Below are 142,989 nucleotides of genomic sequence, written 5' to 3'. Positions count from 1 at the left end.
AATTTCGATGCAAGCACCAGGATAGGAGAAATTTCAAAATATTTTTGGGAGCTCAGATTTGATTTGTGCTAGAGGAGAACTGAGACCACCAGAGGGTGCTTCTCTCCCCAAAAAAAGATTTCTCTCTGAGATGAAATCCCAATTAAAAATGTCAATTTTTTTATGTATGCTACTACGGCAGCAAGGATTCTAATTGCGAAATACTGGAAGAAAAATGAACTGCCTACTGTAGAAGAATGGCAAATGAAGACGATGGACTTTATGGATCTCGCGGAACTGACAGGAAGACTCCGGGACCAAGGAGATGAGATGATGGAGGAAGATTGGAAGAAATTCAAACTATATCTAGGGAAATATTTTAGAACATAAAAGACTGAGCATCTATGGGAATAGCTTGTTGTTAAGGCATTAGGGAACAGTAAGATGGGAGGAAAAAAGATAAGTGAACTAAATTTAAAGGACTAAGGCAAAAAGGGAAGGAATAATAATATGATGATTAATATTTGAAGCAATGAATAAGAAACTGCTAAAGACGAATTGAAAAGGGAAATCAGTTAGAAGGGATTTGGGGAAGTACAAGAAACAATGGTTGTAAGAGTTGAATTAAGTCGATATTTGTTTAAAAGTATTCTTATTTTTATGTTTTTTTATTTGCATTGTATTTTTTCTTGTTATTTGTTGTTGTTGTTTTTTCGTTAATATCTGTTTTATGTGTGATGTTGATGTGTACAGTGGTACCTCGGTTTATGAACACAATTGGTTCCGGAAGTCTGTTCATAAACTGAAGCGTTCATAAACTGAAGCGAACTTTCCCATTGAAAGCAATGGAAAGTGAGTTAATCCGTTCCAGACAGGTCCGCGGAGTACTCAACCTGAAGCGTACTTAACCCGAAGCATGGGTGTCATTGGTTCCGGAAGTCTGTTCATAAACTGAAGCGTTCATAAACTGAAGCGAACTTTCCCATTGAAAGTAATGGAAAGTGGATTAATCCGTTCCAGACGGTCCGCGGAGTACTTAAACTGAAGCGTTCATAAACTGAAGCGAACTTTCCCATTGAAAGTAATGGAAAGTGGATTAATCCATTCCAAACGGGTCCGCGGAGTACTCAACCTGTAGCGTACAGAACCCGAAGCATGGGTGTAATTGGTTCCGGACGTCTGTTCATCAACTGAAGCGTTCATAAACTGAAGCGAACTTTCCCATTGAAAGCAATGGAAAGTGAGTTAATCCGTTCCAGACAGGTCCGCGGAGTACTCAACCTGAAGCGTACTTAACCCGAAGCATGGGTGTAATTGGTCCCGGAAGTCTGTTCATCAACTGAAGCGTTCATAAACTGAAGCGAACTTTCCCATTGAAAGTAATGGAAAGTGGATTAATCCGTTCCAGACGGGTCCGCGGAGTACTCAACCTGAAGCGTACTTGACCCGAAGCATGGGTGTAATTGGTCCCGGAAGTCTGTTCATAAACTGAAGCATTCATAAACTGAAGCGAACTTTCCCATTGAAAGTAATGGAAAGTGGATTAATCCGTTCCAGACGGTCCGCGGAGTACTTAAACTGAAGCGTTCATAAACTGAAGCGAACTTTCCCATTGAAAGTAATGGAAAGTGGATTAATCCATTCCAAACGGGTCCGCGGAGTACTCAACCTGTAGCGTACAGAACCCGAAGCATGGGTGTAATTGGTTCCGGACGTCTGTTCATCAACTGAAGCGTTCATAAACTGAAGCGAACTTTCCCATTGAAAGTAATGGAAAGTGGATTAATCCGTTCCAGACGGGTCCGCGGAGTACTCAACCTGAAGCGTACTTGACCCGAAGCATGGGTGTAATTGGTCCCGGAAGTCTGTTCATAAACTGAAGCATTCATAAACTGAAGCGAACTTTCCCATTGAAAGTAATGGAAAGTGGATTAATCCGTTCCAGACGGTCCGCGGAGTACTTAAACTGCAGCGTTCATAAACTGAAGCGAACTTTCCCATTGAAAGTAATGGAAAGTGGATTAATCCGTTCCAGACGGGTCCGCGGAGTACTCAACCTGTAGCGTACTTGACCCGAAGCATGGGTGTAATTGGTTCCGGAAGCCTGTTCATAAACTGAAGCGTTCATAAACTGAAGCGAACTTTCCCATTGAAAGTAATGGAAAGTGGATTAATCCGTTCCAGACGGGTCCACGGAGTACTCAACCTGTAGCGTACTTAACCCGAAGCATGGGTGTAATTGGTTCCGGAAGCCTGTTCATAAACTGAAGCATTCATAAACTGAAGCGAACTTTCCCATTGAAAGTAATGGAAAGTGGATTAATCCGTTCCAGACGGGTCCGCAGAGTACTCAACCTGAAGCGTACTTGACCCGAAGCATGGGTGTAATTGGTCCCGGAAGTCTGTTCATAAACTGAAGCGAACTTTCCCATTGAAAGCAATGGAAAGTGGATTAATCCGTTCCAGATGGGTCCGCGGCGTTCGTAAACCGAAAATTCGTAAACCGAGGTTCCACTGTATATAAAACCAATAAAAATCATTTAAAAAAAGAAAAGATTTCTCTCTGGGGAAGCAAAAGGCCTGGCACCCACCTTCCCTCCTCTTGCCTCTCTTTGCAGCGTCTTCCCGAGAGAGCTGAAGGAGGTCTTCGCCTCGTGGCGCCAGGAGTGCAGCAGCCGCGGCCGCCCAGACATCAGTGAGCGCCTGATCAGCGCCTCCCTGTTCCTCCGCTTCCTCTGCCCGGCCATCATGTCGCCCTCCCTCTTCAGCCTCCTCCAGGAGTACCCCGATGACCGCACAGCCCGCACCCTGACCCTGATCGCCAAGGTCACGCAGAACCTGGCCAACTTTGCAAAGTAAACCTTTCCCCCAGGAACTCCTCTCTCTCTCTCTCTCCGTCTCTCTCTCTCTCTCTTAAAAACGACCGGGAAGCTGCCTTAGGTCTGGAGGCCGAGCGCTCCCAATGCTCACCATTTTGCCCACATGAATGGCTGTAAATCTGCCCAATTTGCATATACAGTGGTGCCTCGCTAGACGAATTTAATTCGTTCCACGGGTCTTTTCTTATAACGGAAACATTCGTCTTGCGAAGCCCATAGGAATGCATTGAATTTGGGGGGGATTTTTTTTTGCCCACAGGAACGCATTAATTGAATTTCAATGCATTCCTATGGGAAACCGCGATTCGCTAGACGAAAACGAATTCGTCCAGCGAGGCAACCTCAGCTAGAAAAAAGCCTTTCGTTCAGCGAAAATTTCGTTAAGCAGGGCATTCGTTAAGCGAGGCACCACTGTATTTCATTCTGCTGGATGAGAGGCGAGGGCAGCAGGCCCACCTCCCTCTGCCCCAAGGGATATGAATCTCATCTGGGCACCCTTCTGGCTTCTTAAATTTCAACTGGCAACAGTTGTTGGCATCCGTCTGTCTCAGGAGACAGTAGAGGAGTGCGTCTTTGCAGGGGATGTCAAGCGGTTGGCAGGCTGCTGCGCTTGTTGTGGGGGAACAATACAGGAGAGACATGTTTTGTTGCAGCTGGGGCAGAGGAAGGCGTCCGGTTGTGCTGCTGCAGATGCACCGCGGCGTTCCTTCTCTCTGCCCTCCTCCCAGCGGTCATTCCTCCTGTGGTCACTGCTGTGGATGCACGGCCCGGCTGCCTGCCTCCACACTAGTCCACAGTAAGGACTAGAAACTTGAATTAGGAAAAGAAACAGCTAAGATTCTCAGGCAGCTGCGTTCCGCGCTCAGTAATTCACCCCGCAGCTTGTAGGGTCAGGGCAGTATTCCTTACGCGCTGCTCCCCATCTGCTTCTCCAAAGCTCTTTGGGAAAGATACTTCCCAGCTCTGCTAATCTGAGATCATACCAAACGGGGATTTTCTGGGGGCTGTGACTTATCATAACTCAGGGGTGGGGAACCTCGGGCCAGAGAGCTGAAAGTGGCCATCCAGGCCCCCCCTCTCTCTCTGCCCCTTGGCCCTCTTCCAGAACACACACCCTCTCCCTCATCCACACCCATTCATTATGCATTGCTCTAGGCCAGGGGTTCCCAACAAAATTTTCTCGAGGACCCCTCATCGAGCCGCTATTGTGACAAGGACCCCCATTAATTCCCAATCCTAAAATTAAAAAGTGAGAGCCAAATTAAGAGTCTTTTTCTATTTTATATCTATACGTTTTTTACAGTTACAACAGAGTACTCCATCAGCATACAGTGAGTTTTAATTTTCAGTTCTTAATGAGATGAGTCAAATCTGTCCTTTGAGTCCATTATTTCTGAAATATCAAATGCATTATCTTCCTCTTCATCTGTAGGCCTTTGTCGTTTTAACGAACCACTTTTTAACCAAAAAAGGTTCCAAACTTGAAACTTATTAGGTTCCAAACTTGAAACTTTCACTCTGAAATCCGACCGCATGTCGAGCCGATTCCGATATTTGTTTTTCATGAAACACATGGAAGAAAATGCTTGCTTTGTTGACAAACACAACGGTTTTGCAAAGAGGCAGCGCGCGCCAGGGAGGAGGGAGGGGAATGGAGAAGACAGGGGACCTGCGCAGTAGCGCACAAATGAAGCCGGCGCGCGCCAAGCATCTTGGGGAGGTGAGCGCTAGTCGAATGCGCGCGCTGCCTCTTTGCAAAACAGGAGTGTTTGTCAAGCGCCACCTAGCGGCATACAGCGGAACTACTGCCTCTATCTAATTCTAGTTTTGCGCTAGACTCTGCTCATGCAGGAAGCGGCCAAAACAAAAAATCTGTTATCATACGAAATATATTTAATATATTTTTTAATTCTAATAGCATCTTGCGGACCCCTCTGGCATAGCTCGCGGACCCCTGGGGGTCCGCAGACCGTCTATTGGGAACCACTGCTCTAGGCCCTTGAATTGTGCCAATGCCTCCTGCTTGCTTGCCTGGGTGGAGAGATTTTTTTATGCACGGGAGCCTCTTGCCTTCTGCATGGCTGGAATGTAACTCACTGTACAAAAGTGAGGTTCGCATCTGATGCTCCAGCAAGTTTAATGTTCTGTTGAAAGCCGCCCAGAGTGGCTGGGGAAACCCAGCCAGAGGAGTGGGGTGGAAATAATAAATTACTACTACTACTACAACATCCCACCCAACCCTTTGCCCCAGAACTGCACAGGGAGGGAAATCTGGATAAGGATGCCTCTTCCTTGCTATTAAGTGACCGGCATCAGCATTGAATTATAGAGTTGGGAGCGACCCCAAGCTTCTGCTGCTCCAGAGAAGCGGACACGGAGCAATGGATTCATAGAATCATAGAGTTGGAAGAGACCACAAGGGCCATCCAGTCCAACCCCCTGCCAAGCAGGAAACATTGCTCTAGGCCAGGGGTTTCAAACTACAAGAAAGAAGATTCCACCTCAACATTAGGAAGAACTTCCTGACAGTAAGAGCTGTTCGGCAGTGGAACTTGCTGCCAAGGAGTGGGGTGGAGTCTCCTTCTTTGGAGGTCTTTAAGCGGAGGCTTGGCAGCCATATGTCAAGAATGCTTGGATGGTGTTTCCTGCTTGGCAGGGGGTTGGACTGGCTGGCCCTCGGGGTCTCTTCCAACTCTATGATTCTAGGAAATAGGTGGGCCGATTTATCTTTGCAGTTGCCGTTCCAGTTGCGAGAGAAGCAAGCTCACAAATGGAGCCAGGATAGGGAACGTGTTGGACCCCACACTCTGCACAAGGCTCCCCACCCCCACCCTGCACATCTTGGCGCTACGATTTTTTTAAAAAGCCCCTAAAACCAGGAGGTTCAGCTCTGGCGAGGGGAAACAGTCGTGCTGTCGGTTTTCAAAACTAAGCCTGTAGGTTTGGCGGAGACAAAAGGGGAAGAGATTTTAGAAATCTCCCCGCTGGCTTTGCTCAGGAGCTCTGAGCTGCTTATCCTGAGCTGTGAGATAGAGAGTGACCGAAAGAGAATCTGTACACACACACAGAGAGAGAGAGAGACAGAGAGAGAGAGACAGAGAGAGGGTAGTAGCAGCAGTGAGTGAGTTTGCCGACAAAAGCATCTTCAGATGGGGTCTGCTGGAACAGAGGAGAGACATGCATCTGTTTTGCATGAGTTGACAGGATCAAGCCCTCCTCCACCATCTCTCTCTCACTCGTACACCCACCTGCTCAAATTGCTGGCCAGCCATCGTCCCTGCCAACGCGGCCGTCTAATTTGGCATTGCCCTCCCACCACCCAAGAATCTTCTTGGCCCAACAGTGCAGAGACAGGGGCGTACCCAGGATCAAAACTAGGGGGGGGGGGCGGCAAGCCATGGTGGTTCAGGGGCAGGGCCAAGGCACGGGAGGGGAGGGGCCACAAAGTGGGAAGGTGGGCGGGGCTACGGAGCCCAGGTGAAACTGACTCCGGGAAGAAGTTTCATCCTGGGCGCTGCCAGGGGCATCACAATAGGGGGGCAGGAGGGCCCGGGCTCCACTTTGTGGGGGGGGCAGCGCGGTGCTCCCTCGCCACCTCCGCCGACGGCTGCCCCGCCTGAGTAGGAGGAGGAGAGAGGGAGGGCTGGCCGAGCAGCCAAGAAGCTGCGCACTCAAGTTGCCTCTGATTCCCACAGACCCGGCAGGGGGGCGAGCTGAGGTCCGCCCTCCTTTCCCTCCGTCCCTCCCCGGGGGCAAGGCCTGGCTCTGCGGCTTAGAGCCCCTCCGCCTTCTCCACCTCCTGTGAAGCCCCCTCCCCTTCACGTGGGTCCTGCTGGTGTTGCAGCCGCCAGGGGCGACCCATGGGCAGCCCTCGGAGTCGGGGCCAGCGGGGTTGGGCGCGCCATCGGGCGGCAGCCGGCAGGAGCAGTAAGTGGTGGCGGCAGCGCCGCCGGGGTTGGGCTGGGCTGGTTAGGGACGCGGCTCCCGCGCTGCCCTCACGCTGGGAGAAACGGAGAGGAGGAGGAAGCCGCTTCCCTGTCTCCATTGCTCCTCCTTTCCCTTCGCACGGGTCCCTTCCTCCCAGTGGCGCCGCTAGCCTTTATGCATGTGACAGACGCCCCCCCCCCCGGCTGCCCCAGGCGACGCCGCTGCGCCTTGCTGAGCCGCTTCAGGCTCCTCTTGCGGGACGCCGGCGCGTCTCCAGCTCAGCTGCAGCCACCGTGAAGCAGGACGATTTAATTTTTTTGTTTTTTTGCTTCTAGGGGGGGCAGCTGCCCCACCCTGCCCCATGCTGGGTACACCCATGTGCAGAGATATAAAAGGAGAGGGCTATTGAGGGTTACTAGCCACGATGGCTCTGCTCTGCTGCTTCGAGTGTCCCAGTTGCTAGAAGCCACAGAAGAGGAGAGTTGCTCTTGCGGTCAAATCCCACAGGTGCCTGGTTGGCTACAGTGAGAACAGGATGCTGGGACAGATGGACCATTGGCCTGACCCAGCAGGCTCTTCTCGTGCTGTTATGGCCCCAGCTCAGTGGGGAGAGTGCCTCCTTTGCACCCATGGCACCCCAGATTCAATCCCCCCAGCATTTCTGGACAGTACTGGGGAAAGATCCTTTCTCTCGGGCATGTCAAACCTACGGCCCTCCAGATGTTTTGGCCTACAACTCCCATGATCCCTAGCTAGCAGGACCAGTGGTTGGGGAAGATGGGAATTGTAGTCCAAAACATCTGGAGGCCCGCAGGTTTGACATGCCTGCCTTATCTGAAACTGCTGCCAGTCACTGTAGGCAATACTGAGCTAGGTGGAACAATGGTTGGACGTGGTATAAGGCGGCTTCCTACCTACCTGTTGGGGAAAGATCCAAGCTTTGTTTTGCATGCAGAAGAAGCCAAGCTCAAATCTGGGCCATCTCCAGTTAGGGCTGGGAATGGTCCCAGTCTCAGACGCTGGAGGAGTGCTGCTAGTCAGTGCATGCAATACTGAGCTAGGTGGATCCAAAAAAACCTTCATGGGATGAGTGGGGGCTAGAACCCTGGTCCCCCAGGTTCTCTAATCCAGTGATTCTCAACTTTTGTTGTTGGACTACAACTCCCATCATCCCTGACCACTGGTCTTGCTCGCTAGGGGTGATGGGAGGTATAGTCGAAACAGCAGCTGGAGACCCAAGGTTGAGAAAGGCTGCTCTAACCACTACACCAGTGTTTCCCAACCTTGTGCCTCCAGATGTTTTGGGACTACAACTCCCACCATCCCTAGCTAGCAAGACCAGTGGTCAGGAATGATGGGAATTGCAGTCCAAAACATCTGGAGGGCCGAAGGTTGGGGGTGCCTGCACTACACCATCACCGGCTCAACAGGAGAAGTAGCTTCATTTCCAGACATTAGCACCCCAACCAGGTGCGCCGTCGGTGTGTGTTTTGCACCAGGTCCCCTGCTTCTCCTCCCCCCCCCTCGCTATCACCAAGTTTGTTTACTACGCTTGCAAGGTGGGTGGGTGGGTACAGTCTGCAAAAGCACGGCTCTGGCGGGAAACACACCTGTTCACCACCCTAACTTGGGCCGTGCATCTTTATTCCACGTCTCCAATGTACCTAGCAACACCCCAAACTCTGGCTAGTTGGCTCTGCCATAGACAGTAAAGGTAAAGGTAAAGGGACCCCTGACCATTAGGTCCAGTCGTGACCGACTCTGGGGTTGCGCGCTCATCTCGCATTATTGGCCGAGGGAGCCGGCGTATAGCTTCCAGGTCATGTGGCCAGCATGACAAAGCCGCTTCTGGCGAACCAGAGCAGCACATGGAAACGCCGTTTACCTTCCCGCTGTAGCGGTTCCTATTTATCTACTTGCATTTTGACGTGCTTTCGAACTGCTAGGTTGGCAGGAGCTGGGACCAAGCAACGGGAGCTCACCCCGTCGCAGGGATTCGAACCGCCGACCTTCTGATCAGCAAGCCCTAGGCTCAGTGGTTTAACCACAGCGCCACCTGGGTCCCATGCCATAGACAGTAGGGTGGGTCATAAAAAACTTTTTTGGGGAAAACGTTTCCTCCCTCGATCTTATATCAGGCGTATGGTATAAACCAGGCACCCCCAAACTGCGGCCCTCCAGATGTTTTGGCCTACAACTCCCATGATCCCTAGCTAACAAGACCAGTGGTTGGGGAAGATGGGAATTGTAGTCCAAAACATCTGGAGGGCCGAAGTTTGGGGATGTCTGGTATAAACATAGTCAAATTTCAAATTGGGGACAAATCGCTTCATATTTAGACCCTGCTCCTACAGATTGACATTTTGCCTCACTACGAGCGACGAAAACATAGGAATTGGACTCATTTATTCTCAGCATGTTAAATTGCGAACTAATCAACATAAATTTTAGGTTTGAAGTAGAGCAATAAGAGTTGCCTACTCTTATTTTCTGCAATATTTATTTTTTTTAAGATAAAACAGGTTGATAATTTAAGTGAAAAACCAATGGTTTTGAACAAATTATATGGAACAATTAAGCAAACCGTGTGCTAAACAAGTAAACATAAACATTAAACAATAAAACACCACTCATATTATGCGTTGCGTCAAAACATCACATTATACTTAATTACTTAGGTATAAATTGTACTAAATGCTTACATTTTGTGTAATTAATAAAGTTATGCCTTATATGCAATATTATACATTGTACTTGTACACCATATATGCTAAAAATATGCTTTTAGGCCTTACACTAAACCTCTGTTTTGGTAATTAGTAATTAAGTATAATGTGATGTTTCCAAAGTAGCTTCTACGCATGACCGGAAGTGCATAGACACGACTTCCGGTGTCGCCCCGCCCATCTATGGGCACCAAAAATGGCCGCCGCCGACACCGGAAGTCGCGCCGACGCACTTCCGGTCATGTGCAGAAGCTCCTTTTGAAGCCGGCGGCGGCCATTTTGGGTGCCCATAGAAGGGCAAAGCGACGTCGACGCAACTTCCGGTGTCACACGGCTGCCGGTCCCGGATTCTGCAGTCCGGGACTTGGAAGGTAAGCCTCTGGGCATGGAGGTTCCATTCTTAATGAGCATCGGGGGGGGGGGACCTGGCCGCTGGGTCGGATGTAAAGACTTCCCTTCTCCCACCGCCCTGTTCTCACAGCGGCCAACCAGACCGCTTCATGTGCTTTGTTCGTAACAGGTTTGGCAGCAAAGAAGAATACATGTCCTTCATGAACCAGTTCCTGGAGCACGAGTGGACCAACATGCAGCGGTTCCTGTTGGAGATCTCCAACCCGGAGACGCTCTCCAACACGGCCGGCTTCGAAGGGTACATTGACCTTGGCCGCGAACTCTCCACCTTGCACTCTCTGCTCTGGGAGGTTGTGATTCAGCTGGACCAGGTAACCTGTTGGCTTGTTGAAGTTGTATATCTGTTGTTGTTGTTGTCGTTTAGTCGTGTCCGACTCTTCGTGACCCCATGGACCATGGCACGCCAGGCACTCCTGCCTCCCGCAGTTTGGTCAAACTCATGTTCGTAGCTTCGAGAACACTGTCCAACCATCTCGTCCTCTGTCGTCCCCTTCTCCTTATGCCCTCCATCTTTCCCAACATCAGGGTCTTTTCCAGGGAGTCTTCTCTTCTCATGAGGTGGCCAAAGTACTGGAGCCTCAGCTTCAGGATCTGTCCTTCCAGGGTTCACTCAGGGCTGATTTCCTTCAGAATGGATAGGTTTGATCTTCTTGCAGTCCATGGGACTCTCAAGAGTCTCCTCCAGCACCAGAATTCAAAAGCATCCATTCTTCGGCGATCAGCCTTCTTGATGGTCCAGCTCTCACTTCCATACATCACTCCTGGGAAAACCATAGCTTGAACTATATCTACCCGTCAGTAAACTACCCCACCAAAGCAATAATTTTAAAAATGCAGTGTACAGTGGTACCTCGGTTTATGAACACAATTGGTTCCGGAAGTCTGTTCATGAACTGAAGTGGATTAATCTGTTCCAGACGGTCCGCGGGGTACTTAAACTGAAGCGTTCATAAACTGAAGCGAACTTTCCCATTGAAAGTAATGGAAAGTGAATTAATCCGTTCCAGACGGTCCGCGGAGTAAGCGTTCATAAACTGAAGCGAACTTTCCCATTGAAAGTAATGGAAAGTGGATTAATCCGTTCCAGACGGGTCCGCGGAGTGCTCAACCTGAAGCGTACTTAACCCGAAGCATGGGTGTAATTGGTTCCGGAAGTCTGTTCATAAACTGAAGCGTTCATAAACTGAAGCGAACTTTCCCATTGAAAGTAATGGAAAATGAATTAATCCATTCCAGGTGGGTCCGCGGTGTTCATAAACCGAAAATTCATAAACCGAAAATTCATAAACCGAGCTTCCACTGTATAATCATGTGAAATCAACAGTGATTTGTCAGCATTTGAACATTCCTTCTTCATCGGGAGAGTCTCGGTCCGCATACAAAACTGGGGATATGTTTATAAGCAAAGACAGGCAGGCTGGAGGAGCTGGCTGAAAACAGGAAACTCAGGAGCAAAAAGGAGTTCTGACTTTGACAGCAGAATTTGCATGCCAAATCCATCCCCCAGCCACATGGTTGTGAGAACAAAATTAGTTGGATTTTTTGTGACCATCAGAGTTTGCAGGCTTCTTAAAAACCATAGCGAACCTTATTTCCATCTAACTTAGGTTGGATCTTGCCAGCTCAAGTTCTACATTCTTGGCTGCTGTTGGTAAATGTTAAGTAAAGAATTATTCTTTTTCAAAAAATAAGATTAAAAAATCCCTTCAGTAGCACCTTAAAGACCAACTAAGTTTTTTATTTTGGTATGAGCTTTCGTGTGCATGCACACTTCGTCAGATACACTGAAACAGAATCCACCAGACCCTTATGTATATTCAGAGGGTGGGTTGGGGGTGGGGGAGATGGGAATGGGTGATGGGCTGATAGGAGTGGTAAACCTGTTGATGACTGTTAACGACTGTTTATGACTGCATTTGGTCTTGCGGGGGGGAAGCAAGGGCTGTGGTGCTAAGGAAAGCTTGATCATGTATAATGAGATAAGAATCCTACGTCTTTGTTCATTCCAGGTGGCTCCACGGTTTTAAGCTTGCTAATGAGTTGCAATTCAGCAACTTCTCTTTCCAGTCTGTTTCTGAAATTTTTCTGTAATAAAACAGCTGCTTTGAGACCTGCTTTTTTATCACCCATTCCCATCTCCCCCACCCCCCACCCTCTGAATATACATAAGGGCCTGGTTGCTTCTGTTTCAAGTGTATCGGAAGAAGTGTGCATGCACACGAAAGCTCATACCAAAATAAAAAACTTAGTTGGTCTTTATTTATTTTTATTTTTTTTATAATATTGTTTATTGAACATTTTTTCAACAAACATACAACAAACATACAAAATACAAAATACAAAAACATATCAAAAACATCAAAATACAAAAGACAAAAATATAACAGAAAAATATATCATTTCTCATCCATTATAATACTCATTGTCTTCAGGCTTCCCCAATTCCCTACTATCTGGTTTTCATTTTTTTTAGACTTCTATAGCAGTTTCTAAATCATCTTCTTTCCCATCATGCAATCCCTTTAAAACTTCCAAATTAATTCATCTTCATATCATTTACCCTAATTTCAAACTTTAAATCTTCTATTGTTTCCCTAATGCCTTAACCTCTTTACTTTCCTGGATATTCAAACTCTAATTATCGAATACATTCCCTATATACATTTTAAATTTCTTCCAGTCCTTTGAAACTTTGTCATTTGTCTGGTCCCGGAGTCTTCCTGTCAATTCTGCCAATTCCATATAGTCCATCATTTTCATTTGCCATTCCTGCTTCGAAGGCAATTCTTCTTTTTTCCAATATTTTGCTAATAAAATCCTAGCGGCTGTGGTGGCATACATAAACAGATTAACATCATCCTTGGGGATTTCTTCCCCAATTATTCCAAGCAAAAAGGCTTCCGGTTTTTTCGAAAATGTGTTCTTAAACATCTTTTTCAATTCATTGTAAATCATTTCCCAGAAGCCTTTTATCTTAGGGCATGTCCACCACATATGGTAGAATGAGCCAACATCCTGTTTACATTTCCAACATTTATTGTCGCTTTTGTGGTACATTTTAGCTAGCTTGACCGGCGTCAGATACCATCTATACATCATTTTCATCAAATTTTCCTTCAACACCGTACAAGCCGTAACTTTCATACCTTTCTTCCACAATTTTTCCCACTCCGACATCATCACATTATGACCCAGATCCTTGGCCCATTCAATCATAACTGATTTTGTTTGCTCATCTTTCAAATGCCATTCTAACAACAAATTATACATTCTGGACAAATTCTTGTGATCTGTCTCTAATAACTCCGTCTCTAATTTCGATTTTTCTGATTTTCGAAAGCATCTGTGCATGCACACGATCGTGCATGCACACGAAAGCTCATACCAAAATAAAAAAAACTGAGTTGGTCTTTAAGGTGCTACTGAAGGAATTTTTTTATTTTGTTTTGACTCAGACCAACACGGCTACCTACCTGTAACTCAAAAAATGAGGCAAAACAAAACCCTCTATTAAAACGGGACAGTCTGGAAAGCAGGCCTTCCCTAAACTGGTACATTCCAGGTGATTGGGGGACCCTTGACATCAGCCTGCTGGGCCTGAGGGGGTGGGCGGCTGGGGCTGGGGCCTCCAGTTCAGTTTTCCAAGCTAAGGGGAAGTAGTCCAGATTATTTTTTTGCTCTGAGATCATCTCGTCTCCTATGCAAGAGAAAACTAGCTATCAGAAACTGCAGGGGGGGGGCTGTTCAAGTGCAGAGGTTCACACCAAATTCCCAATTAGTTTGTTCAGTAACACATCGCCAGTTGTTGTTGTTGAGTCGTTTAGTCGTGTCCGACTCTTCGTGACCCCATGGAGCATAGCACGCCAGGCACTCCTGTCTCGCACTGCCTCCCGTAGTTTGGTCAAACTCATGTTCGTAGCTTCGAGAACACTGTCCAACCATCTCGTCCTCTGTCGTCCCCTTCTCCTAGTGCCCTCCATCTTTCCCAACCTCAGGGTCTTTTCCAAGGATTCTTCTCTTCTCATGAGGTGGCCAAAGTCTTGGAGCCTCAGCTTCACGATCTGTCCTTCCAGGGAGCACTCAGGGCTGATTTCCTTAAGAATTGATAGGTTTGATCTTCTAGCAGTCCATGGGACTCTCAAGAGTCTCCTCCAGCACCATAATTCAAAAGCATCAATTCTTCGGCGATCAGCCTTCTTTATGGTCCAGCTCTCACTTCCATACATCACTACTGGGAAAACCATAGCTTTAACTATACGGACCTTTGTCGGCAAGGTGATGTCTCTGCTTTTTAAGATGCTGTCTAGGTTTGTCATTGCTTTTCTCCCAAGAAGCAGGCGTCTTTTAATTTCGTGACTGCTGTCACCATCTGCAGTGATCAAGGAGCCCAAGAAAGTAAAATCTCTCACTGCCTCCATTTCTTCCCCTTCTATTTGCCAGGAGGTGATGGGACCAGTGGCCATGATCTTGGTTTTTTTGATGTTGAGCTTCAGACCATATTTTGCGCTCTCCTCTTTCACCCTCATTAAAAGGTTCTTTAATTCCTCCTCACTTTCTGCCATCAAGGTTGTGTCATCTGCATATCTGAGGTTGTTGATATTTCTTCCGGCAATCTTAATTCCTGCTTGGGATTCATCTAGTCCAGCCTTTCGCATGATGAATTCTGCATATAAGTTAAATAAGCAGGGAGACAATATACAACCTTGTCGTAATCCTTTCCCAATTTTGAACCACTCAGTTGTTCCATATCCAGTTCTAACTGTAGCTTCTTGTCCCACATAGAGATTTCTCAGGAGACAGATGAGGTGATCAGGCACTCCCATTTCTTTAAGAACTTGCCATAGTTTGCTGTGGTCGACACAGTCAAAGGCTTTTGCATAGTCAATGAAGCAGAAGTAGACGTTTTTCTGGAACTCTCTAGCTTTCTCCATAATCCAGCGCATGTTTGCTATTTGGTCTCTGGTTCCTCTGCCCTTTCGAAATCCAGCTTGCACTTCTGGGAGTTCTCGGTCCACATACTGCCTAAGACTGCCTTGTAGAATTTTAAGCATAACCTTGCTAGTGTGTGAAATGAGTGCAATTGTGCGGTAGTTGGAGCATTCTTTGGCACTGCCCTTCTTTGGAATTGGGATGTAGACTGATCTTCTCCAAAGACAACACATCGCCAGACAGAGTCCATTGAGTCTGCTTCCCGTCAGCACGCATGCTCCATGGGCAAAGGATGCACCATCTTGGCTGTTTCGTCCTCTCCCCAACCCCCTTCTTCTGCCACCCTATTGCTGCAGCAACTCTCATCCAACCACAGTCCTTGGAAACACTTTGTAGAATGTGTTGTCCAATTATCCCATTGGCAAACAACAATAAACACAACTGTCACAGGAGGCCCGTTGGGGCTACTCTAGAGTAACGACTCTCCAGAATGTTGCCTTTTCGTGCTTTTATTGTGCGCAAACTATTTACAGTGCTGGAGCTGTACAAGATGCATGTTCTCAGTCTGGGTCAGAAGCCTGGAATGGCGATTCCCGCGTTCTTTTCCAACAAAGAAGTCTGGGAATCGCAAATCTCCTCCCCCGTTTCTTTCGGCGCGATTCCGGAACTGGAGGGAAAGGTCTTCTTGCCGTGTTTTCCTTCCTCCCCCTTTCCCTCTCCCTTCCTTCCTCTCCCAAGCGGAGCAGGGGCTCTGGGACCCTGCCAGAGCCATGTCCTCTACTTCCTGCTTCCCCGCTGGACTCTTCCCCCTCTCCGCTGCCGCTGGTCCTCGGGGAAGAACTGCTTCTCAGGATGGGAGGGGGCTGTCTGTAGCCCCTGTCCCTCACAACAACCTTGCGAGACAGAAGGATAGCAGGGAATCGATCTGCCTACGGCAACTTTGGCTGTGTTCTGGAAGCGTCGCAAAAACTCCTCGCCCAGCACGCTTCCGTCACAAACGTCAAGCCTTGTTTTTAAAACGTCCGGGAATTTTCCTTCCGAAGTTCAAGATGACAGTCCGATTGCAGCGGGGAACTTTATCTAGCTTTCGGTGCCTGTGCAAATGACGCACTTTCACTCCCTTGTTCATTAAAAACAGAGATTTATTGCTCAGGGCAACTCCAGCCAGGTCCATCTCGGCTGGAAACTGCGACACGAACGACAGAACAGAGACTGCAAACAGCAGATTGAAAAACAATACACATGGCGTTCTCATGTAACAGAAATGGTACAACAGCAACAGGTATTACTTCCTGTTTACATGGACACATCACAGGTACAGTATATTCCTGCGTATAAGACTACTTTTTAACCCAGGAAAATCTTCTCAAAAGTCGGGGGGCGTCTCATACGCCGGGTCGTATCTCTTATACGTCGAGTATATCCCAAACTCTATATTTTAACTGGAAAAGTTGGGGGGCTGCATTCCTGGCACCTGACCCACTGGCATAATTGGGCACGGCACAGGTCTCAGTTTGACACCTAAGGCTGTTGTTTCCCCCCCAAACCACACGCCCAGGCCCCTATGTTTGGCGCATCTCTGCCTGGTGATTGAGAGGCATGGTTGAACTGTGGAACTCCCTCCCACAGGGAGGGAGTTTCAAAGAGGATTAGGCACTCAGTCAGCCCCTGTGAGAACTGGATGCTGGGCTAGGTGATCCATGGACCCAATCCAGCAACACTCTTATCACGTTCTCATGAAACGAGAAGGGGGAGCGCGGTGATCTGTCCTGCTCTTCCACGATGTGTAGATGGGGAAGGGCCCAGTGTCTGTTTTCCATCTAAGGCATTCAGAGTCTTCAAGCCCCATACAGAATCATGGAGTTGGAAGAGACCACGAGGGCCATCCAGTCCAACCCCCTGCCAAGCAGGAAACACCATCAAAGCATTCTTGACATATGCCTGTCAAGCCTCTGCTTAAAGACCTCCAAAGGAGGAAACTCCACCACACTCCTCGGCAGCAAATCCCACTGCCGAACAGCTCTTACTGTCAGGAAGTTCTTCCTAATGTTGAGGTGGAATCTTCTTTCTTGTAGCTTGAATCCATTGCTCCGTGTCCGCTTCTCTGGAGCAGCAGAAAACAACCTTTCACCCTCCTCTGTATGACATCCTTTTATATATTTGAACATGGCTATCATATCACCCCTTCACCTTCTCTTCTCCAGCTCCCTAAGCCGTTCCTCATAAGGCATCGTTTCCAGGCCTTTGACCATTTTGGTTGCCCTCTTCTGGACACGTTCCAGCTTGTCAGTATCCTTCTTGAACTGTGGTGCCCAGAACTGGACACAGTACTCCAGGTGAGGTCTGACCAGAGCAGAAGACAGTGGTCCTATTACTTCCTTTGATCTAGATGCTATACTCCTATTGATGCAGCCCAGAATTGCATTGGCTTTTTGAGCTGCTGCATCACACTGGGAAACCTCTTGCGTCAAGCTGATAGTGGACTCCAGTTAACAAAATATTTGACGGCGGAACTGGACGCCTCTCTGTTGTCTGGCTAGGGTCGGCATGGTCGGTGATGGTTGCGTTTCTCCCCCCCCTCCCCCAGAGCACGGCAACAAAGCTTGGCCCCTTGCCACGCATTCTGAGGGATGTCAATTCGGCCCTCAGCAACCCGTCCTGCGTGCAAGTCTCCATCACAGCCGATCATGCTGCCTCACCGCCCAACGCCAGCAACAGCATATCTGTGGGGCTGCAGAAGATGGTGATCGAGAACGACTTATCTGGGTAAGGGCGGGCAAGGGTGGGGGTGGGGTGGGGGGCGGAGCAGAGAAGGGCCCTGCCAGGCAAATGGGGGAGAGCTTTTGTGGAAAAGCTGGCTGGGGGTGGGGGACAGCCACGGGCAGGGGGGGGGGGGAGGCTAAAAGGTGGCCATGACGGATGAACACTTCGCCCGCTAAAGGTTTCTGCCGCCTCGCGCAGCTCCTCATTTCGAAGGCCCGGAAATGTAAAACATTGAAATGGATAAATTTCAGGTGGAAGCTGTATGTTTAAACTGGAGAAATGAGCCATTGGAGAGGGGTGGCAGATTTAGCAAGATTCTCTGTGTAAGCGGGGTGGGGGGCGGGTGATTTAAACAATGCACAAGGCTGTCTCTCAGAGCAGCATGCCTTTAACCATCCTTGTAAAACCACCCCACCTTTGATCTGGGCTTAAGAGCATTAGCTGTTGCAAAAACCCATTTTCTTCCCCCGCCGTCGAAAATCAATTGTTCACCTTCTTGGCGGTTTGCAGAACAAGAGGCTTTTTTAATACAGTGGTACCTCGGTTTATGAACACAATTGTTTCCGTAAGTCTGTTCATAAACTGAAGCGTTCGTAAACTGAAGCGAACTTTCCCATTGAAAGTAATGGAAAGTGGATTAATCTGTTCCAGATGGTCCGCGGAGTACTTAAACTGAAGCCTTCATAAACTGAAGCGAACTTTCCCATTGAAAGTAATGGAAAGTGGATTAATTCGTTCCAAACGGGTCCGCGGAGTACTCAACCTGAAGCGTACTTAACCCGAAGCATGGGTGCAATTGGTTCTGGAAGTCTGTTCATAAACTGAAGCGTTCATAAAGTGAAGCGAACTTTCCCATTGAAAGTAATGGAAAGTGGATTAATCTGTTCCAGATGGTCCGCGGAGTACTTAAACTGAAACGAACTTTCCCATGGAAAGTGGATTAATTCGTTCCAAACGGGTCCGCCGAGTACTCAACCTGAAGCGTACTTAACCCGAAGCATGGGTGCAATTGGTTCAGGAAGTCTGTTCATAAAGTGAAGCGTTCCTAAACTGAAGCAAACTTTCCCATCGAAGGTAATGGAAAGTGAATCAAATCCGTTCCAGAGGGGTCCGCGGCGTTCGTAAACCGAAAATTCATAAACCGAGGTGTTCATAAACCGAGGTTCCACTGTATAATGGTTCCGGAGCCCTGAATTGCTGCAGGGTGAGGCAGCCCCAGATGCCTAAGGGGAAGAGCAGGCTCCCCCCAGCACAGGCAGGCAGCGCCCGTCTCGACAGGCCGGCTTCTTAGCTGGAGTTCCTGCATTGCAAGCAGTTGGTGACCCTTGAGGTCCCCTTCCACCTCTGCAGTTCCGTGCTTCTCTAAATACATCAAATATATGCATAAACATAACTTGGTTTGCAAAACAAATTCTGTAAGCCTCCTCGATGAGATAAAATAATTAGGAAGTATCCACTGGGCAGAGTGAAACATGGAGAATCCATTCCAACTCCAGGATTCTCTAAAAACAGCTGTTTCTGAGCTGTTTGCATGACGCCCTCCCCCACGAGGAAAGCTGAATCCTGACAAGACAGAGGTATTGTTCGTGGGGGACAGGAGGCGGGCAGGTGTGGAGGATTCCCTGGTTCCAAACGGGGTAACTGTGCCCCTGAAAGACCAGGAGCGCAGGCTGGGAGTCTTTTTGGACTCACAGCTGTCCATGGAGGTGCAGGTCAATTCTGTGTCCAGGGCAGCTCTGTCTGGGACGCAGGATGAGACCCTACCTGCCCGCGGACTGTCTCGCCAGAGTGGTGCATGCTCTAGTTATCTCCCGCTTGGACTACTGCAATGCGCTCTGCGTGGGGCTACCTTTGAAGGTGACCCCGAAACTGCAACTAATCCAGAATGCGGCAGCTAGACTGGTGACTGGGAGCGGCCGCCGAGACCACATAACACCGGTCCTGAAAGACCAACATTGGCTCCCAGTACGTTTCCGAGCACAATTCAAAGTGTTGGTGCTGACCTTGAAAGCCCTAAACGGCCTCGGTCCAGTATACCCGAAGGAGCGTCTCCACCGCCATCGTTCTGCCCGGACACTGAGGTCCAGCACCGAGGGCCTTCTGGCGGTTCCCTCGTTGCGAGAAGCCAAGTTGCAGGGAACCAGGCAGAGGGCCTTCTCGGTGGTGGCGCCTGCCCTGCGGAACGCCCTCCCGACAGATGCCAAAGAGGAAAACAACTTCCAGACTTTTACAAGACATCTGAAGGCAGCCCTGTTCAGGGAGGCTTTGAATGTTTAATAGATTATTGTGTTTTAATTTTCTGTTGGAAGCCGCCCAGACTGGCTGGGGAATAAATAATAAATTATTATTATTATTATTATTAGCCCTTTTATTGCACCAAAATATATTGGTAACGAATCAAAATCATGAATCTCCATCATCTTTGAGATTGTCTCATTTTATTTTGTCACTTATTGCTTCTGTATGCTTCCTTTCCCCCCCCCCCCCTCTTAAGGAGCTCAAGTTGGCAACGATGCCCCCCCCTCCTCATTTTAATCCCCACAACAACCCAGTGAGATAGGTTAGGCTGAGATAGACAGTGGAAGCTTCATGTCCAAGTGGGGAATTCAAATCCTGACACAACAACCCAGGGCATCCCAACTTTGGGTCCTCCAGCTGTGGTCGGAATCCAACTCCCATCATCCCTGACCACTGGTCCTGCTAGCTAGGCATGGTGATGGGAGTTGTAGTCCCCAACAAAACCCGGGGACCCATACATGGGCGTAGGCAGGCGGGGCAGGAGGGGGCAGTTGCCCCCCCTAGAAGCAGGGCCGCTGGCCAGCCTGCCCCGCTGCCCGCCCGGTGCCGTCTCCCTTCTCCCTGGCTGGCTGTGGGGCGGGTGGAGGGAAAGCCCCGGAGCCGCGCAAAGCGTTTGGCTGGCTTTCCCTCGGCCCGCCCCACAGCCAGCAAGGGAGAAGGGAGACGTCCCTTCTAGCCGGCTGGCTGTGGGGCGGGCGGAGGGAAAGCCAGGCAACCACTTTGCGCGGCTCTGGGGCTTTCCCTCCACCCGCCCCGGCGATCGCAGAGGGGGAGGAGGGGATCGGAGCTGATCCTGGCGCCCCCTCGCCCCTGCCGTTCGAGGAGGGGGAGGAGGGCGTCGGAGCAGCCCGAAATGGGGCTGCTCCGATCCCCTCCTCCCCCTCCGCGATCGCCGGGGCGGGTGAAGGGAAAGCTGGCAAGGGAGAAGGGAGCTTTCCTTGCCCCACTGTGGCCCCTTGCCCCCCCCTAATTTTCACCCTGGCTACGCCCCTGGGACCCAAGTTGAGAAACACTGCTGTAACCGCTATGCTACCGGCGCTGGCTCTCCTTTACCGTTGAGCATCCCTGTGCCCGAGCTGAGCTGTGGGTAGCCACCGCCCCCCCCCCCCCGAGCCAGATAACCCAGCCAGCTAGTTAACAACCATCAGGGGAAGCCAAGAGGGAGAGACTTGCCCACAGGCCGCTTCTGAGGGCTGCCTGGCGCACACTGTATATTCCGTCGAAAGCCGGCCTCCTGGACAGAAGGAAATGCTTTCCCTTGGTGCAACTGGGCTTTTCGGTACCCTGGTGCCGAACCCATTAACAGAACCTTAACAGTGCAACGGCGGCGGAAGCTGGCTTGCCAGCAGCCAGAAAAATAAGGGAGGAGTAATAACGAAAGGGGGAGGCCTAGGACCGTAGGAAACTTCTACCAGGGTCAATGCTGCCTACACTGGTTGGCAGCAGCACCTCAAGAGTTCAGGCAGGCCCCAGTTCCCGGCCCTATTCCCAGTTGGGGATTGAGCTCGGGATCGTCTGCATAATAATAATAATAATCATCATCATCATCATCATCTCTGGCATTCTCTTCCAATGTCGAATCATTGCTAAGTTCTTCCGAAGGTTTCGTCGAAATCCTTTTGTGCTGCTATTTTATTATTTTCTTCCTCTTACCAGTTGCTTTTTTAAAAGGAAAAGGAAAGCAGACTTCCAATGTAATACGAAAATTAAAACTAAAGCAAAACAAAAGCTATAATAATAATAATAATAATAATAATAATAATAATAATAATAATAATAATTTATTATTTATACCCCGCCCATCTGGCCGGGTTCCCCCAGCCACTCTGGGCGGCTTCCAACAAAACACCAAAATACAGAAATCCATCAAACATTAAAAGCTTCCCTAAACAGGGCTGCCTTGAGATGCCTTCTAAAGGTCTGGTAATTGTTGTTCTCTTTGACCTCTGGTGGGAGGGCGTTCCACAGGGTGGGTGCCACTACCGAGAAGGCCCTCTGCCTGGTTCCCTGTAACTTGGCTTCTCGTAATGAGGGAACCGCCAGAACGCCCTCGGAGCTGGACCTCAGTGTCTGGGCAGAACGATGGGGGTGGAGACGCTCCTTCAGGTATACTGGACCGCGGCCGTTTAGGGCTTTCAAGGTCAGCACCAACACTTTGAATTGTGCTCGGAAACGTACTGGGAGCCAATGTTGGTCTTTCAGGACCGGTGTTATGTGGTCTCGGCGGCCGCTCCCAGTCACCAGTCTAGCTTCCGCATTCTGGATTAGTTGCAGTTTCCGGGTCACCTTCAAAGGTAGCCCCACGTAGAGCGCATTGCAGTAGTCCAAGCGGGAGATAACCAGAGCATGCACCACTCTGGAGAGACAGTCCGCGGGCAGGTAGGGTCTCAGCCTGCGTACCAGATGGAGCTGATAAACAGCCGCCCTGGACACAGAATTGACCTGTGCCTCCATGGACAGCTGTGAGTCCAAAATGACTCCCAGGCTGCGCACCTGGTCTTTCAGGGGCACAGTTACCCCATTCAGAACCAGGGGATCCTCCACGCCTGCCCGCCTCCTGTCCCCCACGAACAGTACTTCTGTCTTGTCAGGATTCAACCTCAATCTGTTAGCCGCCATCCATCCTCCAACCGCCTCCAGGCACTCACACAGGACCTTCACCGCCTTCACTGGTTCTGATTTAAAAGGCATGCATGGAGAGCCAGCATTTCTCACTTGGCGCGCCACATCCAGGAGAGGCCCTCCCTCCCTCCCTCCCAAAAGCCTGCGTGTGGCGCATGAACATTGATGGCACGGGGGTGTTTCTTATTTGCTTGCTTGCTCGCTGTCCTGTGAAGGAGCTTCTGTCTCTTTGTGCGGCGACCGCAGCTCTTTCTCTCTCTGTGTCTGTCTCCTTCTTTTCCTCCTCTCCTTCTCCTCCTTATGCGTTTTTGTTTCCCCCACAGTCTGATAGATTTCACACGGTTACCGTCTCCAACCCCTGAAAACAAGGACTTGTTTTTTGTCACAAGGTCTGCGGGGGCCCAGCCCTCACCCGCCCGGAGCTCCAGCTACTCGGAGGCCAATGAGCCCGACGTCCAGATGTCCAACGGCAGCAAGAGTCTCTCCATGGTGGACTTGCAGGACAGCCGGGTTCTGGAGGGTGTGGCCGCCCTCCCGGGGCCGGCCGACCCACTCGGCGACGGGCCCCCCTCCATCGGGCAGGCCCCGGGCCCCTGGGGCACGCGGACTCAGCAGAACGCCGTGGCCGCCATGGCCACCGTGCGGCGGGCGGGCCAGACCCCCACGACGCCCGGCGCAGAGGGCGCCCCCGGACGGCCCCAGCTCCTGGCGCCCCTCTCCTTCCAGAACCCTGTGTACCAGATGGCCGCGGGCCTGCCCCTCTCGCCTCGGGGGTTGGCGGACTCCGGCTCCGAATGCCACAGCTCGCTCAGCTCCCACAGCAACAGCGAGGACTTGGCAGCGGTGGGCAAGCACGCCTTTGGCAACCCCGTCGCGGTCGCCGCCGCGACGGAGGACTTCAACCGGCGGGCGGGGGAGCTGGCCCGCCGGCAACTCTCGCTTTCGGACAAGGGCGGGCAGCCCACCATGCCCCGGCAGAACAGCGGGGGGCCCCAGAGGCGGATAGACCAACCGCCACCGCCACCGCCGCCACCGCCGGTGACTCGGGGCCGGACGCCGCCCTCGCTGCTGAGCACAATGCAGTACCCACGCCCCTCCAGCGGGGGCATGCTCTCCTCCTCGCCCGACTGGCCGGGCAGCGGGGCACGGCTGCGGCAGCAGTCCTCCTCCTCCAAGGGAGACAGCCCGGAGATGAAGCAGCGGACGATGGTGCATAAGCAGGTCAGTGTGGGTGTGGCAGGTTGGGCAGAGGTGGCAGAGAGGGGCACCTGGCTGAGGCCCTCGCTTCTCCAGCCAGAATCTGCACCATCTCAGGTCTGTGGTTCAGAGTGGGGGGGGGCTGTTCCTCATCTTGCTCTGCCACTCAGCTGCTCCTTTGCCCATAAATGTTCCGGCTTCCCCCACCCCATCCCATGCCACACCAGATCCAGTGCAATCTCATGACCTCGCCGCTTCCGTGTGCTGGAACGAAGCACAACTGGCTGAAGCTAGAGAGAAAGCGGGAGCAGGCTGGTCGTTCCCTCTGCCCTCCCCAGCCGAAACACATACACACGGGGTTGAGGGTGTTGGGAAGCGTTGCTCAGAGCAGCTGAAGGGGTGGGTGAGAGGAGCTGCCACACTAAGCCAGCCAGCTAGATGACCCTTTGGTATCCTTCCCTAAACACTGTGGCCTTTGCTCAAACAGGGACTTGCAAGCTTCTGGAGTCGTTCCAAACAGCCCCATTTGACCGGGAACTACAGCAGGAAAGGGGCATAGCTGCCAAGTATCCCGTTTTTGCCGGGAAAACCCCTTTTTTTCCTACCGTTTCCCGGCGGTCTCCCGTTTAGGCCTTTATCCCGATATTCTCCCTTAAATCTGCTTCTGCCGGCGGCCATTTTTCTGATGCCGCTTTGCCCTTCTATGGGCACCAGAAAATGGCGTCGCCAGTGCCGGAAGTCGTTTCTACGCGTGTTCAGACTTCCGGTCATGCGTAGACGCAACTTCCGGTGTCGCGGGCTGCCGATCCTGGATTTTTCCGTCCAGGACTTGGCAGGTATGGAAAGGGGTCAGTGGTTGGATCAAGCCCTCCCCCCCCCCAACCTGCACCTGAGACAGGTCCCATAATCTCTCCTCCACCATCACCTCTTAGCTGGGAGCACAATAAATAATGAAGCTCCTTGTTCAAATTCAACCATGTTAATTGCTATTTGACGGCGAATTAAGGCCTCAGTCACATGTGCTCTCTCTTAGGTCCACTTGTGGCTTGTGGTGTGGGGAGCAGGCATAGTGCCTCTCGCTCCTGATTCCTTAGCCAGCAGAGTGGGGAGGTTGCAAGCAGGAGCTGTGAGCCGGGTTGTTTCTCCTTTAGAGGTCAGCTCAGCCACAAAACGGATTTGGCGAGCTGGAGATAAGGCGTTAATACAGATTTCAAAATTCTTCAGCTCAAGCAGTAGGTGGATTTTGGAGGCAAATCTGGGAGAGGGAGAACCCAGATTTCCTGATGGGTTCAGGGCCCTGGCAGCAGGTCTTTATGCGGTAAACCTGCTAGCGCCGCTGCTCCCCTATTCTTCTGATACACCTGCCATTTCCTTTCCCCCATCATTGTGTCATGGGGAGGGGTGCAGGGGCAAGATTTCTTCCTGCTACGCCATGTGGAACAGCATTACATCAGGGAGGGGGGGGGAAAGACATTAAAAATACCTCTTTCTAGCAGTAGAGAGCTCCACCCCCACCCCAACCCCCCCCCAATAAAACTTTGCTATCTCTGTCCCCCATAGCTGCCAAGTTTTCCCTTTTCTCGCGAGGAAGCCTATTCAGCATAAGGGAAAATCCCTTTAAAAAAAAGGGAGGACTTGGCAGCTATGCTGTCCACTGTCCTGGGGGAAATGGTCCCTCTGTAAAAAGCGCCTCCAAATATGGGGAGCGGACTTGAGAGGGGCAGCCCTCTCCTTCAGGGATGAAGTTGGGCCTGGAGTAAGGTTGAAAGCCCAACGCGGTGACGCCTTGAGCAGATTTAACTCGCGTGATTTCAACCCAGCGCAGGTAGAAATTCCACGAGTTGAACGCAAGCAAAGGAGAGAGCTTCAAAAGCTCTTTTCCCCTGTGGAACTTTTGAGCACTGTGCATCACTTGGGGGGCCGTCAAAGCCCACTTGGCTCCAGAAGGCTAGTGGTGCTTGTAGGGGGCGGGGGGATTGGTTTTGTGTATATGCATTTGTGTGTGTACACGGGACCCTTGGAACAGAACGCCTGCGTAGAATGCTGTTGTGGTGTGAACCATTTCAGGCTCAAAACAAACCATTTCAGTCGACAGGTGAAGCTTCCCTCCGGTCTAAAGTCCTAGAAAAGGCTTGGCTCTAGTAATATTGGGTGTGCCTACTAAAACCCAAGACCCAAGTGGTTGGGTATTTGGGACGTGTGTGCTCTCTGTCTCTCTCTAGCTTCATGTCCATTCCGGTTTCCCCTTTTTTTTCTTTTTCTCCACCCCCCACCCCCCTCCACTCCCTCTTTTCGCTTGTGGTTCTGTGTTTCATTTTTAGGCCCCTTCTCCTGTGAACCCCAATGCCCTGGACCGCACAGCCGCTTGGCTTTTGAATATGAACGTGCAGTTTTTAGAAGAGGAGAGCAGTGACCCAGACCCCAAGCACAGGGATAAGATCCGGAATAAAGAGGAGTTCGGCCAAGGGGAAAAGGTAACGCCGGGCAGGACGCAGAAGTGGCATCTCCGGAGGGAGAGACAGTTGCCTTTGTAAACACATCCACTCCCCCCGCCTGTGCCATTAGAACAGGGGTTCCCAACAAAATTTTCTCGAGGACCCCTCATTGAGCCGCTATTGTGACAAGGACCCCCGTTAATTCCTAATCCTAAAATTAAAAAGTGAGAGCCAAATTAAGAGTCTTTTTATATTTTATATTTATAAGTTTTTTACAGTTACAACAGAGTACTCCCTCAGTATACAGTTATATAATTTTTCCAGGAAGCTTAACACTGATCTTGGAAGGGTTAGGTTCAAGGGACGCCAACGATTTAGGTTCGATGGACACCGACCAGCTTGGTTTGAGAGTCACTGACTTACTTGCTTGAACATCAAATGCATTCTCTTCCTCTTCATCTGTAGGCCTTTGTCGTTTTAACGAACCACTTTTTAACCAACGGTCCATTTTTAACTACGCGAACTGTAGCTTCCGGGAAAATCAGCGCCTTGTTGACAAACACGACTGTTTTGCAAAGAGGCAGCGCGCGCCAGGGAGGAGGGAGGGGAATGGAGAAGACAGGGGGCATGCGCAGTAGCGCACCAATGAAGCCGACGCGCGCAAAGCATCTTGGGGAGGTGAGCGCTAGTCGAATGCGCGCGCTGCCTCTTTGCAAAACAGTCGTGTTTGTAAAGCGCCACCTAGCGGCATACAGCAGAATTACTGCCTCTATCTAATTCTAGTTTTGCGCTAGACTCTGCTCATGCAGGGAGCGGCCAAAACAAAAAATCTGTTATCATACGAAATATATTTAATATATTTTTTTATTCTAATAGCATCTTGCGGACCCCTCTGGCATAGCTCGCGGACCCCTGGGGATCCGCGGACCACCTGTTGGGAACCACTGCATTAGAAGCTGCAGTGGCCAGGGTGGATTTGATTTAAATCAAACTGATTTAAATCACGATTTAAATCACTAGTCAGCAAGGCTTGATTGAAATCATCGTTTTCTACATCAAGACTAATTCTTGCTGGTACAACTTGAATATGCTAGGAGATGGAAGATTTTTAGAATCACAACTTTTCATATTAGTTTTTTTTATCCCCAGTTCAATAGGTTAATCATTCATACTGTATTTGGACCACTTGACTGTTGTACTTAGGAAGGAGAAAAATAATCGTTACCTTAATAATAACAATTTAAAAGGATTTATTCAACTGAAACAATGACATTACAGCCTATGTTATTTGCTTCAACAAACATCCATGTTTGTTAACTAATTTGGCTAAACAAAAACAAATTATATATATATTAAGAAACTTAGACTGTCAGCCCAGCCTACACATGAAAAACTTAAATACTGTCCACTCCAAACAATCAGAAAAATATTGTTTCTATTCTATTCACTGAACTTCTTGAAACTTAGCACTGGAGGGGTTGATTCTGTATTCATAGGTTTGTAGAACAATAGGATTAAGGTCTTTTTCTCAACCCTGTTCATGTTATAACATTTTTGCTGTGAAGAAGAGGCATGTGGTCTCTGTTGAGTCAAATTCAGTTTTGAGAACTGCCAAAGTAAACCAAGCATCTGTGGTAATATCTTGCAGGCAGAGAAACTGCCCAATAATCTTACAAAAACCTCTGGAAGAGCATGACATTGTGGATTAATGGATTAATGGATTTTATTTACCCCCAAAATTAAACATATACAACCTTATTCTACATAATTAAAAAAAACCTAATCTTTATTTCATGATGGAATAACCTTTGGATGGTAATATATTTTCCTCAAAAAGCATTTTATTAAAAAAAATCCGATTTAAATAAAAAAATCTATTTAAATCAAAAAAAATCTGATTTTTATTTATTTATTTTTTAAAAAAAATCATTGATTTTCATCCACCCTGGCAGTGGCCCTTGCCCCATGCCCACTCCTGCTCTGCGTGTAGGTCAGGGTGGAGTATAAAAGCGATGAATAAGTGAAACGGGTAAATAAACTAAAAAAATTCCTTCAGTAGCACCTTAAAGACCAGCTAAGTTTTTATTTTGGTATATGAGCTTTCGTGTGCATGCACACTTCGTCAGATACACCGAAATGGGAGTCCCCAGGCGCTTATGTGGAGAAGGGGTGGGGAGGGGTGGGGATGGGGAGGGGGGATCACTCAGAAGGGGGGTGGAAGCGGGTGATTGACTGACTGATAGCTGTTGATGACCGAAAACGACTGCAAATGGTTTTGCATGGAAAAAGCAAGGGTGGAGATGGCTGAAGATCGCTTATCATGTATAATGAGATAAGAATCCGATATCTCTGTTCAAACCAGGTCCCTCCATGGTTTTGAACTTGGTGATAAGTTGCAATTCAGCAACTTCTCTTTCCAGTCTATTTCTGAAATTCTTTTGTAGTAAGACAGCTACTTTGAGAAAGCTTGATCATGCATCATGAGATAAGAATCCGATGTCTTTATTCATCCCAGGTGCCTCCATGGTTTTAAGCTTGGTAATGAGTTCCAATTCAGCAACTTCTCTTTCCAGTCTGTTCCTGAAATTTCTCCGTAATAAAACAGCTGCTTTGAGATCTTGTATAGAACGTCCTGGGAGATTGAAGTGTTCTCCTACTGGTTTTTCTGTCTTCTGGTTCCTGATGTCAGATTTATGTCCATTTATCCTTTGGCGTAGGGTTTGGCCTGTTTGTCCAATATAGAGAGCTGAAGGGCACTGTTGGCATTTGATGGCATACACAATGTTAGAGGATGAGCAATTAAATAGTCCTGAGATGGTATGTTGGATGTTGTTGGGGCCAGTAATGGTGTTGTCCGGGTGGATGTGGCAGCAAAGTTGGCATCTGGGTTTATTGCAGGCTCTGGTACCAGTGTCCATGCTAAGTCTGGTGGTTGCATTATTGTGGGTGAGGACATGGGCGTACCCAGGATCAAAACTAGGGGGGGCAAGGGGAGGGGCCAAGGCACGGAAGGGGAGGGGCCACAAAGTGGGCGGGAACAGCGAACTCGCGCTCCGCCGGGCTGTGCCCCTCCCTAGAAGCAGGGCTGGTGGGCGGAGGCGGAGCCCAGCCCAGCAGAGCGCGAGTTCAGCGTTCCCGCCCGCCGCGCCGCGCTCTCTGGTTCCCCGCCGCGCTTGGCCTTGCCTGAGGGCGCGCCGGGGAGCTGGAGGGAGGGTGCGGCGCGGTGCGGCGGGAATGGCGAACTCGCGCTCCGCCGGGCTGTGCTCCGCCTCTGCCCACCAGCTCTGCTTCTAGAGTAGGGCAGCTGCCCTAACTTGCCGCATGGTGGGTACGCCCTTGGGTGAGGAGTTGTTGAAGATTGGGTGGCTGTCTGTAGGCAATGAAAGGTCTTCCTCCCAGAGCTTGAGAAAGGGAGCTGTCATTGTCCAGGAGAGGCTGTAGATCTCGGATGATGCGTTGTACTGTTTTAACTTGGGAGCCGTATGTGACGACTAGTGGTGTTCTGTTATTTTCTTTTTTTGGGTCTGTCTTGCAGCAGGTTCTCCCTAGGTATCAGTCTGGCTCTGTTGATCTGTTGTTTTAACTTCATCAGGTGTTTAATAAACACCATTGGTCTTGCCAGCTCAGTGTTGTCGACTCTGGCTGGCAGCACCTCCCCGGGCTTTCAGGCAGCTGTATCTGGAGACGGCCCTCCTAGAGAGAGAACCTGGGCGGCAGGTTATGTCCCTCCTCCTTCCCCAGCCCACGCCCCCCAAAGGAGGGGCCTGTCTCGCCTTGACCAAGGGCAGCTCTGAGCATTTTTATAAGCCCAGCTTGAGGCTCAGAGCCTCCGTTCGCCCCCCCGCCATTGCTCATTTCCTGCATTTCTGTCGTGCTGTTGTCATTCCCTCGCTGGCGACCATTGACGTCATAAACCACGCCCCCCTTCCCCGCCCCACAGACACACCTCCCACAACTGTGCCCCCATGGTAAGATCTGGACGGGAGGAGAGCGGGCACAGGAGCAACCGTTGTTGCTTCGCCGCCAGTGCCACCCTCGTTGCCGCTGTCTCCACTGGAACCATTCTTTCTGGTTGGCACGAGTGCCTTCAAATTCTCGCCTCTTTCTCGACCTCCCGCCTGCTTTCTGCCTGCCTCTCCCGAAGCCACCCATTTAAAAGGGAGAGGTGAGAAGTTTCTCCTCCTCCGCGCCCGCAGCTTAATCGGTTTCTTTGTGAGGGTGCTGGAAGCTGCTTTATACTGAGGAACAACTTCCTGACAGTAAGAGCTGTTCGGCAGTGGGATTTGCTGCCAAGGAGTGTGGTGGAGTCTCCTTCTTTGGAGGCCTTTAAGCAGAGGCTCGACAGGCATATGTCCAGAATGCTTTTATGGTGTTTCTTGCCTGGCAGGGGGTTGGACTGGATGGCCCTTGTGGTCTCTTCCAACTCTAGGATTCTATGATTCTATGAATCTATGAATTTAATTTAGGGAGGCCATAGTTAAAGGCTTGCCAAATGCACACACAGAAAGGAAGCAGGACTGAATGTGGATCCCCTGGGGCTGGATCCTATTGTGTTTCACTGAGCAAGGGGAGTAGCCTCTGAGCACACACAAAGTGCCACTGTCCCTCTTATGAATACCTGCAGGCAGCTCTCACATACCTTGGTTTAAGCAACAGGACTCCTGTTGCTTTGAAGATTCCACCTCAACATTAGGAAGAACTTAACCACCTAAACATTAGGAAGAACTTCCTGACAGTAAGAGCTGTTCGGCAGTGGGATTTGCTGCCAAGGAGTGTGGTGGAGTCTCCTTCTTTGGAGGCCTTTAAGCAGAGGCTCGACAGGCATATGTCCAGAATGCTTTTGATGGTGTTTCCTGCTTGGCAGGGGGTTGGACTGGATCATAGCTGCCAAGTTTTCTCTTTTCTCGCGAGGAAGCCTATTCAGCATAAGGGAAAATCCCTTTAAAAAAAGGGATAACTTGGCAGCTATGGACTGGATGGCCCTTGTGGTCTCTTCCAGCTCTATGATTCTATGAGTCAGGCACTTGGTCCATCTAGCTCAGCGTTACCTACACTGGCGGGCAGCAGCACTGGCCCTCCTGAGATTTCGGGTGGGGAGTCGCTTCCAGCCTTACCTGGAGATCCTCGCGGGAGTTGAACCTGTCGCCTCATTGCATGCCAGGCACATGCTCTGCCGCTAAGACACTGCCCCTTCCTAAATAAAGCTCTTCACTTCTCCTGAATTCCAGGGTGGCGCCGTAAAACGGATGCACATGGGCACCCTTGCCATGGCTTTGCACTGCCTCAGTTCTTTTGTGCATACACACACACACACACAGAGAGAGAGACACAACTACTACACTGACGAATCCCTCCTTTGCCGTTCATTGCTGGAACCCCTGTAAGAAAGGAATGCTGCGAGGGCATCCATTTCAGTGGAGATTCCTGCAGCGTTTGGATGGGTCAATAAAGCACAGCAAATAAAGTCCGGAGCAAAATAATCCTGATACTGTACAACCAAATGGCCATAGCTGCCAAGTAACCCGTTTTCCCCGGGAAACGCCCGTTTTTACTTACCTTTTCCCGGCGGTCCCCCGTATCACTTTGTCTCCCGTTTTCCTCCGTTATTTTCTCCTGCCGGCGGCCATTGTTTTTTTCTGATTTGCCCTTCTATGGGCACAAAAAATGCCCGCCGCCGGCTTCCAAAGTAGCTTCTACGCATGACCGGAAGTGCATAGGCACGACTTCCGGTGTCGCCCCGCCCACCTATGGGCACAAAAAATGGCCGCCGCCGACACCGGAAGTCGCGTCGACGCACTTCCGGTCATGTGCAGAAGCTACTTTTGAAGCCGGCGGCGGCCATTTTGGGTGCCCATAGAAGGGCAAAGCGACGTCGACGCAACTTCCGGTGTCAACACGGCTGCCGGTCCCAGATTCTGCAGTCCGGGACTTGGAAGGTAAGCCAAATAGCATGCGCACACGCATGTGTTGCAGGCTTTGAGTCAATGCTGTTTATCCATTCATTTATTTATTTAGTTAAATTTATGCACCACTTGACTGCCTCAAACCAGAAAAGATAAGAAGCACTAAAATCATAAATAAGAAAAAAAATAGCAGCAGTGGTTTCAATCTCCCAGATCTCGGCTGTATAGGGTAGTTGTGGGCTGTTGGGGGTGGGGAGGCAGAGAGGATTAAAATCCGGACCAAACTGTCCTTTTGCAGGGTGCTGCCCTTTTGCAGGGTGCCTCCCTCTCTTTTCAGTGGAACCATTTAAATGCCCTGTTTCCATTGGGGAAGCAAGACTAAGGGAACCCAGCTCCTAGGAGCCAGCAGGTGTATTTATTTCATAAAATTTGCACCCCGCTTTATTGTAAAGAAAGGAGCCTCGAGGCAGTTTACGAAAAAGAAAAAAAATTACAACAAGAATTTAAAACACAGGGAATGTTGAAATTCTGAAAAAGGCTAAGGCTTGTCTAAACAGCAATTTTTTAGCAGGCACTGAAAAAGAATACAGCGAATTCACCTGTCTCGTATCAATAGGCAGGGAGTTCCAAAGTGCTGGTGCTGCCACACTATAAACAATTGGGTTTTCTGTGGCACCTGTAGAGGTGCCAGTTCTTCCTGTCAAAGCGGTCAAGTGGGTGCCTTTTGGGGCAAGGCAATCTTGCGTGTAAACTAGGCCCAAGTTGTTAAAGGCTTTATATCAGTGATTGGCAACCTTTTGAGCTTGGCGTGTCAAAATTCGCCAAAAAACCGAGCATAACTCGGGTGGTGTGTCACTTTGAGACAAAAACCATAATTTTGCGATATTTATAGTTTAAATACGGTACCAAAAATGTATAATTGTAATATATAACTATATTTATTAAACCAAAAAACAAATTATTTAAACAAACCAAACCCAAAACCCTTTATTATTGATTTATTATTACGGTTCTTGACCAGCACACATAAATATGCGCCAAAACCCTTTATTTATCACAAAGTGCCCAGAGTTGTTGAGCTTTTTGGGGGGGGAGCTGCTGACCAAAGTTTTGGAGGTTTTTGGGGGGGTGCAAAAGTTGCTTTGCTTTTTTGGGGGGGTGCCCCAAAGCTGCTGTGCTTTGGGGGGGGGAGAGAACAGAAACAAATGACGAATAATACCTTCGCTGGAACTAACACGCCGCACCGACATAGTCTGCCAAAGCGCCAAAAAACCCAGCACAGAACGGGATAAAAAAACAAACACTGTTACACCCAATCTCTGGCTACCAGCAGCAACAACCAAAAAAACCAGCACAGAAAGGGTTAAAAAACCAATCTCTGGCTACCAGCAACAACAACAACAAAAGGATCCGGGTTTTAACAGCGGAGACAAGCTCTAGCGGAGACAAGCTGTAGGAGGAGTGGGAGAACAAATGGGGGGGGGGACAACAGCAGCGTGAATGGGCCAATGGGGCGCGTGCCAGCAGTGAGGGCTCTGCGTGTCACGTCTGACACGCCTGTCATAGGTTCGCCACCGCTGCTTTATATACTAACTTCTAACACCTTGAACCTGGCCCGGAAGCAAATTTCTTGTAGTCCAGCAGCATCCGGAGGAGCCTAGGTTGTGTGTTGCCTCTTCGCACCCACCCACCGTTGACCGCTGCCCAAAGAAGTGCCCGAAATCAGAACACACACACACACACACACACACACACCTCCCGCTAAGACTTGCCTTGCTCCTGTCTCTCCCCCCCCCCCACTAAGCTGAAATCCCCTCTTCCACGATTCCATACAATTCCTTTTCTTGGAGTCTTTCCAGTGTGGCCATACCTGTGGACGGGTGGCATCGCTCCAGTGGTGGCTTGGAGGAGGTGGCTGGGCAGACGCAGAAGGGCTCTGAGCGGCTGACCGGGGCGGGTGTGGTTGCTGGCCCACAGGTGTGGAGTCTGCGGGTGGCGAGGGTGCTCAAAGCCGTTTCTCCCGCATGTTTCCCGCACGGCAACAGTATCACCAGGACGCGGCGGCCCTGCAGGACAAGCTGCGCATCTCCAACAAGAAGCTGGAGGAGTACGAAGCCCGCTTCAAGTGCCAGGAGGAGAACACGCAGAAGCTGGTGCTGGAGTACCAGGCGCGGCTGGAAGAGAGCGAGGAGCGCCTGCAGCGGCAGCAGGAAGACAAAGAGATGCAGATGAAGGGCATCATCAGCAGGTAGGAGGGGGCCCTGGCAGAGCCGACCTGTCCATGGGACAGGCTGAGGCGCCCACCTCGGGATGTGGAACCCCGTGGGCAAAGCCATGGCGGCGGCTTCCGGTCAGGGGCGTAGCCAGGATGAAAATTAGGGGGGCAAGGGGTGGGGGAGGGTCCACAGTGGGGCAAGGAAAGCTCCCTTCTCCCTTGCCAGCTTTCCCTCCACCCGCCCCGGCGATCGCGGAGGGGCGAGGGGGCGCCAGGATCAGCCGGAAATCGGGCTGCTCCGAACCCCTCCTCCCCCTCTGCGATCGCCGGGGCGGGCGGAGGGAAAGCCCCAGAGCCGCGCAAAGCGGTTGCCTGGCTTTCCCTCCGCCCGCCCCACAGCCAGCTAGGGAGACGGGAGATGTCCCTTCTAGCCGGCTGGCTGTGGGGCGGGCGGAGGGAAAGCCCCAGAGCCGCGCAAAGCAGTTGCCTGGCTTTCCCTCCGCCCGCCCCACAGCCAGCCGGCTAGGAGGGACGTCTCCCTTCTCCCTTGCTGGCTGTGGGGCGGGCGGAGGGAAAGCCAGCCAAACGCTTTGCGCGGCTCTGGGGTTTTCCCTCCACCCGCCCCACAGCCTGCCAGGGAGAAGGGAGACGGCACCGGGCGGGCAGCGGGCCAGGCTGGCCAGCGGCCCTGCTTCTAGGGGGGGCGACTGCCCCCTCCTGCCCCCCCTGCCTACGCCCATGCTTCTGGTGAGACATCACCAACACCACTCCCCGTATCACCAAAATCTTGCAAGGCCTTGTGCGCTTCGTGAGATCCCACTGAAATCTCGCAAGATCTCGCACGCGTTCTGTGCGATCTCGCCGAGATCTCGCTGAAATCTCGCAAGGTACCGCGCATGCTCTGTGAGATGTTGCCCGGATTTAGCGAGATCTCTCTCGCGCTCTGCAAAATCTCGCCAAGACCCGCCATCGTCATCACTACCTTGTGGGCGCTAATGTGCGACCTAGGGAAGGGAAGCGATGGCGGCAGGAAAGCCCCTTCTTGTCTCACCTCAGGCAGTCAAACCAGACACACTAGCTCAATACCCCGGCTGGATGCACCCAGGAAAGAGGCCCTGATATAATTACGCTTCAGTTTGAGTGTTGTTGTTGTTTAGTCGTTTAGTCGTGTCCGACTCTTCGTGACCCCATGGACCAGAGCACGCCAGGCACTCCTGTCTTGCACTGCCTCCCGCAGTTTGGTCAGACTCATGTTCGTAGCTTCGAGAACACTGTCCAGCCATCTCGTCCTTTGTCGTCCCCTTCTCCGAGTGCCCTCCATCTTTCCCAACATCAGGGTCTGTTCCAGGGAGTCCCCTTCTCCGAGTGCCCTCCATCTTTCCCAACATCAGGGTCTTTTCCAGGGAGTCCCCTTCTCCTAGTGCCCTCCATCTTTCCCAACATCAGGGTCTGTTCCAGGGAGTCCCCTTCTCCTAGTGCCCTCCATCTTTCCCAACATCAGGGTCTGTTCCAGGGAGTCCCCTTCTCCTAGTGCCCTCCATCTTTCCCAACATCAGGGTCTGTTCCAGGGAGTCCCCTTCTCCGAGTGCCCTCCATCTTTCCCAACATCAGGGTCTTTTCCAGGGAGTCCCCTTCTCCTAGTGCCCTCCATCTTTCCCAACATCAGGGTCTGTTCCAGGGAGTCCCCTTCTCCGAGTGCCCTCCATCTTTCCCAACATCAGGGTCTTTTCCAAGGATTCTTCTCTTCTCATGAGGTGGCCAAAGTCTTGGAGCCTCAGCTTCAGGATCTGTCCTTCCAGTGAGCACTCAGGGCTGATTTCCTTAAGAATGGAGAGGTTTGATCTTCTTGCAGTCCATGGGACTCTCAAGAGTCTCCTCCAGCACCACAATTCAAAAGCATCAATTCTTCGGCGATCAGCCTTCTTGATGGTCCAGCTCTCACTTCCATACATCACTACTGGGAAAACCATAGATTTAACTATACGGACCTTCGTCGGCAAGGTGATGTCTCTGCTTTTGAAGATGCTGTCTAGGTTTGTCATTGCTTTTCTCCCGAGAAGCAGGCGTCTTTTAATTTCGGGACTGCTGTCACCATCTGCAGTGATCAAGGAGCCCAAGAAAGTCAAATCTCTCACTGCAGTTTGAGTACTTTCAGTTTAAGTACTCCGCAGACCCATTTGGAACGGATTGATCCACTTTCCATTACTTTCAATGGGAAAGTTCGCTTCAGGTTAAGTACAGACTTCCGGAACCAATTGTGTACTTAAACCGAGGTACCACTATAGTGGTTAGAGTGGGGGTCAGCAAACTTTTTCAGCAGGGGGTCAGTCCACTGTCCCTCAGACCATATGGGGGGCCAGACTATATTTGGGGGGTGGGTGAACAAATTCCTATGCCCCACAAATAACCCAGAGGTGCATTTTAAACAAAAGGATACATTCTAGTCATGTAAAAACACGCTGATTCCATAGCTGCCAAGTACCCCGTTTTCCCCGGGAAACCCCCATTTTTACTTACCTTTTCCCGGTGGTCCCCCGTATCACTTTGTCTCCCGTTTTTCTCCGTTAGTTTCTCCTGCCGGCGGCCATTATTTTTTTCTGATTTGCCCTTCTATGGGCACAAAAAAATGGCCGCCGCCGGCTTCAAAAGTAGCTTCTATGCATGACCGGAAGTGCATAGACACGACTTCCGGTGTCGCCCCGCCCATCTATGGGCACAAAAAATGGCCGCCGCCGACACCGGAAGTCGCGTCAACGCACTTCCGGTCATGTGTAGAAGCTACTTTTGAAGCCGGCGGCGGCCATTTTGGGTGCCCATAGAAGGGCAAAGCGACGTCGACGCAACTTCCGGTGTCGCACGCCTGCCGGTCCCGGATTCTGCAGTCCGGGACTTGGAAGGTAAGACTGGAGCTTCCTCTGAAGGGGCTCATAAATTGAATTCCACCCCTTATTTAGAACACCATAACTAAGTTTCTAGTCCATAGGTTTTTAATGCTGGGTGCTACCTTGATAATTCATTTCACTTTTAAATTCGGGGTGTAAGCTTTTGAAATAATCTAAGGATGTCTGGAAAGGAGCAAGGTGCAGTGGGGGGGGGTTAGCCATGGGGCAGCCCCCCCAACCTCCCGGGTTTGTGATGAAATTCCAGGCTTTCATCCTGATGATCCACAGATTGATTCAGCCACTACCGTTGCCCCTTCCCCTCGTCCCCACTTCGAGTGCTCCAGGCTAAGTGAGCCTTTGGCTGAATCCAGCTGCATCGCTCCCCAGATGTCCTCAGCTTCCTGCCCTTTTGCCCTAAGCAAGTTTCCAAAACCTTGCTTTGATGGTTTGCTCCAGGCTTGTTGCCACAAATTGGGGCGGGCGTTATAAATTGCCAAAAAAAAGAGAGGACAGTTAGACTTGAAACTATTGCAAATTTTCCACCCACAGGCTGATGTCAGTGGAGGAGGAGTTGAAAAAAGATCACGCAGAAATGCAGGCGGCTGTGGACTCCAAGCAGAAGATCATAGACGCACAGGTAAGTGCCTGCGAGCGAAGCTCACCTGGAGCACCTGTCACCCAGGAAGGCACACATTTTGGTCCTATAGCACCAAGCAGCTCCAGAGTTGAATCATAGAATTGTAGAGTTGGAAGAGACCCCAAGGGCCATCCAGTCCAACCCCCTGCCAAGCAGGAAACACCACCCAAGCATTCTTGACATATGCCTGTCAAGCCTCTGCTTAAAGACCTCCAAAGGAGGAGACTCCGCCACACTCCTTGGCAGCAAATTCCACTGCCGAACAGCTCTTACTGTCAGGAAGTTCTTCCTAATGTTGAGGTGGAATCTTCTTTCTTGAGGTTTGGATTCATTGCTCCGTGTCTGCTTCTCTGGAGCAGCAGAAAACAACCTTTCTCCCTCCTCCATATGACATCCTTTCATATATCTGAACATGGCTATCATATCACCCCTTCACCTTCTCTTCTCCAGGCTAAACATACCCAGCTCCCTAAGCCGTTCCTCATAAGGCATCGTTTCCAGGCCTTTGACCATTTTGGTTGCCCTCTTCTGGACACGTTCCAGCTTGTCAGTATCCTTCTTGAACTGTGGTGCCCAGAACTGGACACAGTACTCCAGGTGAGGTCTGACCAGAGCAGATTACAGTGGTACTATTATTTCCCTAGATCTAGATGCTATACTCCTATTGATGCAGCCCAGAATTGCATTGGCTTTTTGAGCTGCTGCATCACACTGCTGACTCACGTCAAGTTTGTGGTCTACCAAGACTCCTAGGTCCTTTTCACATGTACTGCTCTTAAGCCAGGTGTCACCCATCCTGTATTTGTGCCTTTCATTTCTTTTGCCCAAGTGTAGTTTCTCCTTGTTCAAATTCATCTTGTTTGCTTTGGCCCAGTTGTCTAATCTGTTAAGGTCATTCGGAAGTGTGATCCTGTCCTCTGGGGTATTAGCCACCGCTCCCAATTTGGTGTCGTCTGCAAACTTGCTCAGGATGCCCTCAAGCCCATCATCCAAGTCATCCAAGTTGTCTAATCTGTTAACACACACCTCAAGGGCAGTTATTTATTAAACACACAGCTTGGGGTTGTCCATCAGTTCAAGAATTTTGAGATTCTTAATGTTCTGCGATGGGAGTCTGAGGGCCACATCACCACCTTTCCAGCATCTCCAGGGGCCGTATGCCAGCAGTGGCCCAGTTGGCAGGTATATGGAGTGTGTACGCACAGGCGCACATAGTGGGATGCAGATCTCTCCCCATCCTGCCTGCTCAGTCTCCTCTTTGCTTCCTCTTTCCTCACTTCCTGACAGTAAGAGCTGTTTGGCAGTGGGATTTGCTGCCAAGGAGTGTGGTGGAGTCTCCTTCTTTGGAGGTCTTTAAGCAGAGGCTTGACAGGCATATGTCAAGAATGCTTTGATGGCGTTTCCTACTCGGCAGGGGGTTGGACTGGATGGCCCTCGTGGTCTCTTCCAACTCTACGATTCTATGATTCTATGGATTTTCTTTTTTAAAACCCTTTTGCATTTGGAGTTCTATGTCCGATTCTGGTGGCCCCACCTCAAAAAAAAAACTGGGAAAGGTCTGGGAAAGAACAGCAGAAATGATCGAAGGGATGGAGGGAAACACACCCCCCCACTGCCACCACCACCACCCAATGAGGAAAGGCCGCGGGATTTGGTTTTGAGAGAAAGTGAGTAAAAGGTGGCATGATAGAAGTGTATAAAATCATATATTGCATGCAGAAAGCAGAGAGAAGCAAGTTTTCCTCGCTGTCTCAAAACATTAGAACTTGTGGATACCCAATGAAGCTGAGTTGTGGGACATTCAGGACGGAGAAAAGGGAGAACTCCTTCATGCAATGCAGAGTTAAAGCATGGCAATCGCTTCCCCAGGAGGCAGCGATGGCCACTAACGTGGACGGCTTCAAAGGGGAGTGGACACATTCATGGGGAAGGATAAAGTGATCCATGGGTACAAGCCAGCGTAACTATGTTCCGCGAGAAGAGGGGGCTGAACTAGTTGGGCCGCTGAGCTGGTGCAGCAAGCCATAGCTGCCAAGTACCCCGTTTTCCCCGGGAAACCCCCGTTTTTACTTACCTTTTCCCGGTTGTCCCCCGTATCACTTTGTCTCCCGCTTTTCTCCGTTATTTTCTCCTGCCGGCGGCCATTATTATTTTTCTGATTTGCCCTTCTATGGGCACAAAAAAATGGCCGCCGGCGGCTTCAAAAGTAGCTTCTACGCATGACCGGAAGTGCATAGACACGACTTCCGGTGTCGCCCCACCCATCTATGGGCACAAAAAATTGTGGCCGCCGCCGACACCGGAAGTCGCGTCGACGCACTTCCGGTCATGCGTAGAAGCTCCTTTTGAAGCCGCCGCCGGCCATTTTGGGTGCCCATAGAAGGGCAAAGCGACGTCGGCGCAACTTCCGGTGTCACACGGCTGCCGGTCCCGGATTCTGCAGTCCGGGACTCGGAAGGTAAGACCCCAGGATTTGACTTGGTGAGAGGCAGCTCCCCCTGTTCCAATGCTGGTCTCTTTTTCTCTCTCTCTCTCCCTCTCTCTCTGTTTTGTCTTTTCTCTCTCTCCCCCTTCCGCTGCAGGAAAAGCGCATCGCCTCCCTGGACGCAGCCAATGCCCGGCTCATGAGCGCCCTCACCCAGCTGAAAGAGAGGTACAGCTCGCAGACCCGTAATGGGATCTCCCCTACCAACCCGACTAAATTGCAGATTACCGAGAACGGCGAATTCCGAAACAGCAGCAATTGTTAAGCCGGTGGGAGTTGGCGGCTGCTGTTGCTGAGGGAGATTGAGAGGAGAGGAGAGAGGAAGGAGAGGAGAGGAGGAAGGAGGAGGAGGAGGAGGAGAGAAAGAGAGGACAGCCCGGGGAGAGAGAGAGCAGCGGCGGCAGCAGCAGCAGCGGCAGGAAGGGTGAGCCACCACGTTGCAAGGGTGCTTGGTGCTTCCTACCCGCCCACCGCCCCCCCGAGTGGGGGGAGGAAAGAGAGAACCCCACAGCCCTCTTTCACCAAAGACGGGGAGCCCCGATGTCCCCCCAGCCCGACCCCGAGTTCGAGGGACGGGGAGACGGAGAGGAGATCGCCGGCCGTGCGGAGCAGATCGTTGCAGGGAGGAGAGTCACCGCCCTTTCCTACTTCCTGAAGGACGCGCCTCGGGAGCCCGCTAGAGGCCGAGGGACAAGCTAGCAGGACTTGCGCGAAAGGTTGCAGGACCAAACCGCCGCCCGCCCGCCACGGGGCCCAGCTGCGTCGCTGGGGAGCCCTGCCCTGCTGCGCTGGGGAGTTCTCTCTAGCTGCGTCCCGCTGCCGGCCATCGCCCGTTGCTGCCTCTGCTTTGGGATTCGCCCTGGCCTCTCCTCACAGGCGTAGCTCATTCCCCAGGAGGGCCGAGAGGATGAATGGAAGCCCCACCTCCAGATTATGCTCCACCTGTAGAAGGAGGCAGGGTGTCAGAATTCCACACAGGCGTCGGGAGGTGTCCTTCAAGCTATGCCTCCACACAGAGCGGGATGGGGTGGGGTTCCAGGATGACCTCTGCAGTAGCCAGCGATCAGAGTGCTCATAGCTCAGTGGCAGGTCACCTGCTTTGCATGCAGAAGCTTCCCAGGCCAGTCACCCAGTAAAGGTAAAGGGACCCCTGACCATTAGGTCCAGTCGTGACCGACTCTGGGGTTGCGGCGCTCATCTCGCGTTAATGGCCGAGGGAGCCGGCGTACATGTGGCCATCGTGACAAAGCCGCTTCTGGCGAACCAGAGCAGCGCACGGAAACGCCGTTTACCTCCCCGCTGTAGCGGCCCCTATTTATCTACTTGCACTTTGACGTGCTTTCGAACTGCTAGGTTGGCAGGAGCGCTAGGTTGGCAGGAGCACCCCAAAGGGCTAGGTAATAGATGACCGCAGAGCCCCATTTCTGCGTGAGAGTACTGAGAAGTGGTCTGATTCAGTTGAAAGCAGCTTCCTCCATTCCTAAGGCAACATATCTAATCCTATATAATAATGTGCAAATGTCTCTGCGTCCAGATTCCCTGTGTCCCTGTGTCCGCGCTACTGCACATGTGCCCCACGAACACAGGGATTGGACGCAGAGACTTGACGCACGCACGCACGCACACACACACACACCCTCCCCACCCCTCTGCCTACCGTTTCCCTCGCAGTCCTCAGAAGAATCGCGGCCTTCTCCTGGGCGCCCGCTGGCCAGCTGGGCTCAGCGGAGCGCCCCGACGAAGCGGCGGCCGTGGGAGGGGCCAATCGCCCCCCCCACGCGCCAGCGCCGCCAAAAAAGGCTGAATGCTCTAGCGCCCGTTTATTAAACGGGCTGGATGACACTAGTATATGTATAAAGTACCTGGAGGGTGGCTGGGCCATTCGTTTGGGGGGGGGCCCTCTGCCATGCTGGAGACAAGGCTCTGCGCTAAGTCATAACCTGCCCACAAACACATGATCTCACTCACCAGCTTGGGTACATTGTCCCTCTCGCTAGCTAAGCTGCCTTGGGCTTGCCTACCGCTGGCAAGGTAAATTATCCTTGTAAAAGGTAAAGGTAAAGGGACCCCTGACCATTAGGTCCAGTCGTGACCGACTCTGGGGTTGCGGCGCTCATCTCGCATTATTGGCCGAGGGAGCCGGCGTACAGCTTCCAGGTCATGTGGCCAGCATGACAAAGCCGCTTCTGGCGAACCAGAGCAGCGCACGGAAACGCCGTTTACCTTCCCGCTGTAGCGGTCCCTATTTATCTACTTGCATTTTGACCTGCTTTTGAACTGCAAGGTTGGCAAGGAGCTGGGACCGAGCAACGGGAGCTCACCCCGTCACAGGGATTCGAACCGCCGACCTTCTGATCAGCAAGCTCTAGGCTCAGTGGTTTAACCCACAGCGCCACCTGGGTCCCCAAATTACCCTTGTAGACAGGGATAACTTTCTGAGAAACGGCACACTGCAGAAGTTTCCCTTAGCATTGTGGTTTCTGCCAGCCTCGGCTGCCCAGGCAGTGCCCATGTCTGGCCCAAGTCTCTGCATGGCTTCAGTTGGCTTGAAGCTTCAGTTGGGTTCCCTTGTGGTCCAGAACTGCTGGACCGAAAACTGGGACACTGGAGCAAAAAGTCCGAGAGGCAGCATTTATTGGCCTGCCTTGCTCCAGATTGTGCCAACTCAGTGAACCCTTGTGGTGATGGACTGTAACGGTAGCTCATTGGCAGAGCACGCAGGAGGTTCTGGGTTCAATCCCTGGGCAGATCGGCAGATGGGTGGAGAAAGCTAGTTCTTAGCTTAGTGGACAGAGCACCTGCTTTGCATGTTAAGCGCACCCCGGTTCAACCCCCGAAAACATGTCTAAGGTAGGGCTGGGAAGGAAACCCAGGAGAGCTGCTGCCAATCAGTGCAGACAGCACTGAGCTAGACTGGCACATGCATAGCTGCCAAGTACCCCGTTTTCCCCGGGAAACCCCCGTTTTTACTTACCTTTCCCCGGCGGTCCCCCGTATCACTTTGTCTCCCGTTTTTCTCCGTTATTTTCTCCTGCCCGGCGGCCATTATTTTTTTTTCTGATTTGCCCTTCTATGGGCACAAAAAACGGCCGCCGCCGGCTTCAAAAGTAGCTTCTACGCATGACCGGAAGTGCATAGACACGACTTCCGGTGTCGCCCCGCCCGTCTATGGGCACAAAAAATGGCCGCCGCCGGAAGTCGCGTCGACGCACTTCCGGTCCTGTGTAGAAGCTGCTTTTGAAGCCGCCGGCGGCCATTTTGGGTGCCCATAGAAGGGCAAAGCGACGTCGACGCAACTTCCGGTGTCACACGGCTGCCGGTCCCGGATTCTGCAGTCCGGGACTTGGAAGGTAAGGCACATGGCCTGACTCAGCCCAAGGCACATGACAGAGTGCCAGGAGGTTGTTGAGATGCGGTAGGGCCAGAAGACCAGCTCCTGCTGCTAGTTGTCTATAAACTATAAGAGTGTGCAAGGCCAAGTGCAATGTAAAATACATAGAGGCAGATCCGCGCTTCCTGTCCCCCAACCTTTTCATTGGACAAGTGGGGGAAATCGAGGCATTAATGATGTGCCATTAATGATGCAGAACAACAATGCCCCATGTTCCTCTTTGCAGATCTGCCAACTTAGGTTAAGGTATCCATTTGCAGGAAGCTCTCTCGGCTACACTTTAGCATCATAGAATCCTAGAGTTGGAAGAGACCACGAGGGCCATCCAGTCCAACCCCCTGCCAGGCAGGAAACGCCATCCAAGCATTCTTGACATATGCCTGTCAAGCCTCTGCTTCAAGACCTCCAAAGAAGGAGACTCTGCCACACTCCTTGGTAGCAAATCCCACTGCCGAACAGCTCTTACTGTCAGGAAGTTCTTCCTAATCATAGAATCGTAGAGTTGGAAGAGACCACGAGGGCCATCCAGTCCAACCCCCTGCCAGGCAGGAAACACCATCCAAGCATTCTTGACGTATGGCTGTCAAGCCTCTGCTTCAAGACCTCCAAAGAAGGAGACTCCACCACCCTCCTTGGTAGCAAATCCCACTGCCGAACAGCTCTTACTGTCAGGAAGTTCTTCCTAATGTTGAGGTGGTGGTTTCACTTCAGATGGGCAGCATTCCCCCCACGCACCCCCAAACCTACACACACACACACATTCTCTCTCTCTCTCTCTCTCTCTCTCTCTCTCTCTCTCTCTTTTCTGGCCTAGTTGAGCTTTCTGGAGGTTTGTTAGTGGAAAGGGTTGTGTTGCGTGAAGCTTTTTGCTGCTGCGGACGGCGTCGCCGCTAAACAGCCGGACGAGGAGGACAAAGAAGGAGGGGTGGGGAACCGGCCTCCCAGAAGCATGAAGATCGGTAACTGTTCTCTCTTTTCTTCCACAGTCTGCGTTAGGAATAAAAACAGTCCAAAAAAATAAACCCCCAAGCAGTCCAGTTTCTGGAGTACTATCCCGTTTTAATGGGGAGTGGAGCAAGGACGGCAGCTTTCCGAGAAAAAAAATTGCCTCCCCCTGTCAGGATCGCCATCAGCCCGGGATTAGTGGTTCCTAACTAACCCCTGGTTCCTAAGCAGCATCATGGCGGGGGCGGGGGGGCGGGTGCTGTGCTTACTAACCTCCAACCGGCTTATCACAGCGGTGGGCGGATCAAAGCGTCGGGGAGCCGGGGAGCCCCTCTTTAAAGAGAACGTGTTCCATGGACGGGCAAGTCTCGGAAGAACTGGGACTTCCCTGAATTCCTCGTGGCTCCAACATGGCTTTGTGCTGCCCCACACACCAAGCCCGTAGGTCCGGCGCGAGCCCTCAGAAACGTGGACCGTGACGAGAACGAACTTCTCCCCTCGCCCCGCACCCCCCACCCCAGGAGATGTGGTTTCAAATCTATATATCCTCTGTGTGCCAAGAAGGACCTGTTTGTTTGATCGAACTATCTGACCCAGGTATTTGAAGCAACTAACCTGCTCTATGGGAATACCATGGATTGACCACGAATTAGGTTTTGCTCGAGCAGCAAAGACCATTATTTGGGTCTTGGCATGATTAAGGTGGAGCTTGTGTTGGGTCACGTACAGTGGAACCTCGGTTTATGAACACCTCGGTTTATGAATTTTCGGTTTATGAACACCTCGGTTTATGAATTTTCGGTTTATGAACGCCGCGGACCCATCTGGAACGGATTAATTCCCTTTCCATTACTTTCAATGGGAGAGTTCGCTTCAGTTTATGAACGCTTCAGTTGATGAACAGACTTCCGGAACCAATTACACCCATGTTTCAGTTTATGAACGCTTCGGTTTAAGTACTTCGCGGACCCGTCTGGAACGGATTAATCCACTTTCCATTACTTTCAATGGGAAAGTTCACTTCAGTTTATGAACGGTTACTCCGTGGACCGTCTGGAACGGATTAATCCACTTTCCCTTACTTTCAATGGGAAAGTTCGCTTCAGTTTATGAACGCTTCAGTTTATGAACAGACTTCCGGAGCCAATTGTGTTCATAAACCGAGGTACCACTGTGTTCATGAAGAGCTCGAAGCATCCCCCTTAACCCAATGGGGGAGGTAGCTAAGAAGGCGGCGTCATCCGCACACAGGGGGACATTCAAGGCTCGACCTGCTAATTTTGGCGGGTGGAAAACAGCATTGGTCATATGGGCCACTAGTGAGTTAATATAGAAATTAAACAGGGCAGGGGCAAGCAGGCAAGCAAGCAGCCCTGTCTTACCCCTCTAGTGGTGGCAACCGGATTAGAGACTAGCCCCTTGCCATCTAGCCTAATTCTCAGGAAGGTGTTTGTATGCAAATTCATAATCAGCAAAAGGAGGCGGCGGTCGATAGACGTCGCTGCCAGCTTCGGCCATAGCTGGTTCCTGGGGATCAGATCAAAGGCCTGCCTAAAGTCGATAAAGGCGACATGGAGGGCTTTTAGGCCTTTGCCAGCAAATCTAATTTGAAAACTTGCAGCCCTATTTTAAGATTCCACTTAAACATTAGGAAGAACTTCCTGACAGTAAGAGCTGTTCGGCAGTGGGATTTGCTGCCAAGGAGCGTGGAAATTGATTGATTTGCTGCCAAATTGATTGATTTGCTGCCAAGGAAATTGATTTGCTGCCAAGGAGCGTTGGGAAAGATTGAGGGCACTAGGAGAAGGGGACGACAGAGGACAAGATGGTTGGACAGTGTTCTCGAAGCTACGAACATGAGTTTGACCAAATTGCGGGAGGCAGTGCAAGACAGGAGTGCCTGGCGTGCTCTGGTCCATGGGGTCACGAAGAGTCGGACACGACTAAACGACTAAACAACAACAACAACAACAGCCCTATTTTACAATGCCCCAAGAGTCCATAAGGGCCGCCAGAACAGTCTGTGGCCTCAGACAATCAGGTTTTTTTTGGTGCACCCTGATCTCCGCAAGGGGTGCGGGCGAAGCACTAGCATAAAACGAGCAACCGCTGAACGTGTGAACCGTAAGGATTTCCTGCCTCCTTATACTTGCCCCCAACCCCGCAAAAAACCAAAAACATGCCACCAAGTCACCTGTGCGGGTGGGGAAAAAGATGGAACAGATCATGTCCCAGAATGAGATCCGTCCCAATAATGAGCCCCGTGGAAGTATTGCAAGTTTTCTCGGTATAAGATTTTAAACGCAGGACGCATCGCCCCTGGCAGGAATCCCTCTTTGCGAGAACTTTTTTGTGGGGGTGGGGGGGTGGGGGTTGTGAACATTTTGAATGTGCGCCTTTTAAAATGCCAGGGAGGAGTTCATAGAATCCTAGAGTTGGAAGAGACCCCAAGGGCCATCCAGTCCAACCCCCTGCCGAGCAGGAAACACCATCCAAGCATTCTTGACATATGGCTGTCAAGCCTCTGCTTCAAGACCTCCAAAGAAGGAGGCTCCACCACGCTCCTTGGCAGCAAATCCCACTGCCGAACAGCTCTTACTGTCAGGAAGTTCATAGAATCCTAGAGTTGGAAGAGACCAGAAGGGCCATCCAGTCCAACCCCCTGCCGAGCAGGAAACACCATCCAAGCATTCTGGACACATGCCTGTCAAGCCTCTGCTTCAAGACCTCCAAAGGAGGAGGCTCCACCACGCTCCTTGGCAGCAAATCCCACTGCCGAACAGCTCTTACTGTCAGGAAGTTCATAGAATCCTAGAGTTGGAAGAGACCAGAAGGGCCATCCAGTCCAACCCCCTGCCGAGCAGGAAACACCATCCAAGCATTCTTGACACATGCCTGTCAAGCCTCTGCTTCAAGACCTCCAAAGGAGGAGGCTCCACCACGCTCCTTGGCAGCAAATCCCACTGCCGAACAGCTCTTACTGTCAGGAGGTTCTTCCTAATGTTTAAGTGGAATCTTAAGTGGAGTTCTAGTGGGGAGTGGTCCTATAGGCACTTTTGGAGCAGCTCCGCCCATAGCCCACCCCCTTGCTTTAGGTTTGCAGGGTGGGGGGGGGTCTGTTGTTGCGGAGAAGAGGCCCTGTTGCCCGGGCACCTCTAGTACCCAAATCTTCCAGTTCTGCACTTGCACGCAGAGGTTGATACGCCCGTTGGTCTATGCGGGTGGAAGCTTAACAGGTGACCCCCTCCTGGCACCCCCCCTCTCTTTGACACAGCTCTCGTGCTCAATGGGGATGTTTTAACAGGGTTTGGTTTCCCTGCAGAAGAGGAAGCTGGTCCTTGGGGAGGGGTTGGTCCTTCCCAGCAGTTTGCAGTCATCTCCCCACCCCACCCCCACCCCCCCCCCCACCCCCCGAGGATCAAGGCTCAGCAAACGGACCCCAAACTCCATGCAACCTCTCTCCACTGGCTGCTCCCGCTGTCCTTCCTGAAGCTGTGTGAAAGGCACAAGGGGCAACAGTTTGCCACCAACCAAACCCTCTTCCGCCCCCTCCGCCCTCCCTGCTTGGTTTAATTTCTGCCCTCCCGACGGTGTGCGTCCACCGTGCAGAAAAGAGACACGGCCCCGGAGCCGTTCTTCCTCGTTCTCGAGCTTTCTGCTGTAAGAACTTGTTATATAATGCAAACAATCTGTAAGTCTTTTTTATTAATATTATTATTGTTGTTATTATTATTATTATTATTGATGATGATGATAATACACAGATCTTTATGACTAGAAATTGTACAGGTTCTCTTTTGTAAGCCAACAAAGATGTTCTCGAGTGTGTGATTGTATAACGTGCCATTTTTTTGCCTAACGGCTGTACAAAGCAATTTCCGGTTCCGATTGGTGTGGCTGCTTTGGCCGAGATCGCCGGTCTGCTGTTAACTGGCTGCGTCCCACAGAGGCGTGGAAATGGGGCTCACGCGGCCACCAAGTTCAGATTGCCATTGTAGCTCTTAATGGGCGGAAGAACCCAGCTCCTAGTTTTGCCATCGGTGGTTGGCTCTGCGATCCACTGGATCCTGGGAATGCGGGGAGGGAAAATGAGATATTCCTTGTTCCAGTCCAGCCTCCCAATTCCAGATTGCAAGAATCATAGAATCATAGAGCTGGAAGAGACCACAAGGGTCATCCAGTCCAACCCCCTGCCGAGCAGGAAACACCATCAAAGCATTCTTGACATATGCATAGCTGCCAAGTTATCCCTTATTTTAAGGGATTTTCCCTTATGCTGAATAGGCTTCCTCACGAGAAAAGGGAAAACTTGGCAGCTATGCATATGCCTGTCAAGACTCTGCTTAAAGACCTCCAAAGGAGGAGACTCCACCACACTCCTTGGCAGCAAATTCCACTGCCGAACAGCTCTCACTGTCAGGAAGTTCTTCCTAATGTTGAAGTAGAATCATAGAGAATCATAGAGTTGGAAGAGACCACAAGGGTCATCCAATCCAACCCCCTGCCAGGCAGGAAACACCATCGAAGCATTCTTGACATATGCCTGTCAAGCCTCCGCTTAAAGACCTCCAAAGGAGGAGACTCCACCACACTCCTTGGCAGCAAATCCCACTGCCGAACAGCTCTTACTGTCAGGAAGTTCTTCCTAATGTTGAGGTAGAATCATATAGAATCATAGAGTTGGAAGAGACCACAAGGGTCATCCAGTCCAACCCCCTGCCGAGCAGGAAACACCATCAAAGCTTTCTTGACATATGCCTGTCACGCCTCCGCTTAAAGACCTCCAAAGAAGGAGACCAAAGAGATCAAGGGGTTTTCCGAGCAGGGCCTAATCTGCAGATAAATCATCGAGGTATGGCACCGTTTGTTTATTTGTTCATTTATCTATTTAATTCTCGGCCTGCCAAATCCCCCGAAAGGGGCAGTCTGGATTAAATGGGAGGAAAAGGCAGGATCTTGTTTCAGTGCCGTTTATGTCCTCTATGACAGGGGTTCCCAACAAAATTTTCCCGAGGACCCCTCATCGAGCCGCTATTGTGACAAGGACCCCCATTAATTCCTAATCCTAAATCTAATTCCTAATTCCTAATCTAATTTTTCCAGTAAGCTTAACACTGATCTTGGAAGGGTTAGGTTCAAGGGACGCCGGCGATTTAGGTTCAAGATCGGTTCGAGAGTCACTGACTTACTCGCTTGAACATCAAATGCATTATCTTCCTCTTCATCTGTAGGCCTTTGTCGTTTGAGCGAACCCCTTTTTAACCAACGGTCCATTTTCAACTACGCGAACTGTCGCTTCCGCGAAAAACAACGCTTTGTTTACAAGCACTACTGTTTTGCCAAGAGGCAGCGCGCGCCAGGGAGGGGAATGGAGAAGACAGGGGACCTGCGCGGTAGCGCACCAATGAAGCCGGCGCGCGCAAAGCATCTTGGGGAGGTGAGCGTGAGTACCGTGTTTCTCACATTTTAAGACGTGCCTATAAAATAAGCCATGGCACGATTTTCATGCTTTGAAAAAATATAAGACATACCCCGAAAATAAGCCGTAGTGCTACCGTAAGTGCAGTTCTGGAGGGCCTCGCCAAAATACCCAGCAGCGCGCGCCATGTGGAGCTCCGAGCCAGCGGGACCCAGCTGAAGCGCTGACAAAGCCTCAATCGTCCTGTGCTGGGAAACGTCGTGGCTGTGGGGTGGTGGAGGTTACTCTGGCTACCCGGCGCTGCTCCTTTCACCCTACGCTGTTCGTGGCGTGCAGCAGCAGCAAACTGGAAGGGACAGTCGCTCCACGTGGAGCCATAACTTGCCTTTCTCTTTTGTCGTGTAGCGCCAGCGATTATTCCCCTCCCCGCTCTCTCTCCCCTCCTCCCTTCCTTTCCCCTTGGCATGGAACCCGCTGAAGCGCCGACAAAGCTCCCGGCAGCGCCGCGCAGAGCGCCCCGAGCCGTAGCAGGAGTGGGTGAGGGTAACGGAAGTCGGAAGTGGTGTGTCTGCCGCGCGCCTTTCCTCTATGGGTGCCGCGGAGGGAACCTCCTGGTGGAATTGCGCTTGCCCCTGGCTTTGCATGGAGTGCTGCCGAGCGGGTGAAGCCTGGGACGCCCCGGGAGGGAGCGGGAGGCGGCGGCGCCTGCGGTGGAGACAGGAACGGGACGGCGGAGAGGCCGAGAGCCACGGTGCTCCTCCTGCGGCTCAGGGCTCTCTGTGCAGCGCTGCCGGGAGCTTTGTCGGCGCTTCAGCGGGTCCCGCTGGCTCGGGGCTCCATGTGGCGCACGCTGCTGGGTGCTTTGTTGGCACTTGAGCAGCAGCAGCAACTTACTGGTTAGTAAAAAAATATAAAATAAGACACCCCCCCGAAAATAAGCCATAGGCTTATTTTCTTGAGTAAAAATAAATATAAGACATGTCTTAAAATGTGAGAAACACGGTAGAATGCGTGCGCTGCCTCTTTGCAAAACAGTAGTGTTTGTCAAGCGCCCCCTAACGGCATACAGCAGAACTACGGCCTCTAATTCTAGTTTTGCGCTAGACTCTGCTCATGCAGGAAGCGGCCCAAACAAAAAATCTGTTATCATACGAAATATATTTAAGATATTTTTTTTATTCTAATAGCATCTTGCGGACCCCTCTGGCATAGCTCGCGGGCCACCTGTTGGGAACCACTGCTCTATGAGTAGTGCCAAAAAGAGGAGAGCGGCCCCCCTTTTTCCTGCACTTCTCCCATAATAAACACCCGTCTGGGCTAAGCAAACTAAATTGGAGACATGGGTGGCTCGGAAGAGGCAAAGAACAAACGGGAGCCCCACACGCACAAGTTGCCCTCATCTTTGCTTTTCCCCTGGGGGTTGCGGCAGGCGGCGTGATAAGGGAGAGCAAGCGAACCCGGAGGCCACATGCAAAAGACCAAACTCCCGCCGTGAAAAAAGTATATCCTAGATCTTTGCCTGTTTGGATCAGGGGCCACGCCCTGGTGTCTATCAGGTGTGCGGTGCGATGCAGCTTCCAGTGTGGATTCTCTCAATCTGCTTCAGTTTATAAATAATAATAATAAATTTTTATTTATACCCCGCCCTCCCCAGTCAAAAACCGGGCTCAGGGCGGCTGACACCAACAGAATTACAATGAAACATAAAAACAATTAATTAAAACACAGTATTAAAATTTAAAGTGCAGCCTCATTTCAAGAGGTCCATAAATCCAAGCCACGAGGGAGGAAAAACACAGGGGTCAAGCTGAGTCTAATAACCCAAAGGCCAGGCGGAACAGCTCTGTCTTGCAGGCCCTGCGGAAAGATGACCAATCCCGCAGGGCCCTGGTCTCCTGGGAAAGAGCGTTCCACCAAGTTGGGGCCAATCCTGAAAAGGCCCTGGCTCTAGTAGAGGCCAATCTAGCCATCTTATGGCTCGGGATCTCCAGAATATTGTTGTTTGTGGACCTTAAGGTCCTCCGCGGGGCATACCAGGAGAGGCGGTCCCGTAGGCACGAGGCTCCCAAGCCGCATAGGGCTTTAAAGGTCAAACCCAGCACCTTAAACCTGATCCTGTACTCCACCGGGAGCCAGTGCGGCTGGTAAAGCACTGGATGAATGTGATCCCGCGGCCGGGACCCCGTCAGGAGCCTCGCCGCGGCATTCTGCGCCCGCTGGAGTTTCTGGGTCAGCTTTAAGGGCAGCCCCGCGTAGAGCGAATTACAATAGTGGAGTTGACTACTCTACCCTGCTTCAAAACCTTGACTTGCAAGTGGATCAGGTCGTCTCTAATGGAATTTGGTGGAGATACCAGATATTCTGCAGCGTGCACACATATCATAAATTGGGTACTAAAGTGAACATAGAATCATAGAATCATAGAGTTGGAAGAGACCCCAAGGGCCATCCAGTCCAACCCCCTGCCAAGCAGGAAGCACCATCAAAGCATTCCTGACAGATGGCTGTCAAGCCTCTGCTTAAAGACCTCCAAAGAAGGAGACTCCACCACACTCCTTGGCAGCAAATTCCACTGCCGAACAGCTCTTACTGTCAGGAAGTTCTTCCTAATGTTGAGGTGGAATTTTCTTTCTTGTAGTTTGAATCCGTTGCTCCGTGTCCGCTTCTCTGGAGCAGCAGAAAACAACCTTTCTCCCTCCTCTATATGACATCCTTTCCTATATTTGAACATGGCTATCATATCACCCCTTAACCTTCTCTTCTCCAGGCTAAACATACCCAGCTCCCTAAGCCGTTCCTCATAAGGCATCGTTTCCAGGCCTTGGACCATTTTGGTTGCCCTCTTCTGGACACGTTCCAGCTGGTCAGTATCCTTCTTGAACTGTGGTGCCCAGAACGGGACACAGTACTCCAGGTGAGGTCTGACCAGAGCAGAATACAGTGGTACTATTACTTCCCTAGATCTAGATGCTATACTCCTATTGATGCAGCCCAGAATTGCATTGGCTTTTTTAGCTGCTGCATCACACTGCTGACTCATGTCAAGTTTGTGGTTTGAGAACAATTACCAGACCTTTAGAAGGCATCTCAAGGCAGCCCTGTTTAGGGAAGCTTTTAATGTTTGATGGATTTCTGTATTTTAGAATTTCTGTTTTTTTTTGGAAGCCGCCCAGAGTGGCTGGGGGAACCCGGCCAGATGGGCGGGGTATAAATAATAAATTATTATTATTATTATTATTATTACCAAGACTCCTAGATCCTTTTCACATGTACTGCTCTCAAGCCAGGTGTCGCCCATCCTGTATTTTGTGCCTTTCATTTTTTTTGCCCAAGTGTAGTACTTTACATTTCTCCTTGTTAAAATTCATCTTGTTTGCTTTGGCCCAGTTGTCTAATCTGTTAAGGTCATTCTGAAGTGTGATCCTGTCCTCTGGGGTGTTAGCCACCCCTCCCCATTTGGTGTCATCTGCAAACTTGCTCAGGATGCCCTCAAGCCCATCATCCAAGTCAGGAGTTTGCATTTGTGTCAAACAAACAAACAAAAAAATCACGACAGTAGAAAGAGTCTGATCTGGTTGAGTTCCACTATGTACAACCCAGCTCACAAGCACATGACCCGATTTGTTTCAAGGGGAAGGACAGCTGCGCAGTGGGGAAAGGAACGGGACAGAGATGTTGGTCACCTGCTCTGGAACAAGTGGAAAACCCCACAGGCACCAGGGCTTTGTCTGTTTCTGGTTGATTTCCATGGGCCCTTCAGCCACTTTATCCAGCTTCACAGGCAGCCGCTCAACTACACTCTGCCTGCGCCACCAAACTGCAAAATCCCGCTGGGGAAGGCAGCTAATCCAGGCAGAACTGTTGTGTGTTTGTCATTGAAACACGATTTTAAAAAATCCTTCAGTAGCACCTTAAAGACCAACTAGGTTTTCGTTTTGGTATGAGCTTTCGTGTGCATGCGCACTTCTTCAGATACACTTGAAACAGAAGTTTCAGACACAGAGGGTGGTGGGGGTGGGTGGGAATGGGTGATGGGCTGGTGGGAGTGGTAAACCTGTAGATGGCTGTTAACGACTGCTGATGACTGCAATTAGTCCCGGGGGGGGGGGGAAGCAAGGGCTGAGGCGCTAAAGAAAGCTTGATCATGCATAATGAGATAAGAATCCGATGTCCTTATTCATCCCAGGTGGCTCCATGGTTTGAAGCTTGGTAATGAGTTCCAATTCAGCAACTTCTCTTTCCAGTCTGTAGCACCTTAGAGACCAACTAAGTTTGTCATAGGTGTGAGCTTTCGTGTGCATGCACACTTCTTCGGATACACTGAAACAGAAGTCACCAGACCCTTATGTATAGTCAGAGGGTGGGGAGGGGTATTACTCAGAAGGGGAGTGGGAACGGGTGATTGGCGGATAGGAGTGGTAAACCTGTTGATGACTGTGAACGACTGTTAACAACTGCAATTGGTCTTGCAGGAAAAAGCAAGGGGTGAGATGGCTAAAGAAAGCTTGATCATGTATAATGAGATAAGAATCCAGTGTCCTTATTCAGACCAGGTCTCTCCATGGTTTTAAGCTTGTTCAGTCTGTTCCTGAAATTTCTCTGTAATAAAACAGCTGCTTTGAGATATTGTATAGAATGACCTGGGAGATTGAAGTGTTCTCCTACTGGTTTCACCCATTCCCACCCACCCCCTTATATATATATAAGGGTCCGACGCTTCTGTTTCAAGCAACTTCTCTTTTTCCAGTCTGTTCCTGAAATTTCTCCGTAATAAAACAGCTGCTTTGAGATCTTGCATAGAATGTCCTGGGAGATTGAAGTGTTCTCCTACTGGTTCCACCCATTCCCACCCACCCCCTTATATATATATATAAGGGTCCGACGCTTCTGTTTCAAGTGTATCTGAAGAAGTGTGCATGCACACGAAAGCTCATACCAAAATAAAAACTTAGTTGGTCTTGAAGGTGCTACTGAAGGAATGTTTTTTTATTTTGCCTCGACTCAGACCAACACGGCTACCTACCTGTAACTAGAATCATTGAAACATGGTTAGTCTGCCCCTGCAGCCTTGTTGCAAAAAAACCAAACTATTCCACAGGCTAGATAGAACCACCCATAGCCAGAGTGCAGGAGGAAACAGCAGAATGGTTTGGGTTTAAGATTCCCCAGCAAGCCGGTCCTTAACCTGCAGTTTAGAATCATAGAATCCTAGAGTTGGAAGAGACCCCAAGGGCCATCCAGTCCAACCCCCCGCCAAGCAGGAAACACCATCAAAGCATTCCTGTCCTCAAAGCCTCCGCTTAAAGACTTCCAAAGGAGGAGACTCCACCACACTCCTTGGCAGCAAATCCCACTGCCGAACAGCTCTTATTGTCAGGAAGTTCTTCCTAATGTTGAGGTGGAATCTTCTTTCTTGAAGTTTGAATCCATTGCTCCGTGTCCGCTTCTCTGGAGCAGCAGAAAACAACCTTTCTCCCTCCTCTATATGACATCCTTTCATATATTTCATAGAATCATAGAATCACAGAGTTGGAAGAGACCCCAAGGGCCATCCAGTCCAACCCCCTGCCGAGCAGGAAGCACCATCAAAGCATTCTTGACATATGCCTGTCAAGCCTCTGCTTAAAGACTTCCAAAGGAGGAGACTCCACCACACTCCTTGGCAGCAAATCCCACTGCCGAACAGCTCTTACTGTCGGGAAGTTCTTCCTAATGTTGAGGTGGAATCTTCTTTCTTGAAGTTTGAATCCATTGCTCCGTGTCCGCTTCTCTGGAGCAGCAGAAAACAATCTTTCTTTTAGTCCAGACTTTGCCAACCTGGTGCCCCGCAGGTGTTTGGCGGCTACAACTCGGCTGTGCTTCCTGGGGGGGGGTTGATGAGAGCTGTAGTCCGAAACATCTGGAGGGCACCAGCTTGGCAAAGGCTGAGTTCAGAAAAGTGGCGAGGTCTCTTGGCACATATGAGCTGCCTGGAAGGACTCTGCCCGCACATGCTTCCAGTTGAATAGTCCCTGGGCAGGCACCCCAAAACGGAAAGCCTTTTAGTTTGAGTCAAAATGGAAAGGTGTTCTTAATTTGCTAAAACAGGACAGGAACCAAAAGGGCAAGCCTTTAAATTATTGCACATACATGTTCCGAACCCAATGCAAATAAGATGGGACTCTGAGCACTCTTACACAGCAACTCCAGAACAAACCCTTCCAGGTCTGTGCGAGCTGTAAGCATTCTGTGTTTTGACACCCAATATTCACAAGTCTCTGTGTCCACCTGTTTAGGTTTGTTGTGGGGGAACCCGGCCAGATGGACGGGGTATAAATAATAAATTATTATTATTATTATTATTATTATTATTATTATTATTATTATTACCCTTTCATTTCTGCATCGCTGTGTCTGAAAATATACCCCCTCGCTCAGTTTATCTCTGTATATCTGCTTAGGTCAATCCTAGTTCCTATCCAAAAGCAGTTAAAAATGATGTTTTTTACCCTCTTACAAAGGAAACAAAGCAAATAATAATTTTTTTTGTAAGTATGTTTTTAAAAAAAGAAGTATTGATGCTGATAATATGAAACGTAAGGAGCCAGGCTGGCCAAATCTCTTTCATGCTCTTTGAAAAACAACCACCACCGTGTAATAATGTACAGAGGACGTAGTTGGTGTTTGGGGGGGGGGGGTCGGGGAGATAATGAATTGATTTGAGTGTGCAATTTATGTACATTTGCAATTAGAAAATATTAAAGATTTATTTAGCTATTTTATCCGAGATTCTCTCTGTGGGATGCTTTTTCACTCCAAAGTCAGCTGCAGGGACGAGTGCCCTCATAGAATCGTAGAGTTGGAAGAGACCCCCAAGGGCCATCCAGTCCAACCCCCTGCCGAGCAGGAAACGCCATCAAAGCATTCTTGACATATGCCTGTCAAGCCTCTGCTTAAAGACCTCCCAAAGAAGGAGACTCCACCACACTCCTTGGCAGCAAATTCCACTGCGGAACAGCTCTCACTGTCAGGAGTCGGTCATGACTGGACCTAATGGTCATGGGTCCCTTTACCTTTTCCTTTAATTCCCATGTTAACCGGCATCCCTGCACGTCAGGCTGGAGTTAGAATCATAGGATCCTAGAGTTGGAAGAGACCCCAAGGGCCATCCAGTCCAACCCCCTGCCGAGCAGGAAACACCATCAAAGCATTCTTGACATATGCCTGTCAAGCCTCTGCTTAAAGACCTCCAAAGAAGGAGACTCCACCACACTCCTTGGCAGCAAATCCCACTGCCGAACAGCTCTTACTGTCAGGAAGTTCTTCCTAATGTTTAGGTGGTTATACTATTAGAATCATAGAATCCTAGAGTTGGAAGAGACCACAAGGGCCATCCAGTCCAACCCCCTGCCAAGCAGGAAACACCATCAAAGCATTCCTGACATATGCCTGTCAAGCCTCTGCTTACAGACCTCCAAAGAAGGAGACTCCACCACACTCCTTGGCAGCAAATTCCACTGCCGAACAGCTCCCTTTGGCCCGTGATTTTTCGTGACTTCTGTGTCACGCAAGGGAGTTGGTCAGGGACTATTGGGAAGTGGCTGGTTTAAGAACTCCCACGCGCCAATCTTGGGGGGCCAAAAGCACACAAATCTATGGGGCTACCCCTTTTGGGAGTAGTGCTGTGCCCAGTTCTGGTTGCCTCACCTTGAAAAAGGATATTGGAGAGTTGGGGGAAAGTTCAGAAAAGGGCAACAGAAATAAAACAAAATGGAGCAACTCCCCCTGTGAGGAAAAGGGGCAGCGCTTGAGACTTTTCTGTTCAGAGAAAAGGCAGGTAAGAGGGAACAGGGCAGAAGTTTCTAAAATTATGCATGCCGTGGAAAAAGCGGAGAGGGAATCGAACCTATGACACGCGTGTCAGACGTGACACGCAGAGCCCTCATTCTGGCACGCAGAGCCCTCATCGGCCCATTCGCCCTGTTGTTGGTTTCCCCCCCCCCATTTGTTCTCCCGCTCATCCTCACGCTACAGCTTGTCTCCGCTGTTAAAACCCGGATCCCTTTTTGTTGTTGTTGCTGCTGGTAGCCAGAGATTGGTTTTTTAACCCTTTCTGTGCTATTTTTTCCTGGCGCTTTGGCAGACGATGATTGGGTGTAACAGTGTTCGTTTTTTAACCCGTTCTGTGCTGTTGGTTTTTTTGGCACTTTGGCAAACTATGTCGGTGCTGCGTGTTAGTAATAATAATAATAATAATAATAATAATAATAATAATAATAATTTATTATTTATACCCCGCCCATCTGGCCGGGTTCCCCCAGCCACTCTAGTTCCAGCGAAGGTATTATTCGTCATTTATTTATGTTCTCTTCCCCCCCCCCAAAAAAAGCACAGCAGCTTTGGGCCACCACCACCCCGGAAAAAAAACAAAAGAACTTTTGCACCCCCAAAAAACTTTGGTCAGTAGCTCCCCCCAAAATGCTCAACAACTCTGGGCGCTTTGTGATAAATAAGGGGTTTGGGGTTTGGTCTGGTCAAATAATTAGTTTTTGGTTTATTAAATACAGTTATATATCACAATGATACATTTTTGTTATTTAAACTATAAATATCGCAAAATTATGGGTTTTTTTCTCGAAGTGACACCCCGCCTGAGTTATGCTCGGTTTTTTGGCGAATTTTGACACGCCAAGCTCAAAAGGTTGCCCAACACTGCACTAGAACTTAATGGTCATCTAATGAAGCCCAGTGTGTAGTGTTGGAAGATTCAAGCCATGGCTTCAGAAGAGGATTGGACTAATTCATGGAGGAAGAAAGGGCTGCCAAAGACCGCTATCTGCAATGTTGCAGTTGGAGGTGGCAATTTTTCCAAATACCAGTTGCTGGAAACCATGGGAGGGGACTCTTGATTATTTTATTCTTTAGCTCTTAATATCTAAGCAGTGTACAAAAAAACTGAAACAGCAACAGGCAACTTAAAAGTATTACTAAAATACACAGTTGTTACATTAACACAAAGTTACTAATACTGTATATATAAATCAATACCGATTCATTTTTCTTCTGGCATACCCTCTCTCTTAGCCAGGGGTCCCCAGACTTACCCGCCTTTGGGCCGGTGCTCGCTGCGCCGATCGCGCGGCGGGCCGGAGGGCGGGGGAGCGCGCGCACAGTGGGCCGGAGGGTGGGGGGAGTGCACGCCAGTGCGCATGCGCAAACCCATTTACTGGCGCGCTGGCGCGCTTCCAGGCCGGAAAAATCGCCGGCAATTGTTTGTGCGCATGCGTATGGGCCTCCCCCCGACCCGGAAGTGCACGTCCCCCACCCCGGAAGTGCACCGGAAATGACCTCTTCTGGGTCGGGAGAGGCCCATACGCATGTGCAGAAACGATTTTTGGCGATTTTTTCAAATCTGGAAGCGCGCCGCAACAGCGGGCGTCGCCGCGGGCCGGATTGGGAGGCCAATTGGGCCGGCCGCAGTCTGGGGACCCCCTGCTCTTAGCCTCCAGGTTCTCACTCCTCCTCATCCTGGAGAGTGGTGACTAGTGGGGTGCCACAGGGTTCTGTCTTGGGCCCAGTCTTGTTCAACATCTTTATCAATGACTTGGATGATGGGCTTGAGGGCATCCTGAGCAAGTTGGCAGACGACACTGTTATGTACTGAGCTGAATCCTAGAACAATAGGATTCAGATTCAGCAGGAGCTACCCAATCCAACTCCAGGTGGAAGTGAATCCGCAACCTGATTGGCCTGCTGGAGCAGCCAATCAGGCGGCTGGCAGAAGTGAATCTGCTACCTGATTGGCCTGTAGGAGCAGCCAATCAGGCTGCAGGCAAAAGTCAATCCACAATATAATTGGCCCACAGGTGTAGCCCTGAAGTAGCCAATCACGCAAGGCCCATTGTGTAAATAATGTATATAAGCAGATGGTTTTGGGAAAAGAGCCATTCGTCTTCTCTTCTCCTCCTTGATGACTATGAGCTGAATAAAGAGCATGAAATTCACTCTTGACTCCGAGTATATTTCACTGGCGACGAAGGTGGGATCCTGCTGAGCTGACCGCCACCACGCACTGCACCGCAGCACCGCCACCTGCTGCACCGCTGCATCGCACCGTGCATCCAGTCTTCAGCTCCAGGACCCAAGGAACCCAGAATGGCAACCGACAGCAGCTTCTCGCCATTCAAACCAGCATCAGGAGACTGGGAAGGGTACGCCGCCCGTTTCAACTTCCTCCTGCAAGCGAAAGAAGTCACCAACGATGCCATGAAGAGGGCGACATTCTTCAGCGTCTGTGGAGAGGAGACGTTTGAAATCGCCCGGGCTCTCCTTGCACCTAGAGATGTCGCTACCGTCTCTTACAAAACAATAATGGAACGGCTGAAGGAGCACTTCTCACCACAGCCCTCGGTGGTAGCTTGCCGAAATGCCTTCTACGCAAAGCGGCAAGCCCCGGGGGAAACCATAACTGGGTTTGTGACCTCCCTCCGCCAAGCCGCCCGGTTATGCAACTTCTCAGAATTGGAGAACATGCTTCGTGACCGCCTCCCAGACACCAAATGGGGAGGGGTGGCTAATACCCCAGGGGACAGGATCACACTTCCGAATGACCTGAACAGATTAGACAACTGGGCCAAAGCAAACAAGATGAATTTGAACAAGGAGAAATGTAAAGTACTACACTTGGGCAAAAAAAAAATGAAAGGCACAAATACAGGATGGGTGACACCTGGCTTGAGAGCAGTACATGTGAAAAGGATCTAGGAGTCTTTATTGGTAGACCACAAACTTGACATGAGTCAACAGTGTGATGCAGCAGCTCAAAAAGCCAATGCAATTCTGGGCTGCATCAATAGGAGTATAGCATCTAGATCAAGGGAAGTAATAGTACCACTGTATTCTGCTCTGGTCAGACCTCACCTGGAGTATTGTGTCCAGTTCTGGGCACCACAGTTCAAGAAGGATACTGATAAGCTGGAACGTGTCCAGAAGAGGGCAACCAAAATGGTCAAAGGCCTGGAAACGATGCCTTATGAGGAACGGCTTAGGGAGCTGGGTATGTTTAGCCTGGAGAAGAGAAGGTTAAGGGGTGATATGATAACCATGTTCAAATATATAAAATGATGTCATATAGAGGAGGGAGAACGGTTGTTTTCTGCTGCTCCAGAGAAGCGGACACGGAGCAACGGATTCAAACTACAAGAAAGAAAATTCCACCTAAACATTAGGAAGAACTTCCTGACAGTAAGAGCTGTTCGGCAGTGGAATTTGCTGCCAAGGAGTGTGGTGGAGTCTCCTTCTTTGGAGGTCTTTAAGCAGAGGCTTGACAGCCATCTGTCAGGAATGCTTTGATGGTGTTTCCTGCTTGGCAGGGGGTTGGACTGGATGGCCCTTGTGGTCTCTTCCAACTCTATGATTCTATGATTCTATGATTCTAAGTAATAGTACCACTGTATTCTGCTCTTCTCCATTTGAGGGTCATCTAGTCCAACCCCCCGCAGTGCAAGCATTACAGCTAAAGCATCCCTGACAGGCAGCTATTGAACGTCTGCTTTAAAACAGCTGCAATCAAAGTTGCAGTCCTTCATACAGCTGCGACTCTTGCACAGGAGGGCTAGATGACCCTTCGGGGGGCTGCTTCCGACTCTGTTATTCTACAGGTTATAGCGTTCAGCTCCTGACACAATGGAAGTGGTGCTGCCCAGGACCAGAGGGCAAAGGGAATAGTCGCCCTTGGTGGAAATCCTTGCCTTTGGACCGGAACTCATGTGCCTAGAGCCGAGCAATGGAGAAGAGAGAGAGGTTCCGCCTGGCTCCCTGGACCCAGGAAGGCAACGTCTTCCTAGCTGCCAGTGGCTTGGCTTGTTTCGATACTCCTGCCACCCTACAAGGAGCTAATTATGTCACTTGTCATCATAGAATCCTAGAGTTGGAAGAGACCACAAGGGCCATCCAGTCCAACCCCTTTCATTTAGAACGGCCCCTTTCATTTGCTACTGGAAATAGTTTCTAGAACAGCGATGGCGAACCTATGACACGCGTGTCGGACGTGACACGCAGAGCCCTCATTCTGGCACGCAGAGCCCTCATCGGCCCATTCGCCCTGTTGTTGGTTTCCCCCCCCCCCCATTTGTTCTCCCGCTCCTCCTCACGCTACAGCTTGTCTCCGCTGTTAAAACCCGGATCCCTTTTTGTTGTTGTTGCTGCTGGTAGCCAGAGATTGGTTTTTTAACCCTTTCTGTGCTCTTTTTCCTGGCGCTTTGGCAGACGATGATTGGGTGTAACAGCGTTCGTTTTTTAACCCGTTCTGTGCTGTTGGGTTTTTTTGGCACTTTGGCAAACTATGTCGGTGCTGCGTGTTAGTAATAATAATAATAATAATAATAATAATAATAATAATAATTTATTATACCCCGCCCATCTGGCCGGGTTCCCCCAGCCACTCTAGTTCCAGCGAAGGTATTATTCGTCATTTATTTATGTTCTCTTCCCCCCCCCAAAAAAAAAGCACAGCAGCTTTGGGCCACCACCACCCCGAAAAAAAAAAAACAAAATAACTTTTGCACCCCCAAAAAACTTTGGTCACAGCTCCCCCCCAAAAAATGCTCAACAACTCTGGGCACTTTGTGATAAATAAGGGGTTTTGGGTTTGGTTTGGTTAAATAATTAGTTTCTGGTTTATTAAATACAGTTATATATTACAATTATACATTTTTGTTATTTAAACTATAAATATCGCGAAATTACGTTTTTTCCCCCCCTCAAAGTGACACACCACCTGAGTTATGCTCGGTTTTTTGGCGAATTTTGACACACCAAGCTCAAAAGGTTGCCCAACACTGTTCTAGAATGTCCCCCCCCCCATATCTCCTTGTTCCTCCCACCCTTTAGAACAGGCATGTCAAACCTGCGGCCCTCCAGATGTTTTGGCCTACAAATCCCATGATCCCTAGCTAGCAGGACCAGTGGTTGGGGAAGATGGGAATTGTAGTCCAAAACATCTGGAGGGCCGCAGGTTTGACATGCCTGCTTTAGAATGTGTAATGGGGTCACACGCCACACTCTGGCCATGTGGCGCTATAACCAGGAGCAGGCAGTGGTAACACAACCCACAAGCCCCACATCAGGACAAGCTGGATCCTACCGCATCCTTGAACAGCAGGCTGTGGTGGCAGCGCTGTGTCCCGGACCCAGACCACAAAGACTTCCTCTCCTGCATACAAAGTGGATTGCGCATCTCAAGCGAGTGAAATTAGCAAAGCGGGGTTAATGTTGACGAATCCTTCCAAATATACCCCTTCTCCCCCCCCCCCGCCACTCCCTGCCTGGATCTGTCAAAATGATTTGCAACCCGGAGTCTCGTTCTTCCCTACTGACAACTCCTCTCCATGTGACGAAGGAGGAGGCAGGGAGGCCTCAGCTTCCAGAGAGCGCTGTCAAAAGCTCAGATTTTTGACACTTAAGATTTTTTCAGACGTGCTGCGTTGGGCTTTGTTCAAATGAAGCTGTAGCTGAGCCCCCGCCAAAGAGAGTTTATTCCAATCATAGAATCATAGAATCATAGAGTTGGAAGAGACCCCAAGGGCCATCCAGTCCAACCCCCTGCCAAGCAGGAAACACCATCAAAGCATTCTTGACACATGCCTGTCAAGCCTCTGCTTAAAGACCTCCAAAGAAGGAGACTCCGCCACACTCCTCGGCAGCAAATCCCACTGCCGAACAGCTCTGACTGTCAGGAAGTTCTTCCTAATGTTGAGGTGGAATCTTCTTTCTTGTAGTTTGAATCCGTTGCTCCTTGGGCAACAGCTACTGGTCACAATATTGAAGCGGCTGTATGGGAGAAAGTATGGAATGTTGGTTTGAAATTCACAGCATGTTATACACTGGAAGAAAATTATATGAAAATGATGTAGAGATGGTATTTCTAGCAGACATGAATCATAGAATCGTAGAGTTGGAAGAGACCACAAGGGCCATCCAGTCCAGCCCCCTGCCAAGCAGGAAACCCCATCCAAGCATTCTTGACATATGCCTGTCAAGCCTCTGCTTAAAGACCTCCAAAGAAGGAGACTCCGCCACACTCCTTGGCAGCAAATCCCACTGCCGAACAGCTCTGACTGTCAGGAAGTTCTTCCTAATGTTGAGGTGGAATCTTCTTTCTTGTAGTTTGAATCCGTTGCTCCTTGGGCAACAGCTACTGGTCACAATATTGAAATGGCTGTATGGGAGAAAGTATGGAATGTTGGTTTGAAATTCACAGCATGTTATACACTGGAAGAAAATTATATGAAAATGATGTAGAGATGGTATTTCTAGCAGACATGAATCATAGAATCGTAGAGTTGGAAGAGACCACAAGGGCCATCCAGTCCAACCCCCTGCCGAGCAGGAAACACCATCCAAGCATTCTTGACATATGCCTGTCAAGCCTCTGCTTAAAGGCCTCCAAAGAAGGAGACTCCACCACACTCCTTGGCAGCAAATCCCACTGCCGAACAGCTCTTACTGTCAGGAAGTTCTTCCTAATGTTTAGGTGGAATTTTCTTTCTTGTAGTTTGAATCCGTTGCTCCTTGTCCGCTTCTCTGGAGCAGCAGAAAACAACCTTTCTCCCTCCTCTATATGACATCCTTTTATATATTTGAACATGGTTATCATATCACCCCTTAACCTTCTCTTCTCCAGGCTAAACATACCCAGCTCCCTAAGCCGTTCCTCGTAAGGCATCGTTTCCAGGCCTTTGACCATTTTGGTTGCCCTCTTCTGGACACGTTCCAGCTTGTCAGTATCCTTCTTGAACTGTGGTGCCCAGAACTGGACACAGTACTCCAGGTGAGGTCTGACCAGAGCAGAATACAGTGGTACTATTACTTCCCTAGATCTAGACGCTATACTCCTCTTGATGCAGCCCAGAATTGCATTGGCTTTTTTAGCTGCTGCATCACACTGCTGACTCATGCCAAGTTTGTGGTCTACCAAGACTCCTAGATCCTTTTCACATTTACTGCTCTCAAGCCAGGTGTCTCCCATCCTGTATTTGTGCCTTTCATTTCTTTTTGCCCAAGTGTAGTACTTTACATTTCTCCTTGTTAAAATTCATCTTGTTTGCTTTGGCCCAGTTGTCTAATCTGTTCAGGTCATTCTGAAGTGTGATCCTGTCCTCTGGGGTGTTAGCCACCCCTCCCAATTTGAGGCACTCCTGAAATGTCTCAACAGAAGATGCCCTGGATTCCCGCGTAGGACAGTATAGCCAGAATTGTAGAATCGTAGAGTTGAGATGGATCCCCAAGGTTCATCCAGTCCAGTGTTGGCGGACCTCTGACACGCGTGTCAGACGTGACACGCAGAGCCCTCGCTGCTGGCACACGCCCCATCGGCTCATTCGCTCTGTTGTTGTTGTTTTTCTCCCCCCATTTGTTCTCCCGCTCCTCCTCCCGCTACAACTTGTCTCCACTGTTAAAACCCGATCCTTTTGTTGTTGTTGCTGGTAGCCAGAGATTGGTTTTTTAACCCATTCTGTGCTGTTTTTTTTCTGGCGCTTTGGCAGATGATAATTGGGTGTAACAGCATTCATTTTTTAACCTGTTCTCTGCTGGGTTTTTTGGCGCTTTGGCAGACTATGTCTGTGCTGGTTACAGGTAGGTAGCCGTGTTGGTCTGGATCGAAGTAAAATAAAAAAAATTCCTTCAGTAGCACCTTAAAGACCAACTAAGTTTTTATTTTGGTATGAGCTTTCGTGTGCATGCAGGTATCTTCTTCAGGTATCTGAAGAAGTGTGCATGCACACGAAAGCTCATACCAAAATAAAAACTTAGTTGGTCTTTAAGGTGCTACTGAAGGAATTTTTTTTATTTTATGTCTGTGCTGCGTGTTAGTAATAATAATAATAATAATAATAATAATAATAATAATAATAATAATAATAATAATATATTATTTATACCCCGTCCATCTGGCCGGGTTCCCCCAGCCACTCTAGTTCCAGCGAAGGTATTATTTGTCATTTATTTCTGTTCTCTCCCCCCCCCCCCAAAAAAAGGAAAACAGCTTTGGGGCATTCCCCCCCCCCAAAAAAATAGCAAAGCAACTTTTGCACACACACCCAAAAAACCTCCAAAACTTTGTTCAGCAGCTCCCCCCCAAAAGCTCAACAACTCTGGGCACTTTGTGATAAATAAGGGGTATTTGGTTTGGTTTGGTTAAATCATTAGTTTTGGGTTTATTAAATCCAGTTATATATTACAATGATACGCTTTTGTTATTTAAACTATAAATATCGCAAAGTTGTGGTTTTTCTCTCGACGTGACACACCACCCGAGTTATGCTTGGGTTTTGGGGGCGAATTTGGACACGCCAAGCTCAAAAGGTTGCCCAACACTGATCTAGTCCAACCCCTCGCAATGCAGGATTCGCAGAAAAGAACCCCCCGGCGTATTCTCCCATCAGCAGCGCCAGTGCCCATGAGTCCTCTGCTCTACGCCAGCTCCAAACGCCTTCCACTTCTCTCTCTCCACTGGATTTTGCCAGAGACCCAGCAGAGCCCACCTGAGCATGGGCGTACCCAGGATCAAAACTAGGGGGGGCAAGGGGAGGGGCCAAGGCACGGAAGGGGAGGGGCCACAAAGTGGGCGGGAACGGCGAACTCGCGCTCCGCCGGGCTGTGCCCCTCCCTAGCAGCAGGGCTGGTGGGCGGAGGCGGAGCCCAGCCCAGCGGAGCGCGAGTTCGGCGTTCCCGCCCACCGCGCCGCGCTCTCTGGTTCCCCGCCGCGCTTGGCCTTGCCAGAGGGCGCAGCGGGGAGCTGGAGGGAGGGCGCAGCGCGGCGGGCGGGAACGGCGAACTCGCGCTCCGCCGGGCTGTGCCCCTCCCTAGCAGCAGGGCTGGTGGGCGGAGGCGGAGCCCAGCCCAGCGGAGCGCGAGTTCGGCGTTCCCGCCCACCGCGCCGCGCTCCCTGGTTCCCCGCCGCGCTTGGCCTTGCCTGAGGGCGCGCCGGGGAGCTGGAGGGAGGGTGCGGCGCGGTGCGGCGGGAATGGGGAACTCGCGCTCCGCCGGGCTGTGCTCCGCCTCTGCCCACCAGCCCTGCTTCTAGAGTAGGGCAGCTGCCCTAACTTGCCGCATGGTGGGTACGCCCTTGCACCTGAGCCCACTGCTTTTGGGCAAAGCAGCTGATTTGCGTGCAAGCCAGGAGGTGATTGGAATGAACTTTTTCTCTGCCCATTAAGAGTTCATAGCCCTGGCCTAGATGCCCTCTGGCGCAGTATAAGGTAGTTCCCCTGGGTTTGAAATTCTTTCTCAGTGGCTATTCAGCGTTCCTAGTGGGGGGGAGGAGCTGTCTACGGTTTACAGTGAAGATTTGCAAGAAAGGGTCACATCTGAAGACGGCAGTTCCTGGAGCAAGAGGCGCTCCATCGCTTGGCCATTCCTTCCACGGGTGAAGTCAAGCTGCTGGAGAATCACAGCGCCTGCTTGTGGCTGCTGAGACCCATATCTTGTAACTGCTGCCTCCCACATTTTTTACAGCCTTCCCTATGTTGCTCAACTGCAAGCATTGGCCATGCTGGCTGGAAATTGTGAGAACTTGCTAACTTACTTATTGCATTTCTATCCTGCTTTTCCCACCAAGGAGATGAAGGTGACCACGGTTCTCCCCCTCCTCATTTAGAATCATAGAATCCTAGAGTTGGAAGAGACCCCAAGGGCCATCCAGTCCAACCCCCTGCCGAGCAGGAAACACCATCCAAGCATTCCTGACATATGCCTGTCAAGCCTCTGCTTAAAGACCTCCAAAGAAGGAGACTCCACCGCACTCCTCGGTAGCAAATTCCACTGCCGAACAGCTCTTACTGTCAGGAAGTTCATAGAATGATAGAATCATAGAGTTGGAAGAGACCACAAGGGCCATCCAGTCCAACCCCCTGCCGAGCAGGAAACACCATCCAAGCATTCTTGACATATGCCTGTCAAGCCTCTGCTTAAAGACCTCCAAAGAAGGAGACTCCACCGCACTCCTCGGTAGCAAATTCCACTGCCGAACAGCTCTTACTGTCAGGAAGTTCATAGAATCATAGAATCATAGAGTTGGCAGCAAATCCCACTGCCGAACAGCTCTTACTGTCAGGAAGTTATCCCTGATGTTGAGGTGGAATCTTCTTTCTTGTAGTTTCATAGAATCATAGAATCCTAGAGTTGGAAGAGACCACAAGGGCCATCCAGTCCAACCCCCTGCCGAGCAGGAAACACCATCAAAGCATTCTTGACATATGCCTGTCAAGCCTCTGCTTAAAGACCTCCAAAGAAGGAGACTCCACCACACTCCTTGGCAGCAAATCCCACTGCCGAACAGCTCTTACTGTCAGGAAGCTCTTCCTAATGTTGAGGTGGAATCATAGAATCATAGAGAATCATAGAATCATAGAGTTGGAAGAGACCACAAGGGCCATCCAGTCCAACCCCCTGCCGAGCAGGAAACACCATCAAAGCATTCTTGACATATGCCTGTCAAGCCTCTGCTTAAAGACCTCCAAAGAAGGAGACTCCACCACACTCCTTGGCAGCAAATTCCACTGCCGAACAGCTCTTACTGTCAGGAAGTTCTTCCTAATGTTGAGGTGGAATCTTCTTTCTTGAAGTTTGAATCCATTGCTCCGTGTCCACTCCTCTGGAGCAGCAGAAAACAACCTTTCTCCCTCCTCCATATGACATCCTTTCCTATATTTGAACATGGCTATCATATCACCCCTTAACCTTCTCTTCTCCAGGCTAAACATACCCAGCTCCCTAAGCTGTTCCGTACATGGGACCCAGGTGGCGCTGTGGTTAAACCACTGAGCCTAGGGCTTGCTGATCAGAAGGTCGGCGGTTCGAATCCCTGTGACGGGGTGAGCTCCCGTTGTTTGGTCCCAGCTCCTGCCCACCTAGCAGTTCGAAAGCACCTCAAAATGCAAGTAGATAAATAGGAACCGCTACAGCGGGAAGGTAAACGGCGTTTCCGTGTGCTGCTCTGGTTTGCCAGAAGCGGCTTTGTCATGCTGGCCACATGACCTGGAAGCTATACGCCGGCTCCCTCGGCCAATAATGCGAGATGAGCGCGCAACCCCAGAGTCGGTCACGACTGGACCTAATGGTCAGGGGTCCCTTTACCTTTACCTTATCATATCACCCCTTAACCTTCTCTTCTCCAGGCTAAACATACCCAGCTCCCTAAGCCGTTCCTCATAAGGCATCGCTTCCAGGCCTTGGAGCATTTTGCTTGCCCTCTTCTGGACACGTTCCAGCTTGTCAGTATCCTTCTTGAACTGTGGTGCCCAGAACTGGAATAATAATTATTATTCCAACTCTACCATTCTGTGGTTCTAAATCTCAGGTTTGTGCAGGTGGTGGGGTGGTTGTCCCTCTCCCCGAAAACAAGCAGAAAAGAGCCCCTGTGTGAGTCCTGGAACCCCTTAAGTGTGTGGTAGAAAAGGGAGAACATCAATCCTAATCCAAGGAAGGGGAGGAGTCCATTAACTTACTTGCGGTCTGTGAACACCCCACATTCCCTTGAAGTCACCATGGCAAATGCAGAGATTGCGTCGAGTGCAGAATTCGTTCCAAAAACGAAAGCTTTCATTAGGGAAAAGTGGTAGTGGAATTGGAAGTGAGGCCCTATTCGCCCCCCCCCCGATCTGCCCTTCTTCCGTATAAATATTAAGTTTCGAGTCAAAACTTTGAACAGGCAGGCCCCCCCCCCCCATCTCTGCCACTTTTCTGTAAACAAAATAGGAGTAAACCAAATAGGATTTTAATTTTTAATTTTAGTGCACATTTACAAAACCCACCCCTCCCAATGTGTGACATTCGAGGGCAGCCAGCCACCCCCCACCCCCCAATTCCAGGCAAACGGAAGAATTTCTGGTGAGGCTGAGGCTGGACTCTCCCTCCTCCAGTTCCAGTTCATCGTGTGATCAGCCTGGGGTGCAGAGCCCTGCCTGCAGAGAGGGAGAGAGAGAGAGAGAAGGGAAATAAAGGGTTAATTTAGGTGCGCTTGTCTTGCACCCACAAGCAAACGGTTAAAGAGCAAACTTGTGAGAGAGTCCGAAAGTGACTTGGCAATTCCATCACGCAGCACAAAACCTCCCGCTAAAAACCTGGCAAACCAAAGGCTTCTACCACCTAACGGACTTCTACAAAAATAACAAACCCATATCAAGAAATGCAAGGGAAACTAGGGAACATCCAAATGCCCTGGCTAACACACCAGTTCATCATGCGAAAGGCTGGACTGGATGAATCCCAAGCCGGAATTAAGATTGCCGGAAGAAATATCGACAACCTCAGATATGCAGATGACACAACCTTGATGGCAGAAAGTGAGGAAGAATTAAAGAACCTTTTAATGAGGGTGAAAGAGGAGAGTGCAAAATATGGTCTGAAGCTCAACATCAAAAAAACCAAGATCATGGCCACTGGTCCCATCACCTCCTGGCAAATAGAAGGGGGAGAAATGGAGGCAGGGAGAGATTTGACTTTCTTGGGCTCCTTGATCACTGCAGATGGTGACAGCAGTCACGAAATTAAAAGACGCCTGCTTCTTGGGAGAAAAGCAATGACAAACCTAGACAGCATCTTCAAAAGCAGAGACATCACCTTGCCGACAAAGGTGCGTCTAGTTAAAGCTCTGGTTTTCCCAGTAGCGATGTATGGAAGTGAGAGCTGGACCATCAAGAAGGCTGATCGCCGAAGAATTGATGCTTTTGAATTATGGTGCTGGAGGAGACTCTTGAGAGTCCCATGGACTGCAAGAAGATCAAACCTCTCCATTCTTAAGGAAATCAGCCCTGAGTGCTCCCTGGAAGGACAGATCGTGAAGCTGAGGCTCCAATACTTTGGCCACCTCATGAGAAGAGAAGACTCCCTGGAAAAGACCCTGATGTTGGGAAAGATGGAGGGCACAAGGAGAAGGGGACTCCCTGGAAAAGACCCTGATGTTGGGAAAGATGGAGGGCACAAGGAGAAGGGGACACCCTGGAAAAGACCCTGATGTTGGGAAAGATGGAGGGCACTAGGAGAAGGGGACTCCCTGGAACAGACCCTGATGTTGGGAAAGATGGAGGGCACTAGGAGAAGGGGACTCCCTGGAACAGACCCTGATGTTGGGACAGATGGAGGGCACAAGGAGAAGGGGACTCCCTGGAAAAGACCCTGATGTTGGGAAAGATGGAGAGCACTAGGAGAAGGGGACTCCCTGGAACAGACCCTGATGTTGGGAAAGATGGAGGGCACAAGGAGAAGGGGACTCCCTGGAAAAGACCCTGATGTTGGGAAAGATGGAGAGCACTAGGAGAAGGGGACTCCCTGGAACAGACCCTGATGTTGGGAAAGATGGAGGGCACAAGGAGAAGGGGACTCCCTGGAACAGACCCTGATGTTGGGAAAGATGGAGGGCACTAGGAGAAGGGGACTCCCTGGAACAGACCCTGATGTTGGGAAAGATGGAGGGCACTAGGAGAAGGGGACTCCCTGGAACAGGCCCTGATGTTGGGAAAGATGGAGGGCACTAGGAGAAGGGGACTCCCTGGAACAGGCCCTGATGTTGGGAAAGATGGAGGGCACTAGGAGAAGGGGACTCCCTGGAACAGACCCTGATGTTGGGAAAGATGGAGGGCACTAGGAGAAGGGGACTCCCTGGAACAGACCCTGATGTTGGGAAAGATGGAGGGCACTAGGAGAAGGGGACTCCCTGGAAAAGACCCTGAGGTTGGGAAAGATGGAGGGCACTAGGAGAAGGGGACGACAGAGGACGAGATGGTTGGACCGTGTTCTCGAAGCTACGAACATGAGTTTGACCAAACTGCGGGAGGCAGTGCAAGACAGGAGTGCCTGGCGTGCTCTGGTCCAGGGGGTCACAAAGAGTCGGTCACGACTAAACAACAACAACAAAAGGATAAATGGTGGGAAAGTATAACATGGCTTAAGGGGGCTGGACTGATAAGCGGTTCCTCGTGGTTAACTTATTGATATTGCTTTTGGATTGTGTTTAAAGGTGAATAAAGGAAGACTCCCGGGGGGATAGGACCTCTAGTGGGGGAAGAAGGTATAAAACAATAGAGAAAAAAAATACAAGCACCCTAAATAATCCCGGAACCTTCTGATGAAGCGTGCATGCACACGAAAGCTCATACCAAAATATAAACTTAGTTGGTCTTTAAGGTGCTACTGAAGGAATTTTTTTTAATTTTTGCCTAAATAAGGAGACCTTAAAATGCCTCGCAAAGGAGTAAAAACAGAAACCCCTGAGGAGAGAAGATCAGAAATAGAAGGGGATGGGGTTCTGATTAAAATCCTGGAAGAGATTAAGCAAATAAGGGCAGAATTGAGGGAGAGTGAGATGAATATAGGCAAAAAATTAGCTGATTAGTTAATTAGTTAATTCAAACTTCAAGAAAGAAGATTCCACCTAAACATTAGGAAGAACTTCCTGACAGTAAGAGCTGTTCGGCAGTGGAATTTGCTGCCAAGGAGTGTGGTGGAGTCTCCTTCTTTGGAGGTCTTTAAGCAGAGGCTTGACAGGCATATGTCAAGAATGCTTTGATGGTGTTTCCTGCTCGGCAGGGGGTTGGACTGGATGGCCCTTGTGGTCTCTTCCAACTCTAGGATTCTATGATTAGGAAGAACTTCCTGACAGTGAGAGCTGTTGGGCAGTGGGATTTGCTGCCAAGGAGTGTGGTGGAGTCTCCTTCTTTGGAGGTCTTTAAGCAGAGGCTTGACAGGCATATGTCAAGAATGCTTGGATGGTGTTTCCTGCTCGGCAGGGGGTTGGACTGGATGGCCCTTGTGGTCTCTTCCAACTCTATGATTCTATGATTAGGAAGAACTTCCTGACAGTAAGAGCTGTTCGGCAGTGGGATTTGCTGCCAAGGAGTGTGGTGGAATCTCCTTCTTTGGAGGTCTTTAAGCAGAGGCTTGACAGCCATATGTCAGGAATGCTTTGATGGTGTTTCCTGCTCGGCAGGGGGTTGGACAGGATGGCCCTTGTGGTCTCTTCCAACTCTATGATTCTATGATTCTATGAACTATCAGGACAAATAAAGACACTGGAAAATAAAATCCAGACAGCTGAAGAGCAGACAAAAAGGATACACATAGAGGTCAGAGGAAATAGGTTAGAAGGGGGGGAAAAATGAAAGGACGAATAACAGAAATAATAAAAACACAGGAGAATATGTTGGACCACCTGGCGCTTCTTCAAATGAATGAAAGGTCACAGAACTTAAAATTTTGTGGTGTCCCAGAAATGGAGGGGGGGAAACCTAAGGGGTAAATTAATTAGAGAAACTGCTGAAGAGGAAGTTGATTATATGATAACCAATGCATTCAGAATCAAGGTCAACTCACCCATAACAAGATCGAAATAATCTCCAGGGGTCTGTTTAGTAACATTGAGTTCAATAGAATCCAGAAATACAATTATGAAGAAAAGTAGAGAGGAGAAGTGGTATATAGACGGGAAACCAATCGTGGTGTACAGAGATATTGCAAACCGGCTTTTAAATACAGTGGAACCTCGGTTTATGAACACCTCGGTTTATGAATTTTCGGTTTACGAACGCCGCGGACCCATCTGGAACGGATTAATCCACTTTCCATTACTTTCAATGGGAAAGTTCGCTTCAGTTTATGAACAGGCTTCCGGAACCAATTGCACCCATGATTCAGTTTATGAACGCTTCGGTTTATGAATTTTCGGTTTGTGAATTTTCGGTTTATGAACACCGCGGACCCGTCTGGAATGGATTAATCCACTTTCCATTACTTTCAATGGGAAAGTTCGCTTCAGTTTATGAACGCTTCAGTTTAAGTACTCCGTGGACTGTCTGGAACGGATTAATCCACTTTCCATGACTTTCAATGGGAAAGTTCGCTTCAGTTTATGAACGCTTCAGTTTATGAACAGACTTCTGGAACCAATTGCACCCATGCTTCGGTTTATGAACGCTTCAGTTTAAGTACTCCGCGGACCCGTCTGGAATGGATTAATCCACTTTCCATTACTTTCAATGGGAAAGTTCGCTTCAGTTTATGAACGCTTCAGTTTAAGTACTCCGCGGACTGTCTGGAACGGATTAATCCACTTTCCATTACTTTCCATGGGAAAGTTTGCTTCAGTTTATGAACGCTTACTCCGCGGACCCGTCTGGAATGGATTAATCCACTTTCCATTACTTTCAATGGGAAAGTTCGCTTCAGTTTATGAACGCTTCAGTTTAAGTACTCTGCGGACTGTCTGGAACGGATGAATCCCCTTTCCATTACTTTCAATGGGAAAGTTCGCTTCAGTTTATGAACAGACTTCCGGAACCAATTGTGTTCATAAACCGAGGTACCACTGCAAAAGAAATGTTTACAAAGAATTGACAAAAAAAATGTGACTGAAAACAAAATAAGATTTCGAAGGTGTATTATTCTATTACAAGGATGAAAAAATGTAAGATTAAAACAAGAGCAGGAGATGAAGGAATTTGGAAGAAGCCATAAAGAGTTGGGGAAAATACAAGGAGTGGCAGAGGAACCTGATGGAGATAAATAAGAAATTGAGCAGGAAATATATATATATATATATACATAGATATATATAATGATAAGAGGGTGGAAAATTAAGCTTAGCAGGTACTGAGAGGAAAGTGGGAACTTCTCGAAAATTAGAAGAAATTTTGATAGATTATATGGACAATAAATACCAAGGATGGGAGACTCCAACGGGGTCCCTTCTATTGAAATGGTTAGTTTAGTTTTGTTGTTGGTTGGTTTGTTTTTGTTTTTCTTAAGTTTAGAAATTGTAGCAAATTTTATTATTGGATGAATGGTGATAGGAAAACATGGGACACAAGGTAAAAACTAAATCAACAGCAGAAACTTGACAGTAGGGCGAAGAAACATTACGAAAAGAAATATGTAAAAATATAACAGTAAGATGTGTTGAATGTATGAATACTAGCAAAACCTCATAACTAGATGTTATAAAATGCTTTATTACAATAAGATAACAGGTTATGAATATTAAAAACATCACATACGATACAAAAGAAGTTCATTAATTTGGTAAATACATGATTGACTAAAAGCCAGGTTATATACTGTATGTATATTCAATGTTATGTTTATAAGCTGTGAAAGAGAGAATTTATTATTTTATTAATAAAAGAGAGAAATAATTAATTTTCTTAATTAAAACGAAGTGTGAAAATATCTGCGAAAAGGGGAAAGGTGACAGAAGGAAGAAGAATGGAAGTCCAACGTATAAAGTTGAGTAGAAATTGGACTTCGTAATATTTTTATTTTCGTTTCGAGCTTTATGTTTCCCCCTCCCTTTCTTTCCTTTCCTCCTTTTCTCTTCTTTCTATTTGATTGGAAATTTAAGGATTTAAAGCCACGATAAATGTAATGAATATGATGTAATGAACACAGAAATGGAAAACGTAATAAAAATTATCGCAAAAGAGAAGAAGAAAGAAAGTACTACTCCAAAATCCCACAAACCGCCCCCAGACATAATAAAAAATCAATGAGAGGATGACATAGGCCAGGGGTCCCCAGACTACGGCCCGCGGGCCAGATGCGGCCCAATTGGCCTCCCAATCCGGCCCGCGACGACCCCCGCCGCCCGCTCTTGCGGCGCCCGCTCTTGCAGCGCGCTGCTCGGCGGCGCATTTCCAGATCTGAAAAATATCGCCGAAAATCGTTTCTGCGCATGCGTATGGGCCTCTCCCGACCCAGAAGAGGTCATTTCCGGTGCACTTCCGGGGTGGGGGACGTGCACTTCCGGGTCGGGGGGAGGCCCATACGCATGCGCACAAACAATTTCCGGCGATTTTTCCGGCCTGGAAGCGCGCCACCGCGCCAGTAAATGGGTGTGCGCATGCGCACCGGCGCGCACTTCCCCCACCCTCCGGCTCGCTGCGCGCGCACTCCCCCGCCCGCCGAGCGATCGGCGCAGCGGGCACCGGCCCAAAGGCGGGTAAGTCTGGGGACCCCTGACATAGGCTATGAGATTTAACGTCACCCAATGGACTAGAATGTGGTCTAAACCTCCCTTTGAATCCGCATCAGCAAAGGCAGTCTTTCACGGGCGGGAGCTTCTGTAATCGACCAGCATGTTGGTGGCAGGGCGGAGTTGGAGCCGGTTCTGGTGGCAAGTCACCAGGGCCACGCGCTGGTCCCAGCAGGCGCGCTTCTTGTCCTGGGCAGCCAAGTTGGACTCCGCGAAGTCGATGAGGAGCTCCACCTGCTCGTGGAGGGAGAGGGACTTGTACCTCCTCTGGGCGAGGAAGCAAATCGCCTCCACAAAAGTGTGCAAGTCCATCCCTGGGAGGGAAAAGGAAAGCGTCAGAAACCTCTCGAGGCTTTCGTTCTTGATTTATATCGCTTATTATCATAGAATCATAGAATCCTAGAGTTGGAAGAGACCCCAAGGGCCATCCAGTCCAACCCCCTGCCAAGCAGGAAACAACATCCAAGCATTCTTGACATATGCCTGTCAAGCCTCTGCTTAAAGACCTCCAAAGAAGGAGACTCCACCCACTCCTTGGCAGCAAATTCCACTGCCGAACAGCTCTGACTGTCAGGAAGTTCTTCCTAATGTTTAGGTGGAATTTTCTTTCTTGAAGTTTGAATCCATTGCTCCGTGTCCGCTTCTCTGGAGCATCAGAAAACAACCTTACTCCCTCCTCTATATGACATCCTTTCATATATTTGAACATGGCTATCATATCACCCCTTAACCCTCTCTTCTCCAGGCTAAACATACCCAGCTCCCTAAGCCGTTCCTCATAAGGCATTGTTTCCAGGCCTTTCACCATTTTGGTTGCCCTCCTCTGGACATGTTCCAGCTTATCAGTATCCTTCTTGAACTGTGGTGCCCAGAACTGGACACAGTACTCCAGGTGAGGTCTGACCAGAGCAGAATACAGTGGTCCTATTACTTCCCTTGATCTAGATGCTATACTCCTATTGATGCAGCCCAGAATTGCATTGGCTTTTTTAGCTGCTGCATCACACTGCTGACTCATGTCAAGTTTGTGGTCTACCAAGACTCCTAGATCCTTTTCACATGTACTGCTCTCAAGCCAGGTGTCTCCCATCCTGTACTTGTGCCTTTCATTAATTTTGCCCAAGTGTAGTACTTTACATTTCTCCTTGTTAATATTCATCTTGTTTGCTTTGGCCCAGTTGCCTAATCTGTGAAGGTCATTTTGAAGTGTGATCCTGTCCTCTGGGGTATTAGCCACCCCTCCCAATTTGGTGTCGTCTGCAAACTTGCTCAGGATGCCCTCAAGCCCATCATCCAAGTCATTGATAAAGATGTTGAACAAGACTGGGCCCAAGACAGGACCCCGTGGCACCCATTATTGATGCTTTAGTTGCAGCACCTCAGTCAAGCAGCAACCGCTACAACTTCGGCTTCCCCAAAAAAGCTCAACAACGTTGGCCAATACAATGGGTAGATGATTGCCAGTTTTAATAATAATAATAATAATAATAATAATAATAATAATAATTTATCATTTATACCCCGCCCATCTGGCCGGGTTCCCCCCAGCCACTCTGGGCGGCTTCCAACAAAATATTAAAATACAGAAATCCATCAGACATTAAAAGCTTGCCTAAACAGGGCTGCCTTGAGATATCTTCTAAAGGTCTGGTAATTGTTGTTCTCTTTGACCTCTGGTGGGAGGGCATTCCACAGGGCGGGTGCCACTACCGAGAAGGCCCTCTGCCTGGTTCCCTGTAACTTGGCTTCTCGTAGCGAGGGAACCGCCAGAAGGCCCTCGGCGCTGGACCTCAGTGTCCGGGCAGAACGATGGAGGTGGAGACGCTCCTTCAGGTATACCGGACCGAGGCCGTTTAGGGCTTTCAAGGTCAGCACCGACACTTTGAACTGTGCTCGGAAACGTACTGGGAGCCAATGTAGATCTTTCAGGACCGGTGTTATGTGGTCTTGGCGGCCGCTCCCAGTCACCAGTCTAGCCGCCGCATTCTGGGTTAACTGTAGTTTCCGGGTCACCTTCAAAGGTAGCCCCACGTAGAGCGCATTGCAGTAGTCCAAGCGGGAGATAACTAGAGCATGCACCACTCTGGCTAGACAGTCCGCGGGCAGGTAGGGTCTCATCCTGCGTACCAGATGGAGCTGATAAACAGCCGCCCTGGACACAGAATTGACCTGCGCCTCCATGGACAGCTGTGAGTCCAAAATGACTCCCAGGCTGCGCACCTGGTCCTTCAGGGGCACAGTTACCCCATTCAGGACCAGGGAGTCCCCCACACCCGCCCGCCTCCTGTCCCCCACGAACAGTACTTCTGTCTTGTCAGGATTCAACCTCAATCTGTTAGCCGCCATCCAACCTCCAACCACCTCCAGGCACTCACACAGGACCTTCAATGCCTTCACTGGTTCTGATTTGAAAGAGAGGTAGAGCTGGGCATCGTCCGCATCCTGTTAAACACCCAGTGGGAGCAGATCAAAGCCATTTTTGGTGCCCATAGATGGGCGGGGGCGACACCGGAAGTCGTGTCTATGCACTTCCGGTCATGCGTAGAAGCATTATCACATTATCCTTAATTACTTAATTGCTAAAATAGAGGTTTAGTGCAAGGCATAAAAGCATATTTTTAGCATATATGGCGTACAAGTACAATGTATAATATTGCATAAGGCATAATTTTATTAACTACACAAAATGTAAGCATTTAGTACAATTTATACCTAAGTAATTAAGTATAACGTGATGTTTGGACGCAACGCATAATATGAGGGGTGTTTTATTGTTTAATGTTTATGTTTACTTGTTTAGGACCCCGTTTGCTTTCTTGTTCCGTATAATTTGTTCAAAACCCTTGGTTTTTCATGTCAATTATCAACATGTTTCCCCTTAAATAAATAAATATTGCAGAAAATTGTTGTTGTCGTTGAGTCGTTTAGTCGGGTCCGACTCTTCGTGACCCCATGGACCAGAGCACGCCAGGCACTCCTGTCTTGCACTGCCTCCCGCAGTTTCATAGAATCATAGAATCCTAGAGTTGGAAGAGACCCCAAGGGCCATCCAGTCCAACCCCCTGCCAAGCAGGAAACACCATCAAAGCATTCTTGACATATGCCTGTCAAGCCTCTGCTTAAAGACCTCCAAAGAAGGAGGCTCCACCACACTCCTTGGCAGCAAATCCCACTGCCGAACAGCTCTCACTGTCAGGAAGTTCATAGAATCATAGAATCGTAGAGTTGGAAGAGACCCCGAGGGCCATCCAGTCCAACCCCCTGCCAAGCAGGAAACACCATCAAAGCATTCCTGACAGATGGCTGTCAAGCCTCTGCTTACAGACCTCCAAAGAAGGAGACTCCACCACACTCCTTGGCAGCAAATTCCACTGCTGAACAGCTCTTACTGTCAGGAAGTTCTTCCTAAGGTTGAGGTGGAATTTTCTTTCTTGTAGTTTGAATCCGTTGCTCCGTGTCCGCTTCTCTGGAGCAGCAGAAAACAACCTTTCTCCCTCCTCTATATGAGTTTGGTCAAACTCGTGTTCGTAGCTTCGAGAACACTGTCCAACCATCTCGTCCTCCGTCGTCCCCTTCTCCTAGTGCCCTCCATCTTTTCCCAACATCAGGGTCTTTTCCAAGAAGATAAGAGTATGCAACGCTTATTGCTCTACATAAAACCTAAAATTTATGCTGATTAGTTCGCCATTCAACATCCTGAGAATAAATGAGTCCAATTCCTATGTTTTCATCACTCGTAGCGAGGCCAAATGTCAATCTGTAGGAGCAGGGTCTCAATATGAACCCATTTGTCCCCAATTTGAAATTGGACTATGTTTATACCGTACGCCTGATATAAGATCGAGGGAGGAAACATTTTCCCCAAAAAGTTTTTTTTATGACCCACCCTAATGCACCTTTGCCCGATTTACAAGGTTCCAGAATTCAGCTTTTCTCACTGCATTTTCAAAAAAAAATAGTTTTTTATGACCCACCCTATTGGACATCCCTGCCCTAGATTGTAGCCTGTTGCATGTGAGCCTAGACTCAATATATGTACATGCATTTGACTTGGAAGGCGATATTGGAAGGTAATTGTTTTAAAATTTCCAATAAAGTTTCAGGCTTCCGGTGCTTCTGTCATGGCATTCGGCAGCCTTCCCCTGTAGTGACTAGTGGGAAGAGCCACTGGGTTCTGTCTTGGGCCCAGTCTTATTCAACATCTTTATCAATGACTTCAACATCTTTATCAATGAAGGGAACGCTGTGGATGTAGCCTATCTTGATTTCAGCCAGGCCTTTGACAAGGTGCCCCATGATATTCTTGTAAAGAAGCTGGTCAAATGTGGGCTAGACAATGCTACCATTCAGTGGATTTGTAACTGGCTGACTGACCGAACCCAAAGGGTGCTCATCAATGGCTCCTCCTCATCCTGGAGAGTAGTGACTAGTGGGAAGAGCCACAGGGTTCTGTCTTGGGCCCAGTCTTGTTCAACATCTTTATCAATGACTTGGATGATGGGCTTGAGGGCATCCTGAGCAAGTTGGCAGACGACACCAAATGGGGAGGGGTGGCTAACACCCCAGAGGACAGGATCACACTTCCAAATGACCTCAACAGATTAGACAACTGGGCCAAAGCAAACAAGATGAATTTTAACAAGGAGAAATGTAAGGTATTACACTTGGGCAGAAAAAATGAAAGGCACAAATACAGGATGGGAGACACCTGGCTTGAGAGCAGTACATGTGAAAAGGATCTGGGAGTCTTGGTAGACCACAAACTTGACATGAGTCAGCAGTGTGATGCAGCAGCTCAAAAAGCCAATGCAATTCTGGGCTGCATCAAGAGGAGTATAGCATCTAGATCATGGGAAGTAATAGTACCACTGTATTCTGCTCTGGTCAGACCTCACCTGGAGTACTGTGTCCAGTTCTGGGCACCACAGTTCAAGAAGGATACTGACAAGCTGGAACGTGTCCAGAAGAGGGCAACCAAAATGGTCAAAGGCCTGGAAACGATGCCTTATGAGGAACGGCTTAGGGAGCTGGGTATGTTTAGCCTGGAGAAGAGAAGGTGAAGGGGGGGATATGATAGCCATGTTCAAATATATGAAAGGATGTCATATGGAGGAGGGAGAAAGGTTGTTTTCTGCTGCTCCAGAGAAGCACGGAGCAGTGGATTCAAACTACAAGAAAGAAGATTCCACCTCAACATCAGGAAGAACTTCCTGACAGTAAGAGCTGTTCGGCAGTGGGATTTGCTGCCAAGGAGTGTGGTGGAGTCTCCTTCTTTGGAGGTCTTTAAGCAGAGGCTTGACAGGCATATGTCAAGAATGCTTTGATGGTGTTTCCTGCTTGGCAGGGGGTTTCCTGCTTGGCAGGAGGAACGGCTTAGGGAGCTGGGTATGTTTAGCCTGGAGAAGAGAAGGTGAAGGGGGGGATATGATAGCCATGTTCAAATATATGAAAGGATGTCATATGGAGGAGGGAGAAAGATTGTTTTCTAAGGCAGTGGTTCCCAACAGGTGGCCCGCGAGCTATGCCAGAGGGGTCCGCAAGATGCTATTAGAATAAAAAAATATATTAACTATATTTCGTATGAGAACAGATTTTTTTGTTTTGGCCGCTTCCTGCATGAGCAGAGTCTAGCGCAAAACTAGAATTAGATAGAGGCCGTAGTTCTGCTGTATGCCGTTAGGTGGAGCTTTACAAACACGACTGTTTTGCAAAGAGGCAGCGCGCGCATTCGACTAGCGCTCACCTCCCCAAGATGCTTTGCGCGCGCCGGCTTCATTGGTGCGCTACTGCGCATGCCCCCTGTCTTCTCCATTCCCCTCCCTCCTCCCTGGCGCGCGCTGCCTCTTTGCAAAACAGCCGTGTGTTGTCAACAAAGCGTTGTTTTTCGCGGAAGCTACAGTTCGCGTAGTTAAAAATGGACCGTTGGTTAAAAAGTGGTTCGTTCAAACGACAAAGGCCTACAGATGAAGAGGAAGATAATGCATTTGATGTTCAAGCAAGTAAGTCAGTGACCCTCAAACCAAGCTTGTCGGTGTCCATTGAACCTAAATCGTTGGCGTCCCTTGAACCGAACCCTTCCAAGATCAGTGTTAAGCTTCCTGGAAAAATTATATAACTGTATACTGATGGAGTGCTCTGTTGTAACTGTAAAAAACTTAATTTGAGACTCTTAATTTGGCTCTCACTTTTTAATTTTAGGATTAGGAATTAATGGGGGTCCTCGTCACAATAGCGGCTCGATGAGGGATCCTCGAGGAAACTTTGCTGGGAACCCCTGCCCCACCCCCCACCCCGACCCGTTCCCGCCGCACGGCTGCCACCTGGAGGGCCAGAGCCCTACGCAACCCAGTCTGGCCATAGGGGCGTCCAGGGGGGGGGGGGCTGCCCGCCCCCTGTTGCGACGCCCCTGCGCGGGGCCCGCACGCCTCCGGAACAGCTGAGAGGTGCGCCTGGCTCGGCCTCCGCCGCGCCTCTCGGCGGGCGTAGTGGCGCCCCTGGTGGCCTGGCGCCCCAGCGCCACCGGACCTGGCTCTAGAGACGGCCCTGCTTCAGAGCAGGGGGATTTCGTAGGAGAGAGTTTAGGGGGTTCATTTAGCGGCCGCCGAGTTGTAGCCCCGCCCACATCCCCACTTTGTGGCCCCTCCCCTCCCGTGCCTTGGCCCTGCCCCTGAACGACCATGGCTTGCACCCCCCCCCCCTAGTTTTGATCCTGGGTACGCCCCTGCCGTAAGCCTGCAAGGGCAGAGGGCTGCCTTGCTTTCGATTGTATGCAAACTGCTCTTGGGAAGCTGTTTTGCGGAAGAGGAGAAGGGTACAGATGCTCCACTTAAATGCAGATATCCACATGCCCTAGCCTGCCCTACCCCCCCCACCCCCCACCCCAAAGGTCTGCCCCCAGAATTATGCAAGAGGGCTTACTCGCATCTCGGTCTGTCGCGAGACCGTGCTGCTTCTTGGTGATGTCAATGTACAGGATGTCTGCGGAAGCCATGCTGAACTCGCTGTTGCTTAGCTTGCTGTTCCTGGGGGCGGGAAAAGAGAACTGTGAGGGAATCGTCCCGGGGAGGGAGAGCAGACTCCCAAGGGCACCATGAACTAGAATCATAGAATCACAGAACTTCCTGACAGTAAGAGCTGTTCGGCAGTGGAATTTGCTGCCAAGGAGTGTGGTGGAGTCTCCTTCTTTGGAGGTCTTTAAGCAGAGGCTTGAGAGGCATATGTCAAGAATGCTTTGATGGTGTTTCCTGCTTGGCAGGGGGTTGGACTGGATGGCCCTTGGGGTCTCTTCCAACTCTATGATTCTATGATTAGGAAGAACTTCCTGACAGTAAGAGCTGTTCGGCAGTGGAATTTGCTGCCAAGGAGTGGGGTGGAGTCTCCTTCTTTGGAGGTCTTTAAGCAGAGGCTTGAGAGGCATATGTCAAGAATACTTTGATGGTGTTTCCTGCTTGGCAGGGGGTTGGACTGGATGGCCATTGTGGTCTCTTCCAACTCTACGATTCTATGATTCTATGATCTTTATCAATGACTTGGAAAACTGTGAGGGAATCATCCTGGGGAGGGAGAGCAGACTCCCAAGGGCACCATGAACTAGAATCATAGAATCATAGAGTTGGAAGAGACCACGAGGGCCATCCAGTCCAACCCCCTGCCAGGCAGGAAACACCATCAAAGCATTCTTGACATATGGCTGTCAAGCCTCTGCTTAAAGACCTCCAAAGAAGGAGACTCCACCACACTCCTTGGTAGCAAATTCCACTGCCGAACAGCTCCTACTGTCAGGAAGTTCTTCCTAATCATAGAATCCTAGAGTTGGAAGAGACCACAAGGGCCATCCAGTCCAACCCCCTGCCAAGCAGGAAACACCATCCAAGCATTCCTGACATATGCCTGTCGAGCCTCTGCTTAAAGACCTCCAAAGAAGGAGACTCCACCCCACTCCTTGGCAGCAAATTCCACTGCCGAACAGCTCCTACTGTCAGGAAGTTCTTCCTAATGTTGAGGTGGAATCTTTCTTGTAATTTGAATCCATTGCTCCGTGTCCGCTTCTCTGGAGCAGCAGAAAACAACCTTTCTCCCTCCTCCATATGACATCCTTTCATATATTTGAACATGGCTATCATATCACCCCTTCACCGTCTCTTCTCCAGGCTAAACATACCCAGCTCCCTAAGCCGTTCCTCATAAGGCATCGTTTCCAGGCCTTTGCCCATTTTGGTTGCCCTCTTCTGGACACGTTCCAGCTTGTCAGTATCCTTCTTGAACTGTGGCGCCCAGAACTGGACACAGTACTCCAGGTGAGGTCTGACCGGAGCAGAATACAGTGGTACTATTACTTCCCTTGATCTAGATGCTATACTCCTCTTGATGCAGCCCAGAATTGCATTGGCTCTTTGAGCTGCTGCATCACACTGCTGACTCAGGTCAACTAAAGCAGCTCTTGAGGCAAAAGGCAGAAGCGCTATGGGGAACCTTTTTTTCTTTTTTTCTTTACCTTTATGTTCTTGTCTTTTTTTTATATATATAATATTTTTTATTATTATTAGAATTTTCACCAAAATAACAACAATATATAAAGAAAGAAGAAAAAAAGACAAAAAGAAAGGGGGAAAAAGAACAAATAACAATAAAACAACAATTCTCATATCACTTCACATGGTATAATGCAGTGATGGTGAACACACAGAGCCCTCACTTCTGGCACGCGCCCCATCGGCCCATTCGCGCTCTTGTTGTCCCCCCCCCCTTTCTTCTCCCGCTCCTCCTACAGCTTGCCTCCGCTGTTAAAACCCGGATCCTTGTTGTTGTTGTTGTTGTTGTTGCTGGTAGCCAGAGATTGGTTTTTTTAACCTTTTGGGGCACCCCTCAAAAAAGCAAAGCTACTTTTGCACACACACCCCAAAAAAACCTCCCAAACTTTGATCAGCAGCTCCCCCCCCCCCCAAAAAAACGCTCAACAACAACTGGGCACTTTGTGATAAATAAATAAATAAATAAATAAATAAATAAATAAGGGTTTTTTGGGTTTGGTTTGGTTAAATAATTAGTTTTTGGTTTATTAAATAAACCAAATACAGATACAGTGGTACCTCGGTTTATGAACACAATTGGTTCCGGAAGTCTGTTCATAAAGTGAAGCGTTCATAAACTGAAGCGAACTTTCCCATTGAAAGTAATGGAAAGTGGATTAATCCGTTCCAGACGGGTCCGCGGAGTACTCAACCTGAAGCGTTCATAAACTGAAGCGAACTTTCCCATTGAAAGTAATGGAAAATGAATTAATCCGTTCCAGATGGGTCCGCAGCGTTCATAAACCGAAAATTCATAAACCGAGGTGTTCATAAACCGAGGTTCCACTGTGTATATATATATATATATACACACACACACACACACACACACACACACACACACACACACTGTATATTCCTGCGTATAAGACTACTTTTTAAAGCCAGGAAAATCTTCTCAAAAGTCGGGGGGGTCGTCTTGTACGCCGGGTCGTATTTCTTATACGGCGAGTATATCCCAAACTCTCTATGTTAACTGGAAAAGTTGGGGGGTCGTCTTATACGCCCAGTCGTCTTATACGCCAGAATGTAAAGGTAAAGGGGCCCCTGACCATCAGGTCCAGTCGTGTCCGACTCTGGGGTTGCGGCGCTCATCTCGCTCTATAGGCCGAGGGAGCCGGCGTTTGTCCGCAGACAGCTTCCGGGTCATGTGGCCAGCATGACAAAGCCGCTTCTGGCGAGCCAGAGCAGCGCACGGAAACGCCGTTGACCTTCCCGTTGACCTTAGCCTGGAGAAGGGAAGGTGAAGGGGCGATATGATAGCCACGTTCAAATATATGAAAGGGTGTCCTATGGAGGAGGGAGAAAGGTTGTTTTCTGCTGCTCCAGAGAAGCGGACACGGAGCGATGGATTCAAACTACAAGAAAGAAGATTCCACCTAAACATTAGGAAGAACTTCCTGACAGTAAGAGCTGTTCGGCAGTGGAATGTGCTGCCAAGGAGTGTGGTGGAGTCTCCTTCTTTGGCGGTCTTTAAGCAGAGGCTTGACAGGCATATGTCAGGAATGCTTTGATGGTGTTTCCTGCTTGGCAGGGGGTTGGACTGGATGGCCCTTGGGGTCTCTTCCAACTCTAGGATTCTATGATTAGGAAGAACTTCCTGACAGTAAGAGCTGTTCGGCAGTGAGATTTGCTGCCAAGGAGTGTGGTGGAGTCTCCTTCTTTGGCGGTCTTTAAGCAGAGGCTTGACAGGCATATGTCAAGAATGCTTTGATGGTGTTTCCTGCTTGGCAGGGGGTTGGACTGGATGACCCTTGTGGTCTCTTCCAACTCTAGGATTCTATGATTCCCGCCGGATCGGTCCCTATTTATCTACTTGCACTTTGACGTGCTTTCGAACTGCTGGGTGGGCAGGAGCCGGGACCGAGCAACGGGAGCTCACCCCGTCGCAGGGATTCGAACCGCCGACCTTCTGATCGGCAAGCCCTAGGCTCTGTGGTTTAACCCACAGCGCCACCTGGGTCCCTGTACGCCAGAATATACGGTATATCAATTATACCTTTTTGTTATTTAAACTATAAATATCGCGAAATTGTGGGGTTTTTTCTCTCGACGTGACACCCCCCCCCCGAGTTATGCTCGTTTTTTGGGCGAATTTTGACACGCCAAGCTCAAAGGGTTGCCCATCGCTGGTATAATGTGGTTCTTTAACACATTTCTAGTTAGCAAATTCTAAATCATTTCAATCACCTTACATTATGTTCTTGTCATGGGTGTAGCCGGGGGGGGGGGGGTCAGTGCCCCTCCCCAGATCAAGTCAAGGTAAAGGGACCCCTGACCATTAGGTCCAGTCGTGACCGACTCTGGGGTTGCGCGCTCATCTCGCATTATTGGCCGAGGGAGCCGGCGTATAGCTTCCGGGTCATGTGGCCAGCATGACAAAGCCGCTTCTGGCAAACCAGAGCAGCGCATGGAAACGCCGTTTACCTTCCCCGCTGTAGCAGTTCCTATTTATCTACTTGCACTTTTGACGTGCTTTCGAACTGCTAGGTTGGCAGGAGCTGGGTCCGAGCAACGGGAGCTCACCCCGTCACAGGGATTCGAACCGCCGACCTTCTGATCAGCAAGCCCTAGGCTCAGTGGTTTAACCACAGCGCTACCTGGGTCCCCCCCCAGACCAAGTAAAACAATTTAAATACTTAACTAACTGACCGATCGCGTCGGTTCTGCCCCCCCAAGTCCTCCCCCCCCCTATCAAAAATCCTGACTATGCCCATTATTCTTGAGAATGTATTTTATTTCAGAAGCTAACTGGGGGGGGGTATTGGTTTGTTCTGTTCTTGTTTTTATTATGTATTTTGTATGTTGTGAACCACCCTTCAAATATATGAAAGGATGTCATATGGAGGGGGGAGAAAGATTGTTTTCTGCTGCTCCAGAGAAGCGGACACGGAGCAATGGATTCAAACTTCAAGAAAGAAGATTCCACCTCAACATTAGGAAAGAACTTCCTGACAGTAAGAGCTGTTCGGCAGTGGAATTTGCTGCCAAGGAGTGTGGTGGAGTCTCCTCCTTTGGGAGGTCTTTAAGCAGAGGCTCGACAGGCATATGTCAGGAATGCTTGGATGGTGTTTCCTGCTTGGCAGGGGGGTTGGACTGGATGGCCCTTGTGGTCTCTTCCAACTCTAGGATTCTATGATTAGGAAAAACTTCCTGACAGTAAGAGCTGTTCGACAGTGGGATTTGCTGCCAAGGAGTGTGGTGGAGTCTCCTTCTTTGGAGGTCTTTAAGCGGAGGCTTGACAGGCATATGTCAAGAATGCTTTGATGGTGTTTCCTGCTTGGCAGGGGGTTAGACTGGATGGCCCTTGTGGTCTCTTCCAACTCTATGATTCTATGATCCTACCCTGAGATCTATGGATGAAGGATGGTACCGTATATGCCAGCATATAACGTGACTGGGTGTATGATAACCCCCTAATTTTCAAATTAAAATATAGAGTTTGGGATATTCTCTATATTTTAAGGTACTTGCGATTTCTGGCACAGCGGGGACTCGCCAATCGCCTTCTGAGGATGTCCTCGAGTCCATACATGCTCAGAAGCCGTTTCTGGCACTGCTCGGCAAGTCCCGGTTTAGCGCAGCGTGCGGGGGGACTTGCCGAGCGGGCAATACCCGGCGTGTAATACGACCCCCGAATTTTGAGACGATTTTCCGGGTTTAAAAAGTCGTCTTATACGCCAGAATATATGGTATACAGTGGTACCTCGGGTTACGAACGCGATCCGTTCTGGGTCGCAGTTCGTAACCCGAAAAGTTCGTAACCCGAAAAGGGCCCACACCGCCGTTTTGCGCATGCGCAAAGCACTATTTTCGCGCTTTGCGCATGCGCAAAGGCGCGCGGCGCTTCTGCGCACACGCGCACGGCGAAAATACTTCCAGGTTTGCGAAGTTCGTAACCCGGGTTGTTCGTAACCCGAGGTGTTCGCAACCCGAGGTACGACTGTATGACTTTTAATAATAATAATAATAATAATAATTTTTATTATTATTATATAATTATATTATTATTATTATTATTATTATTATTATTATTATTATTATTGGGGGGGCTTTTGGTACTGGTCTCCCTCACCTTTATTTCTTATTTCTCACTTGATTTTTTTTTTTTTAAGACAGAAGCCCCAGGTTCAAATCTCACCTCAGGCCCAGCTGAGTATATGGTATACTGATGGTCTCTCTGCCTCAGCCCCACCCACCCATAAGGTTACAAAATGTCCGCGTTTCCCCGGGACAGTCCCCGGATTTACAAATCAGTCCCCATACAAAATCCATTGAAGCTGAAAAGTGTCCGCGGATTCATGGCAAAAAAAATCTGCTAACCATTTTGGGGCAGGCTGCCCTTGAAAGTGGAGTCTCCATCTTCCTAAACATTAGGAAGAACTTCCTGACAGTCAGAGCTGTTCGGCAGTGGGATTTGCTGCCAAGGAGTGTGGTGGAGTCTCCTTCTTTGGAGGTCTTTAAGCAGAGGCTTGACAGGCATATGTCTGGAATGCTTTGATGGTGTTTCCTGCTCGGCAGGGGGTTGGACTGGATGGCCCTTGTGGTCTCTTCCAACTCTATGATTCTCTATGATTCTATGATTCCACCTCAACATTAGGAAGAGCTTCCTGACAGTAAGAGCTGTTCGGCAGTGGAATTTGCTGCCAAGGAGTGTGGTGGATTCTCCTTCCTCTGCATGGCACATCCTCTGCATGGCACAGATCCTCTGCATGGCACAGATGCTGCATGTGGCTGAATGTTTACTTTATATGATTGCTGTAACTTTCCCACACAGGAGCTCAAGCTGTAACCTGATCTCCTGTCATGTGATGTTCTTTGTTCTGTTTCTACTTTCGCTTTCTTTTGAACTGGAGAGCGATGGCTGAACACACACTCTCTGAATAAACGCAGATTAGCACCTACGATCGTTTGCTGTCTTCTTTACCGAAGCCAGTGGCCGTAGTAAGAATATTGGTGGTTTACACCCCAATATTCTAACATGGGTGGCCCTTGGGGTCTCTTCCAACTCTACGATTCTATGACCCCCCTCACCTTATAAACATCCGGAAGCCCGTGGGTCCCAATTTCGTCGTCCCCTTCACGCCCAGGAAACGGATGAAGAGAGCCGCAATCCGCTCGACCAGCCGCAGATAGTCAAATTCCTTTGCGAGCTTCGGGTACAGCTCCCTGAGGCAAATGGAAGGGAACTTGGCTTCTGACGTCTTGCTGTCCTCCAGCTCTGGCCCTTCTTCCAGCAAATCGTTTTCCCTCTCCCATTCGGCCTCTGAAACCTCGGCTCTGCGGGCCAAACAGCAACACAAAGATCGCATCAATGCACCTTCATCGCTTCCCATCTCACGGCTGCCGCTGCCATGATGCCATCCGAGAAGCGGCCATACATAGCTGCCAAGTAGCCCGTTTTCCCCGGGAAACCCCCGTTTTTACTTACCTTTTCCCGGCGGTCCCCCGTATCAGTTTTGCTGTAAAGATTTAGTTGCGGTCCTGCTCCCCTCCTTCCTTGCCACTCCTTCCATCCCAGCTACATTGTACTTGCTCCAGCTAATATTAGAACCAATAGTCCTTAGCATAGCTGCCAAGTACCCCGTTTTCCCCGGGAAACCCCCCGCTTTTACTTACCTTTTCCCGGTGGTCCCCCGTATCAGTTTTGCTGTAAAGATTTATTTGCGGTCCTCCACCCCTCCTTCCTTGCCACTCCTTCCATCCCAGCTACATTGTACTTGCTGCAGCTAATATTAGAACCAATAGTCCTTAGCATAGCTGCCAAGTACCCCGTTTTCCCCGGGAAACCCCCCGTTTTTACTTACCTTTTCCCGGTGGTCCCCCGTATCAGTTTTGCTGTAAAGATTTAGTTGCGGTCCTGCTCCCCTCCTTCCTTGCCACTCCTTCCATCCCAGCTACATTGTACTTGCTCCAGCTAATGTTAGAACCAATAGTCCTTAGCATAGCTGCCAAGTACCCCGTTTCCCCCGGGAAACCCCCGTTTTTACTTACCTTTTCCCGGTGGTCCCCCGTATCAGTTTTGCTGTAAAGATTTAGTTGCGGTCCTGCTCCCCTCCTTCCTTGCCACTCCTTCCATCCCAGCTACATTGTACTTGCTCCAGCTAATATTAGAACCAATAGTCCTTAGCATAGCTGCCAAGTACCCCGTTTTCCCCGGGAAACCCCCCGTTTTTACTTACCTTTTCCCGGTGGTCCCCCGTATCAGTTTTGCTGTAAAGATTTAGTTGCGGTCCTGCTCCCCTCCTTCCTTGCCACTCCTTCCATCCCAGCTACATTGTACTTGCTCCAGCTAATATTAGAACCAATAGTCCTTAGCATAGCTGCCAAGTACCCCGTTTTCCCCGGGAAACCCCCCGTTTTTACTTACCTTTTCCCGGTGGTCCCCCGTATCAGTTTTGCTGTAAAGATTTATTTGCGGTCCTGCTCCCCTCCTTCCTTGCCACTCCTTCCATCCCAGCTACATTGTACTTGCTCCAGCTAATATTAGAACCAATAGTCCTTAGCATAGCTGCCAAGTACCCCGTTTTCCCCGGGAAACCCCCGTTTTTACTTACCTTTCCCCGGCGGTCCCCCGTATCACTTTGTCTCCCGTTTTTCTCCTGCCGGTGGCCATTTTTTCCCCCTGATTTGCCCTTCTACGGGCACAAAAAATGCCCGCCGCCGGCTTCAAAAGTAAGCTTCTACGCATGACCGGAAGTGCATAGACACGACTTCCGGTGCCGCCCCGCCCATGGCCGCCGCCGACACCGGAAGTCGCGTCGACGCACTTCCGGCCATGCGTAGAAGCTCCTTTTGAAGCCGGCGGCGGCCATTTTGGGTGCCCATAGAAGGGCAAAGCGACGTCGACGCAACTTCCGGTGTCACACGGCTGCCGGTCCCGGATTCTGCAGTCCGGGACTTGGAAGGTAAGGGTTGGCCACTGTGGGAACAGAATGCTGGGACTGGTAGGCCCATGGCCTGATCCATGAGGCTCTTTGTATGTCCTTATTATGCTTTGGGGGCTTCTGAGCTCAGAATCCGTGGTGTGGCTCTTTGCTCTGGCAGAACAACTGAGGGCAAAGTCCTCTGGAGCAGACCTGCCTGGAAGTGGGGAGAGGGGGCCAGTGAGAGAGGGTGTGTCTGCTCCACAGAATTACAGTGGTACCTCTACTTACGAATGTTTCGACTTACGAATGGAGCTCCATCCGCCATCTTGGATGCAGTTTTTTTCTACTTACGAATTTTTAGATAGGGTTGCTTCGACTTACGAATTTTTTCTCCCAATGCATTCCTATAGGATTCGACTTACAAATTTTTTCCTTCTTTCTTTTTCTTTTTTTCAACATCGTCCACGCCTAGCGGGTTTATTTTATTGTATTTTTATTTTTTTCCACATCATCAGTTTATTTCCCCCCCCCCCAGAAAACATTTTATTTTGTATTTCAAAATATTACAAATCATGTTAACACAAAATGAAAAAAGCAAATGAAAGAGAAAAAAAAGAAAAAAAAAGAAATTGATAATCATAAATCATATAGATCAAGGGAAAAAAACATATAAAATGGAAAATCATATAAAATTCAACATATTCTACACAAATGAAAATAGAATCAAACATTAAACTGAGGCAGAATTTCAGATGGAAACAAAACATGATAACAAAGAAAAATTTCTAAATCAAAATTTCCTGCATCCCACCACCCATCCCTCCACCCACCATGCGTGATTTAGTACCGGTACTTCCAGCCGTACTTTGTTCTGCGCCTTTCATGTTCTCTCAGTCATTTGTATACCTAATTCCTTATTGTAGATCTGTTAATAAAGCTTATTTGTCTGAGTCTTCAAATGGCTTCTGCAAGCGAGGGATTTTCCACCATTGTCATTACATAATTTCTATATTTCCCCCAATCTTTATTTCTTATTTCCTCATTAATTCCCTTAATTTCAGCATTTTTTGTAGCTGAATTATAATATGTTAACAATTTTTTCTGCCAGTCCTGTTTGGTCGGTACCTTATTGCTTTTCCAATTTGAACCGATCAGATTCCTAGCTGCTGTCGAAGCATACATTACAATGCTTCTATCTTTTGGCCGAATTTCGTCATGAAGTATACCACGGAGGAATAACTCTGGGTACTTTTTAAATGAATATTTGAGTATTTTTTTCATTTCTTTATATATCATATCCCAGTAAGGCTTAATTTCACTACATCTCCACCATATATGAATATAGCTGCCTATCTCTTTTTGGCATCGCCAGCACTTCTCGTCAGTTTGTACATTTTGGCTCATTTTTGCGGGGTTAAATGCCATCTATGTTGCATTTTAATTAGATTTTCTTTAAGCTCGTAACTTGGCGTATAATTCATGTCTCTATTTTTTCTCCCAACGCATTCCTATGGGATTCGACTTGCAATTTTTTTTCCGACTTACGAATGTGCGTTCGGAACACATTAAATTCGTAAGTAGAGGTACCACTGTAAATCGTCTGACTGGCACAACAGCGGGGTCCGATTGAGCGAGCAAAAGGTCAAACCACACGGAAGGGCTCGCAGCGACACGCGGAAATAAAAAAAAGCAGCGCTTCGTCGACATCCTAATGCCTGACCCCAATACATTCGTTTCTCTTAATTCTGCCGCTTGCGACAGATCTCCCTTTCAGAAGGGATCACCAGCCGAGAAAATATTAAGGACTTTTCGAGGAAGGAAGAGGAAGGTTGGAGTGGGGAGAGGGAGGGAATCTCAATTTGAACAAAGCTGATGAAAATCCCAAAGACTGCTTATCTTATATCCATGATTGCTAATTTATTAATGCCCCCCCCCCACACACTCTCCATGTCTGCAAAATATCCTCTCCAGTCTCAGTGGCCTTAATCTTTATGCTAATGCGCTTCCTCCTCCACCCCCTTTCTTGGTCCCTCGGCTACATTTCCAACTGCTAATTAAAGGCTTTGAGATTTACATTGGGGGGGTGGGGGTGGGGGCGGGTAGATGCCCAAACGGGAACTGTCAAGTTCAAAGCCAGAATCCGGGACCGGCAGCCTCGCATATAGGCAGAGCGCCCTTAGGATATTTCATTCCCGGAGAAAATGGTTCTTAAAACAGACCATTGTCCCTTCCCCTCAGATTAACGGCAACGTAGGTTAGGTTTCTTATACATAGTCAGATCATTGAATCATAGAATCATAGAGTTGGAAGAGACCACAAGGGCCATCCAGTCCAACCCCCTGCCAAGCAGGAAACACCACCCAAGCATTCTTGACATATGCCTGTCAAGCCTCTGCTTAAAGACCTCCAAAGAAGGAGACTCCACCACACTCCTTGGTAGCAAATTCCACTGCCGAACAGCTCTTACTGTCAGGAAGTTCTTCCTAATGTTGAGGTGGAATCTTCTTTCTTGAAGTTTGAATCCATTGCTCCGTGTCCGCTTCTCTGGAGCAGCAGAAAACAACCTTTCTCCCTCCTCTATATGACATCCTTTCATATATTTCATAGAATCATAGAATCATAGAGTTGGAAGAGACCACGAGGGCCATCCAGTCCAACCCCTTGCTCACTACAAACTTGCTCACTACAAACTTGACCTGAGTCAGCAGTGTGATGCAGCAGCTCAAAAAGCCAATGCAATTCTGGGCTGCATCAATAGGAGGATAGCATCTAGATCTAGGGAAGTAATAGGACCACTGTATTCTGCTCTGGTCAGACCTCACCTGGAGTACTGTGTCCAGTTCTGGGCTCCACAGTTCAATTAGGATACTGAGAAGCTGGAACGTGTCCAGAGGAGGGCAACCAAAATGGTCAAAGGCCTGGAAACGATGCCTTATGAGGAACGGCTTAGGGAGCTGGGTATGTTTAGCCTGGAGAAGAGAAGGTGAAGGGGTGATATGATAGCCATGTTCAAATATATCAAAGGATGTCATATAGAGGAGGGTGAAAGGTTGTTTTCTGCTGCTCCAGAGAAGCGGACACGGAGCAATGGATTCAAACTACAAGAAAGAAGATTCCACCTCAACATCAGGAAGAACTTCCTGACAGTAAGTGCTGTTTGGCAGTGGAATTTGCTGCCAAGGAGTGTGGTGGAGTCTCCTTCTTTGGAGGTCTTTAAGCAGAGGCTTGACAGCCATATGTCAAGAATGCTTTGATGGTGTTTCCTGCTTGGCAGGGGGTTGGACTGGATGACCCTTGTGGTCTCTTCCAACTCTATGATTCTACGAGAATGAAGGGACAAGAACTCTCCGCTGAAAGAAAAGAGGTGCAATGCTACCCCCATGACTGTAAGATGCTGCAGCTGACAGAAGCTGTAGCCTGAAACAGATCGGGGGGGGGGCACTGGGCTGGCAAAGGCTGGATGAAAGTGGGAACCACAGAATTATGGACTTGGAAGGAACCCCAAGGGTTATCTAGTCCAACCCCCTGTAATGCAGGAAGTGCCAGTATGGTGGTCTGGTCTGCTCTGCCAGGCTTTATTCTGATCGAACTATATCAGGCACCCCCAAACTTCAGCCGTCCCGATGTTTTGGACTACAATTCCCATCTTCCCTGACCACTGGTCCTGTTAGCTAGGGATCATGGGAGTTGTAGGCCAAAACAGGGAGACCTGGAGGCGGGGGCTTCTTCCCCCTCTACACAGAAGACTTTTCTAATCAAACAGGCTCCAGAGGCAAATGGAACGAGGCTACATTCCCAGCACGGATTCTGATTCCAAGATATTCCTCTGTTGAGGCCAAGGAAGAGCCTTGCCGGGGGAAACCGAGTGACGCTCTAATCCAGCGTCTGATTTCCAACAGCAGCCAGGCAGGTACAAGAGCCGCCATCTCTCTCTGTCTCCAAGCAATTGCTACTTAAGAGGTAGATTGCTTCCGACAATGGAGGTTCTAATTCACAATCATAGAATCCTAGAGTTGGAAGAGAGCACAGGGGCCATCCAGTCCGACCCCCTGCCAGGCAGGAAACACCATCAAAGCATTCCTGGCAGATGGCTGTCAAGCCTCTGCTTAAAGACCTCCAAAGAAGGAGACTGCATCACACTCCTTGGCAGCAAATCCCACTGCCGAACAGCTCTTACTGTCAGGAAGTTCCTCCTAATCATAGAATCGTAGAGTTGGAAGAGAGCACAAGGGCCATCCAGTCCAACCCCCTGCTTAAAGACCTCCAAAGAAGGAGACTCCACCACACTCCTTGGCAGCAAATTCCACTGCCGAACAGCTCTTACTGTCAGGAAGTTCTTCCTAATGTTTAGGTGGAATCTTCTTTATTGTAGCTTGAATCCATTGCTCCGTGTCCGCTTCTCTGGAGCAGCAGAAAACAACCTTTCTTCCTCCTCTAGAATCATATGGTTGGAAGAGACGACAAGGGCCATCCAGTCCAACCCCCTGCCAAGCAGGAAACACCATCAAAGCATTCCTGATAGATGGCTGTCAAGACCTCCAAAGAAGGAGACTCCACCACACTCCTTGGCAGCAAATTCCACTGCCGAACAGCTCTTACTGTCAGGAAGTTCTTCCTAATGTTTAGGTGGAATTTTCTTTCTTGTAGTTTGAATCCGTTGCTCCGTGTCCGCTTCTCTGGAGCAGCAGAAAACAACCTTTCTTCCTCCTCTAGAATCATAGGGTTGGAAGAGACGACAAGGGCCATCCAGTCCAACCCCCTGCCAAGCAGGAAACACCATCAAAGCATTCCTGATAGATGGCTGTCAAGACCTCCAAAGAAGGAGACTCCACCACACTCCTTGGCAGCAAATTCCACTGCCGAACAGCTCTTACTGTCAGGAAGTTCTTCCTAATGTTTAGGTGGAATTTTCTTTCTTGTAGTTTGAATCCGTTGCTCCGTGTCCGCTTCTCTGGAGCAGCAGAAAACAACCTTTCTCCCTCCTCCATATGACATCCTTTCATATATTTGAACATGGCTATCATATCACCCCTTAACCTTCTCTTCTCCAGGCTAAACATACCCAGCTCCCTAAGCCGTTCCTCATAAGGCATCGTTTCCAGGCCTTTGACCATTTGGGTTGCCCTCTTCTGGACACGTTCCAGCTTGTCAGTATCCTTCTTGAACTGTGGTGCCCAGAACTGGACACAGTACTCCAGGCGAGGTCTGACCAGAGCAGAATACAGTGGTACTATTACTTCCCTAGATCTAGATGCTATACTCCTATTGATGCAGCCCAGAATCATAGCCGGTAGGCATTGATAAACCACAAACAATTTCTAAAAGCTATCTGAGGCATAGACCAAATATCAAAGTGAGCCAGAACCAGGGCAAGGGCAGTGGATGAGGGGAGGCTGCAGCCAGGGTGGATAAAAATCAATGATTTTTTTTTAAAAAATCAATGATTTTTTTTTATTTAAATCGGATTTTTGCTTTTTGAGGAAAATATATTACCATCCAAAGGTCGTTCCATCATGAAATAAAGATTCGTTTTTTTAATTATGTAGAATAAGGTTGTATATGTTTAATTTTGGGGGTAAATAAATTCCATTCATCCATTCACAATGTCATGCTCTTCCAGAGGTTTTTGTAAGATTATTGGGCAGTTTCTCTGCCTACAAGATATTATCGCAGATGCTTGGTTTACTTTGGCAGTTCTCAAAACTGAATTTGACTCAGCAGAGGTCACAAGCCTCTTCTTCACAGCAAAAATGTTATAACATGAACAGAGTTGAGAAAAAGACCTTAATCCTATTGTTCTACAAACCTATGAATACAGAATCAACCCCTTCAGTGCTAAGTTTCAAGAAGTTCAGTGAATAGAATAGAAACAATATTTTTCTGATTGTTTGGAGTGGACAGTATTTAAGTTTTTCATTTGTAGGCTGGGCTGGCAGTCTAAGTTTCTATATATATATATATATATATATATATATATATATATATATATTGTTTTTGTTTAGCCAAATTAGTTAACAAACATGGATGTTTGTTTCAGCAAATAACATATGCTGCAATGTTATTGTTTCAGTTGAATAAATCTATTTAAATTGTTATTGTTAAGGTAATGATTATTTTTCTCCTTCCTAAGTACAACAGTCAAGTGGTCCAAATATGAATAACCCATTAATCTGGGGGATAAAAAAACTAATATGAAAAGTTGTGATTCTAAAAATCTTCATCTACTTGCATATTAAAGTTATACCAGCAAGAATTAGTCTTTACGATTTAAATCAACTATGATTTCAAGCAAGCCTTACTGACTAGTGATTTAAATCGTGATTTAAATCCGTTTGATTTAAATCAAATCCACCCTGTCTCTAAGCAATTGCTACTTAAGAGGTAGATTGCTTCCGACAATGGAGGTTCCAATTCACAATCATAGCCGCTAGGCATTGATAAACCACAAACCAATTTTTAAAAGCTATCTGGGGCATAGACCAAATATCAAAGCGAGCCAGAACCAAGGCAAGGGCAGTGGATGAGGGGAGGCTGCAGCTATCACTGCCTCCTGTGGAAGGGAGTTCCACAGTTTAACTATGCACTGCACAAAGTCGGGCTTTCTGTTATCTGTCCCGAATCTTCCTAGGTACATTCAGCTTCAGATCTAGCATTGTGAGGGGGGGGGCACTTTCTTCTGCCCAGTGTGAAACTACAAGGAGGTCCAATTTGGCCGGTGGCTCCGCAACCTCGATATGTCTCCCCCGTCGCACACAAGTCTTGTGGAATAAAAAAAAATCACACAAGTCTTGTGGAATAAAAACAAAAAAAGAGAGGAAAGTGCGACATTTTTAAACGGCAGAAATGGGTGTCCGAAGAAGCTACTCTTATTATTATTCGTAAAAGAAAAAGAAGAAGAAGAAAGAGCCTCTCCCCATTTCTCTCTCGGCTAATTAGCGCTAATAAAGCTAGACTCAAATATTTCCTTTTGACGCGACGGGGAAGCAGAATCATTAGTGCCGAAGGGAAAAGCGCCTGGGAAGACGGGAGGGAAGAAGGCACTTCAAAAGCTGTTTATAGAGCGTATGCAGGCAAAAGCGATACACGCAGTTTCCAATTAATGCAGAATGCCTGGTGGCAAAAAAGAAAAAAAAGGAAGGGAAAGGTGCAGAGCCTCCCTCCACTCCCCCATTTAAGAATCAGAAATCAAACTACAAGAAAGAAGATTCCACCTCAACATTAGGAAGAACTTCCTGACAGTAAGAGCTGTTCGGCAGTGGAATTTGCTGCCAAGGGGTGTGGGGGAGTCTCCTTCTTTGGAGGTCTTTAAGCAGAGGCTTGACAGGCGTATGTCAAGAATGCTTGGATGGTGTTTCCTGCTCGGCAGGGGGTTGGACTGGATGGCCCTCGTGGTCTCTTCCAACTCTATGATTCTATGATTAGGAAGAACTTCCTGACAGTAAGAGCTGTTCGGCAGTGGAATTTGCTACCAAGGAGTGTGGTGGAGTCTCCTTCTTGGGAGGTCTTGAAGCAGAGGCTTGACAGGCATATGTCAAGAATGCTTGGATGGTGTTTCCTGCTCGGCAGGGGGTTGGACTGGATGGCCCTCGTGGTCTCTTCCAACTCTAGGATTCTATGAAATCTAACTTGAAGCATCATAGCCTCCTCTGTGTATGCGCGCGCGCACACACACCAGACGCCTTCCAAATAAACCGCCAGCAATTAAATCCCACTTTTGCGACATTTAAATTGGTAGTTTGCTGCACCTGCAGAGCACGCAACTCCACCCATCACTCACCCACCCTGCAGGAGGAGGAGAGTTTGCAGGAAAGTGGGCGCTTTCTCATTCGGAAGGGGAAATCCTGCATCTGTTCAAATATATGAAAGGATGTCATATGGAGGACATCCCTGCTTATTTAACTTATATGCAGAATTCATCATGCGAAAGGCTGGACTAGATGAATCCCAAGCCGGAATTAAGATTGCCGGAAGAAATATCCACAACCTCAGATATGCAGATGACACAACCTTGATGGCAGAAAGCGAGGAGGAATTAAAGAACCTTTGAATGAGGGTGAAAGAGGAGAGCGCAAAATATGGTCTGAAGCTCAACATCCAAAAAACCAAGATCATGGCCACTGGTCCCATCACCTCCTGGCAAATAGAAGGGGAAGAAATGGAGGCAGTGAGAGATTTGACTTTCTTGGGCTCCTTGATCACTGCAGATGGTGACAGCAGTCACGAAATTAAAAGACGCCTGCTTCTTGGGAGAAAAGCAATGACAAACCTAGACAGCATCTTAAAAAGCAGAGACATCACCTTGCCGACAAAGGTCCGTATAGTTCAAGCTCTGGTTTTCCCAGTAGTGATGTATGGAAGTGAGAGCTGGACCATCAAGAAGGCTGATCGCCGAAGAATTGATGCTTTTGAATTATGGTGCTGGAGGAGACTCTTGAGAGTCCCATGGACTGCAAGAAGATCAAACCTATCCATTCTGAAGGAAATCGCCCTGAGTGCTCCCTGGAAGGACAGATCCTGAAGCTGAGGCTCCAATACTTTGGCCAACTCATGAGAAGAGAAGAATCCTTGGAAAAGACCTTGATGTTGGGAAAGATGGAGGGCACTAGGAGAAGAGGACGACAGAGGACAAGATGGTTGGACAGTGTTCTCGAAGCTACGAACACGAGTTTGACCAAACTCATATAGAGGAGGGAGAAAGGTTGTTTTCTGCTGCTCCGGAGAAGCGGACACGGAGCAATGGATTCAAACTACCAAGAAAGAAGGTTCCACCTCAACATTAGGAAGAACTTCCTGACAGTGAGAGCTGTTCGGCAGTGGAATTTGCTACCAAGGAGTGTGGGGGAGTCTCCTTCTTGGGAGGTCTTTAAGCAGAGGCTTGACAGGCATATGTCAAGAATGCTTGGATGGTGTTTCCTGCCTGGCAGGGGGTTGGACTGGATGGTCCTTGGGGTCTCTTGGATTTCTGTATTTTAGAATTTCTGTTTTTTTGGAAGCCGCCCAGAGTGGCTGGGGGAACCTGGCCAGATGGGCGGGGTATAAATAATAAATTATTATTATTATTATTATTATTATTATTATTATTATTATTATTATTCCACCCCCATTGTTCTGCCCGGACACTGAGGTCCAGCTCCGAGGGCCTTCTGGCGGTTCCCTCATTACGAGAAGCCAAGTTACAGGGAACCAGGCAGAGGGCCTTCTCGGTAGTGGCACCCACCCTGTGGAATGCCCTCCCACTAGAGGTCAAAGAGAACAATTACCAGACCTTTAGAAGGCATCTCAAGGCAGCCCTGTTCAGGGAAGCTTTTAATGTTTGATGGATTTCTGTATTTTAGAATTTCTGTTTTTTTGGAAGCCGCCCAGAGTGGCTGGGGGAACCCGGCCAGATGGGCGGGGTATAAATAATAAATTATTATTATATTATTATAACTCTATGATTCTATGATTCTATGATCTTTCCCGGGGGGGTGGGGTAGAGGTTCGTCTAATCCTGCACCTTGCAAATGCCCCTGAGAAGCCCGCAAGCGGGACATGAACACAACAGCGCTCTTCCCCTTTGCGATTCCCAGTAACTTGGCACTTCCACTAGGGCACCCCACTAGAACCGTGGGCCACCCAACCGAGTTCCCTGCCAAAAGCGCATTAGACGATTGTCCAGGTTGGTAACCCATCACTATATCCTGCAGCAGTGAATTCCACAGCTAGATCACTGCTAGATCACTGCCCCCCCTAAAAAAAAGCTCACCCCAAATTTTCCTCCTCCCTAAAAAAAGCTGAACTATGACCTGGAGCCCTAAACAAAAATGGGCCTCCCTCCCTCCTAAAAGAAGCTCCACAAGTTTGACCTCAACCCCCCAAAACAGGGCTTCCCTTCCTTAAAAAAAACTCAACAGCTTTGACCTGAACCCCCCCCCAAAAGGGGGTAGATCACTCCCAGTTTTTAACTCTGTGAGTAGATCAGAGTCTCTTGGGAGGTGGCCACCCCTGATTTACACTATACAGATGCAGGAGGAGGGGCAGACTGGAACACCACTGCTTTTTATAAACATCACTGTGTCTGTCAAAGCTACAGCCCCCCCCCTTTCTTATTCACTTCCTTTTAGCCTTGCAGGGCCACCTTAGTCAAATTGAATCCTCTGCACCCTCATTAAATCGCCAATAGAACTCTTAATGCGATCCCTGAATGCTCATTAACAACTCCCACTGAAGAACAATAGGGTGAAGTGGTCAGCTATCAAACCTTGCCTGAAGGGATATTCTGCTCCATTGTCTTAACTGCTTAAGCACCGGTCTCCACTTTGCTTTATTTATTCGATGTGTTTTTGTTACAGCTGTTTCTCCCCCCCATCCCCAGCAAGCGGAGATTGAGCAAAGCCCTTTCCACTTCAGTTTTGGGAGGGGGAAAGTGCTGGTTATGGTCTGTAAAATACAATATTTTTTTGCTTCTATGGGGGGGGCAGCTGCCCCCTCCTGCCCCCCCCCGCCTACGCCCATGTCCCCTTCCCTATACCTTCCAACATTCAGCTAGTTGGATAACCCAGAGTCCTACTATTATGCAAGGTGGGGGGGGATTCCTATTCACTTAGTCCGCACGAGTTCTCATTCCTACATCTCTTATTGGTGATCCAAAAATAAATCGCACTGCAGCTCCCGACAGATCCGGGAGCACTTTCAGAAAGAATTGAGATGCCTAGTGTAGTGGGGTGGGGTGGGGATCAAAGCAGGGCGTTATTAACTCCATGTAAAAGATAAACATCGCTAGGGAACAACGTGCAGCTTCTACAAAGGGCATCGGAATGTTTCTCTGAGCCATTAATTTCTCACGACTGTGAAAAGCTTTGGGGTGGTATCTTGAAAATCCTGACTTTCATTCCGATCCTTCATTCGTTTTAATTGAGAAGGCAATGAGTGGCAAATCAAATCTATCCGCACACTGATAGCTTCACCTACTGGATAGGGGCATGCCAAATGCCTACAACAGGCACCCCCAAACTTCGGCCCTCCAGATGTTTTGGACTACAATTCCCATCTTCCCTGACCACTGGTCCTGTTAGCTAGGGATCATGGGAGTTGTAGGCCAAAACATCTGGAGGGCCGCAGTTTGGGGATGCCTGGCCTACAATGTCGACGCAGGCCACAGGACCTTATTAGACCAAGGAAAACAGAATCGAAAAGCCCTCTCTATTCCCCAGGAGAGAAAAAAAAAATCAGTTTTGGAGGGGCAGGGCAGGAGATTTTGGTCAAAGAAACAGTACAAAGGGATTTTTTGCTGGAAGCAAAAGGAGAAATGTAAGGTACTACACTTGGGCAGAAAAAAATGAAAGGCACAAATACAGGATGGGTGACACCTGGCTTGAGAGCAGTACATGTGAAAAGGATCTAGGAGTCTTGGTAGACCACAAACTTGACATGAGTCAACAGTGTGATGCAGCAGCTCAAAAAGCCAATGCAATTCTGGGCTGCATCAATAGGAGTATAGCATCTAGATCTAGGGAAGGAATAGTACCATTGTATTCTGCTCTGGTCAGACCTCATCTGGAGTACTGTGTCCAGTTCTGGGCACCACAGTTCAAGAAGGATACAGACAAGCTGGAACGTGTCCAGAAGAGGGCAACCAAAATGGTCAAAGGCCTGGAAACGATGCCTTATGAGGAACGGCTTAGGGAGCTGGGTATGTTTAGCCTGGAGAAGAGAGGGTTAAGGGGTGATATGATAGCCATGTTCAAATATATGAAAGGATGTCATATGGAGGAGGGAGAAAGGTTGTTTTCTGCTGCTCCAGAGAAGTGGACACGGAGCAATGGATTCAAACTACAAGAAAGAAGATTCCACCTCAACATTAGGAAGAACTTCCTGACAGTAAGGGCTGTTCGACAGTGGAATTTGCTGCCAAGAAGTGTAGTGGAGTCTCCTTCTTTGGAGGTCTTTAAGCAGAGGCTTGACAGGCATAGGTCAAGAATGCTTTGATGGGGTTTCCTGCTTGGCAGGGGGTTGGACTGGATGGCCCTTGTGGTCTCTTCCAACTCTATGATTCTATGATTCTATGGACTGGATGGCCCTTGTGGTCTCTTCCAACTCTATGATTCTATGATTCTATGGACTGGATGGCCCTTGTGGTCTCTTCCAACTCTATAATAATAATAATAATAATAATAATAATAATTTATTATTTATACCCCGCCCATCTGGCCGGGTTCCCCCAGCCACTCTGGGCGGCTTCCAACAAAACAGAAATTCTAAAATCCAAAAATCCAAAAATCTATGATTCTATGATTCATGTCTGCTAGAAATACCATCTCTACATCATTTTCAAATAATTTTCTTCCAGTGTATAACATGCTGTGAATTTCAAACCAACATTCCATACTTTCTCCCATACAGCCATTTCAATATTGTGACCAGTAGCTGTTGCCCAGCTGGTACAGAGCAGGGAAGCTCCAGGCCATCGGCAGAAGGGGGCCGCTGTGGCCGATAAGAGTTCATTCCGCCAAACATTTCCATGGAGGGCTGCAGAAGGAACCACCCCCTTAGCCGATCCCTTTTCTCCCAAGCAATAGCATCCTGGTACATTCTGAAATGCAGGTGCTGCTATTTATTATGATAGCCATGTTCAAATACATGAAAGGATGTCATATGGAGGAGGGAGAAAGATGGTTTTCTGCTGCTCCAGACTGGATTCAAACTACAAGAAAGAAGATTCCACCTCAACATTAGGAAGAACTTCCTGACAGTAAGGGCTGTTCGGCAGTGGGATTTGCTACCGAGGAGTGTGGCGGAGTCTCCTCCTTTGGAGGTCTTGAAGCAGAGGCTTGACAGGCATATGTCAAGAATGCTTGGATGGTGTTTCCTGCTTGGCAGGGGGTTGGACTGGATGGCCCTTGGGGTCTCTTCCAACTCTAGGATTCTATTATTAGGAAGAACTTCCTGACAGTAAGAGATGTTCGGCAGTGGAATTTGCTACCAAGGAGTGTGGTGGTGTCTCCTTCTTTGGAGGTCTTGAAGCAGAGGCTTGACAGGCATATGTCAAGAATGCTTGGATGGTGTTTCCTGCTTGGCAGGGGGTTGGACTGGATGACCCTTGTGGTCTCTTCCAACTCTATGATTCTATTATTATTTTTATTATTATTAGGTAAAGGGACCCCTGACCATTAGGTCCAGTCGTGACCGACTCCGGGGTTGCGGCGCTCATCTCGCATTACTGGCCGAGGGAGCTGGCGCACAGCTTCCGGGTCATGTGGCCAGCATGACAAAGCCGCTTCTGGCGAACCAGAGCAGCGCACGGAAACGCCGTTTACCTTCCCGCTGGAGCGGTCCCTATTTATCTACTTGCACTTTTGACGTGCTTTCAAACTGCTAGGTGGGCAGGAGCCGGGACCGAGCAACGGGAGCTCACCCCGTCGCAGGGATTCGAACCGCCGACCTTCTGATCGGCAAGCCCTAGGCTCTGTGGTTTAACCCACAGCGCCACCCGCGTCCCTTATTATAATAACCTGCGTTATTATTATTATTATTTGTTAGTGACTGTATCTTGCCCAAAGCAACCCAAGGCAGCTTGCAAAAACAACCCCACATACTGTAGATATATTAAGACCAAGAGAGGCAGAGAGAGAGTGAGAGAGAAAAAACACATTTAAATCCCCCCACCCACTTCTAAAGGCCAGAGATAGTTAAAGGCCCGGTTAGAGAGCTGGTTTTGCTTGGCACCTCAAGGTCTGTAGCAAAGGCTCCAGGCAAGCCTCGCTGGGGAGAGCAATTCCACCAACGTGGAGCCACCCCAGAAAAGGCCCCGTCTCGTGTTGCCACGAGGGCATCAGAAGATGATTACAGAGTCTGAGTCAGATCGTAAGGGGAGAGGTGGTCCTTGAGGTACTGCAGTCCGGAGCTGTTTTATAGGTCAAAACCAGCACTTTGAATTGGGCCCCCAAGCTGTCAGCCAGTGCCGTCGGGTCAGGATCATAGCTGCCAAGTACCCCGTTTTCCCCGGGAAACCCCCGTTTTTACTTACCTTTTCCCGGCGGCCCCCCGTATCACTTTGCCTCCCGTTTTTTCTCCGTTATTTTCTCCTGCCGGCGGCCGTTATTTTTTTTCTGATTTGCCCTTCTACGGGCACCAAAAATGGCTTCAAAAGTAGCTTCTACCTTACCTTCCAAGTTCCGGACTGCAGAATCCGGGACCGGCAGCCATTTGACACCGGAAGTTGCGTCGATGTAACTTCCGGTGTCGATTTGCCCTTCTATGGGCACCCAAAATGGCCGCCGCCGGCTTCGAAAAACGCTTGTGCGCATGTCAGGAAGTGCTCCGGCGCAACTTCCGGTGTCGCACCGCCCATCTATGGGCACCAAAATGGCCGCCGCCAACACCGGAAGTGACGTCTATGCACTTCCGGACATGCGTACATGCGGCTTTTGAAGCTGGCGGCGGCCATTTTTGGTGCCCATAGAAGGGCAAATCGGAAAGGAAAAAAATGGCCGCCGGCAGGAGAAAATAACGGAGAAAAACGGGAGACGAAGTGATACGGGGGCCACCGGGGAAAGGTAAGTAAAAAAGGGGTTTTCCCGGGGGAAACGGGAGACTTGGCAGCTATGGCTTCTACGCATGACCGGAAGTGCATAGGCACGACTTCCGGTGTCGCGCCGACGCACTTCCGGTCAGGTGTAGAAGCTACTTTTGAAGCCGCCGGCGGCCATTTTTGGTGCCCATAGAAGGGCAAAGCGACGCCGACGCAACTTCCGGTGTCACACGGCTGCCGGTCCCGGATTCTGCAGCCCGGGACTCGGAAGGTAAGGTCAGGATTGGTGCAATATGCTCCAACCACCTTGCTCCGCTAAGCAACCTGGCTACTGCGTTTCAGACCAACTGAAGCCCCACAGAAAAGCTCACTGCAATAATACGCATAGTAGCTTTGTATGGATGCCACGCCTTAGGGGGCGCTAGCGTGCGGGGAAGGGGGCAACAGAATCGGAGGCGCCTGCAGACTCCCGACGAATCTCCCGTTTCCATTAAAAATAAAGTCACTAGCCATTATGATTGCAGAGATGTGCTTGAGCGTCAGTTGGCGCGGCCTGCTAAAATCAGAGCCGGGGTGCATTTTGCAAAGCGGCAAAGGTTACGGGGAAAGTCACTTGTGCAGGTTGCAGAATCCGGCTGCTCCTGATGCAGAATTTTGACTGCCTGGTCACTGAACTCTAGTATGAGAAAAGCAACTCCCTGTATAGATGGTATCTGACGCCGGCCAAGTTAGCTAAAATGTACCACAAAAGCGACAATAAATGTTGGAAATGTAAGCAGGATGTTGGCTCATTCTACCATATGTGGTGGACATGCCCTAAGATAAAAGGCTTCTGGGAGATGATTTATAATGAATTGAAAAAGATGTTTAAAAACGCATTTCTGAAAAAACCGGAAGCCTTTTTGCTTGGAATCATTGGGGAAGAAATCCCCAAGGCCGATGTTAATTTGTTTATGTATGCCACCACAGCTGCTAGAATTTTAATAGCAAAATATTGGAAAAAAGAGGAACTGCCTTCGATGCAGGAATGGCAAATGGAAATGATGGACTATATGGAATTGGCAGAACTGACAGGAAGACTCCGGGACCAGACAAATGACAAAGTTTTAAAAGATTGGAAGAAATTTTAAAATGTATATAGGGAATGTATTTGATAATTAGAGTTTGAATATCCAGGAAAATAAAGAGGATAAGGCATTAGGGAGATAATAGAAGATTGAAAGTAGATGATATGAAGATGAATTAACTTTGAAGTGTTTAAGGGATTACATGATGGGTAAGAAAGACATGATGGGTAAGAAAGAAAGATGATTTAGAAACTGCTATAGAAGTTTATAAAAATGAAAATCCGATAGTAGGGAATTGGGGAAGCCTGAAGACAATGAATATCAAAATGGATGAGAAATGATATATTTTTCTGTTATATGTTGTTCGATTTCTGTATTTTTGTATTTTGATGTTTTTTGTATCTGTATTTTTGTATTTTGTATGTTTGTTGATCAAACGATTAAGAAAAAATATATTGAAAAAAAAAAGAAAAAAAGAAAAGCAACTCCCTTCTGTCGAACAACAGACATGTATATCTGGTCAAAAGGACACGAAATCAATGCACACTTACAATGTCTTTTCCCTCTTTTTCTTGCGCGGATCCACTAACCGGAGCGTGTCCCGGATGACGGAGATTTTGACTGCTTCGTCAACAGGGCTTCGGATGTACTCATAGACCCCTGGAGAAACCTTGGATTCAAAGAACGCACAGAGATGAATGACAAAATTCTCCCTAGATCAGGTATGGGGGAACCTGTGAATTCCCAGATGCTCATAGACTACAACTTCCTTCATCCTTGACCTAACGCAACTGGCTGATAGAGTCCAATAGCTTCGGGGGGGGGGCAGCGTTTCCCCAGCCCTGGTCTACAGTATTGCTTTGCCCCCAGCCTACAAAAACAAACACACAACAGAAGCACACTCGCTGCTCTGTATTAAAATAAAAAATAAAAATTCCTTCAGTAGCACCTTAAAGTTTTTATTTTGGTACGAGCTTTCGTGTGCATGCGCACTTCTTCAGATACACTGGAAACAGAAGTGTCAGACTCTTATATATATATATACAGAGGGTGGTGGGGGTGGGTGGGAATGGGTGGTGGGCTGATGGGAGTGGTAAACCTGTAGATGGCTGTTAACGACTGCTGATGACTGCAATAGGTCCTGCGGGGGGGGGGGGGGGAAGCAAGGGCTGAGGCGCTAAAGAAAGCTTGATCATGCATAATGAGTTAAGAATCCAATGTCTTTATTCATCCCAGGCGGCTCCGTGGTTTTAAGCTTGGTTGTTGTCGTTGTTTAGTCGTTTAGTCGTGTCCGACTCTTCGTGACCCCATGGACCATAGCACGCCAGGCACTCCTGTCTTCCACTGCCTCCCGCAGTTTGGTCAAACTCATGTTCGTAGCTTCGAGAACACTGTCCAACCATCTCGTCCTCTGTCGTCCCCTTCTCCTTGTGCCCCCCATCTTTCCCAACATCAGGGTCTGTTCCAGGGAGTCCCCTTCTCCTAGTGCCCTCCATCTTTCCCAACATCAGGGTCTGTTCCAGGGAGTCCCCTTCTCCTAGTGCCCTGTCAAGCCTCTGCTTAAAGACCTCCAAAGAAGGAGATTCCACCACACTCCTTGGCAGCAAATCCCACTGCCGAACAGCTCTTACTGTCAGGAAGTTCTTCCTAATCATAGAATCATAGAGTTGGAAGAGACCACAAGGGCCATCCAGTCCAACCCCCTGCCAAGCAGGAAACACCATCCAAGCATTCTGGACATATGCCTGTCAAGCCTCTGCTTAAAGACCTCCAAAGAAGGAGACTCCACCACACTCCTTGGCAGCAAATCCCACTGCCCAACAGCTCTGACTGTCAGGAAGTTCTTCCTAATGTTGAGGTGGAATCTTCTTTCTTGAAGTTTGAATTAACTAATTAACTAATCAGCTAATTTTTTGCCTATATTCATCTCACTCTCCCTCAATTCTGCCCTTATTTGCTTAATCTCTTCCAGGATTTTAATTAGAACCCCATCCCCTTCTATTTCTGATCTTCTCTCCTCAGGGGTTTCTGTTTTTACTCCTTTGCGAGGCATTTTAAGGTCTCCTTATTTAGGCAAAAATAAAAAAAAATTCCTTCAGTAGCACCTTAAAGACCAACTAAGTTTATATTTTGGTATGAGCTTTCGTGTGCATGCACACTTCCTCAGAAGGTTCCGGAATTATTTAGGGTTCTTGTATTTTTTTTCTATTGTGTTATACCTTCTTCCCCCACTAGAGGTCCTATCCCCCCCGGGAGTCTTCCTTTATTCACCTTTAAACACAATCCAAAAGCAATATCAATAAGTTAACCACAAGGAACCGCTTATCAGTCCAGCCCCCTTAAGCCATGTTATACTTTCCCACCATTTATCCTTTTGTTGTTGTTGTTGTTGTTGTTTAGTCGTGACCGACTCTTTGTGACCCCCTGGACCAGAGCACGCCAGGCACTCCTGTCTTGCACTGCCTCCCGCAGTTTGGTCAAACTCATGTTCGTAGCTTCGAGAACACGGTCCAACCATCTCGTCCTCTGTCGTCCCCTTCTCCTTGTGCCCCCCATCTTTCCCAACATCAGGGTCTGTTCCAGGGAGTCCCCTTCTCCTAGTGCCCTCCATCTTTCCCAACATCAGGGTCTGTTCCAGGGAGTCCCCTTCTCCTAGTGCCCTCCATCTTTCCCAACATCAGGGTCTGTTCCAGGGAGTCCCCTTCTCCTAGTGCCCTCCATCTTTCCCAACATCAGGGTCTTTTCCAGGGAGTCCCCTTCTCCTTGTGCCCTCAATCTTTCCCAAGATCAGGGTCTTTTCCAGGGAGTCTTCTCATGAGGTGGCCAAAGTATTGGAGACTCAGCTTCAGGATCTGTCCTTCCAGGGAGCCCTCAGGGCTGATTTCCTTCAGAATGGAGAGGTTTGATCTTCTTGCAGTCCATGGGACTCTCAAGAGTCTCCTCCAGCACCATAATTCAAAAGCATCAATTCTTCGGCGATCAGCCTTCTTGATGGTCCAGCTCTCACTTCCATACATCACTACTGGGAAAACCAGAGCTTTAACTATACGGACCTTTGTCGGCAAGGTGATGTCTTTGCTTTTTAAGATGCTGTCTAGGTTTGTCATTGCTTTTCTCCCAAGAAGCAGGCGTCTTTTAATTTCGGGACTGCTGTCACCATCTGCAGTGATCAAGGAGCCCAAGAAAGTCAAATCTCTCCCTGCCTCCATTTCTTCCCCTTCTATTTGCCAGGAGGTGATGGGACCAGTGGCCATGATCTTGGTTTTTTTGATGTTGAGCTGCAGACCATATTTTGCGCTCTCCTCTTTCACCCTCATTAAAAGGTTCTTTAATTCCTCCTCGCTTTCTGCCATCAAGGTTGTGTCATCTGCATATCTGAGGTTGTGGATATTTCTTCCGGCAATCTTAATTCCGGCTTGGGATTCATCTAGTCCAGCCTTTTGCATTACTTAAGCTTGCTAATGATTTCCAATTCAGCAATTTAGCCCAGAAAAATCCAACCTTTCCCCGCAGGACCTATTGCAGTCATCCGCAGTCGTTAACAGCCATCAACAGGTTTACCACTCTTACAGCCCACCACCCCCACCCTCTGAATATATATATAAGGGTCTGCTTGCTTCTGTTTCAAGTGTATCTGAAGAAGTGTGCATGCACACGAAAGCTCGTACCAAAAAAACCCCAAAAACTTAGTTGGTCTTTAAGGTGCTACCGAAGGAATTTTTTTATTTCGCTTCGACTCAGACCAACACGGCTACCTACCTGTAACTTGCTCTGTATTAGACATCCTAGGCTACCTCCGTGCTGGGAACATGTTCATACACTTTTTTGGAGTTTCTGCGTAACTGTGAGCGCTTGTCTCTTTTTCCCCCTGTTCAACTTCCTGTGTGTGTGTGTGTGTTTTGCAGAGCCCAGAAAAATCCAACCTTTAATGGAATCCTATATAATAAAGTGCAAGTGTCTCTGCGTCCTGATTCCCTGTGTCCCGTTTTCCGCGCTAATGCCCCAGGGACACAGGGATTGGACGAAGAGACTGCACGCGCGCACTCTCCCCCCCCCTGCCTCCTCCAACCGCCGCTCCCGGCCGGTCACTGCAGGGCACGTCAGGGAAGCGAGGGTGGAGGCCGGCGGAGGCCTCCTCCTCACAACCCTCCCTGGCCCGTGAGAGGAGCGGCGGGAGGCCGCGAAGCAGCGGCGGCGAGGTAGGCGTTTGTGTCCCGCGTCCTTCCTGCCTGCTGCCTTTGGCCCCCGGAACCTCTTCGGCCGAGGGGCGGGCGCCTCTTGAGGGGGTGCAGAGTGGAGGTAGTGAGAATGTCCTATGGAGGAGGGAGAAAGGTTGTTTTCTGCTGCTCCAGAGAAGCGGACACGGAGCAGCGGATTCAAACTACAAGAAAGAAGATTCCACCTAAACATTAGGAAGAACTTCCTGACAGTAAGAGTTGTTCGGCAGTGGAATTTGCTGCCAAGGAGTGGGGTGGAGTCTCCTTCTTTGGAGGTCTTTAAGCAGAGGCTTGACAGGCATATGTCAAGAATGCTTGGATGGTGTTTCCTGCTTGGCAGGGGGTTGGACTGGATGGCTCTTCCAACTCTATGATTCTATGATTAGGAAGAACTTCCTGACAGTAAGAGCTGTTCGGCAGTGGAATTTGCTGCCAAGGAGTGGGGTGGAGTCTCCTTCTTTGGAGGTCTTTAAGCAGAGGCTTGACAGGCATATGTCAAGAATGCTTTGATGGTGTTTCCTGCTCGGCAGGGGGTTGGACTGGATGGCCCTTGTGGTCTCTTCCAACTCTATGATTCTATAAAAAAATTCCTTCAGTAGCACCTTAAAGACCAACTAAGTTTATATTTTGGTATGAGCTTTCGTGTGCATGCACACTTCTTCAGATACCTGAAGGTATTCTTAGTGTGCATGCACACGAAAGCTCATACCAAAATATAAACTTAGTTGGTCTTTAAGGTGCTACTGAAGGAATTTTTTTATTTTGCTTCGACTCAGACCAACACGGCTACCTACCTGTAACTAGATCTATGATTCTATGATCACCAAATTAATGAAATGTTTAAAATGGATAAAAAAAGTTGGTTTTCAAATGCAAAAGTCTAAATTAGAAACAGAATTGTTAGATTCTAAAAGTAAAAATTAATCAAAAATGCACAATGTCTTGTTGGAATGGCATACAAAAGACGAGCAAACAAAAAGTGCGACGATAAAATGGGCAAATGATGTGGGGCACAACATCATGGTGGAGGATTGGGAAAGGTTATGGAAGCAAAACATGAAATTTACCGCGAGTGCAGTTTCAAAAGAAAATTTAATGAAAATGACGTATAGATGGTATCTGACTCCGGTAAAGCTAGCTAAGATTTACCATAAACAAGACAATAAGTGCTGGAAATGTAAAAAGCAAGAGGGAACTTTCTTCCACATGTGGTGGATGTGCCCCCAAGTGAGAGACTTCTGGGAAAAGATTTATAATGAACTGGAAAAAGTGCTGAAAAGCACCTTTGCTAAGAAACCAGAGGCCTTCTTACTTGGGATAACAGGGGATTATATCCCCAAGAAAGATGTGGTTTTCTTTTTTGTATGCCACAACAGCAGCGAGAATACGATTGGCAAAGAATTGGAAGAATGAAGAATTGCCAACTGTGGATGAATGGCAGAAGAAATTGATAGAATATATGGAACTGTCTGAGTTGACGGGGAGTGAAAAAGCAGCGGAAGAAGAAATTTAGAATTTATTTGAAAAATAAGCATGTAATAGACTGATTTAATGGCAGTGAGGGAGATACAAGGAAGTTGTAGATTACACAAAGGTTTGAAAATAAGCATTGCTAGAAGATAGGGATATTATAATTAAGAAGTAAAATATAGATTGAGCGTTTAAAAGATAAGATATAATAGATATAGTAATATGGTAATATTGAAGCAAATTTAGAATCATAGAATCGTAGAGTTGGAAGAGACCACAAGGGCCATCCAGTCCAACCCCCTGCCAAGCAGGAAACACCATCAAAGCATTCTTGACATATGCCTGTCAAGCCTCTGCTTAAAGACCTCCAAAGGAGGAGACTCCACCACACTCCTTGGTAGCAAATTCCACTGCCGAACAGCTCTTACTGTCAGGAAGTTCTTCCTAATGTTGAGGTGGAATCTTCTTTCTTGTAGTTTGAATCCATTGCTATGTGTCCGCTTCTCTGGAGCAGCAGAAAACAACCTTTCTCCCTCCTCTATATGACATCCTTTCGTATATTTGAACATGGCTATCATATCACCCCTTAACCTTCTCTTCTCCAGGCTAAATCGATGTAAGATTTAGAATTTACTAAATATGAAATGAAAAAGAAGCGCAGCAAGAGGTGGGAGAGGAAGTCAATAGATTAGAAATAAGGTTTATAAGCAAGAATTTTGATTTTTGTGTTTTTTGTATTTTGTATTTTTTGTATTTTTGTATTTTTTGTATCTAGTGTGTTTTGTATTTTTGTATGTGTGAAAATCTTTAATAAATATATATTTTTTTAAGAGTCTAAAGCAAGGGTCTTACCTCTTTCTCGTGCTCCGTTCTCATGCTGGGGTTCGCATTGACTTCCATCAAGATTGGCTTCAGGTTTTTCATCAGCAGAATGTCAAATCCTAAAATCTTTAGACAAGAAACAACAGCGCTTTTTTAAAAATTATTTTTAAAAAGACATTTCCAAGCTCCCCTATGCTGGACATTTTCAGAATCAGCCCTACAGTTAATCTCTAAATGGAATCAATGTGTCTGCTGGATAAAATGGCTGCATTCACACGTCACATGCAATTAATATGGTTTACCCATAGCTGCCAAGTCTCCCGTTTTCCCCGGGAAACCCCCGTTTTTACTTACCTTTTTCCCGGTGGTCCCCCGTATCACTTCGTCTCCCGTTTTTCTCCGTTATTTTCTCCTGCCGGCGGCCATTTTTTTCCCTTTCCGATTTGCCCTTCTATGGGCACCAGAAATGGCCGCCGCCAGCTTCAAAAGCCGCATGTACCCATGTCCGGAAGTGCATAGTCGCCACGTCCGGTGTTGGCGGCGGCCATTTTGGTGCCCATAGATGGGCGGGGCGTCACCGGAAGTTGCGCCGGAGCACTTCCTGACATGCGCGCAAGCGACTTTCGAAGCCGCCGGCGGCCATTTTGGGTGCCCATAGAAGGGCAAAGCGACACCGGAAGTTACATCGACGCAACTTCCGGTGTCAAATGGCTGCCGGTCCCGGATTCTGCAGTCCGGAACTTGGAAGGTAAGGCTTTACCACGAATGGGCAAGTGGTTCCTGCCTCAATCTTCTCTTAGCACCCTGATGGCGAACCTATGGGGTATTTATTTTTAAAAAAATAATTATTATTTTTTGGTTTATTAAATACAGTTATATATTACAATTACAGTGGTGCCTCGCTAGACGAAATTAATTCGTTCCACGGGTCTTTTCTTATAGCGAAAAATTCGTCTAGCGAATCCCATAGGAATGCATTGAAATTTTTTTTGCCCATAGGAACGCATTAATTGAATTTCTTTTTTTTTTATTTTTTTATTTTTTAATTAAACACAAACAAAACAAAAGACACACACAAACAAAAATTTCATAATCTGAATTTCGTCTCTAATCATTGTGTTTGACTTCCTCGGTTCCTCCTTACTGCGATTCATAACATATTAATCTGTTAGCAATTTCTACTTCATATTCCTCTTTAACTTTGATTCCATATATTTATATCTTAATCCATCCATAACCTTAATAAATATTACAATTTTCCTTCAACACAAATCTGTTTTCATAAGCTGCAGCTCCCTGTTTCTATCAAAAACCCTTTCTTGTTACTCTATTTCTATATTATTCTTATTCTTATTACTCTATTTCTATATTATTCTATTTTATATATTACTCTATTTCTATATTATTCTTTTTCAAAGAGTCTTTAAAACTTCTTCCACCGTTTTTTCTCGCTGGTCTCAAAGTCTCCCGGTCAGGTCGGCTAATTCCATGTATTCCGCATTAATTGAACTTCAATGCATTCCTATGGGAAACCGCGATTCGCTAGACGGATTTTTCGTAAAACCCATTCGTCTAGCGAGGCAAGCTCCGCTCGAAAAATCCTTTCGTTCAGCGGAAATTTCGTTAAGCGGGGCCTTCGTTAAGCGAGGCACCACTGTATACATTTTTTGTTATTTAAACTCTAAATATCATGAAATTATGGGGTTTTTCTCGAAGTGACACACCACCCGAGTTATGCTCAGTTTTTTGACGAAATTTTGGCACACCAAGCTCAAAAGGTTGCCCATCACTGTCTTAGCGTGATCAACAAACCATGATTAAGCCCCAAGGGGACGGTGTTGGGAGCCTAAAAAAAAACCAGGAGGGCACCATTAAACCATTAAGCCCATAGGGGACGGTGTTGGGAGCCTAAAAAAAAACCAGGAGGGCACCAGCTGAGGAAGGCTGGCAAAATGTAAAGAAATACTCTAACAGGGTTAATTCTCAGATTTGCACCATTTAAAGAATATATATATATATATCGAGTAGTATCAATGCAAAGCAGTAAGTAGGTTTGAGATTATTTTTTGCAATATATTTTAGTAAGCAGCTATCTTCTGACATTTTGTTAAAGAAATAAATGAAATAGGATGTTGTTGTTTAGTCGTTTCGTCGTGTCCGACTCTTCGTGACCCCATGGACCAGAGCACGCCATGAATGAAGTGGGATAGCTGTGTTATATTGCATTGATTTATTTAATTGGTACGCTGCCCGTTGTCTGAAGAGCTCAGGCAGTTCACAAAATAAAATTACAAGATATTAATAATAATAATAATAATAATTTATTATTTATACCCCGCCCATCTGGCTGGGTTTCCCCAGCCACTCTGGGCGGCTTCCAACAAAATATTAAAATACAGAAATCCATCAGACATTAAAAGCTTCCCTAAACAGGGCTGCCTTGAGATGCCTTCTAAAGGTCTGGTAATTGTTATTCTCTTTGACCTCTGGTGGGAGGGTGTTCCACAGGGCGGGCGCCACCACCGAGAAGGCCCTCTGCCTGGTTCCCCGCAACTTGGCTTCTCGCAACGAGGGAACCGCCAGAAGGCCCTCGGTGCTGGACCTCAGTGTCCGGGCAGAATGATGGGGGTGGAGACGCTCCTTCAGTACTTCCTGACAGTAAGAGCTGTTCGGCAGTGGGATTTGCTGCCAAGGAGTGTGGTGGAGTCTCCTTCTTTGGAGGTCTTTAACGATGGGGGTGGAGACGCTCCTTCAGGTATACTGGACCGAGGCCGTTTAGGGCTTTCAAGGTCGGCACCAACACTTTGAACTGTGCTCGGAAACGTACTGGGAGCCAATGTATAAAACATAAAATACATAACAAAAACCGGTAGGATGTTAATCAGACCACGGCATGGTTGAAAAGGAATGTTTTCACCTGGCACCTAAAGGCGTATAATGAAGCAGCCAGACGGGCCTCACTGGGGAGAGCATTCCACAAACGGGGAATGGTACATAGAATCATAGAATCGTCGAGTTGGAAGAGACCCCAAGGGCCATCCAGTCCAACCCCCTGCCAAGCAGGAAACACCATCCAAGCATTCTTGACATATGCCTGTCAAGCCATTGTATTGTATCCTTCTAGAGGTGTTGTCCAAGTCCTCTATGATTCTATGATTAGGAGGAACTTCCTGACAGTAAGAGCTGTTCGACAGTGGAATTTGCTGCCAAGGAGTGTGGCCCTTGTGGTCCCTTCCAACTCTACGATTCTATGATTCTATGAAATTTCCTTGTGACATCAGTCTGAAACATTCATTGGTGGTCAGGGTCTGCCCATGCGATGCCCACCCAACCAGAAGGCCACACAGGGCAAGGAACTTAAGATGCCCTCACACAGAAAAGGGTGGCGAATGGGAGTTGGAGGGCCAAATAGGAGGAGAGAAGGAGAGAAGGAGACCAGTCTAGGAGGAAGGAAAGCGCTGTTCCTCAGGCCCAGCCCAGTAGATATATATAGTCAGCAGCACTTTCCACAAAGTCATGAGGTCATAGAATCATAGAGTTGGAAGAGACCCCAAGGGCCATCCAGTCCAACCCCCTGCCGAGCAGGAAACACCATCAAAGCATTCTTGACATATGCCTGTCGAGCCTCTGCTTAAAGACATCCAAAGAAGGAGACTCTGCCACACTCCTTGGTAGCAAATCCCACTGCCGAACAGCTCTTACTGTCAGGAAGTTCCTCCTAATCATAGAATCGTAGAGTTGGAAGAGACCACAAGGGCCATCCAGTCCAACCCCCTGCCAAGCAGGAAACACCATCAAAGCATTCTTGACATATGCCTGTCAAGCCTCTGCTTAAAGACCTCCAAAGAAGGAGACTCCACCACACTCCTTGGCAGCAAATTCCACTGCCGAACAGCTCTGACTGTCAGGAAGTTCTTCCTAATGTTGAGGTGGAATCTTCTTTCTTGAAGTTTGAATCCATTGCTCCGTGTCCGCTTCTCTGGAGCAGCAGAAAACAACCTTTCTTCCTCCTCTAGAATCCTAGAGTTGGAAGAGACCCCAAGGGCCATCCAGTCCAACCCCCTGCCGAGCAGGAAACACCATCAAAGCATTCCTGACAGATGGCTGTCCAGCCTCCGCTTAAAGACCTCCATAGAAGGAGACTCCACCACACTCCTTGGTAGCAAATTCCACTGCCAAACAGCTCTTACTGTCAGGAAGTTCTTCCTAATATTTAGTCTCTTATTGAAGCCACCTAAGCCAGTGAGCCCCCATGGTATCTTGTGGCAGTGAGTTGCATCATTTGCTTGAACCTGCTGCCTATCAACTTAATTGGATGGTCCTCAATTCTAGTATTGCAAGGCGGGGGAATCATAGAATCGTAGAGTTGGAAGAGACCACAAGGGCCATCCAGTCCAACCCCCTGCCAAGCAGGAAACACCATCAAAGTATTCTTGACATATGCCTGTCAAGCCTCTGCTTAAAGACCTCCAAAGAAGGAGACTCCACCACACTCCTTGGCAGCAAATTCCACTGCCGAACAGCTCTGACTGTCAGGAAGTTCTTCCTAATGTTGAGGTGGAATCTTCTTTCTTGTAGCTTGAATCCATTGCTCCGTGTCCGCTTCTCTGGAGCAGCAGAAAACAACCTTTCTCCCTCCTCTATATGACATCCTTTCATATATTTGAACATGGAATATTTATGGAGATGTCAATGCTTCTATTATTCTATCTCATTATATATTGTAACTATAGCACATCTTGATGTAACTTTGATATATTCTTCTCTTTTGCATGTGATTTGTTTCTGTAGTTCTTAGTGTTGCTTAATATGCTTTAGGGATTTATTTAATTATGTTACTTAAAGTGGAGTTATTCCGATGGTCAGCAGCAGATGTAGTAGTATTGCTTGGCTTGAATGCGGACTGTATTATATTTCTTATATTGACTCCTTTGCAACGGGATTTTTAGACCACTTAAGTTTTCTGCTGAAATGTGAAGCGGCATATAAATTAAAATGCATGAAATGAAACTTGGTTTGGATATTGAATCAGCCTTTTTTTTATCCACAGGATAGACGTTTTATAAGTTATGCTACAGCAGCACCAAGGCTACTAATAGCAAAAGATTGGAAGTCTCAAAGGGTACCAACTAAGGAGGAATGGCAAATTAAAGTAACGAACTATTGCAATTGGGCTGTGAAATATGAAGAAGTAAAGGGAACAAAGAAAGAAGATGGTGCGAAAAATTGGAAATCATTCATGGACTATATTAAGTGCCAGGCGGAAAAAACCAAACCTATTTCAGGACTGGTTACAGGTAGGTAGCCGTGTTGGTCTGGATCGAAGTAAAATAAAAAAATTCCTTCAGTAGCACCTTAAAGACCAACTAAGTTTTTATTTTGGTATGAGCTTTCGTGTGCATGCACACTTCTTCAGATACAGTGAAATGGAAGTTTCCAGGCACTTATGTAGAGAAGGGGTGGGGAGGGGTGGGGATGGGGAGGGGGGATCACTCAGAAGGGTGGTGGAAATGGGTGATTGACTGACTGATAGCTGTTGATGACCGCAAACGACTGCAAATGGTTTTGCATGAAAAAGCAAGGGTTGAGATGGCTGAAGATCGCTTATCATGTATAATGAGATAAGAACCCGATATCTCTGTTCAAACCAGGTCCCTCCATGGTTTTGAGCTTGGTGATAAGTTGCAATTCAGCAACTTCTCTTTCCAGTCTATTTCTGAAATTCTTTTGTAGTAAGACAGCTACTTTGAGATCTTGTATAGAATGTCCTGGGAGATTGAAGTGTTCTCCTACTGGTTTTTCTGTCTTCTGGTTCCTGATGTCAGATTTATGTCCATTTATCCTTTGGCGTAGGGTTTGGCCTGTTTGTCCAATATAGAGAGCTGAAGGGCACTGTTGGCATTTGATGGCATACACAATGTTAGAGGATGAGCAATTAAATAGTCCTGAGATGGTATGTTGGATGTTGTTGGGGCCAGTGATGGTGTTGTCCGGGTGTATGTGGCAGCAAAGTTGGCATCTGGGTTTATTGCAGGCTCTGGTACCAGTGTCCATGTTAAGTCTGGTGGTTGTATTATTGTGGGTGAGGAGTTGTTTAAGATTGGGTGGCTGTCTGTAGGCAATGAAAGGTCTTCCTCCCAGAGCTTGAGAAAGGGAGCGGTCATTGTCCAGGAGAGGCTGTAGATCTCTGATGATGCGTTGTACTGTTTTAGCTTGGGAGCTGTATGTGATGACTAGTGGTGTTCTGTTATTTTCTTTTTTGGGTCTGTCTTGCAGCAGGTTCTCTCTAGGTATCTGTCTGGCTCTGTTGATCTGTTGTTTAACTTCATCAGGTGGATATTTTAGTTCTAAAAAGGTTTGCTGTAGATCTCTAACCCTAACCCTAACCCTATTTCAGGACTGTTAAACGCTCAAAAAGCAACATGGCAGAGAGAGAGGAAAAAGAGAAGAGGACATAAAAGGAAAGAAATGGGAAAATAGGATAGAAAGAATGCACAAAAAGTGTAGAGGATCAGGAAAATAAATGGTATGTTGTTGAAAAAGAAATTAAAAGGTGCAGAAGGAAAACTGTCAAGACAGTTAAGTGAAGGTTGAGAAGAAGGGGAAGGGGTGGGGGGGGATGGGGGGAATTCAATAAAACAAATTGGTAAGGATTTGATGTATTTTAAATGTTGGTTAACTGTATGGATATATATGTTTTTTGTTTCTTATCTTCTTTTTTCTCCTGTGCATTTGCAGACTTTGTGTAATGACTTGCAATAATCAAATAAACTTTCTTTAAAAAGAAAAGAAAAAAAGAATCAGCCTTTTTTTTTTTTGATGCTCTCGCTGATTAAACTGCTGATTTTACACCACCTTGGTTTGTTTCTTCATTTCCAAACTTGACAAGATACAAAGCTGACACAGAGACGAGACGTAAGTGCTCAGTCAATTGCCCTGATTCAAATCAACCCACCCTATCCAGAATCTACCCAGGGCACACTTTTAATAAAAGAAGAACAGGAGAAGAATCGGCTGGATTAGGCCAAACGAGGGCCATCTAGTCCAGCATCCTGTTCTCACAATAACCAACCAGATGCCCATTATGGGAAGCCGGCAAGAAGGACCGGAGCGCAAGAGCACCCCTTCCTTCCTTCCTGCAGTTTCCAGCATCTTGTCTTCGGAAGCATTATTGCCATTGGCCATGGAGGCAATGAATTCGTCCAATCCTCTTTTCATAGAATCGTAGAGTTGGAAGAGACCCCAAGGGCCATCCTGTCCAACCCCCTGCCGAGCAGGAAACACCATCAAAGCATTCTTGACATATGCCTGTCAAGCCTCTGCTTAAAGACCTCCAAAGGCGGAGACTCCACCACACTCCTTGGCAGCAAAATCCACTGCCGAATGGCTCTGACTGTCAGGAAGTTCTTCCTAATCATAGAATCATAGAGTTGGAAGAGACCACAAGGGTCATCCAGTCCAACCCCCTGCCAAGCAGGAAACACCATCAAAGCATTCTTGACATATGCCTGTCAAGCCTCTGCTTAAAGACCTCCAAAGAAGGAGACCACTGTATTCCGCTCTGGTCAGACCTCACCTGGAGTACTGTGTCCAGTTCTGGGCACCACAGTTCAAGAAGGATCCTGACAAGCTGGAACGTGTCCAGAAGAGGGCAACCAAAATGGTCAAAGGCCTGGAAACGATGCCTTATGAGGAACGGCTTAGGGAGCTGGGTATGTTTAGCCTGGAGGAGAGAAGGTGAAGGGGTGATATGATAGCCATGTTCAAATATATAAAAGGATGTCACATAGAGGAGGGTGAAAGGTTGTTTTCTGCTGCTCCAGAGAAGCGGACACGGAGCAATGGATTCAAACTTCAAGAAAGAAGATTCCACCTCAACATCAGGAAGAACTTCCTGAAAGTCAGAGCTCTTCGGCAGTGGGATTTGCTGCCAAGGAGTGTGGTGGAGTCTCCTTCTTTGGAGGTCTTTAAGCAGAGGCTTGACAGCCACCTGTCAGGAATGCTTTGATGGTGTTTCCTCCTTGGCAGGGGGGTTGGACTGGATGGCCCTTGGGGTCTCTTCCAACTCTACGATTCTATGATTCACCCCACCCGTTCCGGCCTTTTCGTGACGTGTTAAGGGACAAATTTGTGTCACTTCTGGGTTCGGCACTGCGTGCGATCGCACATCTTTCGGGCGCACGTTAATCGGTTGTTGCCTATAGTGCCCTACCAAAGATTGCTACCATAGATTGCTAAAAGCAAAGGTTTGCTACGTTTACAACAAGGTGGTTTCCTGGTGGAAGGAGAAGGTAAGGGGCGGGGGGAGAGAGAGAGAGAGAGATTGCTCCGAGACGGGTTCCACAGGACAGTATTTTGACTGCAGGTTTTGAGACAATAATTGACAAATTGTGACTGTGGCAGTTCCTCTTGGCTTTAATGGCACAGCCTGCTCACATAATCACAGCTCTTTTCGGGTCCGAATGGCATGAACTGCCATTTTGCAAAGGTCAGGAGGAGCTACTGAGATTTCAGCTCATCCTGACCCACACTGGCAAAAACAACAAGAAGAAAACAGAAGAGAAAATGAATGTATTTTCTGATTTAAGCAAGCTGAGGGAGGGAGGGAGGGAGTCAGAAGAATCACAGAATCATAGAGTTGGAAGAGACCCCGAGGGCCATCCAGTCCAACCCCCTGCCAAGCAGGAAACACCATCAAAGCATTCTTGACATATGCCTGTCAAGCCTCTGCTTAAAGACCTCCAAAGGAGGAGACTCCACCACACTCCTTGGCAGCAAATCCCACTGCCGAACAGCTCTGACTGTCAGGAAGTTCTTCCTAATGTTGAGGTGGAATCTTCTTTCTTGTAGTTTGAATCCATTGCTCCGTGTCCGCTTCTCTGGAGCAGCAGAAAACAACCTTTCTCCCTCCTCCATATGACATCCTTTCATATATTTGGACATGGCTATCATATCACCCCTTAACCTTCTCTTCTCCAGGCTAAACATACCCAGCTCCCTAAGCCGTTCCTCATAAGGCATCGTTTCCAGGCCTTTGACCATTTTGGTTGTCCTCTTCTGGACACATTCCAGCTTGTCAGTATCCTTCTTGAACTGGGGTGCCCAGAACTGGACACAGTACTCCAGGTGAGGTCTGACCAGAGCAGAATACAGTGGTACTATTACTTCCCTTGATCTAGCTGCTATACTCCTCTTGATGCAGCCCAGAATTGCATTGGCTTTTTGAGCTGCTGCATCACACTGCTGACTCATGTCAAGTTTGTGGTCTACCAAGACTCCTGGATCCTTTTCACATGTACTGTTTGTCGTCTACCAAGACTCCTAGATCCTTTTCACATGTACTGCTCTCAAGCCAGGTGTCACCCATCCTGTATTTGTGATTATGGTCTTATATCCTGTCTGCATAAAAATAACAAACCTCTATAAAAAGAACAAGTCTGAAAATGGACAAACAAACCAAGGTTGCATCTGTTGATGAGGGATACGTCTGCAAGAACTTCTGTTGCCTTAAATGATTTTCTTGGAACATTTGGGACAGATAAAAGAAAATGCACATGGCAGAATTAAACTGTGGAACTCACTTCCACAGGAGGCAGTGTTGGCCACCCCCTTGGCTGGCTTCAAAAGAAGATCGGACAAATTCACGGAGGAGACAAGGCCATCAATGTCCACTAGCCACGGTTGGAGGCAGCAATGGAAACCACTGGAAGGGAGAGGGCTCAAATTCTACTTGCAGCTTTCTCAGTGGAGGTATATTGCTAGCCACCATGAAAACAGGACGCTACACTAGGCGGGGGCCCCTGGGCCTGATCCAGAAGGGCATTTCTTATGTTCTTAGACTTACGCACCCTCAAATGCCCTCTAGTCTAAATCAAATGCCCTCTAGTCTAAATGCCCTCTAGTCTAAATGGCTCACCTGGAAGCAAGAAGGCCCCGGTTTTCCGGCAGGGATATCGGACTGGTGGTAAATTTTCAGGTTAGGGACCATGGCAATCACAGTCTTGATGACCAGGGAAACGATGTTTTCCGTGAGATCCTCGAGGTCGACGCCGCCGGAGGACAACCTATTGAGGACGCTGGAAAAGGTCTGCTTGCTGCCCGTGTTGGCGCTGTCGGAGTGGACAAAGTTCCCGCTGTGGACGTTGAGGGAGTAGTTGGTGAGGTGCATGAAGACCTGGTGGAGGTTCTTGTGGGTCGGCTCCTGGTAGCGCTCCGTGCAGAAGCGGCAGAGGCCGTCCTTGGCGACGTAGAACTCCAGCGGGTCCAGAGACTTCAGCAGGACGTAGAGGCGGATGTCGAACTTCAGGCTGTCGATGAGAAAGGGTTGGGACACGTACTCCTGGACCACCGCAGGTCGGGGGGGCCGGGCGCTCCCCGTCCCCTGGATGTCGGCGGGCTCCTTAATGAGGTAGATTCCGTCCCCCTGGCACCCGCCGTCAGGTTTCACAATGAATATGGGCTTCCACCTGGGGTTGGCTTCTTTCATCATCTGGACCTGAAAGGGAACAAGAGGGGAAAAGAACGTCTGTTACCTTTTGCCCCTTCTTGGTCCTAGACGGGCATAAATTATTTTATTCGTTCATTCATTCATTCATTCATTCAATACATACATACATACCCCGCCTTTCTCCATGGCAAGGATTTGAGGCAGCTTACAGATAAAAGTGGGACCCAGGTGCATAGCTGCCAAGTTATCCCCTTTTTTTTTTCAAAATTTTTTTATTCTTTTTAACATTAATAAAGTAACAATACAATAACAAAAACAAGTAGAAGAATACATATACACACAAATACAAGTTATCCCTTTTTTTAAAGGGATTTTCCATTATGCTGAATAGGCTTCCTCGCGAGAAAAGGGAAAATTTAGAATCATAGAATCCTAGAGTTGGAAGAGACCCCGAGGGCCATCCAGTCCAACCCCCTGCCAAGCAGGAAACGCCATCCAAGCATTCCTGACAGATGGCTGTCAAGCCTCTGCTTAAAGACCTCCAGAGAAGGAGACTCCACCACACTCCTTGGCAGCAAATTCCACTGCCGAACAGCTCTTACTGTCAGGAAGTTCTTCCTAATGTTTAGGTGGTTATACTATTAGAATAATAGAATCCTAGAGTTGGAAGAGACCACGGGGGCCATCCAGTCCAACCCCCTGCCAAGCAGGAAACACCATCAAAGCATTCCTGACAGATGCCTGTCGAGCCTCTGCTTCAAGACCTCCAAAGGAGGAGACTCCGCCCCACTCCTTGGCAGCAAATCCCACTGCCGAACAGCTCTTACTGTCAGGAAGTTCGTCCTAATCATAGAATCCTAGAGTTGGAAGAGACCCCAAGGGCCATCCAGTCCAACCCCCTGCCAAGCAGGAAACGCCATCCAAGCATTCCTGACAGATGGCTGTCAAGCCTCTGCTTAAAGACCTCCAAAGGAGGAGACTCCACCACACTCCTTGGTAGCAAATTCCACTGCCGAACAGCTCTTACTGTCTCTAACTTGGCAGCTATGCCCAGGTGGCGCTGTGGGTTAAACCACTGAGCCTAGGGCGTGCCGATCAGAAGGTCGGCGGTTCGAATCCCCGCGGCGGGGTGAGCTCCCCTCGCTCGGTCCCAGCTCCTGCCAACCTAGCAGTTCGAAAGCACGTCAAAAGTGCAAGTAGGTAAATAGGAACCGCTACAGCGGGGAAGGTAAACGGCGTTTCCGTGCGCTGCTCTGGTTCGCCAGAAGCGGCTTTGCCATGCTGGCCACATGACCTGGAAGCTGTACGCCGGCTCCCTCGGCCAATAATGCGAGATGAGCGCGCAACCCCAGAGTCGGTCACGGCTGGACCTAATGGTCAGGGGTCCCTTGACCTTTACCTTACAGATAAAAGTAAGAACAGCTCAAAACATGGGGGTGAAAAATTTACCGACCCACCTACCCTCTCTCCCTGACTAAGTCAGCAACTTACTCGGGGCTTACATTCCAGGGAGGTACAGTATTGGCCCACCTGAAAATAGAATCATAGAATCCTAGAGTTGGAAGAGACCCCAAGGGCCATCCAGTCCAACCCCCTGCCAAGCAGGAAACACCATCCAAGCATTCTTGACATATGCCTGTCAAGCCTCTGCTTAAAGACCCCCAAAGAAGGAGACTCCACCACACTCCTTGGCAGCAAATCCCACTGCCGAACAGCTCTTACTGTCAGGAAGTTCTTCCTAATGTTTAGGCGGTTAAGTTCTTCCTAATGTTGAGGTGGAATCTTCAAAGCAACAGGAGTCCTGTTGCTTAAACCAAGGTATATGAGAGCTGCCTGCAGGTATTCATAAGAGGGACAAGTGGCACTTTGCGTGTGCTCAGAGGCTACTCCCCTTGCTCAGTGAAACACAATAGGATCCAGCCCCAGGGGATCCACATTCAGTCCTGCTTCCTTTCTGTGTGTGCATTTGGCAAGCCTTTAACTATGGCCTCCCTAAATTAAATTCATAGAATCATAGAATCATAGAGTTGGAAGAGACCCCAAGGGCCATCCAGTCCAATCCCCTGCCGAGCAGGAAACACCATCCAAGCATTCTTGACATATGCCTGTCAAGCCTCTGCTTAAAGACCTCCAAAGAAGGAGACTCCACCACACTCCTTGGCAGCAAATTCCACTGCCGAACAGCTCTTACTGTCAGGAAGTTCTTCCTAATGTTGAGGTGGAATCTTCTTTCTTGAAGTTTGAATCCATTGCTCCGTGTCCGCTTCTCCGGAGCAGCAGAAAACAACCTTTCTCCCTCCTCTATATGACATCCTTTCATATATTTCATAGAATCATAGAATCATAGAGTTGGAAGAGACCACCAGGGCCATCCAGTCCAACCCCCTGCCGAGCAGGAAACACCATCCAAGCATTCTTGACATATGCCTGCCAAGCCTCTGCTTAAAGACCCCCAAAGAAGGAGACTCCACCACACTCCTTGGCAGCAAATCCCACTGCCGAACAGCTCTTACTGTCAGGAAGTTCTTCCTAATGTTTAGGTGGTTAAGTTCTTCCTAATGTTGAGGTGGAATCTTCAAAGCAACAGGAGTCCTGTTGCTTAAACCAAGGTATATGAGAGCTGCCTGCAGGTATTCATAAGAGGGACAGTGGCACTTTGCGTGTGCTCAGAGGCTACTCCCCTTGCTCAGTGAAACACAATAAGATCCAGCCCCAGGGGATCCACATTCAGTCCTGCTTCCTTTCTGTGTGTGCATTTGGCAAGCCTTTAACTATGGCCTCCCTAAATTAAATTCATAGAATCATAGAATCATAGAGTTGGAAGAGACCCCAAGGGCCATCCAGTCCAACCCCCTGCCGAGCAGGAAACACCATCAAAGCATTCCTGGCGTATGGCTGTCAAGCCTCTGCTTAAAGACCTCCAAAGAAGGAGACTCCACCACACTCCTTGGCAGCAAATTCCACTGCCGAACAGCTCTTACTTGAACCTGCTGCCATCCAACTTAATTGGATGATCCTCAATTCTAGTATTGCAAGGCGGGGGAATCATAGAATCCTAGAGTTGGAAGAGACCACCAGGGCCATCCAGTCCAACCCCCTGCCAAGCAGGACACACCATCAAAGCATTCTTGACATATGCCTGTCAAGCCTATGCTTCAAGACCTCCAAAGAAGGAGACTCCACCACACTCCTTGGCAGCAAATTCCACTGCCGAACAGCTCTTACTGTCAGGAAGTTCTTCCTAATGTTTAGGTGGTTATACTATTAGAATCATAGAATCATAGAGTTGGAAGAGACCACAAGGGCCATCCAGTCCAACCCCCTGCCAAACAGGAAACACCATCATAGAATCATAGAATCATAGAATCGTAGAGTTGGAAGAGACCCCAAGGGCCATCCAGTCCAACCCCCTGCCGAGCAGGAAACACCATCAAAGCATTCCTGACATATGCCTGTCAAGCCTCTGCTTAAAGACCCCCAAAGAAGGAGACTCCACCACACTCCTTGGCAGCAAATTCCACTGCCGAACAGCTCTTACTGTCAGGAAGTTCTTCCTAATGTTGAGGTGGAATCTTCTTTCTTGAAGTTTGAATCCATTGCTCCGTGTCCGCTTCTCTGGAGCAGCAGAAAACAACCTTTCTCCCTCCTCTATATGACATCCTTTCATATATTTCATAGAATCATAGAATCATAGAGTTGGAAGAGACCCCAAGGGCCATCCAGTCCAACCCCCTGCACAAGTGAGTGGGCTGCACAAGTGAGTGTGCCTGGGTTTGAGTAAAGAAACCAAACCCGGTTGAATTTCTGCCTGCTTTACTAAGGGTAGTCAGAGGCTTGCAACCTCGTAACAGGGCGGAGAGCTATCCCTTTTAGGCTCCCTGGCCAGCTGCAAGTGAGAAAGGGTGGTGGCGGCGAACTACTGGGAAATTGTTTTGACTACGGCTCACAAGAGACGTGCCGAGTTGTGCGTTTCCCACAAGCTGCTCAAGTCAGGAGATTGGCGGGGAGGGGCAAGTGAGAGCCACCGGCCATTGCAAAATAATTCAACAACAATAATTGAAAACACTTTAAAGAATGAAAATCGGTGAGAAACCAAAAAGAAAGTCAGCATTCCAAATACCTAGGCAAGCTGGAAAAAAAGTCGAAAAAAGGCCGTTTTTGGCAGGAGCTGAAGCACAACAAAGACAACCTTCCTGGTATCGAGAGGCCATACTAAAACGTCAACTTCTTTCGAATCTCAAAGACCTTAGCGGAGATAGCCCACCTCTGCGAGGAAAATGGGAAACTCCTCTGGCAGGATCCAGGAGCGCGGGTAGAAGTCATATTCCTCGGGGAAGAGTTCCTGCATCATCCGCATGGCACGGCTCAGGGAGATCTTCCGAACCACCTCGGTCATGCCTGGGGAAGAAGGTCAAGCGTGAGCAGGGCCTCAACAACTGGAAACTCTTGGACAAAAGGGGGCATTGGGCGAGGAACGGCTTAGGGAGCTGGGTATGTCTAGCCTGGAGAAGAGAAGGTGAAGGGGTGATATGATAGCCATGTTCAAATAAACGAAAGGATGTTATATGGAGGAGGGAGAAAGGTTGTCTTCTGCTGCTCCAGAGAAGCGGACACGGAGCAATGGATTCAAACTACAAGAAAGAAAATTCCACCTAAACATTAGGAAGAACTTCCTGACAGTAAGAGCTGTTCGGCAGTGGGATTTGCTGCCAAGGAGTGTGGTGGAGTCTCCTTCTTTGGAGATCTTTAAGCTTTATAGGTCCAAACCTTCGAATTGGGCCTGGAAGCTAATTGGCAGTAAGAGCTGTTCGGCAGTGGAATTTGCTGCCAAGGAGTGTGGTGGCGTCTCCTTCTTTGGAGATCTTTAAGCTTTATAGGTCCAAACCTTGGAATTGGGCCTGGAAGCTAATTGGCAGTAAGAGCTGTTCGGCAGTGGAGTTTGCTGCCAAGGAGTGTGGTGGCGTCTCCTTCTTTGGAGATCTTTAAGCTTTATAGGTCCAAACCTTCGAATTGGGCCTGGAAGCTAATTGGCAGTAAGAGCTGTTCGGCAGTGGAGTTTGCTGCCAAGGAGTGTGGTGGCGTCTCCTTCTTTGGAGATCTTTAAGCTTTATAGGTCCAAACCTTGGAATTGGGCCTGGAAGCTAATTGGCAGTAAGAGCTGTTCGGCAGTGGAGTTTGCTGCCAAGGAGTGTGGTGGCGTCTCCTTCTTTGGAGATCTTTAAGCTTTATAGGTCCAAACCTTGGAATTGGGCCTGGAAGCTAATTGGCAGTAAGAGCTGTTCGGCAGTGGAGTTTGCTGCCAAGGAGTGTGGTGGAGTCTCCTTCTTTGGAGATCTTTAAGCTTTATAGGTCCAAACCTTCGAATTGGGCCTGGAAGCTAATTGGCAGTAAGAGCTGTTTGGCAGTGGGATTTGCTGCCAAGGAGTGTGGTGGCGTCTCCTTCTTTGGAGATCTTTAAGCTTTATAGGTCCAAACCTTCGAATTGGGCCTGGAAGCTAATTGGCAGTAAGAGCTGTTTGGCAGTGGGATTTGCTGCCAAGGAGTGTGGTGGCGTCTCCTTCTTTGGAGATCTTTAAGCTTTATAGGTCCAAACCTTCGAATTGGGCCTGGAAGCTAATTGGCAGTAAGAGCTGTTCAGCAGTGGAGTTTGCTACCAAGGAGTGTGGTGGAGTCTCCTCCTTTGGAGGTCTTTAAGCAGAGGCTTGACAGGCATATGTCAAGAATGCTTTGATGGTGTTTCCTGCTCGGTAGAGGGTTGGACTGGATGGCCCTTGTGGTCTCTTCCAACTCTACGATTCTATGATTCTATGATCTTTATCAATGACTTGGACGATGGGCTTGAGGGCATCCTGAGCAAGTTGGCAGATGACACCAAATTAGGAGGGGTGGCTAATACCCCAGAGGACAGGATCACACCTCAAAATGACCTTAATAGATTAGACAAATATATAAAAGGATGTCCTATAGAGGCGGGTGAAAGGTTGTTTTCTGCTGCTCCAGAGAAGCGGACACGGAGCAATGGATTCAAACCACAAGAAAGAAGATTCCACCCAAACATTAGGAAGAACTTCCTGACAGTCAGAGCTGTTCGGCAGTGGGCTTTGCCGCCAAGGAGCGTGGCGGAGTCTCCTTCTTTGGAGGTCTTTAAGCGGAGGCTTGACAAGGCATATGTCAAGAATGCTTTGATGGTGTTTCCAATCTAGGCCTAGAACACAGCATTTTGGGCAATGAGTGAAAATGTTGCCATTGACCAGCAGGCTAGTTTTTGCACTCATGCTCAGGGACACATTCTGGTCTGCTTAAGAACGGTGCAGATATGGTATGTGACAGGGGAATCCGGGGGGGGGGGATACATCCTGGGGAGGAATCCCAGGTCTGAGGTTTTGCACCCCTGGACCAGAGGGCTTAAGTGCCACGCCTGCGCCAGGAGCTCGATCCTGCATGAAAAGGACATAGAATCATAGAATCCTAGAGTTGGAAGAGACCCCGAGGGCCATCCAGTCCAACCCCCTGCCAAGCAGGAAGCACCATCAAAGCATTCTTGACATATGCCTGTCAAGCATCCGCTTAAAGACCTCCCAAGAAGGAGACTCCACCACACTCCTTGGCAGCAAATCCCACTGCCGAACAGCTCTGACTGTCAGGGTGTTCTTCCTAATCATAGAATCCTAGAGTTGGAAGAGACCCCGAGGGCCATCCAGTCCAACCCCCTGCCAAGCAGGAAGCACCATCAAAGCATTCTTGACATATGCCTGTCAAGCATCCGCTTAAAGACCTCCAAAGAAGGAGACTCCACCACACTCCTTGGCAGCAAATCCCACTGCCGAACAGCTCTTACTGTCAGGATGTTCTTCCTAAGGTTGAGGTGGAATCTTCAAAGCAACAGGAGTCCTGTTGCTTAAACCAAGGTATATGAGAGCTGCCTGCAAGGTATTCATAAGAGGGAGAGTGGCACTTTGCGTGTGCTCAGAGGCTACTCCCCTTGCTCAGTGAAACACAATAGGATCCAGCCCCAGGGGATCCACATTCAGTCCTGCTTCCTTTCTGGGTGTGCATTTGGCAAGCCTTTAACTATGGCCTCCCTAAATTAAATTCATAGAATCATAGAATCGTAGAGTTGGAAGAGACCCCAAGGGCCATCCAGTCCAACCGCCTGCCAAGCAGGAAACACCATCAAAGCATTCTTGACATATGCCTGTCAAGCCTCTGCTTAAAGACCTCCCAAGAAGGAGACTCCACCACACTCCTTGGCAGCAAATCCCACTGCCGAACAGCTCTTACTGTCAGGAAGTTCTTCCTAATCATAGAATCCTAGAGTTGGAAGAGACCCCGAGGGCCATCCAGTCCAACCCCCTGCCAAGCAGGAAACACCATCAAAGCATTCTTGACATATGGCTGTCAAGCCTCTGCTTAAAGACCTCCCAAGAAGGAGACTCCACCACACTCCTCGGCAGCAAATCCCACTGCCAAACAGCTCTTACTGCCAATTAGCTTCCAGGCCCAATTCGAAGGTTTGGACCTATAAAGCTTAAAGATCTCCAAAGAAGGAGACTCCACCACACTCCTCGGCAGCAAATCCCACTGCCGAACAGCTCTTACTGTCAGGAAATTCTTCCTAATGTTGAGGTGGAATCTTCTTTCTTGAAGTTGGAATCCATTGCTCCGTGTCCGCTTCTCTGGAGCAGCAGAAAACAACCTTTCACCCTCTTCTATATGACATTTGAACATGGCTATCATATCACCCCCTTCACCTTCTCTTCTCCAGGCTAAACATACCCAGCTCCCTAAGCCGTTCCTCATAAGGCATCGTTTCCAAGCCTTTGACCATTTGGGTTGCCCTCTTCTGGACACGTCCAAGGACAAGTTTGGGCCGGCCGGTATTCAGTGTTGGTTTTATACATGGCCGGGAATCGGGCAGGACAGTTCCAATTACACATAAAGCGCTTTGGTCCTTTTAAGGGAGAAAGAGGGTCGACTGAAGAAGGGTTAGGTGAACGGAGGAAAAGCAAAGTGCGGATCTAATTAATGGAGTTGGTTTGGGTCCTAGACCCCGAGCAGGAGAAAAGAAGCTTGCTCCACTCTCCCATGAGAAAACCCTTCCGGGACCTGAAGAGGGCTTGTCCGTCTGTGAAGACAGAAAACACCACAAAGGGCCCCCCCTTTCCTTGTACAATTGCTTCTTTTCTTTTCTTTATTTTTTTACAGTAATTTTTCCTTCGTTTTCACATAACAGATATATCACCGGTTTTTACATTTTCAACAAAGTTGTAACACTTTTTAACATACAAATAAAATAAAACGGATAACGTACAAAGAGACTTCCACACCTACTTTTGCTGTGTGTGTTTTTTTTTAAGGATCAATTTCTGTTTTCTGCAGTTTGTTCCTCTTTATTGTTAGACTAGTTTCCTTTCTATTTTGTTTTTTTTTTTATGTTCCATTTTATAAAAATACGTTTGTTCGTCGCTGATTTTCTTTCATTGTATATACATTGTAATTTGTCTTTTTCCTAAAATGAAGCCAATAAAGAGTTTTTATTTCCAACTATGAGGTGTCTTTATTTGTCAATATTTTCAATTCCCAATTTTTCCCAACTTTTCCCCATTCTTTCTCCTACAACTTGCTACCCTACTGTCTCAATCTAGATGTCAATTCCGCAATTCCCATATACGCCATCATTCTCCTACGCCACTCCTGTATCGTTGGAACTTAACCCTAACCCTAACCCTAACCTTAGCACAAGTGTGGAAGCAAGATCATAGAATCATAGAATCATAGAGTTGGAAGAGACCCTGAGGGCCATCCAGTCCAACCCCCTGCCAAGCAGGAAACACCATCCAAGCATTCTTGACATATGCCTGTCAAGCCTCCGCTTAAAGACCTCCAAAGAAGGAGACTCCGCCAAACTCCTTGGCAGCAAATCCCACTGCCGAACAGCTCTTACTGTCAGGAAGTTCTTCCTAATGTTGAGGTGGAATCTTCTTTCTTGTAGCTTGAATCCATTGCTCCGTGTCCGCTTCTCTGGAGCAGCAGAAAACAACCTTTCTCCCTCCTCTATATGACATCCTTTCATATATTTGAACATGGAATATTTATGGAGATGTCAATGATTCTATTATTCTATCTCGTTATATATTGTAACTATAGCACATCTCGATGTAACTTTGATATATTCTTCTCTTTTGCATGTGATTTGTTTCTGTAGTTCTTAGTGTTGCTTAATATGCTTTAGAGATTTATTTAATTATGTTACTTAAAGTGGAGTCCCTCATACTGGAAGAGACCACAAGGGCCATCCAGTCCAACCCCCCTGCCAAGCAGGAAACACCATCAAAGCATTCCTGACAGATGGCTGTCAAGCCTCTGCTTAAAGACCTCCAAAGAAGGAGACTCCGCCACACTCCTTGGCAGCAAATTCCACTGCCGAACAGCTCTAACTGTCAGGAAGTTCTTCCTAATGTTGAGGTGGAATCTTCTTTCTTGAAGTTTGAATCCTATTGATGCAGCCCAGAATTGCATTGGCTTTTTGAGCTGCTGCATCACACTGCTGACTCATTTCAAGTTGGTGGTCTACCAGGACTCCTAGATCCTTTTCACATGTACTGCTCTCAAGCCAGGTGTCCCCCATCCTGTATTTGTGACTTTCATTTTTTTTTTTTTGCCCTTACATTTCTCCTCGTTCAAATTCATCTTGTTTGCTTTGGCCCAGTTGTCTAATCTGTTCAGGTCATTTGGAAGTGCGATCCTGCCCTCTGGGGTATTGGCCACCCCTCCCAATTTGGTGCCGCCTGCCAACTTGCTCAGGATGCCCTCAAGCCCACCATCCAAGTCATTGATCAAGATGTTGATGAAGACTGGGCCCAAGACAGAACCCTGTGGCACCATCCTGTATCGTTGGAACTTAACCCTAGCCCTGGCACAAGTGTGGAAGCAAGATCAAGTTCCTACAATTGGCTTCTTTCAAATGAGCGGCGCAAAGAGATCTCTTACCTGGAAATTTGTTGACCTGGCCCGAGTAGATGGCATTATCGTGAAACGAGACCCCGTGCCAGTAAATGTCGCAGGGTATGCGGCGGCCAAATGGAAACTGGAGCAAAGAGATAAGAGACAAACACCTTTGAAGCGAATGCTACACGCAAGTAAGAAGCGATTGAGATATGCAATTCGATCGCCTGCGTTGACATGGGAGAAAGTCCCATTGGGCAGAGGAGGATTTACTTCCGAGCAGGCAGTTAACAGGATTGGTGGGCACATCGCCCCTTCTCTGTGATCTGGAAGATGCTTTCATCCTCTGACTCCCTGCGCCCGATTCCTCAAAAGGGAGCAGCACTGGACTCAGTTCTCATGGAAGAATCATAGAGTTGGAAGAGACCCCAAGGGTCATCCAGTCCAACCCCCCTGCCAAGCAGGAAACACCATCAAAGCATTCTTGACGTATGGCTGTCAAGCCTCTGCTTAAAGACCTCCAAGGAAGGAGACTCCACCACACTCCTTGGTAGCAAATTCCACTGCCGAACACCTCTTACTGTCAGGAAGTTCATAGAATCATAGAATCATAGAGTTGGAAGAGACCACAAGGGCCATCCAGTCCAACCCCCTGCCAAGCAGGAAACACCATCAAAGCATTCTTGACAGATGCCTGTCAAGACCTCCAAGGAAGGAGACTCCACCACACTTCCTTGGCAGCAAATCCCACTGCTGAACAGCTCTTACTGTCAGGAAGTTCTTCCTAATCATAGAATCCTAGAGTCGGAAGAGACCACAAGGGCCATCCAGTCCAACCCCCCTGCCAAGCAGGAAACACCATCAAAGCATTCTTGACATATGGCTGTCAAGCCTCTGCTTAAAGACCTCCAAAGAAGGAGACTCCACCACACTCCTTGGCAGCAAATCCCACTGCCGAACGGCTCTGACTGTCAGGAAGTTCTTCCTAATCATAGAATCATAGAGTCGGAAGAGACCACAAGGGTTCTTCCTAAGGTTGAGGTGGAATCTTCAAAGCAACAGGAGGCCTGTTGCTTAAACCAAGGTATATGAGAGCTGCCTGCAGATATTCATAAGAGGAAGAGTGGCACTTTGCGTGTGCTCAGAGGCTACTCCCCTTGCTCAGTGAAACACAATAGGATCCAGCCCCAGGGGATCCACATTCAGTCCTGCTTCCTTTCTGGGTGTGCATTTGGCAAGCCTTTAACTATGGCCTCCCTAAATTAAATTCATAGAATCATAGAATCACAGAGTTGGAAGAGACCCCAAGGGCCATCCAGTCCAACCCCCTGCCAAGCAGGAAACACCATCAAAGCATTCTTGACATGTGCCTGTCAAGCCTCTGCTTAAAGACCTCCAAGGAAGGAGACTCCACCACACTCCTTGGCAGCAAATCCCACTGCCGAACAGCTCTTACTGTCAGGAAGTTCTTCCTAATCATAGAATCCTAGAGTCGGAAGAGACCACAAGGGCCATCCAGTCCAACCCCCTGCCAAGCAGGAAACACCATCAAAGCATTCTTGACAGATGCCTGTCAAGACCTCCAAGGAAGGAGACTCCACCACACTCCTTGGCAGCAAATCCCACTGCCGAACAGCTCTTACTGTCAGGAAGTTCTTCCTAATCATAGAATCATAGAGTCGGAAGAGACCACAAGGGCCATCCAGTCCAACCCCCTGCCAAGCAGGAAACACTATCAAAGCATTCTTGACATATGCCTGTCAAGCCTCTGCTTAAAGACCTCCCAAGAAGGAGACTCCACCACACTCCTTGGCAGCAAATCCCACTGCCGAACAGCTCTTACTGTCAGGAAGTTCTTCCTGATGTTGAGGTGGAATCTTCGTTCTTGAAGTTTGAATCCATTGCTCCGTGTCCGCTTCTCTGGAGCAGCAGAAAACAACCTTTCTCCCTCCTCCATATGATATCCTTTCATATATTTGAACATGGCTATCATATCACCCCTTCACCTTCTCTTCTCCAGGCTAAACATACCCAGCTCCCTAAGCCGTTCCTCATAAGGCATCGTTTCCAGGCCTTTGACCATTTTGGTTGCCCTCTTCTGGACACGTTCCAGCTTGTCAGTATCCTTCTTGAACTGTGCTGCCCAGAACTGGACACAGTGCTCCAGGTGAGGTCTGACCAGAGCAGAATACAGTGGTCCTATTCCTTCCCTAGATCTAGATGCTATACTCCTCTTGATGCAGCCCAGAATCGCATTGGCTTTTTGAGCTGCTGCATCACACTGGGAGAAATACAGGGGGGTGCTGGGTGGAAGATTCAGTATAGTGGTACCTCGGGTTACAAATGCTTCAGGTTACAAACGCTTCAGGTTACAGACTCTGCTAACCCAGAAATAGTACCTCGGGTTAAGAACGTTGCTTCAGGATGAGAACAGAAATCGTGGTTTGGCGGCGCAGCGGCAGCAGGAGGCCCCATTAGCTAAAGTGGTGCTTCAGGTTAAGAACAGTTTCGGGTTAAGAACGGACCTCCAGAACAAATTAAGTTCTTAACCAGAGGTACCACTGTATGCACATTAGGGTGGGTCATAAAAAAACTTTTTGGGGGAAATGTTTCCTCCCTTGATCTTATTATATCAGGCGTATGGTATAAACATAGTCCAATTTCAAATTTGGGACCAATCGGTGAATATTGAGACCCTGATCCTACAGATTGAATTTTGCCTCACTACGAGTGATGAAAACATAGGAATTTATTCTCAGTATGTTAAATTGTGAACTAATAAACATAAATTTTAGATTTTATGTAGAGAAATAATAGTTGCCCACTCTTATTTTCTGCAGTATATATTTAAGATCAAACCATGTGGATCATTGACATGAAAAACCAATGGTTTTGAACAAATCATAGAATCATAGAGTTGGAAGAGACCCCAAGGGCCATCCAGTCCAACCCCCTGCCAAGCAGGAAACACCATCAAAGCATTCCTGACAGATGGCTGTCAAGCCTCTGCTTAAAGACCTCCAAAGAAGGAGACTCCACCACACTCCTTGGGAGCAAATTCCACTGCCGAACAGCTCTTACTGTCAGGAAGTTCTTCCTAATCATAGAATCATAGAGTTGGAAGAGACCACAAGGGCCATCCAGTCCAACCCCCTGCCAAGCAGGAAACACCATCAAAGCATTCCTGACAGATGGCTGTCAAGCCTCTGCTTAAAGACCTCCAAAGAAGGAGACTCCACCACACTCCTTGGCAGCAAATGCCACTGCCGAACAGCTCTTACTGTCAGGAAGTTCTTCCTAATGTTGAGGTGGAATTTTCTTTCTTGTAGTTTGAATGATATGGAACAATTAAGCAAACGGGGTACTAAACAAGTAAACATAAACAATAAACAATAAAACACCACTCATGTCTTGATTCAAAACATCACATTATACTTAATTACTTAGGTATATAAATTGTATAAATTGTACTAAATTGTACTGAGAATAAATCAGTCCAATTCCTATGTTTTCATCACTCGTAGCGAGGCCAAATTTCATTCTGTAGGAGCAGGGTCTCAATATTCACCGATTTGTCCCCAATTTGAAACTGGACTAGGTTTATACCATACGCCTGATATAAGATCGAGGGAGGAAACATTTTCCCCAAAAAGTTTTTTTTTATGACCCACCCTAATGCACCTTTGCCCGATTTACAAGGTTCCAGAATTCAGCTTTTCTCATTGCAGAGTTGAAATTTGGTGCCGGGTTGTCCTTTTTTTTGAAAAATAAATAAATCATGGGATGGAGGAAGCCAGCAGCAACTGCGTTGATGACCACATGGAAAGCCAACGTTGGTGACTGACCACACAGCTCCCATCCTCCCTGACCGCTGGCTATGCTGGCTTGGGGAGGCGGGGCTGGGACTAGAATCCGACAACACATTGGCTGTTCCTGGGCAGATTCTGCCAACCTGTCGCAATCCGAAACACCGGGAAGGCACCCATTTGGAGAAGGCTGTACTGGGGAGGCCCACATTCAAACCCCCCCACTGCTACCCCAACCAGAAGCTCACCAAGTGAAGTTGGGCCAACTCAACTGGGCCGTTGCGAGGACACAGAACATAAGAAGGAGGCCTGCTGGATGAGGCCAGGGGGCCCGTCGAGTCCAGCGTTCCTGTTCGCACAGTGGCCAACCAGAGCTTCACTGGACGCCCCCTGAATTCCGGTATTACGGACATCCAGTGAAGCCGAGTGCTTGAAGATGGAATAGACCAAAATAAAAATTATCGCAGAAAGACATGCACAGAATCATAGAATCATCGAATCCTAGAGTTGGAAGAGACCCCAAGGGCCATCCAGTCCAACCCCCTGCCAAGCAGGAAACTCCATCAAAGCATTCTTGACATACGTCTGTCAAGCCTCTGCTTAAAGACCTCCAAAGGAGGAGACTCCACCACACTCCTTGGCAGCAAATCCCACTGCCGAACAGCTCTTACTGTCAGGAAGTTCTTCCTAATGTTTAGGTGGAATTTTCTTTCTTGTAGTTTGAATCCGTTGCTCCGTGTCCGCTTCTCTGGAGCAGCAGAAAACAATGAGGTGGATTCTGATTTGGAGCATGAAGATAACAATGATGATGGGACGATACAGCACAAAATGGGACGATACAGCACTGGGACGATACAGCACAAAATGAAGCACACCACAAGGGAAAAGTTGATATTGCTTTACAAAAAGAGAAGCGGAGTACCCCTCCTTTGAGGAGGGAGCGACAGGAACCAAGGGAATTACAGATTTCCCACAAGGAGAAGGACATGAACAACTTAAGAAGGGGAGAAACTCAGGGGGGGCCTCATGGATATCTGGGGGGCAAAACACTGGACAAAGGGGGTGGGGTGAAGGAAGAATGGGAGTGTAATTATTAGGACGGATTATCAAGATCAAATTAGGATTGTCGACTACGGAACTTGCTGGATTGGAGGGAGGTAGCCGGAATTTGGGGAAGAAAGGTTATATTGGAATTTCATAGAATCATAGAATCCTAGAGTTGGAAGAGACCACAAGGGCCATCCAGTCCAACCCCCTGCCAAGCAGGAAACACCATCAAAGCATTCCTGACAGATGGCTGTCAAGCCTCTGCTTAAAGACCTCCAAAGAAGGAGACTCCACCACACTCCTTGGCAGCAAATTCCACTGCCGAACAGCTCTTACTGTCAGGAAGTTCTTCCTAATGTTTAGGTGGAATCTTCTTTATTGTAGCTTGAATCCATTGCTCCGTGTCCGCTTCTCTGGAGCAGCAGAAAACAACCTTTCTTCCTCCTCTAGAATCATAGGGTTGGAAGAGACGACAAGGGCCATCCAGTCCAACCCCCTGCCAAGCAGGAAACACCATCAAAGCAGTCTTTTTTTTAAAATAATTTTTTATTAGTTTTACAGATTACAAAAAAGATATATATAAGAGGCTTACATAGACAGATTTTCCACCTTCTTTCCACCCCCCTCCCATGGGCCCTCCCCTGCCACAGGAGAATCCCATGCAGGCGGGTAGTTGAAGATGGTCCATTTTGTAGTTGAGTTTATGTCCCCCCCTCCCCCACCCCACCCCCCAGAGTCCCCTCCTGCCACCAGAGAGCTCCAGGGGCAGAAAGGAGGGAGACAACCACCCAGCTATCCAGAAAGAAAAAAAACTATGCTAAAAAAAAAAAGAAAAAATTTCAGAAAAAATGATAAAAAAGACAGAAAACAATAATAAAAACAATCTTTTCCAAATTTACATTAATAAACCATATTTTGTGGGCTTCCCCTACCTCCCCCCTTTCCCGGTTTTCATCCCTTTACAGTGGAACCTCGGTTTATGAACACCTCGGTTTATGAATTTTCGGTTTATGAACGCCGTGGACCCATCTGGAACGGATTAATTCACTTTCTATTACTTTTAATGGGAAAGTTCGCTTCAGTTTATGAACGCTTCAGTTTATGTACTATCCTCTTTAACAGTTTCCTTATCTATAAACTACTTGCTTTTCCTCTTCATCAAATTTTTAAACTTAGCTAATACCATTTTCACTAAATCTCTTAATCCCTATAATTCATAATCCAATTCTCTTCCCTTGCCTAATTTTTCCCCCTCAATAGACTTCTTAAATTTTTTTAAATCCCTAGACTTCTTTTATTTTAACTTTCCCCATAATCAACTCTTGCACTCTAACAAATCCCAATATAACCTTTCTTCCCCAAATTCCGGCTACCTCCCTCCAATCCAGCAAGTTCCGTAGTCGACAATCCTAATTTGATCTTGATAATCCGTCCTAATAATTACACTCCCATTCTTCCTTCACCCCACCCCCTTTTTCCAGTGTTTTGCCCCCCAGATATCCATGAGGCCCCCCCTGAGTTTCTCCCCTTCTTAAGTTGTTCATGTCCTTCTCCTTGTGGGAAATCTGTAATTCCCTTGGTTCCTGTCGCTCCCTCCTCAAAGGAGGGGTACTCCGCTTCTCTTTTTGTAAAGCAACGTCAACTTTTTCCTTGTGGTGTCCTTCATTTTGTGCTGTATCGTCCCAGTCATCATCATTGTTATCTTCATGCTCCAAATCAGAATCCACCTCATTGTTTTCTGCTGCTCCAGAGAAGCGGACGCGGAGCAACGGATTCAAACTACAAGAAAGAAAATTCCACCTCAACATTAGGAAGAACTTCCTGACAGTAAGAGCTGTTCGGCAGTGGGATTTGCTGCCAAGGAGTGTGGTGGAGTCTCCTTCTTGGGAGGTCTTGAAGCGGAGGCTTGACAGGCATATGTCAAGAATGCTTGGATGGTGTTTCCTGCTTGGCAGGGGGTTGGACTGGATGGCCCTTGTGGTCTCTTCCAACTCTATGATTCTATGATTCTATGATTCATTGTCAAAATCATCCAGATTGCTGTCGCTGTCATTGTCGCCATCTTCCTCTTCCATTTCCATTTCCATATCTTCATCATCCGAAAAATCATATTCAGCAATCACCCTCCGAAATTGCCGCTTTAGTTCTTGCTGTTGGATCTCGTCTCGGCATAGATTCAACAGCAATAACTAGGGAGCTGGGTATGTTTAGCCTGGAGAAGAGAAGGTGAAGGGGTGATATGATAACCATGTTCAAATATATGAAAGGATGTCATATAGAGGAGGGAGAAAGGTTGTTTTCTGCTGCTCCAGAGAAGCGGACACGGAGCAACGGATTCAAACTACAAGAAAGAAAATTCCACCTAAACGTTAGGAAGAACTTCCTGACAGTCAGAGCTGTTCTGCAGTGGAATTTGCTGCCGAGGAGTGTGGTGGAGCCTCCTTCTTTGGAGGTCTTTAAGCAGAGGCTTGACAGCCATCTGTCAGGAATGCTTTGATGGTGTTTCCTGCTTGGCAGGGGGTTGGACTGGATGGCCCTTGGGGTCTCTTCCGACTCTATGATTCTATGATTAGGAAGAACTTCCTGACAGTAAGAGCTGTTCGGCAGTGGGATTTGCTGCCAAGGAGTGTGGTGGAGTCTCCTCCTTTGGAGGTCTTTAAGCAGAGGCTTGACAGGCATATGTCAAGAATGCTTTGATAGTGTTTCCTGCTTGGCAGGGGGTTGGACTGGATGGCCCTTGTGGTCTCTTCCAACTCTATGATTCTATGATTCTATGAACTTCCTGACAGTAAGAGGTGTTCGGCAGTGGAATTTGCTGCCAAGGAGTGTGGCGGAGTCTCCTTCTTTGGAGGTCTTGAAGCAGAGGCTCGACAGCCATATGTCAAGAATGCTTTGATGGTGTTTCCTGCTTGGCAGGGGGTTGGACTGGATGGCCCTTGGGGTCTCTTCCAACTCTCTACGATTCTATGATTCTAAGATAAAGCAGCTTTTAGTTACTGGCACTTTTGCTCTCAGCCCCTTCTTTTTTTCTTTCTTTTTTGCAAGCCCTGGTTGCAGTGCAGCCCCCCCATTCTCCATTGCACCTGTAGAGCCCATAGCTAAAGCAGCGCATTTTATGCATGGGGGGGTGGGGGGAGAGGGTGGCGTGGAGGCGAGAGCGAAAGGCAAAAACGCTTGAAACAGCTCTCAAACCCCTCCTATTTTCAAGAGAAGGTAAGGAACAAAGAGGAAAGGAAGGCCGGGGGGGGGGGGCAGCGAGCCACAGACCAGGAAATCAGGGATGAATGGGACATGACTTTGCATAGCTGCTGCAGCAGCTGCGTTGGCGAAACAATGCCGCTGTAACCATGGCAACGGCAACCCGGAAAGGATGCGCCGCCGTCAGCTGTTCCGCCTGTTTTCCAAGACCACCACCCTTGACATGAGTCAGCAGTGTGATGCAGCAGCTCAAAAAGCCAATGCAATTCTGGGCTGCATCAATAGGAGTAGAGCATCTAGATCTAGGGAAGTAATAGTACCACTGTATTCTGCTCTGGTCAGACCTCCCCTGGAGTACTGTGTCCAGTTCTGGGCACCACAGTTCAAGAAGGATACTGACAAACTGGAACGTGTCCAGAGGAGGGCAACCAAAATGGTCAAAGGCCTGGAAACAATGCCTTATGAGGAACGGCTTAGGGAGCTGGGTATGTTTAGCCTGGAGAAGAGAAGGTTAAGGGGTGATATGATAGCCATGTTCAAATATATCAAAGGATGTCATATAGAGGAGGGAGAAAGGTTGTTTTCTGCTGCTCCAGAGAAGCAGACACGGAGCAACGGATTCAAACTACAAGAAAGAAGATTCCACCTAAACATTAGGAAGAACTTCCTGACAGTAAGAGCTGTTCGGCAGTGGAATTTGCTGCCAAGGAGTGTGACGGAGTCTCCTTCTTTGGAGGTCTTGAAGCAGAGGCTCGACAGCCATATGTCAAGAATGCTTTGATGGTGTTTCCTGCTTGGCAGGGGGTTGGACTGGATGGCCCTTGTGGTCTCTTCCAACTCTATGATTCTATGATTCTATGAGTTCTTCGAAATGCCCCACTTGCCTGTTTACCTACCCCCCACACACCCAGAAAAAAAAATGCATTTACTAATTATAGTTATAATTATGGTTATGGGACCCAGGTGGCGCTGTGGGT

At 48.4% G+C, this 142,989-nt stretch overlaps 2 protein-coding genes across 15 annotated transcripts in view; one reads left to right on the top strand and one right to left on the bottom strand.

Annotated features, from left to right (window-relative positions):
* The window catches only part of DAB2IP (DAB2 interacting protein), a 328,791-nt gene extending 283,378 nt beyond the window's left edge, over positions 1-45,413 (top strand). For 11 of the 13 annotated variants that reach the window (XM_060270257.1, XM_060270265.1, XM_060270254.1 and 8 more), the window contains 8 exons: positions 2,598-2,834; positions 10,032-10,233; positions 17,439-17,617; positions 22,858-23,755; positions 26,053-26,205; positions 34,115-34,317; positions 37,716-37,803; positions 40,386-40,634. In XM_060270257.1, the coding sequence (XP_060126240.1) occupies positions 2,598-2,834; positions 10,032-10,233; positions 17,439-17,617; positions 22,858-23,755; positions 26,053-26,205; positions 34,115-34,317; positions 37,716-37,803; positions 40,386-40,553 (2,128 nt within the window). In that variant the 3' untranslated portion in view covers positions 40,554-40,634. Of the gene's footprint in view, positions 1-2,597; positions 2,835-10,031; positions 10,234-17,438; positions 17,618-22,857; positions 23,756-26,052; positions 26,206-34,114; positions 34,318-37,715; positions 37,804-40,385; positions 40,635-44,665 lie in introns of those variants that run through there. The other 2 variants (XM_060270258.1, XM_060270256.1) reach the window with 2 other exon arrangements.
* Positions 45,414-75,006: 29,593 nt separating this feature from the next.
* On the bottom strand, positions 75,007-134,509 carry TTLL11 (tubulin tyrosine ligase like 11). Of its 2 annotated transcripts, XM_060270148.1 has the most exons (8): positions 134,007-134,506; positions 128,281-128,414; positions 123,486-124,064; positions 113,600-113,695; positions 107,612-107,730; positions 89,650-89,895; positions 82,964-83,067; positions 75,007-76,359 (listed from the first exon to the last, which is right to left on the bottom strand). In XM_060270148.1, exons 2-8 carry the CDS (start codon positions 128,410-128,412, stop codon positions 76,118-76,120), a joined length of 1,518 nt encoding a protein of 505 aa, XP_060126131.1. In that variant the 5' UTR covers positions 128,413-128,414; positions 134,007-134,506; the 3' UTR covers positions 75,007-76,117. The 2 variants fall into 2 exon arrangements, with proteins under 2 accessions (XP_060126131.1, XP_060126130.1); XM_060270147.1 differs by lacking the exon at positions 128,281-128,414 and having other exon boundaries at positions 134,007-134,509.
* Between the last annotated feature and the right edge of the window lie 8,480 nt (positions 134,510-142,989).

The sequence above is a fragment of the Zootoca vivipara genome, chromosome Z (genome assembly GCF_963506605.1).
Source record: "Zootoca vivipara chromosome Z, rZooViv1.1, whole genome shotgun sequence".
Taxonomy (NCBI): domain Eukaryota; kingdom Metazoa; phylum Chordata; class Lepidosauria; order Squamata; family Lacertidae; genus Zootoca; species Zootoca vivipara.
Note: the sequence above shows the minus strand (reverse complement) of the source record. Positions and strands in the feature narration are given on the sequence as shown.

Excerpts from the sequence above, each read along its gene's own strand:
- TTLL11 (XM_060270147.1), bottom strand. The coding sequence starts at position 134,270 with ATGTGCCCACCAATCCTGTTAACTGCCTGCTCGGAAGTAAATCCTCCT. Across the intron at positions 124,065-134,006 it reads CCAGGTCAACAAATTTCCAG|GTCCAGATGATGAAAGAAGC; the intron begins GTAAGAGATCTC and ends GTTCCCTTTCAG. Across the intron at positions 107,731-113,599 it reads GAACGGAGCACGAGAAAGAG|GTTTCTCCAGGGGTCTATGA; the intron begins GTAAGACCCTTG and ends TTTGAATCCAAG.